Source organism: Aulonocara stuartgranti (assembly GCF_965226115.1).
Source record: "Aulonocara stuartgranti genome assembly, chromosome: 22".
NCBI classification, from domain to species: domain Eukaryota; kingdom Metazoa; phylum Chordata; class Actinopteri; order Cichliformes; family Cichlidae; genus Aulonocara; species Aulonocara stuartgranti.
Genome location: NC_138957.1, coordinates 28,431,134 through 28,549,813, shown reverse-complemented (window position 1 = coordinate 28,549,813; position 118,680 = coordinate 28,431,134). Strand labels below are relative to the sequence as shown.

Genomic DNA, 118,680 nt, shown 5'->3' with positions numbered 1-118,680 from the left:
AAATAAGTAATCAGTAAAGTAACCGGATTACTTTTTTGGGGAAGTAATCAGTAATTAGTTACTGATTACCCTTTTCAAGTAACTTGACCAACACTGGTCAACACTGGTTATTTAACTGAGGTAATCACTCTTTCCCCCACAGTCCTATGATTTTTCCCTTTTTCTGTAAAGCAATGTAAATACATTTTTAATACTTTGAGTCAAGTTTTTAATATTCATATAGGAATAAACTACAAAAGAAACAGTCACAAATATAGGCCATTGTTAAGGGTTCAATATTGAGGAATACAGCAAATGAAACAAAGCACAAAGTCACAGTTGTTTTTTTTATTTTATTTTTTTTATTTTATTTTGTGGTTTGACGCTGTTTCTTAACTCAAAATGTCCTGTTGTAATTGGACATTTTGAGCTAAGAAACAGCGCCAAGCCCCAACAACACTTCCCTCATGGTGCTTTATATTGTAAGGTGAAGATCCTACAATAATGCACAAAAACTAAGCCCCTAGAGCAAGCACATTGGCGACAGTGGGAAGGAAAAACTCACTTTTAAAAGAGAGAAACCTCCGGCAGAACCAGGCTCTGAGATGGGGGTGGCCATCTGCCTCGGCCAGTTAGTGATGAGGGAAGGAAGTTGGGGTTTTAAAATGTAATTTAGGTTGCTGAATTAAAAGAATATTTGACGCCAGTTTAAGAGTTTTGTAACATAATCACGTGCACGTTTCAGTTCGATTTTAGCGTGCTCATGAGAAAACCCTCAAGATGACATTTTGGCTCCTCAGCTTGGCATGTTTTTTGAATATGCTGACGACCGCTTCGTCAACCACTGGGTTGCTTGACCTCATTAACAGTATTGGAGAAGGCCACTTTTCACGGAGATCATTGGCTACTTTCAGGCCGAGTTGTTCAATGTTTTCCATGGACATTTTGTAGTTTTTGGACAAAATTTTGTTCCAGATCTTGTGGGAAAGCCTCTGTACAATAAACTCTGATGTTCCTGCATTCCATGTAGCTGCCTCATTTTCTCCCTTCATAGCGTGCATTACCAGATCTTTGGTGACATTTTTCACAGCCTCCTGGTACTCTTCCCTGTGTTTAGAGACACTAAGTACTCTTGTTGGTAATGCCAACAGGTGTTTGGTGAAGGCTGGGACAGTAATACTATCAAGCTGTTCCCTCAGATTGAAAATCAGATATTTTCCCTTGCAGTTGTGTCTTTTGCAAAGATCCTTGAGAATGGCCTTGTCTATGTTTTTCAGCCATTTGGGGGATAGATCCAAATGTTTCGGCTCAATTTCAGGCCAAATTTTTTCCATCAGGCGATCGCTAATGCAGTCAGCAGTGAGGCGCTCTGTGAAGAGCTTGTATTTAGTGGAGACTTGTTCTATGGCCTGTGAAACCACCAACTCAATCACTTTGTTGACACACAACTTTTCCCCACTCAGACAATCAGATGAGGACGACTCTGGGGTTGCCGTCTCCTGTGTTTCAGTCTGAGACTCTACTAATTCTTTTCTCTGCGTGTCCAGTTCTGTCTGCATTTCTGGTATGTTTGTCTCTGCCTGACTTTCTTTAATCTCGCTGGAGTCCTCACTCTGTGGCTGCAGAGCTTTCTTGTCCTCCTCCAGTTCTTTCTCTTCTTTCTCTGCATGCTGACATTTTGTGATGGCCTCTTTGACTTCTTCTTTTGTGTCATTCACCACTTTCTGTTCTTCCAGGAGTTTCTTATTTTGTTCCTCCAGGACTTTTTTCTCCTGCTCCAGATTCTCTCTCAGTGTTTGTTCTTTCCACAGAGCATTCCACATAGTTTCTTTCAGATCTCTTTCATGTTTCTGGAGCTGCGTGAACTTGGCAGACAGAGTGTCCTTCTCCTGTTTCAGCATCAGGATTTCGTTGTCCCTCTGCTGAAGCTGCTCTTTCAGACAGTTCATCTCAAGGTCAAGGTTGCTGACCTTTTCCTGATCTGAACACGTCTGTTGCTCTTTTTCTTTGGTGGCGCTGCTCACCTGCGGTTTGCGCGACACTGATTCGTCAGTGACTCCTGCAGCTTGGTTCTCATACAGCTCCAGCTTGGTGCGCATGTTTGAAATTTGAGTCATCATCTGTTTGATTTGCTGTCTGGCTCTACTTTCACCCTCTTTTAAAAGTTTGTTTTCAGTCAGAGAGTTTTGCAAGGCTTTCCTAACCAGCATGAGGTTGTCGAGTGCACTCTTTGGCAGAGTGAAGACAAATTCTGGTTTTCCTTCCTGATTGCTCATTTTTGATATTTAACTTTGAAACAAATTTAGCGTGTTACACTAAATAAGATATTCAGATGTGAATTCGATAATCAAATGTGAATCAGGGTTTGAAGTTGGCTGTAGCAGAACAAAAGTTTGTCTAGTGAATCGCTCGTGACTGTAAGTAAGAAACGTGCTTGACCAGTGTGCTGTTTCACCCCTATTTATAGAATTTTGGTGACTGTGATGTCATGGCCTCATTCTCTTTGCTTTGATGTTTGAAAATAGTTCCCGCCCATTGAAAATAGGTCCCGCCCACAGGCTCTCAGAATTTGTCAGTTAAATTCATACATTAATTTGAAATGTGTTTTTGTTTATTTTTAAATTTTAATTCATCCCTCTTCTAAATTTAACCTAAGCCCATTTTCAGAGCGCTGCGTGTTCATCACAGCCATAAATATGTTAGAAATGAAGAGATTTCACTGTGTTCAAATACCAGATTTAGTGCTAATTTTATTCAGTCATCCAGGGTTTGTTTAGCTTGTTCAAATGTTTCAGGTGCTGTAGAACATCTGATTAGTATTGTTCATTAATGCTTGTTTCCTATTCCTGTTCAAAGTAATACTCTGCGCACGCAGCCAGTGAGAAAACGTCTAACGCTAGACCCGCCCCCGGGAGTCAAGCTGCTTGCATCTAATGTCTCTCAGTTACATAGTAAACAAAGCTTGCAAGGAATCACGAATCCAGCATCATTACTAAACATCTAACAGGTGCCAAAAAAAAGAGCAACATTGAGCTGTTAACACTTCACAGCCTGCTCGTTAAACAGACAGTAGGGATCCAGTAGGACTGGACACAACATCAAGCCTCTTGGCTTCTGGTTTGATAACTTCACTCATTTAAAAAAAGAAAAATGCTGTAACACATCAGTGTGACATGTTTGCTTTCATCCTGCATCCAATTAAAACACAGAGAATATGTGTACTAGTTTTTTTTAAGGTGATCTTTTTATTTTTCAACAGCTTATTACTAATTACGGATTTTGGGGAATACTAAAACTCATGACACATCAGGAAAACAAAATCTTATAAAGGACGTGAAGCGATGTCACTGATGTTGTCACTGCTGATGTGACGCTATACCTTGTTTATGGTAGTACCTGAACTGCCATAAAGTTATGTTAACGCTGTGCTTTAGATTACAGCCAGGAGTGTGGCAGAGGAGGAATTTTGCACTTTCATATAAAATCCACTTTTGGACTAAGTAGATCAGTTAATGGCTGGACTATGGAGGAGAAGTTTTTGCAGAAGTTCCTGTAATAACCTACCATTCCCAGGAATCTGCACAGTTCTAGTCCTTTATTTAGGTGTGGGATATTCATTAATCGCCACCACTTTGGCGCTAAGGGGCCGCACCTGACCACGTCCCACTTCCCTGCTCAAGTATGTTACAGTGGCCTTGGCAAATTCACACTTTGTCAGGTTGAGTGTCAGCGCTTATTAATCTTGAAACCTGCATGACACACTGGCAGACAGAAAAGACCATTCGGTGAAAATATCAATTCTGGGGATCTGGAACATGGAAAGTAGAATATCTAAACAACATTATTGGTGTGTTTTGCCTCAGTGTTATTGATATTTATATGCTTATATTTTCACAATTGCAAAATCTCACTGTGGATGTAAGAGCCAAATTGTGGATATTTTGCATCCACTTTATTGTGTAATATTTTAATTGATTGGGCAGCACGGTGGCACGGTGGTTAGCACTGTTGCCTCACAGCAAGAAGTTCCTGAGTTCAATTCCACCATCAGGCCGGGGTCTTTCTGTGTGGAGTTTGCATGTTCTCCCCGTGTTTGCGTGGGTTCCCTCCGGGTACTCCGGCTTCCTCCCACCGTCCAAAGACATGCACTTAGTGGGGATAGGTTAATTGGATAATCCAAATTGTCACTAGGTGTGAATGTGCGAATGGAAGTGAGTGCGAATGGTTGTCTGTCCCTGTATGTTGGCCCTGCGACAGACTGGCGACCTGTCCCGGGTGTACCCCGCCTCTCGCCCTATGACAACTGGGATAGGCTCCAGCGCCCCCCGCGACCCTGAAAAAGGATAAGCGGAAGCGAATGGATGGATGGATTTGATGGCTTAGGCCCCAGGAAGACTAGCAACCACTGTTGTGGAAGCTAATGGAGTTCCTTATAAATAAGCAGACAAATAAACACTATTCTAATCTTATATTACATTCTTAGCAAATTTACAGCAAATGAAACAAAGCACAAAGTCACAGTTGTTTTTTTTTCATTTTATTTTTTAATTTTAATTTGTGGTTTGGTGCTGTTTCTTAACTCAAAATGTCCTGTTGTAATTGGACATTTTGAGCTAAGAAACAGCACCAAGCCCCAACAACACTTCCCTCATGGTGCTTTATATTGTAAGGTGAAGATCCTACAATAATGCACAAAAACTAAGCCCCTAGAGCAAGCACATTGGCGACAGTGGGAAGGAAAAACTCACTTTTAAAAGAGAGAAACCTCCGGCAGAACCAGGCTCTGAGATGGGGGTGGCCATCTGCCTCGGCCAGTTAGTGATGAGGGAAGGAAGTTGGGGTTTTAAAATGTAATTTAGGTTGCTGAATTAAAAGAATATTTGACGCCAGTTTAAGAGTTTTGTAACATAATCACGTGCACGTTTCAGTTCGATTTTAGCGTGCTCATGAGAAAACCCTCAAGATGACATTTTGGCTCCTCAGCTTGGCATGTTTTTTGAATATGCTGACGACCGCTTCGTCAACCACTGGGTTGCTTGACCTCATTAACAGTATTGGAGAAGGCCACTTTTCACGGAGATCATTGGCTACTTTCAGGCCGAGTTGTTCAATGTTTTCCATGGACATTTTGTAGCTTTTGGACAAAATTTTGTTCCAGATCTTGTGGGAAAGCCTCTGTACAATAAACTCTGATGTTCCTGCATTCCATGTAGCTGCCTCATTTTCTCCCTTCATAGCGTGCATTACCAGATCTTTGGTGACATTTTTCACAGCCTCCTGGTACTCTTCCCTGTGTTTAGAGACACTAAGTACTCTTGTTGGTAATGCCAACAGGTGTTTGGTGAAGGCTGGGACAGTAATACTATCAAGCTGTTCCCTCAGATTGAAAATCAGATATTTTCCCTTGCAGTTGTGTGTTTTGCAAAGATCCTTGAGAATGGCCTTGTCTATGTTTTTCAGCCATTTGGGGGATAGATCCAAATGTTTCAGCTCAATTTCAGGCCAAATTTTTTCCATCAGGCGATCGCTAATGCAGTCAGCAGTGAGGCGCTCTGTGAAGAGCTTGTATTTAGTGGAGACTTGTTCTATGGCCTGTGAAACCACCAACTCAATCACTTTGTTGACACACAACTTTTCCCCACTCAGACAATCAGATGAGGACGACTCTGGGGTTGCCGTCTCCTGTGTTTCAGTCTGAGACTCTACTAATTCTTTTCTCTGCGTGTCCAGTTCTGTCTGCATTTCTGGTATGTTTGTCTCTGCCTGACTTTCTTTAATCTCGCTGGAGTCCTCACTCTGTGGCTGCAGAGCTTTCTTGTCCTCCTCCAGTTCTTTCTCTTCTTTCTCTGCATCCTGACATTTTGTGATGGCCTCTTTGACTTCTTCTGTTGTGTCCTTCACCACTTTCTGTTCTTCCAGGAGTTTCTTATTTTGTTCCTCCAGGACTTTTTTCTCCTGCTCCAGATTCTCTCTCAGTGTTTGTTCTTTCCACAGAGCATTCCACATAGTTTCTTTCAGATCTCTTTCATGTTTCTGGAGCTGCGTGAACTTGGCAGACAGAGTGTCCTTCTCCTGTTTCAGCATCAGGATTTCGTTGTCCCTCTGCTGAAGCTGCTCTTTCAGACAGTTCATCTCAAGGTCAAGGTTGCTGACCTTTTCCTGATCTGAACACGTCTGTTGCTCTTTTTCTTTGGTGGCGCTGCTCACCTGCGGTTTGCGCGACACTGATTCGTCAGTGACTCCTGCAGCTTGGTTCTCATACAGCTCCAGCTTGGTGCGCATGTTTGAAATTTGAGTCATCATCTGTTTGATTTGCTGTCTGGCTCTACTTTCACCCTCTTTTAAAAGTTTGTTTTCAGTCAGAGAGTTTTGCAAGGCTTTCCTAACCAGCATGAGGTTGTCGAGTGCACTCTTTGGCAGAGTGAAGACAAATTCTGGTTTTCCTTCCTGATTGCTCATTTTTGATATTTAACTTTGAAACAAATTTAGCGTGTTACACTAAATAAGATATTCAGATGTGAATTCGATAATCAAATGTGAATCAGGGTTTGAAGTTGGCTGTAGCAGAACAAAAGTTTGTCTAGTGAATCGCTCGTGACTGTAAGTAAGAAACGTGCTTGACCAGTGTGCTGTTTCACCCCTATTTATAGAATTTTGGTGACTGTGATGTCATGGCCTCATTCTCTTTGCTTTGATGTTTGAAAATAGTTCCCGCCCATTGAAAATAGGTCCCGCCCACAGGCTCTCAGAATTTGTCAGTTAAATTCATACATTAATTTGAAATGTGTTTTTGTTTATTTTTAAATTTTAATTCATCCCTCTTCTAAATTTAACCTAAGCCCATTTTCAGAGCGCTGCGTGTTCATCACAGCCATAAATATGTTAGAAATGAAGAGATTTCACTGTGTTCAAATACCAGATTTAGTGCTAATTTTATTCAGTCATCCAGGGTTTGTTTAGCTTGTTCAAATGTTTCAGGTGCTGTAGAACATCTGATTAGTATTGTTCATTAATGCTTGTTTCCTATTCCTGTTCAAAGTAATACTCTGCGCACGCAGCCAGTGAGAAAACGTCTAACGCTAGACCCGCCCCCGGGAGTCAAGCTGCTTGCATCTAATGTCTCTCAGTTACATAGTAAACAAAGCTTGCAAGGAATCAGGAATCCAGCATCATTACTAAACATCTAACAGGTGCCAAAAAAAAGAGCAACATTGAGCTGTTAACACTTCACAGCCTGCTCGTTAAACAGACAGTAGGGATCCAGTAGGACTGGACACAACATCAAGCCTCTTGGCTTCTGGTTTGATAACTTCACTCATTTAAAAAAAGAAAAATGCTGTAACACATCAGTGTGACATGTTTGCTTTCATCCTGCATCCAATTAAAACACAGAGAATATGTGTACTAGTTTTTTTTAAGGTGATCTTTTTATTTTTCAACAGCTTATTACTAATTACGGATTTTGGGGAATACTAAAAATCATGACACATCAGGAAAACAAAATCTTATAAAGGACGTGAAGCGATGTCACTGATGTTGTCACTGCTGATGTGACGCTATACCTTGTTTATGGTAGTACCTGAACTGCCATAAAGTTATGTTAACGCTGTGCTTTAGATTACAGCCAGGAGTGTGGCAGAGGAGGAATTTTGCACTTTCATATAAAATCCACTTTTGGACTAAGTAGATCAGTTAATGGCTGGACTATGGAGGAGAAGTTTTTGCAGAAGTTCCTGTAATAACCTACCATTCCCAGGAATCTGCACAGTTCTAGTCCTTTATTTAGGTGTGGGATATTCATTAATCGCCACCACTTTGGCGCTAAGGGGCCGCACCTGACCACGTCCCACTTCCCTGCTCAAGTATGTTACAGTGGCCTTGGCAAATTCACACTTTGTCAGGTTGAGTGTCAGCGCTTATTAATCTTGAAACCTGCATGACACACTGGCAGACAGAAAAGACCATTCGGTGAAAATATCAATTCTGGGGATCTGGAACATGGAAAGTAGAATATCTAAACAACATTATTGGTGTGTTTTGCCTCAGTGTTATTGATATTTATATGCTTATATTTTCACAATTGCAAAATCTCACTGTGGATGTAAGAGCCAAATTGTGGATATTTTGCATCCACTTTATTGTGTAATATTTTAATTGATTGGGCAGCACGGTGGCACGGTGGTTAGCACTGTTGCCTCACAGCAAGAAGTTCCTGAGTTCAATTCCACCATCAGGCCGGGGTCTTTCTGTGTGGAGTTTGCATGTTCTCCCCGTGTTTGCGTGGGTTCCCTCCAGGTACTCCGGCTTCCTCCCACCGTCCAAAGACATGCACTTAGTGGGGATAGGTTAATTGGATAATCCAAATTGTCACTAGGTGTGAATGTGCGAATGGAAGTGAGTGCGAATGGTTGTCTGTCCCTGTATGTTGGCCCTGCGACAGACTGGCGACCTGTCCCGGGTGTACCCCGCCTCTCGCCCTATGACAACTGGGATAGGCTCCAGCGCCCCCCGCGACCCTGAAAAAGGATAAGCGGAAGCGAATGGATGGATGGATTTGATGGCTTAGGCCCCAGGAAGACTAGCAACCACTGTTGTGGAAGCTAATGGAGTTCCTTATAAATAAGCAGACAAATAAACACTATTCTAATCTTATATTACATTCTTAGCAAATTTACAGCAAATGAAACAAAGCACAAAGTCACAGTTGTTTTTTTTTCATTTTATTTTTTAATTTTAATTTGTGGTTTGGTGCTGTTTCTTAACTCAAAATGTCCTGTTGTAATTGGACATTTTGAGCTAAGAAACAGCACCAAGCCCCAACAACACTTCCCTCATGGTGCTTTATATTGTAAGGTGAAGATCCTACAATAATGCACAAAAACTAAGCCCCTAGAGCAAGCACATTGGCGACAGTGGGAAGGAAAAACTCACTTTTAAAAGAGAGAAACCTCCGGCAGAACCAGGCTCTGAGATGGGGGTGGCCATCTGCCTCGGCCAGTTAGTGATGAGGGAAGGAAGTTGGGGTTTTAAAATGTAATTTAGGTTGCTGAATTAAAAGAATATTTGACGCCAGTTTAAGAGTTTTGTAACATAATCACGTGCACGTTTCAGTTCGATTTTAGCGTGCTCATGAGAAAACCCTCAAGATGACATTTTGGCTCCTCAGCTTGGCATGTTTTTTGAATATGCTGACGACCGCTTCGTCAACCACTGGGTTGCTTGACCTCATTAACAGTATTGGAGAAGGCCACTTTTCACGGAGATCATTGGCTACTTTCAGGCCGAGTTGTTCAATGTTTTCCATGGACATTTTGTAGCTTTTGGACAAAATTTTGTTCCAGATCTTGTGGGAAAGCCTCTGTACAATAAACTCTGATGTTCCTGCATTCCATGTAGCTGCCTCATTTTCTCCCTTCATAGCGTGCATTACCAGATCTTTGGTGACATTTTTCACAGCCTCCTGGTACTCTTCCCTGTGTTTAGAGACACTAAGTACTCTTGTTGGTAATGCCAACAGGTGTTTGGTGAAGGCTGGGACAGTAATACTATCAAGCTGTTCCCTCAGATTGAAAATCAGATATTTTCCCTTGCAGTTGTGTGTTTTGCAAAGATCCTTGAGAATGGCCTTGTCTATGTTTTTCAGCCATTTGGGGGATAGATCCAAATGTTTCAGCTCAATTTCAGGCCAAATTTTTTCCATCAGGCGATCGCTAATGCAGTCAGCAGTGAGGCGCTCTGTGAAGAGCTTGTATTTAGTGGAGACTTGTTCTATGGCCTGTGAAACCACCAACTCAATCACTTTGTTGACACACAACTTTTCCCCACTCAGACAATCAGATGAGGACGACTCTGGGGTTGCCGTCTCCTGTGTTTCAGTCTGAGACTCTACTAATTCTTTTCTCTGCGTGTCCAGTTCTGTCTGCATTTCTGGTATGTTTGTCTCTGCCTGACTTTCTTTAATCTCGCTGGAGTCCTCACTCTGTGGCTGCAGAGCTTTCTTGTCCTCCTCCAGTTCTTTCTCTTCTTTCTCTGCATCCTGACATTTTGTGATGGCCTCTTTGACTTCTTCTGTTGTGTCCTTCACCACTTTCTGTTCTTCCAGGAGTTTCTTATTTTGTTCCTCCAGGACTTTTTTCTCCTGCTCCAGATTCTCTCTCAGTGTTTGTTCTTTCCACAGAGCATTCCACATAGTTTCTTTCAGATCTCTTTCATGTTTCTGGAGCTGCGTGAACTTGGCAGACAGAGTGTCCTTCTCCTGTTTCAGCATCAGGATTTCGTTGTCCCTCTGCTGAAGCTGCTCTTTCAGACAGTTCATCTCAAGGTCAAGGTTGCTGACCTTTTCCTGATCTGAACACGTCTGTTGCTCTTTTTCTTTGGTGGCGCTGCTCACCTGCGGTTTGCGCGACACTGATTCGTCAGTGACTCCTGCAGCTTGGTTCTCATACAGCTCCAGCTTGGTGCGCATGTTTGAAATTTGAGTCATCATCTGTTTGATTTGCTGTCTGGCTCTACTTTCACCCTCTTTTAAAAGTTTGTTTTCAGTCAGAGAGTTTTGCAAGGCTTTCCTAACCAGCATGAGGTTGTCGAGTGCACTCTTTGGCAGAGTGAAGACAAATTCTGGTTTTCCTTCCTGATTGCTCATTTTTGATATTTAACTTTGAAACAAATTTAGCGTGTTACACTAAATAAGATATTCAGATGTGAATTCGATAATCAAATGTGAATCAGGGTTTGAAGTTGGCTGTAGCAGAACAAAAGTTCGTCTAGTGAATCGCTCGTGACTGTAAGTAAGAAACGTGCTTGACCAGTGTGCTGTTTCACCCCTATTTATAGAATTTTGGTGACTGTGATGTCATGGCCTCATTCTCTTTGCTTTGATGTTTGAAAATAGGTCCCGCCCATTGAAAATAGGTCCCGCCCACAGGCTCTCAGAATTTGTCAGTTAAATTCATACATTAATTTGAAATGTGTTTTTGTTTATTTTTAAATTTTAATTCATCCCTCTTCTAAATTTAACCTAAGCCCATTTTCAGAGCGCTGCGTGTTCATCACAGCCATAAATATGTTAGAAATGAAGAGATTTCACTGTGTTCAAGTACCAGATTTAGTGCTAATTTTATTCAGTCATCCAGGGTTTGTTTAGCTTGTTCAAATGTTTCAGGTGCTGTAGAACATCTGATTAGTATTGTTCATTAATGCTTGTTTCCTATTCCTGTTCAAAGTAATACTCTGCGCACGCAGCCAGTGAGAAAACGTCTAACGCTAGACCCGCCCCCGGGAGTCAAGCTGCTTGCATCTAATGTCTCTCAGTTACATAGTAAACAAAGCTTGCAAGGAATCAGGAATCCAGCATCATTACTAAACATCTAACAGGTGCCAAAAAAAAGAGCAACATTGAGCTGTTAACACTTCACAGCCTGCTCGTTAAACAGACAGTAGGGATCCAGTAGGACTGGACACAACATCAAGCCTCTTGGCTTCTGGTTTGATAACTTCACTCATTTAAAAAAAGAAAAATGCTGTAACACATCAGTGTGACATGTTTGCTTTCATCCTGCATCCAATTAAAACACAGAGAATATGTGTACTAGTTTTTTTTAAGGTGATCTTTTTATTTTTCAACAGCTTATTACTAATTACGGATTTTGGGGAATACTAAAAATCATGACACATCAGGAAAACAAAATCTTATAAAGGACGTGAAGCGATGTCACTGATGTTGTCACTGCTGATGTGACGCTATACCTTGTTTATGGTAGTACCTGACCTGCCATAAAGTTATGTTAACGCTGTGCTTTAGATTACAGCCAGGAGTGTGGCAGAGGAGAAATTTTGCACTTTCATATAAAATCCACTTTATTGTGTAATATTTTAATTGATTGTATTTGATGGCTTAGGCCCCAGGAAGACTAGCAACCACTGTTGTGGAAGCTAATGGAGTTCCTTATAAATAAGCAGACAAATAAACACTATTCTAATCTTATATTACATTCTTAGCAAATTTACAGCAAATGAAACAAAGCACAAAGTCACAGTTGTTTTTTTTCATTTAATTTTTTTATTTTAATTTGTGGTTTGACGCTGTTTCTTAACTCAAAATGTCCTGTTGTAATTGGACATTTTGAGCTAAGAAACAGCGCCAAGCCCCAACAACACTTCCCTCATGGTGCTTTATATTGTAAGGTGAAGACCCTACAAGAATGCACAAAAACTAACCCCCTAGAGCAAGCACTTTGGCGACAGTGGGAAGGAAAAACTCACTTTTAAAAGAGAGAAACCTCCGGCAGACCCAGGCTCTGGGATGGGGTGGCCATCTGCCTCGGCCAGTTGGTGATGAGGGAAGGAAGTTGGGAGAAGAAGAGGGGTTCTTTTTAACCACTCTGGTTTTAAAATTAAACTTAGATGCCAAATTTAAATGAATAATTTAAGCCACTTTGAGAGTTTTGTCACATAGTCGCATGCACGTTTCAGTTCAATTTTAGCGTGCACACGAGAAAACCCTAAAGATGATGTTTTGACTCCTCAGTTTGGCGTGTTTTTTGAAGCTGCTGACGATTTCTTTGTCAACCGCCAGGCTGCTCGACTTCATTGAGAGTACTGGAGAAGGCCACTTTTCATTAAGGTCGTTGTACACCGTCAGGGCGAGTTGTTCAATGTTCTCCAAGGACATTTTGTAGCTTTTGGACAAAATTTCCATCCAGATCTTATGGGAAAGCTTCTCTATAATAAAATCAGATGTTCCTGGATCCATTGTATCATTTTCTTGGCTCATAGCGTGCATTACCAGATCTTTAGTGACGTTTTTCACCACTTCCTTGTACTCTTCTCTGTGTTTAGAGACACTGAGGACTCTTCTTGGTAATGACAACAGGTGTTTGGTGAAGGCTGGGACAGTAATATTATCAAGGTGTTCCCTCAGATTAAAAATCAAATGTTTTTCCTTGCAGTTGTGTGCTTTGCAAAGATCCTTGAGAATGGCCTTGTCTAGATTTTTCAGCCGTTTTGGGGACAGATCCAAATGTTTGTGCTTGATTTCAGGCCAGATCTTCTCAATCAGACGATCGCTGATGCAGTCAGGAGTGAGGCGCTCTGTGAAGAGCTTGTATTTTTTCTCTATGGCCTGAAAAACCACCAACTGGATCAGTATGTTGACACACAACTTTTCCCCACTCAGACAATCAGATGCCAGACTGATGTCAGAAGGACCTAAATCTGAGCCAGACAAACAAGACTTTATTTTATCAAAGTCTTGTTTTTCAGCTGTGAAGATTTTCTTCTGTGTCGTCCCAGATGCTTCCTGATGATCCTGTGTAAAAATTTCTCTCTTTTCACTCTGTAGTTGCAGAGCTTTCATGGCCTCCAGTTCTTTTTTACATGCTTCGTTTGCTTCCTTAAATTTTGTTATGGCCTCTTTAAGTTTTTCGTTTGTGTCGTTTACCACTTTCTGCTCTTCCAGGAGTTTCTTATTTCCTTCCTCCAGGACCTTTTTCTCCCGCTCCAGATTCTCTCTCTGTGTTTGTTCTTTCCACAGAGTTTTTTTCAGATTTCCTTCATGTTTCTGAAACTGCGTGAGCTCGGCAGACAGACTGTCCTTCTCCTGTTTCAGGATCAGGATTTCACTGTCCCTCTGCTGAAGCTGCTCTTTAAGACGGTTCATCTCAAGGTCAAAGTTTCTGGTCTTTTCCTGATATGAACAGGCCTGATCCCATTTTTCTTTGGTGGTACTGTTCATTTGAACTGGGCATGAAGCTGATTGATCAGTGAGTTCTCCAGCTTGGATCTCATTTTGGTCCGGCTTGGTGGGTACCATTGAAATTTGGGCATTCAGCTGTTTGAGTGTCTCAGACAAAGTGTTTTCGAAGGTTTTCCTAGCCTGAATAAAGTCGTAGAATTTACTCTGTGGGAGAGTGCATACAAATTTTGGATTTCCTTTCTCGTAGCTCATTTTTGATATTTAACTGTGAAACAAATCTACTGTGGTACAATGAGTCAGATATTCAGATATGAATCAGGGTTTAAAGTTGTCTGTAGCAGAACAAAAGTTCGTCTAGAGACTTGCTCGTGACTGTAGGTAAGAAACGTGCTTGTCCTGTGTGCAGGTTCACCTGGCAATTTATAGACTTGTGTTGACTGTGACGTCAGGCCTGATTCTCTTTCCTTTGATGTTTGAGACAGGCCCCCACAACAACGTACACTCATTGAAAATAGGCCCCGCCCACACAGAACAGGCTCTAAAAATTGATACATTAATTAGAAATTGTTTGTTTTTAAATTTCCATCCATCCATTTGCTTCCGCTTATCCTTTTCAGGGTTGCGGGGGGGGGGGGGGGAGGGGGCGCTGGAGCCTATCCCAGCTGTCATAGGGCGACTGTGACGTCAGGCCTGATTCTCTTTCCTCTGATGTCTTAGACAGGCCCCGCCCACTGGCTCGTTGAAAGAACACAAAGAACAGGCTCTCAGAATTTTACAATGAAATTCATACATCAATTAGAAATATGTTTGGTTTTTTTTTTTTTTTTGATTCATCTCTCTTCTACATTTACCCTAAAACTATTTTCACCCCTGACACAGAAGCTCTTCTCTGTGGTAGAAAACCTTAATTTTCACGCTCTCTTCACTTCCATCAGCCCTTCTCACATCTTTTCCCCCACTATTTGCTACACAGATCCTCTGCAGGATTGATGCACGCAAAAATCACCCCTTTGACCTTCTGCCCACAGAGAGGAGGTTCAGGTCAGTTCAAACACACACTAACACACTCCAAAGCTGTACAGACCCTCATTAAACACTCACATTTTACAGCTTCACACGACTGTGGGTCAATATGAACGTGTCATGTGCCTGTTGCTTATGTATAAGGTAGGAAGGATAATATTTAGTACAAGCGGGCGAACTGCGCTGATTTTTTTTTTACTATGGAAAAAAATTATGTCTTCGTTTTTTGTGTTATATATTGAAATAAGATTACTTCTCTTGTGTTTAGAAAATAATGCAGTTTTTCTTAATCAATCTTAAAAGCAGCTATTTGCTGTTTTGCGTTGCATCCAGACCTACTGCTGCCTCCTTCCTTTGCCTCCGTGGGTGTCTTTATCTGAGCGTCCCTTTAGCCTCCACTACGACGCTCCTGGTAGCAACATTTAACTTTCAAGGCTGTTTACAATCAGACAAAAAGTCTCAGTTTTGAGCGCAATCAGCTCTTAGTTATTCTAACCTCACCACAGCGCCATCTGTTCAACACGACGTCTGTGTGCAGGCTCATGACCGTCATGTCACAGGTATTAAAACACATGAGAGAGATGCTGATTCATCACAGCCATAAATATGTTAAAAATGAAGAGATTTCAGTGTGTTCAGGTACCAGATTTAGTGTTAATTTTATTCACTCATCCAGTGTTTGTTTAGCTCGTTCAAATGTAAAAAACAAAACAAAACAAAAAACAACTTTGTTTACTTCAATCTTAGTTCAAAGTTCAGTACGTGTACTGGCCTAAAGATTCAGCAAAGATTCAGCATTATTTGTAATATATGAGGCATTTTATTACAAAAACCTGCGAGACAGTGTTTGAATCCACGTTTTTTCATGTTGTCGGCGAGTATCAAAAGTGAGGCTCAGTGTTTGTTGTTAAACTTTAACCTATTCCCTGCAATAAAAATACACATTTGTTAAAATTTTCTATTTGTTATTTGTCTGTTTTTACTAGATTTACTTTAGATTTTACTGTAAGCCATTAACTTCTGTGTGGAAATACCGTCAGTTAATGTTAAAGGGGCGGCTGTCAATAGCAGGCGTGTACGTGTGTGAAATACCTCGATGTGCCTTTAAGACGACCCTGCAAACATGGGCGGGTCAGACTGTAGGAGGTGTTTTTAAACGCTGAACTTTGGTCGTTGCTTTCGTTTGTGTCAGAACTGCTGCTTGAATCATAATCAGCTGTCAATGTTAACGTGTAGCTGTGTCAGAGGCACGCAGAGAACATGTCAGGTACTCGGACCAAGTTTAAATACAACTGCTGGGACTTCTTCTTCACTTGTGTGGGCCTGCCGCTGTTCGTGCTTGACGTTGTTTTGGATGTACTGGCTGCTGTGTCCTTTTATAAGGAAAGGGCCTACGTGTACCTCGGTGTGCTGGTGCTGTTTCTCCTGGGCTCGTCGCTGCTCACTCAGGCTTACAGCTGGCTTTGGTACAGCTATGACGACTTTGAGAGGAAGACAAAGGTCGAGAAGCTGCCGTCCCCGAGGCAGCTCAAGCTGCTCCACGTATTTCAGCTGGGAATCTACTTCAGGTAGTTTTTTTTTTTTTTTTTTTTTAAATAATAACTATAAGTGCAAAGTGCCTGTTTTTGTTTTTGAAGTAGGTGTAAGCAGGGAATACTTAAGAAGTTCAGCTTATCTAAGGGTGCCACCCTGACCGTCCCATACAGGAAATGCAGACTGACAATCTGCGGTTACTATACTACAATGTTGTGCAACTGACTGTCTGCTGTAATAAACTATCCACAGATTACATTTTTGGTTTCGTTTCGCCCTGCTTTATATATGTCTGTGTGTAAACCCGTAGTTGAGACCTGGGAAATATCTGAAACATGAGTCATGCCTCAGTTTTCTGGTTTACAATAGCTGAGCTGATGAGGTAATGCATCTCCTTCCTGTCTCCATGCTGAGTGGGTGAACCTGATATTATTTGGATTGTAGTTTTCTTCTCTCGTGCATGCTTCCTTAGAAATTCAATGCAGCATATTTGACGGGAGGATTCAGTCTAACTGGTTATGTTTCATATTTTCCTGTTTCGCAGGCATGCAGGAGTCCTGGAAATGGCTGTGCAAAGCTTCTACAAGAAGATCCCCGACCCTGAGAATGGTGCCAGCCGACATACGGGTTCCTCTGCAGATGAACAGGAGCCTGATTCCGAGAGCATAGCCGTGTCGTTGAACCACGATCTGAGCATGTTACGAATCATAGAGACGTTTGCAGAGAGCGCCCCGCAGCTCACTCTCATGCTCACCATCATTCTGCAGCAGGGCCATCCAGATCTTATTACAGGTGCAATTCTTAATGGACACGTGTTCTTTATATCTGTGTGCTTTTTTTTTTTTGTTTCCTCTTCTTTTTTTTGTTTATAAGTTCATTTATAACTTTATACAGTGGCTTGCAAAAGTATTCGGCCTCCTTGAACTTTCCCACATTTTGTCACATTACAGCCACAAACATGAATAAATTTTATTGGTCTTCCACGTGAAAGACCAACACAAAGTGGTGTACACGTGAGAAGTGGAACGAAAATCATACATGATTCCAAACATTTTTTACAAATAAATAACTGCAAAGTGGGGCGTGCGTAATTAATCAGCCCCCGGAGTCAATACTTTGTAGAACCACCTTTTGCTGCAATTACAGCTGCCAGAATTTTAGGGTATGTCTCTACCAGCTTTGCACATCTAGAGACTAAAATTCTTATCCATTCTTCTTTGCAAAACCGCTCCAGCTCAGTCAGATTGGATGGAGAGCGTTTGTGAACAGCAGTTTTCAGATCTTGCCACAGATTCTCGATTGGATTTAGATCTGGACTTTGACTGGGCCATTCTAACACATGGATGTGTTTTGTTTTAAACCATTCCATTGTTGCCCTGGCTTTATGTTTAGGGTCGTTGTCTTGCTTGAAGGTGAACCTCCGCCCCAGTCTCAAGTCTTTTGCAGACTCAAAGAGGTTTTCTTCCAAGATTGCCCTGTATTTAGCTCCATCCATCTTCCCATCAACTCTGACCAGCTTCCCTGTCCCTGCTGAAGAGAAGCACCCCCAGAGCATGATGCTGCCACCACCATATTTGACAGTGGGGATGGTGTGTTCAGAGTGATGTGCAGTGTTAGTTTTCCGCCACACATAGCGTTTTGCATTTTGGTCTCATCTGACCAGAGCGCCTTCTTCCACATGTTTGCTGTGTCCCCCACATGGCTTGTGTCAAACTGCAAACGGGACTTCTTATGGTTTTCTGTTAACAATGGCTTTCTTCTTGCCACTCTTACATAAAGGCCAACTTTGTGCAGTGCATGACTAATAGTTGTCCTATGGACAGATTCCCCCACCTGAGCTGTAGATCTCTGCAGCTCGTCCAGAGTCACCATGGGCCTCTTGGCTGCATTTCTGATCAGCGCTCTCCTTGTTCGGCCTGTGAGTTTAGGTGGACGGCCTTGTCTTGGTAGGTTTACAGTTGTGCCATACTCCTTCCATTTCTGAATGATGGCTTGAACAGTGCTCCGTGGGATGTTCAAGGCTTGGGAAATCTTTTTGTAGCCTAAACCTGCTTTAAATTTCTCAATAACTTTATCTCTGACCTGTCTGGTGTGTTCTTTGGACTTCATGATGTTGTTGCTCCCAATATTCTCTTAGACAACCTCTGAGGCCATCACAGAGCAGCTGTATTTGTACTGACATTAGATCACACACAGGTGCACATTTAGTCATTAGCACTCATCAGGCATGTCTATGGGCAACTGACTGCACTCAGACCAAAGGGGGCTGAATAATTATGCACACCCCACTTTGCAGTTATTTATTTGTAAAAAATGTTTGGAATCATGTATGATTTTTGTTCCACTTCTCACGTGTGCACCACTTTGTGTTGGTCTTTCACGTGGAATTCCAATAAAATTGATTCATGTTTGTGGCTGTAATGTGACAAAATGTGGGAAAGTTCAAGGGGGCCGAATACTTTTGCAAGCCACTGTATGTACAGGAGATGGTCAAAATCTCTTTCTTGTCAAACATTTATTGCAACCAACTGTGAGCACCAATCTGATTTGATATATTAGAGTTCCAACAGCTTATGTTTCTGATGTAGAGAAACGACCACTAGTACCTTGGATTTTTGATCTCCTTTGCATAATTCATTGAGGGAAAACCTTTAATGGCTTCTAACCACGTGTGATATTGTCATTGTTGGAATTTTCCCCCTGGCTTCAGTAAATGCACTAATGTTATCTTGCATTAAAAGTTTGGTGATTCTGAGGTGATCAGGTTGGAATACTTTCCAGATTTTTTCGTCTTCATACAGAATCACCTGGCTTAACAAGATTTCTCAGTCATTTCTGGACTTTCTAACGCTGCCTCTCGTTTCCCTCAGTGTTGAAGGCCGTCGGCTCGGCCTCGGCTATCGCCTTCGCTGTGACGACCTATCATCGCTCGCTGCGCTCTTTCCTGGTTGACAAGAAGAAGCAGAACATAACCTCATCAGTCATCTACTTCATCTGGAACCTGGTTCTCATCTCTTCCCGTCTCACTGCTCTCGCTCTTTTCGCCTCCGTGCTGCCCTGCTTCATCTTCACCCACTTCATCTGCTCTTGGCTGGTTTTATTCTTCTTCGCTTGGCGATCCAAGACAGAGTTCATGGAAAGTCCTTGTGGAGAATGGCTTTATCGAGCCACTGTTGGCCTCATTTGGTATTTCGACTGGTTTAATGTGGCCGAGGGGAAGACGCGGTACAGGACTGTGCTCTATCACGGGTATATGCTGACTGATATTTGCATCCTCTGTGCTGTGTGGTGCTGGAAGATGAGCACAGATCCTCCTGATTTTGTGATAGAGCCCACGTACGCTTTAATCACAGCTGTCTGTGTTGTTGTGGTTTACATCCTCGGTCTAATACTCAAAGTTATTTATTATAAGTTCTTCCACCCAAACCTTGACAGCGATGAGCAGCAATCTGTAGATCAGGTGGACTTCCGCATGATGAGCTCTGCAACAGAAGTCTCAGCACACTACAATAAAAGAATGAGGAAGCTGGCCAAGAATTTCTACTCATGACCTGCATCATTTGACATCCACAGGATGTGGAGGCTACAAAGAGACTCAGTCATGCAGATGTCATGAAACCAGCTACTTTTTAAAGCTAGATCATAAAGGCTGTGTGATATTGTGGATCACCTGCTTCCTAACCAATCACTCATACATTCTCACAAGGCATTACTCAACTTAGTTTGGAGACAAATTCTTAAAAGCACTTTCTGCTCTTCATTAAGTGGTGCTACCATCTAACAAAACATTTCTAGACATCAGTCTTTTGTTTTCCTTTAAAAGGACAGGCTTTCAGGTCAGTAACATGCATGTTTGAAACTGTTATGGAGATCTTTTTGAAATATTATTGCACTGCTTTTTTTTAAAAAATTTTATTTTTATTTTTCTGAAGAATATAACGGTGTAAAAAATAATTTAAAAAATATATTTTCTTTATTATAACAAAGCAATATTCTAACAATGTTGCACTATTGTAAACTGTACTTTACTCAAGTCTAAAGTACAAATGTTCTGTTTTACAGAATTAATGAGTTGCCTTAAAATCCCCAGACAGCCTCCATGGACCTGAAATCTTGATTTCTTGAGCAATAGAGCACCTCTCTCTCCTAATACAGATTTATTCTGGTTTAGATTTGAAACATGTGATAAGGCTGCCATTTTTGAATAATATAGATGGCTCAGTGTCAGACTGTTTTTCTACAGTGTTTGCCAAGATCACTTGGACTGATGTGGATATAACACAACGCATCTAAAATACGTTAAGGCTGCTACATGGTGAAAAGATGCCAATGCCTTCCGTTTGACTCCCAGTGTTGATGACCTTTACAATCAATAATGTAATTTTTTATTTTTTATGTTAAGCAAACTTGGATTTAAAAAGGTGTATGAAGCTACAAAACATATTTATGTCACATAGTGCCTACTTAAGTTTGTTTGATGTGTTTAAGTTAATTTATTAATCTATTGTAACAGAATTCCCAACTTTGGGATAAAGTATATTTTGTCTAATATTATTATTATTATTATTATTATTATTATTATTATTATTATTTATTAGTTTTAATGGAAATAAATCCTTGTATGACATGACTATTCTGCAGTGGGTTATTTATGATTATGTGGTCAATTTTATTTTATTTTATTTTATTTTATTTTATTTTTTATTTTTATTTTTTTTTAATGGCTGGAAAAACATATATTAGGTTTAGAGCTATATGAAACAATAGTTTAAAGCTTTGTCGGTCACTTTCAGTTCTGTGTGCAAATGAATCCAAACAAAAGGAGACAAATGTTATTATAAATTAAACACACTTTTACCGAAAAGAAGAAACAAATTCTATTGTAACTTATTTTATATAATGAATACATTTTGATGTATGTTGGAACAAACAACACTTTATCTTAAATTGTAATTTCATTATTTTAGTTGTACAAAATACTATTGAGTTGTGCTCTTATATTAGAGATTATGTATCGGAATTTCAGGAATGCGACCACGCCTCCAAACACGCTCCTTCCGGTTGTCATCTATATATGTTCCCCCAGTTCTGCAAGCTGTTCATTCTCGTTTACGTGCCCCACCCTCCCTCCCTCCTTGGGGATCTACCAGGCTAAGTTCATGTCCAAGCACTCACCTTTACCTACGCTGTCAAACCTAAAATGAGGATGTGGACCCAGCTAGTGAATTTCAAAATATAATAATACAAGTTATCGTCCTTCTTTTCTATTTCTTATTTGTGCATTTAAAACAATCGGGTCCTGAGAAAGTAAGTGTGTTATTGTAACACATTGACTGAGCAGCGAGGGGGCGCTGTTAAGTCATCTCAACCAAAGGGGATGACGTGCTGCACTCTGATCTTGACAGTGGTAGTAGCGCACTACACTGATGGAGGAGTACAAATGCACCATAACTGACTTTGACAGGTTGATTCTTTTCAGCTGGTACAGGAAGTGCATCGTCTGTGCCTTCCTGATGAAGTAGATGATGTTTAGCTCCCACTTTTAGGTCCTGGGAGATTATGTTTTCAAGGAAGTGGGAGGACCTCACTGTCTCCACGGGGCAGGCCTGCAGGGTCTGTGTTATGATCTACTTAAAACTCCAAATATGCAGCTAGAGTCCTTTTGCAAAAAAAAAAAAAGCAAACAAAACATAAACAGTAAAAATTTAAGTTATGCAACAAAAAAAAGTAAACTTGGTAACGGACTAAAAGAATAATTCATTCAAAAAATGTATGCAACAAGTAATGCATGTTTGATCAGGATCTTATCAGCTGCTGTTCTTTCTCACATGTTGCACACACATGAATGAGTCTGCTTTAGGTCTGCTCTCAATACTGGAGTTAGGGAGCTGCATGGACAGAGGGTGTAGTGCAAAGGATGCTCGGCTGTCTGCTGAGATTCCTGCACCTGTAGAAACATTGTGTTTACAAGCAAATGAAATGAAAGCACTGATTCGTTTGGCAGCTGCACTGTACTCCCTTACAGAGGTGCAGTAGTTAGCCTCATAGTGAAGTAGTATCAGGTTCAAATCAAGGCCGAGACCTTTCTATGTTTGGTTCACGTTCTCCTCTACAGGTACTCTGGTTTCCTCCCATAGTCCAAACACATGCTCCGTTAGGCTAAGTGGGAATTCTGACATGGCCATGGCTGTTAATGGTTATCTGCTCTCTGTGTCGCAACAGGCTGACAACCTGCCCAGGTTCTATCTTGCTTCTCACCCAACCACAGCTGTGATAACCTCCACCAGCTATGAACCTAGTTTTTAAGTGTTTTCTGGTCATGTCTCCATTTTCTTGTATTCAATAGGTGGCTGATGACATTTGACGTTTCACGTAAACGGATGCAAATTGTTTTGTTTAGACAATAGTGGCTCGTTTTTATGCACGAATACCTGCTGTCATAAGCATGCTTACAGAGAAACTCAACTCAGCATATTTGGCAAGTAGTTAAAGGGGAACTGGTTATGTTTCATGTTGTTCTGGTTTTCAGAGATGCAGGAATACTAAAGAGGTTTGTACAAATCCTCACCACTGACTTTTCTGATCTGGGTGCCACACTGACAGTCACTATCATTCTGCAGATTGGTGCAGATTTTGTGATAGGTTCAGTTTCTTTTTCAATTTCAGGCCATTTTCATCTAGAGAAGATTCCTGATTCCAACTTGTCACAATGTCTTGGGATGTGCACCAAGAATAATAATACTCTTTCATGAGAAAATGTGATTTTATATGGTCAAAGGAGCTTGTAAAGAAAAGCGTCTGGACTTGTTTAAGTTGCTTGTACTCTGGGTATCCTCTGGATGTCTGGAGTTTTGATCTCCTCCATACCTGCTTCATACCCTGGGGGACGGGGCTGTGGCTCCCCACACTCCCTAGCAGATCGTTACATGGAGAAACCTTTGGAATACAAGCATGCTGATCCACACAGGTATGCACACAGGTGTACACACGGGTGTTCACAGACGCGGACTACACCTTTCTTGGCTGCTGCCTCAAAGCACATTGTGCGCTGTCTATCTTGCGTGCTGCACAATATCGTTTATTATTTAGTATCTACTGATATCTACTGCTAGCTAGTTTATTGTGATGGTGCTGTTTTTTTTATTATGTTGCTCTTTGTTGTTTGCTTTCTCTTCTGTTTTTTTCTCCATACAGGTGATCCAGGTGTTTTGTTTGTTTTTTTGTTTTTTTCTTTCTTCCCCCCCTTCTCACCGTCTCTTCTCCCCTCTGGTTTTCTTTCTCTCCCTCTCTTTCTTTCATTCTTTCTCCCTGTCCTGTCCCGTTTGTAGCAACTGAAAATAAAATAAATACATAATTATAATAAAGGTCAATCAAATGGACCAATATGGCAAGGCCATGATGATCCAGTTGGTAAAATAAATCCGCTTGGCATCTTTCTTGGCCTTAAGACAACAATTCTGATGGCTAAAGATCCAAACGGGACACAAAATAAATAAATAAATAAATAAATAAAAATACCTATAAAAAAATAACAAAAAATGAACACAACTTAAACAAGTCCAGACGCTTTTCTTTGCAAGCTCCTTTGACTATGATGACCTGGATGACTGAGAATCTTCACAGACGTGATTTTATTTGCAATTTTGGTCAACTTCCTTTAAAAAAATGGGCCAATACTTGCAGGCTTTTGCAATTAAAGTACAAGTACAGCACTTTCAAATCTAAACATTTATTTTGCATTTAAATGCATTTCTATTAAATGTGAACATAATATTTATAACAGATAAGGTGTGTTAAAACTCTCTGACTGTGATCAGTTGCAGATCTTTTTTTTTTTTTTTTTACAAGTTCTACTGATTTTTCAATGGAATTACCACAGCATTGTTAAATGGAAACCTTTCAGTAGGAGGAGTCTACATGTATGGAATATGCCGATACATCTTTAAGACGCTACTGAAAAAAAATGGGTGGATCAGTTTCTAGGAGGTTTTTTTTAAAACCAAAGTTTGGTTCTCACTGTCAGTCATTCACAGGTTATATGTGAGTTATAATCAGCTGTCAGTTATAAGATGCAGCTGTGTTAGAAGCAGGCAGTGGGACAGAGAACATGTCAGACACTCAGAGTGAGTCTAAATACTCCTGCTGGGATTTTCTCATCACTTGCGTGGGCCTGCCCTTGTTTCTGACTGACATAGGACTGGATATATGGGCCGCTGTTATCTTCTACCAAGAAAAGGCATACGCCTGCCTCGGTGTTCTGCTGCTGCTACTTGTGGGGTCAACACTGCTGGCTCAGGCTTACAGCTGGCTTTGGTACAGCTATGACCAGTTTAAGATGAAGACAAAGGTTGAAGGCCTGCCTACCCAGAGGCAGCTCATGGTTCTGCACGTTTGTCAGCTCGGAGTTTACGTCAGGTAGTATTAAAACAATAATAATGTGTGTAAAGGCTGAGGCTTGTGTGGGAAGCTTAAATTTATTTGCCTGTTTCTAGACAGGTGCAGTTTTTTGTAGAGTAATTCATAGGAAACACAAGCTGAACCATTAAGTGTTGTGCAGCTGAACTGTACTCCACTACAGTGGTGCACATAGTATATACAGTAACTCCAGCAAGCATCAGTCTGCTGCATTAAGTAATCTACACATTATATCATCTGTTTCATTCACAATTTGCAATATTTCTGTGTTTAAATCAACTGTTGTAAACATGAGAATGTTAGAAACACAAGCTGCTTCCTTGGTTTCAGAAGATAAACTGAGAACACATTTTATTTCCTTCATCAGAAGTGGGTAAACTGGTTTCATTTGCTCCTTTTCACGCAATGAATACCTGCTGGCTCACAAGAATGGTTCCAGAGAAATTAGTCTCAGTGTAGCTAGAAGGAGGATTCGGTCTGACTGGTTATGCTTCATATTTTTCTGTTTCTCAGGCATGCAGGAGTCCTGGAAATGGCAGTACAAAGCATGTACAATAGGCTCCCTGACCCTGAGAAAGGTGCCCTTACGCCAGGAGAACAGAAACCTAAGACTGAGGACATTACCGTGTCCTTGACCCACGATCTAAGCATGTTACGGATCATAGAGACATTTTCAGAGAGCGCCCCTCAGCTCACGCTCATGCTCACCATCATTCTGCAGACGGGCCACCTGGATCCTGTGACAGGTGCAGTTTTACATTTTTACACAAAAATGTATTTTTGAAATCTGTCAAAAAAATTTCACATTTAGAATGGACTGAATTCACTGAACTGAACCCATGTTTTTAAACATGGCAGGTGCAGGACATTTTTTTCATTCATGTATAGTCTGGTATGTTTGAGAAAACAGTGAGAGTCACTGTGTTCTTAATGATTTAAGTGAATGCTGAGGTCCTGAAGTAGAAACACCTATAGGAATGTCAGTTAAGTTTTTTAAGAGTAAATTCAATAAGGCAAGATCTCTTGGAAGAATTTAACACGATTTTTTGAGATAGAGAAATTAACGGATTTGGTAATTAGACTCCAATGACCCCTCATGGCAGAACTGGGTCTCAGCAGTTATAGGATTTAGGACAGGGATGGTGATGATGGTGAAGACAGAGGCTTGCATAGAGGTCTGGCTGAGGTGTCTGAGGTGGATGAGGGGAGGAGCTGGATTGCATGAAAAAGAATCTGAAAGGGAGAGTGACACAGAGCACAGATTAAACTGTGCAAAGCGGAAGCTGAGTGGCTCAAAGAAGGCGGGCGAGAAGACGTTTGGACTAGAGTAATGATGTTAGTGTGTCCCATGTGATGACATGATTATAAAATCAATAGCCAACCTGAGATTTCAGCACATTGTGCTAAGTTGAACCGGTCGATCCTTCCAGTAACACTTCTACAGATTTTAATTTCATGTCGTTGCTTGTGTGAACATTCAAGTTCCCCAGTAGGACAAGAGAGTTCCCGACCAGCGTACTTTCAGCAACCAGCCCAGACACTCCAAGATTGTCAGGTACACTGAACTGTTATTTGACACATGTGGCAACAGTCAGCACCTGTTCCCTGAACTGAAGGCACAGGGAAGCAACCCTCTCATCCACTTTGGAAAACCGCAATGGAAAGTCACCAAGCCAGAGGAGATACGAATATATCCACCCCTGAGCGCCGGCTGTCACTGTGAGCAACTCCAGATAGGAACATAGTCTATCCCCTCTCCAGACCCCAAAAAAATTACAACACAATTACAAAGAATTGGTAACGAATGTCACAGTTACTGATCAGGAATAACTATCAAAAAGTATAGATCAATCAAATAATTTTGCCTTCATTCTAAAACATATTCACGGCTCCTACATTAGCCTCTAATTATTAGTCTATTATACATAATAATTTTTTACATTATCCAAATTCATAGGAGACATGACAATTAAAATATTTAAAATACATATATCAACTTTCACTTCCTGCACATATGTTGTCCTCTTTCTTCCGTCTTCCATGTGGCAAGTCCATAAAGGTCAAATAAATCATAGATAATCTGTCAGAGTCTGTCTGTCACAATCAGAGTCAAGGTTAAGTTCAAAGTGTCACTCCTCATCCTGCTTCAGCTTCCTGCAGCAGGCAAATCTTCATTATTGCCCAATCCAGGCAGCTGCTCTTTGTTTTGATGTGCACCGCACATCCAGTATCTCAGAAAATTAAAAATTAAAATTATTCATTAAATATACTAAAGTCTGCTGATTCTGAGTAGACATATCCAAATTTGATAGATTTTTATTTGGAATGAACCACTTTTTCAGTGTTTGTCATTTGCATCTTGCTGGTTCTGACACTGTCTCTTGTTCCCTTCAGTGTTGAAGGCTGTTGGTTCAGCTTCAGCTATCGCCTTCACTGTGACGGCCTACCATCGCTCGCTGCGCTCTTTCCTGCCTGACAAGGAGAAGCAGCAAATAACCTCATCAGTCATCTACTTCACCTGGAACCTGGTTCTCATCTCTTCCCGTCTCACTGCTCTCGCTCTTTTCGCCTCCGTGCTGCCCTGCTTCATCTTCGCCCACTTCATCTGCTCTTGGCTGGTTTTATTCTTCTTCGCTTGGCGATCCAAGACAGAGTTCATGGAAAGTCCTTGTGGAGAATGGCTTTATCGAGCCACTGTTGGCCTCATTTGGTATTTTAACTGGTTTAGTGTGGTGGAGGGAAAGACGCGGTACAGGACTGCGCTCTATCACGGGTATATACTGACTGATATTTGCATCCTCTGTGCTGTGTGGTGCTGGAAGATGAGCACAGATCCTCCTGATTTTGTGATAGAGCCCATGCACGCTTTAATCACAGCTGCCTGTGTTATTGCAGTTTACGTCCTCGGTCTAATACTTAAAGCTATTTATTATAAACTTTTCCATCCAAACCTTGACAAAAATAAGATTAAAGGGACCAGCAGAGAGCAGCAACCTGTAAATGAGCCAAATATGGGTGATGAACCGGACGCAGCCAAAGCAGCCCCCTCCCCACCACCACAACCATGTTGTAATAAAAGAATGAGGAAGCTGGCTGAGAGCTTCTACTGCTAACCTGTTTCACTTTCACAGGAAGCTATAAAGAGACCGAGTCATCACAGGGCTGTGTGTGATTAAGGACTCTAACCTTCTGCATGATTAACCACATATACAGTCGGCTCAAGTTTATGATTTCTGCTCACTATTAACTGGCTCTACTGTCTAACAAAGCATTTAAAAATGCCATTCAATGTTTGTTTTCCCTAGCTTTAATCTTCAGGTCTGTAATGTTCTTGTATGAAATAGTTATCTTTTGCTATGAAGACATGTTCTTCCATGACTTTCCAGTGGCTGTTCAGTCTTAAAGAATATAGTCGTGATTTTTAATTAAAATATTTTATGATCATTTAAAATACAAAAAACATTTCATAAATAATATTTCAGCTTCCAGAAGAGGAAGCAACAATATTTCCTGTTTTTTTTTAAAAAAAATCTATGTATATAATTTGTTTTTTCTGTCATCATGTCATTGTGTAAATTACTAATTGAATTTGAAATCTACTCAGTTTTTAAGATGTCTTTAATTATGAAAAACAGCAGATTTTTAAAAAGTTTTTATGCAGATTTTACTCTAAAGTTCCAAGATAAGTATCTAATTAATTTAGGTGCTCCTATTGAGACTTCTTAGCACCAAGATTTGTTTGATATATAACCCTCAAGATGTTTTGTTTACGTCGATATGTTTTTGTCAAACTCTTTTCAGCTCTTTCGGTGCACGTTTTCAGCAGTGATCAGCCTCATCTCAGTCTTCCATCAACATGCTATCAGGGTTAAAGCCACATTCTAATGAATAATTTGCTTAAGGCATATTTAGAAACACACCATATGAAGGTTCTTTGTTATAAATGTTTATATTTGATATTTTATTTGTAATAGTTGATTACACTTGCCTCTTGCCTAATTTCATGCTTGTTTAAAATTCAGGCGCTGCTGACATATAATCAGTTTTGTGTTCTTAGTATCAGCCTGAGTGTGTGCAGAGAGGCTGTTGTGTTAGATGCAGGCTTCTTTCTTTATTAGGATTTTATTCTGGTTTTTCTTTCCTGACAAACCTCACATGAACTTGTGTCTGCTCCTGGTGTCAAAGCAAAATCATTCCTGTTATAACTACAACACAAAATTCTACATAATCATCTCATGGTGGGTAAAAGTCCTTTGAAAAACTCCTGAGGATCGACTCCAAACGTTTATCGTTTCCATGTTTGGACCAAGCCCCACCTCTGATAAATTGGTCAGCAAATCTTATCACAAGGTTTTGATGGGAAATGGACAAACTGAACCAATCAGTGAGGCAACAATCTCCTTTGTGACATAAAAGTACTTCCCCGTCTTATCACCCTGACACATTTTCACCCCTAAAGCTCCCAGGCTTCAACAATTAGTTAAATCAAAGAAGTTTCTTATTTGTTACAAATAAAGAAAGAAAATATATCACACATGAAATTTTATGACAGAAAATAGCCTTATTACCTTAAAAACTTTAGGAAATGATCTGTGTGGTCTGTCTGAATACAACTGAGATGTTTTTCATATGGATTAATCTTCCATCAGAAACCAAAACTTGTTCTTTCTATACTGCAACAATTCTTATGAAGAACTCCAATGAAAATCTTTTGAAAGTTGTAAGTTGTATTCATACTAAATATGTTGTGAATATTTTCTGTGGTTTACATTTGTAATTCAGTTTCTTCTCAAACAGTTTTTCATATGAAATAAAAAATACAAACTGAGTCTGAAACTTTAAAACATGTATTTACATTATATTTAAATCTTACAGAGGTGTTGGGAGTAAACAGTGATTATTCTCATCAAATAATTAGCAATAATTATTATGATAGTGTTCAATTTTCAGGGTCTCTTCACTCCTAATGGCCTCACATATCTTATTTTGTACATTAGCATGTTTACCATGGAAAAAGGAACAAATAAATTCCACTGAGTATTACATGATCATTATGAACTATTATTATGTATTATTTAGAGCTATGGTATATATTTCAATAGACACTTAAGACCAAGTAAAAAGTGAACATGCTGAACGGATGCAAAGGCCTCTTAGTTTTCTACATTTTTGCTTATTTTTACTTGGATTCACACTTTGTTAAAGCTGCTTTTCATATTTTGATCTACAATAAAAACACCACAAATCAGGGATTCTGATTGTCTAAGTGATACTGAATGTTTTACACAAAAGGAAAAAAGAAACTCTTCTTCAAAAGCTGAAACACATCAGACTGTTGAGAAGAATATGAGCGTATGTTCCAAACCTTCATCACGTTCCCTCAACTGAAACACATTTCTTTAAACTCTGAGCCGCTGTGCATGTAGAGTGTTCATGGAGACCTTACAGATGCAGTGCAGAAAAAAGGTTGACTACACCAAGATAACACTTAATGACAATGCAGATGATTTCTCCAGTTAAGCATACGGACGATGGTTAAAAACACAACATAAATATGCACACAGTGACACAAACAAAGCTACACTGAAAAATATTTAAACAACAAGCAGAAAAGTATTGTTTTGTGTGCACAAGTGTGGACTGTCATATGGATTAGTGATGATTACTTAAAGTAACTGCGAAGTTTTTAAAGTGATCTCTAAATTCTCATATATTTCAGTTTTGACTGTAGTTTTCTGTAAATGTAACAACTTTCATACATTTTTTTAAATCAAAAAAACACTATCCTGATCCTGATCCCAACCAGCTAGGACACTCTTATCATTTGATAAATGATTTGATAAACAATTATTGGTTATTTAATAAACCAAATAATTTATGCTTTTATCAGGTGTCTGTGACTTTTCTCAGACAAGAATTATGTTTAGTTTCAAATGAAAACAGTAAAAAAGTTTCATGGTTTAGGAAACTGAGCACTAAAGTTCACAGGAAAAAAAGCTGTTTTAATAAATTAACTATGTCAGTTGAAAGAACTTATCTGTCTTCACAGCACACCACTGGGATGTAGACAACAGTCAGCTTTATTCATCCCTTGTGGGGATGTGTTTGGTTTAAGTGAAGGAGCCTAGAGAAAACAGGGGAAAGGGCGCCCCCTGGCCTGCATCAGTGGAAGGTGCAAGCATAAGACAGGATATGATTTAACCACATTTTGTCACAATATACAGTACTTTTAAAAAATACTGTATCATGATTTCTTATTTTTCAGCTCATGCCATGGCTGCAGTAATAGGAATACCAATCACAAAGGCTGTACAAAGGTCTAGTATTATTGTGGATGGCCATATTGAAAAAATAAGCCCATGTGTAGGAGTTAAAAACAAAAAAATGCTAAATCTACTGTAATGAAATAATCGTCAAATCACCAACCTGATCAGTAGGCGCCCTGCTCTAAACGCATTTCTGTGTGTTTAGATAAAAAAAGCTAGTGTTTATTAGAGATGGCACAATACCACTTTTTTATGTCCGATACCGATATCATAAATTTGGATATCTGCCGATACCGATATGAATCCGATATAGTGTTTTTTAATCAACAAAACTGTTTTTTTTAAATATCTTGCTGCATTTTGTATAAGTTCATACTCAAGTGTAAAACAACAACTACACTAAAGCTAATCTGTTATACCTGTATGCAAAAAAAATATTTCATAGTTCAGCAATACTGATCAATCTAATAAACTTAAACCTACACCATCCTCCCTATTCTGGTATTTTATTTTATTTAGTACTTAGCGTAAATATTAAGCAACCTAACTAATAGGGTTCCAACTCCCAGCAACAACAAAAATAAATAAATAAAAAATAGGGAACCACCTCTCACGCGCCACCTCATGATGCTTAATCGACGTAATCAACCTTAATTTGATGCAGTGTGAAAAAAAATGCACAGAAATCAATTATTTTTCAAGAAATATTAAATAGATTCAACATCTTTCTTCAACAAAATTGCAGACTGCACAGATGGTACCTTCCCAAAGGAAAAAGTACTATAGCTTACTAGGGTATATTAGACTTAACAGTTACTATATACAGTAATGGACTTCTATACATTTTACATCAGATTAAAACTTTGGGTGTAAGATTCAGATAATTATTTAATAACAGCTAGACATTTTAAATGAGAATAAGAAAGAAAAGTATGTCTTTGTGCCCCCTTTTCATGTTAATGCCCTATCGGCCCCCCTGGCTAAACTTTGCTAGATCCGCCCCTGCACAGTTACCAGCCTCAGCTATGTAGAAAAAGATCCTGGTGTAGAAAGTAATATTAAATAAATTCTAACAACAGCTGATCAAGCTTAAACGTGCTGCTGTTGTTCAGCCGCTGGTTTCCTCTTTCTGGTGCAAAGTGGGCCAAAAACAAACAAGAGACAGGGACTCGTGACAGAAAAGCCGATCAGCTGATCGTTAAGCAGTTTCACGATTGAAGTAGCAGCCGGAGAGCGAGAGGCAGTCGCTTGTTAAGCTTTGTTAAGCTTAACGTGGGAATGCTTTACAAACATTCAGAGATGGACTTACACACTTGCTTTACTTCTCTCGGGATAACTTTGTCGGAGATGAAATGCCAGGTTGCTAGCGAAGCTCCAAATGCTATCCAGACCACCGACAGGTCCCGCATGCCACAGCTGCTCTATCACGTGATGCATACTGCTCCACGTGCTAACGTTCTGAGGTGAGTTACGGCGTGTTGCAAGTTTTGTGAGGTGCTTTCGTGATATTTAATGGATCGGATTACATTTTTTATTTTTCTCCGATATCCGATCCAGTAATTTAGGTCAGTATCGGACCGATACCGATACGTAATATCGGATCGGTCCATCTCTAGTGTTTATCTCACTCACCCACTCCATGTTTGTTTACTTTGTTATCAGAGCTGACACTAAAGTAAAATCTTTGTTTACTTTAGTTTCAATTCAGACTTGACCTGATCTGATATCAGACAATTTAAAGTTAAAACACTTGCACATCAGTAATAGTTGATAGAAAGTGTTCAGATAAAAATTTTTTTTTATGTTTATCAGATATTTGGATCGGGAATCAGTGACAGTGATTTGATGCATTAATTGTGTTGACAATTTGAAAGTATACAACATCTACTACTTGATTATTTGAAAAGATTTTTTTCCAATAGCGCAAAGAATTTGTGTTGTATTCTGTTTATGGGGCATAAGCCTGAAGGACACGTGTTGGGAGTGAGAAATAACTTCATTAACTTAACACCGGTATGAGAAGATCTGAAATATAAATGGTAATAATGCATTCGTAACAATCTCTGCTGATATCAAAAGTCCAGATCGTTGCTTATTTTTCATTTTTCTCTCGTCAATCTTAATGTGTTGATATTGATTTTTTCTTCTTCTTTTATTTTTGTTTTTACAGTTTTAGGTTGTTTTAAGTTGTATTCATGTCTCGGTGGACATACTACAGTTGATTATATGTATGCATGTGTGTAAAATGGTACAATATGTCTTTAAGATAGGTGGATCAGTTTCTAGGAGGTGTTTTTTAAACACTGGCCCTTTCAGTTTCAGTTTATGAGCTGTCTTAAACCTTAACATATAGCTGCTTTAGAAGCAGGCCATCGAGGCAGCATGCCGGGCTCAGAGGATGAGTTTAAATGCTGCACTCGGGACTTTCTCTTCACTTGTGTGAACTTGTTGTCTTTCCTGCTTGATATAGGGCTGGATATATGGGCTGCTGTGTCCCTCTACAAGCAGGAGGCCTACGTGTACTTCAGCCTCCTGCTGCTGTTTCTCTTGGGCTCGTCCATGTTGGTTCAGGTGTACAGCTGGCTGTGGTACCGCTACGATGATTTTAAGATGAAGACAAAGATTGAGAAGAAGCCGAGCCAGTGCCAGCTCAAGCTGCTGCATGTTTTCCAGCTGGGGATTTTCTTCAGGTTGTTTCATGATGATATTTGTGCGTTCATAGAGCCCCAGGCACCATCTTTACATTTCCTCACATGTTCCTTGAAATATTTGATTTATAGGAAATAAATTTACATGAACTTGTTTGTTTGGCAGCTGCACTACAGAAGTACACACCTGTAGTAACATTAAATCATCTTAGTAAAGCCTGTTTTGTTCGGACGTTTGTTGCTCCTTTTCTGCTTCGAGATCTTTTCAGTTCAGCGTGTCTGGCGGGAGGATTTGTTGTAACTGGTTCTTCTGGTTCTCAGGTATGCAGGAGTCATGGAGAAGTCTGTGCAAAGCTTATACAGAAAGCGCGCTGACGCTGAGAGTGTGGCCAAGTTTCTGAGACAGGATCTCCGAATTTTGCGCTTCATAGAGACGTTTTCAGAGAGCGCCCCGCAGCTTGCTCTCATGCTCACCATCATTCTGGACAAATGTCGGCTGGATCCTGTTACAGGTACAGTTTGCTACTCAGCTTTTGATCACGTATACTTGGATCACTCAGGTGTAGCTTTTCATTGAAAGTAGAATTACGAATAAAACCACATTCAAAGTTTTCTCATCTATTTATAACTTGAATTCCAAAAGAGTTGGGACGCTGTATAAATTGTAAATAAAAACAAATTCCAATGATCTGCAAAATTAATAAACACTTATTTTATTTACAACAGAACATAGAAAATATATCAGTCTATCATCAAGCTCATTTTGAGTTTGATGGCAGCAGCATGTGTCAAAAAAATAGGAACAGGGTCAAATTTTCCACTATGTAGTTTGCCCTCTTCTTTTAACAACAGACTGTAAATGTCTGGGAACTGAGGCGATGAGCTGCTGGACATTTGGGAGAGGAACACTGTCCCATTCTTGCCTGATGTAAGATTGTAGCTGATCAACAGTTCTGAGTCGTATTTTTTGTTTCATGATGCTGCAAATGTTTTCAGTTGGTGAGAGATTGTGACTGAAGGCAGACCAGGTCACCCAGACTCTATCGTGAAGCCTTTATAATACACGCAGTATGCAGTTCAGCCTTGTCTTGCTATGTTGTTTAGTTTGTTTCTAAGGCTTTCGCTACATAAAGGTCTGTATGGGAGCAGGTGTTGTTCTAGAAACACCCACCCAATTTACTTTTTTCGGTATACCAAAACAAAGTAGAGGCGGCTGATCGACTTGACTGAGATGGATGCCTTCCTCAAACCACGATCCAAAGCGTGAACTGAAATCCTGTGCAGTGTCGCAGGATTTACCATTGCTATATCATTGACTTACTTCACTCGAACATGATATGAACAATTTAATCATGTAGTTTCTACACTATATAGTTACACTTAACTTTAAAGCATGAGTCACTTGTGTTAAATACATGCAAGCTGCTTATGTAAATCCAAGAGCTGGCCAATCCCTTTTTTCCAGTGTAGATGATGAGGAACACTGAGGAACATTTTTCTGAAATTGTTCACTTACTTGTCCAGCCTTCTTTTGCCTCCATGAGACGTGTTGCTGCCATCAAATTCAAAATTGCTTCAATTTTTGTGTGAAATCTGGTCATCAAATTTTGGAAAGTGAAATTGCAGCAGACAATTAAAAGCATCTTTGCTGGAGCTCACACAGAGATGTGAATAGAAGAGAAATAAATATACTAACCTATTATAATTGGTTGATGTGAAAATGTTAAATGCCAAATGATCGCTGTTTCTGTGAAAACAAACATCATACAGTCGAAATAATAAAATACTGAATGACAAAAAATGTTTGAAAATATTTGGGGTTGCTTTTTGAACTCGTAAATTACTTGGATCTTCTAACAAAGAATCAACGTTTGTTCTAACTCTGACCCTCACTCTCTCCTCAGTGTTGAAGGCCATCGGCTCGACTTTGTCCATCGCCTCCTTTTTGACCACCTACGATCACTCAATGCGCACCTTCCTGCCAGAGAAGGAAAAACACCACATGATCTCATTAGTTTTCTACTTCATCTGGAACCTGGTTCTCATCTCTTCTCGAATCGCTGCTATCGCTCTTTTCGCCTCCGTGCTGCCCTGCTTCATCTTCGCCCACTTCATCTGCTCTTGGCTGGTTTTATTCTTCTTCGCTTGGCGATCCAAGACCAACTTCATGGAGGACCCTCGTGGAGAATGGCTTTACAGAACCACTGTTGGCCTCATTTGGTATTTTAACTGGTTTAGTGTGGCCAAGGGGATGAGGATCAGGTCCGTGCTCTATCACGTGTATATCCTTATTGATATTTGCATCCTCTGTGGTTTGTGGTGCTGGAAGATGAGCACACATCCTCCTGATTTTGTGACACACCCTTTAACCACGGCTGCCTGTGTTGTTGCAGTTTACGTCCTTGGTCTGTTATTTAAAGTTATTTATTATACGTTCTTCCATCCAAACCTTGATAAAGATAAGCTGAAAGGGGCCACGATCACAGAGGAGCAACCTGAAGAGGAAGAGCGTCCCCTTAAGGCCACTGACAATAAAAGAATGAGGAAGCTGGCCGAGAACTTCTTCTGCTGACCTGCAAGTATCTGATTACAGATACAGACACAATATTGAATGATTTTGCTCAAGTTTATGCTCTGTATTAACTCTCTAATGAAGCATTTAAAGTGCCTCTATTGTAACATGAAATAGTGATGGGTTGACAAAGAGATCGTGAGCGAGTGGGTCTGCCTCCCTAAAATATATGACAGTATTAAACCAGTATAAAAATCATGTTTAAAGGATTTTAATTGGCCATTTTAAAAGAACGTGGAATGGAATATCTATATGTGTGTGTGTGTGTGTCCATTTTCTTACACAGTAGTGTTGATGTAGGATGTGTGAAATAAGTATAAATTATTAACGAGGTACTGACATAGAAGCAGCGAAATACAGAAAGTGAAAGAAATAAAACACAGAAAGAATAATAAAACAATTCTGGTTGTAGGTGTTAACATGTAATGTAACACCTACTATGTAACCTTATACTGTATTTGAGGGGTGATGTTGTCCATGTGTGAATGTGTGTGCAAATGCATAAATATACAAAGAACTCAGAAAATCTCAGATATTTCTGTTGCTTAGTGTGGAAAAAGTAAGGAAACAACTGGTCTCATGTGTTATTTTCCCCCTTTAATTCCCCTCCTTCACTTAATTTCCCTCCTTTTTTGTGGTCACTGTGTTTACATTATATATTAATGTGTCAGTACTGTGTTCCTGTAAAAGAAGCAAAATGTGCACAGGTTTTAGTTTTAGGCTGTGTGGGACTGAGGACTCTGACCTGCTGCTTGATTAACCACAGATACAATATCTTATGATGTCATTCAGGTTTATCTGGGGATAAATTTACAGAAAACACTTTTCTCTGTATTAACTTGTGCTTTCCTCTAATGAAGCATTTAAAATGCCTCACTTGTTACATGCTTGTATGAAATAGTGATGGGTTGACAAAGAGATGAGTTTGCTAATGCTAATGAATGGGTCTGCCTTCCTGAAAAATATGACAGTATTTAACCAGTATAAAAATCATGTTTACAAAAATTTTTAAATGGTCATTTTAAAGCTAGAACGTTGAATGGCCTTTCAACATTTGTGTGTGTGCTTTTTAAATTCCCATTTCTATACCATTTTGTGAGCATCTTTTTCTTACGCAATAGTTGTGATGTAGGAGGTGTGAAATAGGTATAAAGGTATTAACAAGGTATCGACAACGAAGCAGCAAAAATACAGAAAGCGAAAAAAAAAATAGAAACATAGAAAGATTAATAAAACCATTTTGATTGCAGGTGTTAACATGTAATTTAACACATATTAACTACGTAACCTTATACTGTATTTGAGGGTTGAAGTTGTCTGTGTGTGAATGTGCACACGTGCATGTGTGTGCAAATGCATAAATATACAAAGAACTCAGAAAATCTCAGATATTTCTGTTGCTTAGTGTGGAAAAAGGAAAAAACCAATTAAGTAAACATGATCAGCTCATACTATATCATCCATATGCTGGTCTCATGTGTTTGTTTTCCCTTTTAATTCTCTCATTTCCCTTAATTTTCCTCCTTTTTGTGTTTACATTATATATTAATGTGTCAGTACTGTGTTCCTGTAAAAGAAGCAAAATGTGCACAGGTTTTAGTTTGTGGATGTTTGGGATCAGGGCAGAAGTTTCAGAGGGTCAAGATAAGAAGGTCACAGAGGAATCACCGACCTTCCAGTGACCTGCCTGAAGCATATTAAAGGGTCCAGCCTGTGCTGTGCAGGCTGCTCCTGAGATTTGTACACAGTTAAACTGCTTATTCACATTTCACAATGTGATGTAACAAAGCAAGTACTTTGACATTTTTACTGCAACCATATTTGAGTATTTTCCAGCCGGCCATTTGTGCTGTTGCAGCTGTATGGTGAGCCAGAGTTGTGCAAGCTCATAGTGATTTTGAACACATTCTGTTAAGGTTAAACAGTGAGTTTAAAGCGCATCTCTCTGGCTTCTAGTTGGAGATCAGGTCCTGTGAGACACTCACAGAGGGAGTTTTTTAGTTAACTGTTTCAGTTAACGCAGCTCCAATATGATTTACCAGTGACAGCCACTAAAACCCCCATTAACACAAACTTACAGCAAGCACATGATAATCCATTGTAGTCTGTAAAAACTGAGACGGCCTTGTATCAGCACAACCACTGCTACCAATTTCACACTTAAATTGAAGAGTACTGCGCCATCTAGTGGTAAGTACTCTGTAATTTATGGTACAGGTACAGCCTGAGAGAATGCCTGAGTTTGTGAGCCTGAGCTCAGGCCTAATGCACTGACTTAACTTATTTACAAACAACTCTCCTCACACATTTGCTGATCCACCGCGGCAGAAGTGTAGCAAAAGTTACACATGAAAACAAAGTAACTGAAACTTATTTGCAAATTTACAAATCTGATCACACAAACAGACAGTTGACTTAGTTTGGCAGACAGCTGTCAGGTTTGTTTCATCTGTTTTTTATCAGTTGTTGATGAATTTGTTGCTGCTCCATGTCAGTGCAATTTATGAAATATAAGGTTAGCAGATTTTGACAATTAGATGGACTATTCTGCATTCAATGTTGTACATAATGAAAAAAAAAAGCAATTCAAATGAGATGAAGCATAAACTATTTTATTATTTAAGACATAGAAAACAAAAAGTTGTTCAAACTGTTGACACATGTCTTTTTTCACTTGACTAAACACGCAAAACATTTGCAAATGCAAACAAATAATAAAAAAAATCATTCCAGTGCTGAGACAAAAAAAAAGAGATGAGATGAAATAAAAGTCGAGTTAAACAAAATTCAGTGTGGATATAACAGGTTTAGATGAAATTAGCATAAGACAGTCAAACAGATCTCAAATCATATATCTGTGAGAATAAACTTTAACTTAACATTGAATCTAAATCTAAATTACAAAAGACGATGTTTTTGTTGTGGTTTCAGATGCAATGTTTGAACTTAATGATCAAAGAGTGTTAACACTTGTTTGACAGCAGTTTTTAGATTTGGTTTCCTTACATTTTTTGACTATTTGATAAACAAAAAAAAAAACTTTGTTATAAACAGGTGAATGATATCCCAATTAACAAAATTAGGTTAACATGTATTTAACTGGAAAACACCCTGAAAGCCTAGATGGACGAAACATTGAGAATGTGACTTTTGTATTTTTTGTGAATTAACTTATAGTCACTCATAACATCTTCATGTTAATAATTTATAGAATTTCCTTTTTCTCACTCAGACTGTCACAGCTGGATTCATGGGTTGTTAGGTGAAAACAAGTATCATCATTTTCAGCAGATTTGCAGTTTCTTTGCCTCATTTAAACATTTCATCCAGATTTTTAATGGCTTCATCTTTAGATAAATATTTCCATTGATCTGGAATAGCTCCTCTGCCCATGAAGTTTTTCCCATAGTGCTCTTCCAGTTGCGTTTGAAATTGACAAACAAACCATTTCCAATATGCCAGTTTAGACCCATCAGGGGTGATGCTCCAGGTATCATACGGTGGACCAGCAGTTTTGTACTGTTTGTGAGGAATGGCTTTCTGTGAATCAGAGCTAGGATAAAAACCTCCTTCACTTGCAACATTTGTTGTGCAGAAAATGACGCTGAGCTCTTTAGTTTTTCTATAGTGCCATCCTTTTATCCCATCAGGTCGATGAAAAGGAGTCCTGTGGTCATCAGGACTGTGATCTTCGATGGTGTTGGTACAAACAGCTGCACAGAATGGACACGTTACCCAGCAGCAGTTACAAAGCTGATCTATGAGGATTTCTTCAGGCTTCTGCCTGGATTCCTTCAGCTTATACAGTGACAGGCTGCTCATCTGCTCAGTGATGGATTTAAATCCTTTTTCTATCTCTTCCTTGAGAAAGTGAAAATGTTTTATGTCGCTGAAGTTTTCAGGACAAATGTTGTCAAATGTCAGCACATCCTTTAGGACATTAGAAAATTCCTTCAGCCACATGTCTGTGTCTCCTCTCTGAATTTGGACCTTTTGTGTTGCAGTAAATAAAGCCTGAGTCACACTTGTTTTGATGCCATCAACATTTTTCTTGAGTATATTCACAGCTTCATCTTTGTGACTCATGTAGATGTATTTCTGTACTTCTGCTTTAATGAAAGCTTCTGTTTGTCTCCTTGGATTTCTGATGTATGTGATGAAATCAACAAAGTTTTCTTTCTCAGCGAGTGACTTCAACACATGTTTGTCCAATTCCAGTTTATTCTCACTGAATGCTGGGAAATTACACCTCATCCTTCCAGCGAGATCAATGGCAGTCTTGTTACAGACAGCCTCAACAGTGGAAACTTTCAGCTTCTCACAGATTAGTTCTCCAAGCACAACAGCAGATTAGTTTTCTTTACAAAAGCTTCTAAAAACTGTGTAATACTGTGTTTTTTTACTTTCTAAGTAAGCCTTGGCATCATTGTTCTTTACAAATTTTTCCAGGGACTCTAGAAGCCAACTCTTTGCTCTGTGGAACACAAACAGTAAGAGATCAACACTAAACTCCTTCCTCAAAGTGTAATTCTTCTCTGACAGAAATTTCTGCAATTCTAATGTTACATGATTGGCTACTTCACGCAAATAAGTTGTTGAGTAGCCTCTTGTAACTACAGGTTTGCTTCTGATTGCATCAAGTGAGTCTTTTTCAGCTGCGTCAATGAACGATCTGATCTGTTGTTGTTCTTCATGGGAGAAAGGGCGTCTTGAAATATGTTTTTGAAAAAAACTAATCACCTGATTACTACTTGTCATCACATAAACTGAATAATCACCAACGTCTGATATTTTCTTGTATCTGCCACTTGTTTTACATTCATTTATAAGAGCTGGCTCAAAACCAAGTTCTTTAAGGATCGTTAACTGATCTTTTTCCAAGTTGATGTCTTCAACAGGTTTTATATCTGCTGTTAATTCAGTAACCCAGCTGCTCCAAACAGAGCTGAACTGTCTCTCAAGCTCCTTTTCATCTTTGGCCTTATCCTTCAGCTGCTGAGCGAGCTCTTTGCTCTTCTGTAGCAGTTTGTTCTCAAACTCTGATTTCTTATCATCCATCATTTTACGACCTTTCTTCTGCTGGATAATGCCATCCAGTTTTATTTTTACTCTGTTTGCATGTTCATCACGAAATTCTTTCATTTTGATTTCAAATCGTCCTTTCCACTGAGCCAAGATCTCTTTCTCCTTGTCATCCTCAAAGTACTTTATCATTTCTTTTCTGACTTCTTCATATGTTTTACTTGTTTCTTGAAAAAGATGAGATTGTTCAACCTCATGAAGTTTTCCATTTTCAATTCTGTTATGAAGTTGGCTTTCAATGGTCAACATGTTTTTCCTCAGGGTCCAGGTCCAGCTCCCATACTGGACTTCCAGTTTTCTGTACACTGCAATTTCATGTGTTTTTTTAAAACTGAAAACAAAACTTTCATTCAGCAGTGCAGTCCACAGGTCCTGGATGTTTGTTTTGAACTGTGAGAGAGTGATCCCAGCAGACTTTGAAGCTTTAGAGAGGATGGTGTTCTTCACTTCCTGGATGCTCTCACTGTAACCTGGATTTGGAGGAGCCATGGGTGGACTGCCCTCCCACAGCTGGGCACAGTATTTCACATCTTTCTGAACATCAAAATCAATGACATCACTGAAGCACTCTGCATCACAAACTTCCTCTTTGGCTGCTAGTTTGGCCATCTGGTCCAGTTTTTCCTGCAGACGTCTCTTTCCATCCATGTTTTTCTCTGCTGCTGCAACATCTGTGACATTCTGGTGAACAAACACACAACTGGGAGAAAGTTTAACTTCCTTCATCCTCATGAAAGCCTGAACAACAATCTGCAGAATGTCTTGCATCTCAGACGGATTCTCTCCAACAACGTTGATCAGTGTCAGGTTTCCAAGACCAACAACAAGTGTTGCCAGTTCATTGTCATGATGAAGATTGTTACCTTCTACTTCAAGAGCACGCAGTCCTTCAGTGTCCACCACTAGAACATAGTCAAACTTCAAGTCTTTCTTCATCTCCTCTGATACTTTGAGCAGCTGCATGAAGGCACCTTTGGTGCACCTGCCAGCACTCACTGCAAACTGCAGCCCAAACATGGTGTTCAGCATTGTTGATTTTCCACTGCTTTGTAGGCCCAAAACTGACAACACAAAAACTTTCTTGTCTCCCAGTTTGTTGATGACTTCTTCTAAAAGACTGGAGATCCATGTTAAAGGCACGTGACCTGCATCACCATCCATCAGCTCCATCGGGTGTCCTGATATCATCAGCTGTGCAGCCAGCTCAGGGTATTTAGACCAGTCAGTGTGTCTGCTCTCTCTTTGTGTTGTTTTATGGGCTTCATAGATCTGTCCCATTTCTCTGAAGATGTGCTCCAAACCAAAACTTGCAGACTGAAGTTTTTTTGATATGTCTTCGAGTTCAGTTTGTTTTTTTAATAACAGATCTGATTTGTCCTGTTTTTTCTTCAAAAACAAGACCTCAGACCACTTTTCATCATAGCTTTTGAGAATTGAAGAAACATCATCTGTGGAGAGGGTATCTATGAAGATCTGAGTCCATTTTAGGAAATACTCTCTGTCTGTTTCTGGCAATGATGAGAGACTTCCAGTGAACAACTGCATCAGTTTACTGCAGGAAGCAGCACATTGTATCTGACGTATTCTCATCAGTTTATCTTCCTTGTCACTTTTCTCCATTTCAATGTCTCCTGTGAGATGAAACAGTTGTCTGTGTGTTTTGCTCCACTGATGCCACAGTTGGCCTTGACAAGTGAGAAATTCATCTTTGATCTTTGAGACATCCATGTTATCCTTTGTAAGCAGATTGATTATTTTCATAGCAGCAGATTTCCCTCTTTGACAGGCTGGGTCAGTTTCATCCACTCTGATTTCAGAGAGCTCAGCCATGGTTTCAAGCTGGACAAAACTTCTCTAATGATCTTTTTAAGCTGTTCAGATACATCTGAGAGGTTTTTTTCGCTGAGTCCCATTATGTACTTTCCCTTTTTTGTCTCCACAGCATCACGACTGTCATCAACAATCAAACAAATGAGAGGCTTCTCAGCCTTCAAATGAGATGACATTAAAGATCGAATTTCTTTATTTCTTGTCAGAGATGCCACAAGAAAAACATTGACTGAAGATTTTTCAATCAGTATGTCATGTTGTTTTTTATTCAACAGAGCATCACCATGGAGATTACAAAAGGCAATGCAGTCATTGAAGGCATCATTGGGTTTTCCAGCAGGGCAGTACCAGGCAATCTCTGCCACACCATCCATCAGATAGCGAGACTTGGTGCTTCCTGGGCAGTTTCTGTGAAAGAAGGTGTCGTGACGGTTGTTGATCAAAGTGTTGATCAGCTGAGATTTAGACACTGACAAAGAACCCAGACGGAAAAATGACACCAAGGGTGTTTCAGCTTTGTAGACTGGAACACTCTTCATGGTGCCAATGTTTGTGTTATCTTTGATTTGAGTTACCTTCCAGGTTTTTGCTATTTCTCTGAAAGTCCACAGAGGAAACTGAATCTCGTTTGTGACTAGGTCAGGAACAAGCAATGGTAAGGCATACTGACACTGAGAGAGCTTTGTAAACATCATCTGTTTCAGGAAGCTGTCTGAGCAGTGAAATACTGCCATCTGAACATCCATTGGATGCACACGAGCATTCTCGTTCTTATTTGTGTCTACAGTGGTATTCAAGAAAACCTCTAGATCACTGTCATCATCTATCTCATCTATCTCAGTGTCGTCAGAGATTGATAACTCATGATTAAAGATAATAGATGATGTATATTCATTTACAGTGGGGTTATAGAAATCCTCTAGATATCTGTCACCTGAGATAGATGGTATATAGAAGTTGTCATCTATCTCAGTGTCGTTAGCTACTGACATAGATGACTTAGTGTCGTCAGATGACTTAGGACTGTTTGGTCTTACAGGAATATATCTGGCCCTGTAGTCCAACATTATCAGCCTGTGGAGAAAAGTGTGAGCTAGATCTTTCTCAGATGTTACATGGTCCATCTGTTTCCCAGGTGGACGTATTTGAAGAAAATTTGCTGGTGACAACTTCTGTTCAACTTTGTCTTGAAGATGAAGTCTGTCAAGCAGTGTCTCAGTTTGACTCGGTTTGTTTCTGCTGATTTCTTTGGAAGCCATACCTGACTGTATTAACAAATAAAGAGGTACTACATGTAATCAAATTACATTGTCATATGGCAGAACAGAGTAAATACTCATTTCGATCTTTTGAATAAAGGTTTATTCTCCTACCTTCTTGTTTCCACTTATGTAATCATCGGTGGTTTCTGCAGGATAGCATGAACCAGATAAGCATTATACACAGTGCATGTTGCTGCAAATCCTTTCAAAGTTATGAAGTCAGCAGTTTATATATTTTTTGCTTTTTGTGTTACTGTATAATGAAAAATTGTACCGTTGTCATTGGTTTTGGATGATTCATAAAATTTATCTCCTGATTTTCTCTCCTGGTCATCATTGTGATCACCCAGTGGGCCACTCTGAGAAGTAAAAACATTACCCTGAAATTTAGCTTATCTGGTTAATACCATTGACATATATAACAACAGAATTAAAAGGTCTTGCTTTGTACTTTATTGAGAAGACAGTAAACCATTTTAGAATCGATTTGACTGATATTTATATATATAACACATTTCTAGTCTTATTGATTACTCAAAGTAGCTCATCAACTACATCAAGACCTGTCCTGATTTTCCAATAATGACTTGATTTAACATATGTGATCGCAAACCTAAAATACTTTTTGCTGTCAAGGGACAGAGGAAACCACTTGTTTAAGCTGTTATTATAATCAAGTGATCTGAGGGATTGCTAAACTTCTGCATTCCTGCTCCTTATTTTCAGACTTCATAAATGCAAGAGTGTGTGAAGGAAATCTTTCAAACCCCTACATGCTGTTCATATTTGAACCATAACTGACCTGAACCATCACATGGTGGTTTTTGTTAATTTTTTGACCCAGGCCAAGAATTCCCCCATCATACATTTCTATACAGAATTTTGAACTACAGACTTATTTAGAGTGTATAAACAGACAATCTAGCACTCACAAATGGATGATTAATCCTTGATAACATTTCAAGAAGCAATGCTTGAGTAATGTTTGTTTTTAGAGAAACAAACAAGTTATTAAACAATGACACGTTTTACCTCAGACAAACAGCCATAATATTTTTTTATATATTTTCATGAGGAATATTGTAGAACTGAATGCAAACTGTTAAACTCCATCCTTACTGCTTTTTTATAAAAAAAATCCTTACTTGACATTTATAGTTATCAATATTAAGTCAACATTAATTAACGCTCAGAACATAAAACACAAAGAATATATCCTTAAGGCAATAAAAAAACCTTTAGCTGTCAGTTAGTTTTAGCTCATTAACCTCAGAGTAAACAGATCTGTTTATTATTTGTTTATTTTTAGATTCATTTGTAACATTGCAGGTGCAAATGTAATTACATTTATGTAGTGCTGCAAGTTCATTATTCATGCACAATTTAGAGCCGAGTGTGAAGCAGCGGGAATGAGGATCAGCACCTCCAAATCTGAGGCCATGGTTCTCAGCCGGAAAAGGGTGGAGTGCCCACTCCGGGTCGGGGATGAGTTCCTGCCCCAAGTGGAGGAGTTCAAGTATCTCGGGGTCTTGTTCTCGAGTGATGGGAGAAGGGAGCCGGAGATCGACAGACGGATTGGGGCTGCAGCTGCAGTAATGCGGACACTGCACCGGTCCGTCGTGGTGAAGAGGGAGCTGAGTGTAAAAGCGAAGCTCTCAATTTACCGGTCGATCTACGTCCCTACCCTCACCTATGGCCACGAGCTGTGGGTAGTGACCGAAAGAACGAGATCGCGGATACAAGCGGCAGAAATGAGCTTCCTCCGAAGGGTGGCTGGTCTCTCCCTTAGAGATAGGGTGAGAAGTTCGGCCATCCGGGAGGGGCTCAGAGTAGAGCAGCTGCTGCTCCACATCGAAAGGAGCCAGCTGAGGTGGTTCGGGCATCTGACAAGGATGCCCCCTGGGCGCCTCCTGGGCGAGGTGTTCCAGGCATGTCCCACCGGGAGGAGGCCCCGGGGCAGACCCAGGACACGCTGGAGAGATTATATCTCTCGGCTGGCCTGGGAACGCCTTGGTATTCCCCCGGATAAGCTGGAGGAGGTGGCTGGGGAGAGGGAGGTCTGGGCCTCTTTGCTTAGGCTGCTGCCCCCGCGACCCGGCCCCGGATAAAGCGGATGAGGATGGATGGATGGATGGATGGAATTTAGAATAATCAATTAACCTACTGTCATGGGAGGAACACACAGCTTTAGTAATGCAATGCAAAATAAAATTTTACTGTTCTCATAAGAAAAAAACGCTTGTATTAGAAACAGAACAAAAGGAAATAAATCATTAGGAGCTGTCTATGCTGCTTCACCACAGGAACAGAAAATAAACAACCTGAGAAATCTAAAAGTAGAATTAAACGAAAGAATTAACAAGAGAAAATAATTTCTGATGCAAGTGCTGCATTTGAGGAACTTTGAACATGTTGATAAATCTGGAAAATTCCTTGCTGACCAGTTAAAGCTAAATAAAGAAAAATACATAGGACTGCTTTCTCTGATTTGCACAATATTTCTAAAATTAGAAACATCCTGTCTCAGAGTTATACTAAAAAAAGTAGTTCATGCATTTATTACTTCTAAGATGGACTACTGTGATTTATTATTAGATTATTATCAGGTTGTCCTAAAAACTCCCTGAAAGCCTGCAATTGATACAAAATGCTCCAGCAAGAGTACTGACAGGGACTAGAAAAAGAGAGAATACTTCTCCTATATTGGTTTTTCTTTGTTGGGTCCCTGTTAAATCAAGAATCAAATTTAAAATCCTGATCCAGGTCCCTCTTCTGTTGAACCATCTTCCAATTTGGATTCAGGAGACAGACACCTTAAGATTAGGCTTAAAACTTTACTTTTTCATAAAGCATATAGTTAGGGTTGGATCAGGTGTGCCTGAATCCTCCCGTAGTAATGCTGCAATAGGTGTAGGCTGCTGGGGGATTCCCATGATGCACTGAGTATTTCTTCTTCAGTCACCTTCCTCACTATGTGCTAATAGACCTCTCTGCACTGAATCGGGCTTGTTAATAATCTCTGGCATGTCTTTTATCCTGTTTTCCTTCTGTCATTCCAACCAGTCATAGCAGATGGCCCCGCCTCTCCCTGACCCTGGTTCTGCTGAAGGTTTCTTCCTGTTAAAAGGGAGTTTTTCCTTCCCACATAGCAGGTCATATGATTTTTGGGGTTTTCTCTGCTTTCTTTGTATTACTGTAGAGTCTACCTTACAATATAAAAAGCCATGAGGCAACTGTTGTTGTGATTTGGGGCTATATACACTGTAAACCCCAACAATTAACCTGATTGTGGATACATCAATTAAAATCTGTTATAGTGTTTAAAAAACTTAAAACTTTTCTGTTCTCTGAATGATATATATGTAGTTATAATTGTACACGACTCAGGGATTGAGAGTAAACACTGCTTCCTTAATTATTATTTTGAGTAAATGTTTTTTCTGAGCTCCCTTTTAAATGATTATGTACAAAAATGTGTTAACGACACACTTGAGAAAAGTGTTCCAGCTTTGGATGGAAAACTGGTGGGTTTTTTTTCAGCAGCAGCCTCATAGTCAAGTGTGTTTTTTTATCTTAATATTTTGGTTCTCATTAGCAACTTTTCTGTTCCCATATTACTTAGCTAGCAGTAGCTTCTATCAACAACGATTAAAAATAATAGCCCTGTGCTGGCCCAGAACAGTCTCAGTTCTGGCCCCAGATGTCAGCCTAATGTGTGCCTTAATCAAGCCATGTAATAACAACATGTGCCGGAACATAATAGTGCAAAAGTAACATGACAGACAGTAAATGGACTGATTCTTATATAGCCCTTTTCTACTCTCCCAGATTACTCAAAGTGCTCTATGCAACATGTCACATTCACCCAGTCACACACTTTCTCTAAACTTAGTGCCAGATGTGGCATGCCATCACATAAACAGTGCCACCTACGCCAGGCCTGGGCTATATCTGGATGACATACCACTTACCATGCTAGAAGTCAGCTAGCAGTGCCAGCTTGACACCAGACCTGTCTATGTGGGATGGTACATTATTTTATTTGGGTTTCCTAGAGTATTTAAAAGTAAAATCAGAGGGAGAGCCTTCAGCTTTCAGGCCCCTCTTCTGTGGAACTAGCCTCCAGTTTGGATTTGGGAGACTGACACTATCTATATTTTTAAAATTAGGCTTTTAAAAGTTTTCTTCCTGTAAAAATTTAGTTCTTCCTTCTCACTGTCGCCAAAGCACTTGCTCATATGGGATCATATGATTGTTCGGTTTTTCTCTGCATGTATTATTGTACAGTTTAACTTACAATAAAAAGCGCCTTGAGGCAACTGTGATTTGGCGCTTTATAAATAAGTTGAATTGAAAATTGAAATGTAGACAAAAGAAAACTGTTTTAAATTCTCTTTTGCTGCATGTGCCCTACATAACAGATTCCAACTGAGTACATTCTTTAGAATTAGAATTTTATTTTTATTTTAAAATTTGTGTGAAAAATATATTACTAATTCGGTGTCCAACTTAACAGCCTAAGGTGAGTGGCTTTTACTTTTATATTTTTACATGTTATTAAAATTGAATTAAAAGAATAGTTTATATTATTTCACTTTAAATCTAAAAACTATTCTTATTAAAGCCTTAAAAGAAATGTGGTCTATTACACCTTATAGCCCCCTTTAGACTCACCCCGACTTCTGTAGGTAACACGTTATAGAAACATCAGCCAATAACTCCCAAAAGGTTGATTCTTTTCATCTGGACAGAACGTTTTAAAGGACACCCGCCTAACTAATTCGCTTTTATTATTACTAACTGAAAGAGATTGGTAATGAAAAGATGAAAACTAATCAAGCTGTTTACAGCTGACTTTTAAAAAACTCCTGTTGTGCATTGCAGCAGAGAGAAAATGGGAACAGAAAATGTTTACATCACAGCAACAGCAACACCAACCCAAACAGAAAATGACAGAGCTCTCGTTTCCTTCTCCTCACCTTCCAATGAAGTTTCATCACGGTCCTCCATCTCAGTGACTTCTTATCTTTTCAGGAAATCTGTGAATCATACATCCAAGTAGTCAATCAAAGATGAAAATGAAATAAATGAAATAGGTTTATGTTTCTGTCTGCACCAGATGGAGAAAAATAACTGCATATCTTGTCACTGGCGCTGAAATTTGCTGAGATCTGAAGACAGTAAAAACCTTACAATTCACATAATTTTCATCCTCTTCAGGCTAAAGTGCTTCATCTCAAAGATTCTGACTATGAAAGATGTTACACTGATTTACATTGACCCTTCTCCCACCCAGTTCATCTTTACATACTGATATGTAAAATGGACGCTAATTTTGCCCCTCACAAACTCCTCCCACTTGCTTTCAACTAATGGGAGATGTTATGAGAGATATAAGGAGTTTAGGGTCCATAAACGTGCCTTAATGATTAAAAGGAATAATCGTGTGCTTCACCTTTTGATTTCCCAGAAACCATGTGACTTTGTGGTAAAGAAATGACTAAGCAGGTCACGGCCGATGTAAATAAAAGTGAATTATTCTTTCACTTTTTCTTTTGATGTCACACATATGAAAGTCATGTGTATGCAGCGATCCAAGGTCATTATACTTCTCATGTCATATTCTGTTTGTTGAGAGTAGTTAGGAGAGATTTATGAGGGGCAGACCTATCCGGTTGTTCAGTCTGACGTCACTAGCCGTGTCTGGGTCTAAACTCCGCTGCAGGTCCATATATCAAACGATCACTATGGCATTACTGAGAGTTGAAAAACTGTCTAAAGTCTTTCATCTTTAATAAAATGATTAGCGTTCTGCTCTACCAGGTGTAACAATTGAGTTTAACATCCAGGCATCCATGAAAACGGAATTTATGACATTTAACGGAGTTAGAAGTTAGCAGGAAGTTAGCTCGCTAGCTTCTATCTAAATACAATATAGCATGTCCTGACTGCGGGGTTTTGGAAACAAATTAAAACGTACATCTCTGTTATCACTTCCAACATAAATGAAGACAGAAAACGAAACAGCAGTGACGTTTGTAGGGTTACTGAAGTTTGGCTAGCTGGTATATAATGATGTGCTATAATGACCGCTAGCGACACAGCTATGTTAGCATAATATGAACAAGCTAACTTTTTTCCACTTGATAAAAGTTAACATGAGTGTTTTCGGTGGTCAGGAACAAATGTAATCGCATGGCAGGGTGCTGTAAAAGGACAAAACTTCAGCCAGGAGAACAACTGAGATAATCCATCCACAATACGAGGTTAGTCATTCATATACTGCTGCATGGGCTGGGCTACATCCTAAGGTTTTAAAAACTGAGCCTAAATAAATGATTAGCGGTAATAAAAGCCGAGGGAGGTCAGCAGTGATCACTGACTGTTTTAGGAGCTTTTTGAGATCAAATAGAAGAAAATACATAACATTAAACATGTTAACAAGACAAAAGCCATATTAAACGCAGACTACTTTAGACCCGGAAGTAGGATTCGTCGCGTCATCACTGAACAACCGGATATCATCTAATGTTACTGATCTCTTTCTGTTAAAACCTGGCTCATGGATTATAACACAAAAGAACTATTTACAAATATTTATTTTAAAAAATAACAAAAAACTAATAACAAGCAGTATAAGGAGTTCGGTGTCTCCGCATAAACATATTTTTCCAACTCTGTTGCAGTTCCCATATTGGAAATGTGTAGCACTTGTAGGTTGCTTTGCGTTCACTCTTCTGCCAAGTTCATCCCAAAGCAGCTTGATGGGCTTTAAGTCTTGAGACTTTGCTGGCCAGTCCATGTTTTCAAGCTTACCATCTTGTTCTTTCTTTTACGATACCACACATAGCTTGAACTTATTCTTTGGGGCATTATCTTCTTGTAGGATGAACTCCTGACCAACTAAGTGCATAGCAGAAAGCTGCAGAATGCAGCCCCAGTTTCTGAGGGCCTTTTGATGGTCAAGGAGACTGTACTCATGGACACCTTAACTGTGTACACCAACACTTTTAAGCGTTATAATGGTCTATATTAGTTTTGTATTCACCTAGGACTGTAAGTATGGACATGGATAGCTAGCCATGGTGTGTTTTGTATTCAAAAGGTTTCTCCATGTAAGTGTCTAATAGTGTCATGGTCCTGAGTCTGACGACTCTATGCTTTGTGTTTCTTTATATTATTCTATGTTAAGATAAGATAAGATAAGATAAGATAAGATAAGATAACTCTTTATTGTCATTGCACAGTCATACATAGTACAGTAGTACAATGAAATTGGAAAAACTGTCCTACGTCGGCACTACATATAACACGACACGATATGACACATCACAACGTAACAAACAACACAACACAGTATATTAACTTAGTATAAAAAAGAAGAATAAGTGTATGTGTATTGCACACTGTTATTATTGCACATTAATTATTATTGCACCTTGTTATAAATATAAATATTATTGTTATCGTTTTAAACATTGTTACCTCCCCCTAAAAAGTCCAGGGAGGTATCCAGTCAGGTCAGCTATTTACATTGATCAGGGCTATTGCCCTGTTGTAAAAGCTGTCCTTGAGTCTATTTGTTCGGGACCTCAGCAGCCTGAACCTCCTGCCAGACGGCAGCAGCTTAAACACCCGGTGTCCTGGGTGTGTGCAGTCCCGTAGGATGCTGCGTGCCCTCTTGAGACAGCGAGTGCTGTACAGGTCCTTCAGGGAGGGAAGAGGATGTCCAATGATTTTTTGGGCCATGTTGATGACCCTCTGGAGTGCCTTTCTGTGTGCTGTGGTGCAGCTGGAGAACCACACACCGATGCAATATGTCAGCACACTTTCAATGGAGCAGCGGTAGAAGACGGTCAGCAGCTCCTTCTTCAGGTCCATTTTTCTGAGGATTCTCAGAAAGTGGAGACGCTGTTGGGCCTTCTTTAAGACCGCAGAGGTGTTAGAGCTCCATTGGAGGTCTGTGTCTATGTGCACACCCAGAAACTTGAAACTGGAGACCCTTTCCACGCACTCCCCGTTGATGCTGACAGGCTGCAGCTCGGACTTCCTCCTTCTGAAGTCAACTACCAGTTCTTTTGTTTTGGTGGTATTGAGGTCCAGGTTGTTGTCTGCACACCAATCTGACAGCCTCTGAACTTCAGCTCTGTATGCAGTCTCATCTCCCCCTGAGATGAGCCCCACCACAGTGGTATCATCTGCAAACTTGATGACTGTGTTGTCTGGGTGGGAACTAACACAGTCATGTGTGTACAGAGTGTACAGTAGGGGACTCAGTACACAGCCTTGTGGAGAGCCGGTGTTGAGGCTGAGGGCTGAGGAAAGATGAGGCCCCACTCTAACTCTCTGTACACGGTCTGAGAGGAAGTCTCTGATCCAGCGGCAGGTGGTGGAAGGAAGTCCAATTTCCAGCAGTTTATCTATTAGTCTATCCGGGAGTATCGTATTGAAAGCAGAGCTAAAGTCAACAAAGAGCAGCCTGGCGTAACGGCCCTGCACTTCCAGGTGAGAGATGGTGGTGTGGAGCGTTGTAGCAATGGCATCTTCAGTTGATCTGTTAGCTCTGTATGCAAACTGGAGCGGGTCGAGTGTGGGTGGCAGGCAGGACATGATGTGACGTCGGACCAGTTTCTCAAAGCACTTCATTATAACAGGTGTTAGAGCAACTGGTCGGTAGTCGTTGAGGCTGCTAATGTTAGTACGCTTTGGCAGTGGGACAATTGTGGCTGACTTTAGGCACGGCGGGATGCAGGACTGGGACAGTGAAGTGTTGAAGATCTTAGTGAAGACCCCAGCCAGCTGGTCTGCACACTCTTTTAGGACCTTTGCGGTTACCCCATCTGGTCCGGTGGCCTTCCTGGGGTTCACTGCCCTCAGTGTGCGCCTCACCTCATATTCCTGCACTATGAGGCTTGGGCTGCTGCTGTCCGATGTTTTTGCTGCTGCTGCCTCTGGTCCCTTCACCTCAAAGCGTGCGAAGAAGTGGTTCAGCTCCTCTGCAAGCTCCGCGTTACCCTCAGTCAACGTGGTATTGCCAGGTTTGTAGTTGGTTAAGTGCTGAACTCCCTGCCATACCTGTCGTGAGTTGTTGGTGGTGAAGTGGTCTTCGATCCTTCTCTTGTACGCTGCCTTGGCCTCTCTGATGCCTCTTTTCAACTGAGATCTGGCTGCACTGTACTGCATACCATCACCGGATCTAAAAGCGGCGTCACGTTGCTTCAGCAGGACCTGGACCTCTTTAGTCATCCAGGGTTTCTGGTTGGAATACACCCGGAGACGTTTGTCCACAGTGACACTGTTGACACAGAAGTTAATATATGAGAGCACTGATGTTGTGTGCTCTTCAAGGTCCTGATGTTCGAACACGCTCCAGTCCGTGTTTTCAAAACAGTCCTGCAGCTGATGTGATGCACCTTCTGGCCAGGTTTTCACAGTTTTTGTGACTGGGGGGGCTCTTCTCCTAATGGGAGTGTATGCAGGGATCAACAGCATGGACATGTGGTCTGACAAACCTAGATGTGGTAGAGGGGTTGCTCTGTAGCCTTTTTGGATGTTGCTGTAGGCTTTATCCAATGTGTTTTTCCCCCTCGTTGCACATTTAATATGCTGTTCAAATCTGGGGAATACTGACCTTAAATCAGCATGGTTGAAGTCCCCAGCTATAATGTGCACTGCGTTTGGATGGGAGTTCTGCTGGTTGCTTATTGTCTTGTGCAGCTCCTCCATGGCAGAGTTAGCATTAGCATCGGGTGGTACATACACGGCCGTTACCATGACAACAGTAAACTCGCGAGGTATGTAGACGGGTCTGCACTTCACAGTCAAGTATTCCAAATCCGGGGAACAGTGGCTGTCTACAGTCTTTGTGTTTTTGCACCAGCTGTCATTGGTGTAGATGCATAAACCCCCTCCTTTGATCTTACCGGAGTGGCCGTTCCTGTCGTGACGGTGAACCGTGCGGCCTGCTAGCTCAATAGCCGAGTCCGGAATTGATGGCTGCAGCCAAGTCTCTGTGAGTAATATTATGCTGCTGTCCCGTACACACTTATTGACTGCAATTTGTAATCTCAGTTCGTCGATTTTGTTGGTTATGGACCTGACGTTGGAGAGGAAAATACTCGGAAGCGGTTCTTGTTTATTCTGTTATGTCTTTTCTTAAGGTTTGCCATTTGTTAGGGTTTTGTTGCTGGTTCGTCTGCGTTATCTCGCTCCGTCATCTGTGTTCATTCCCTGCTTCAGTCTGTGTCATCTACCCACGTCTCCCTGCTTCGCCATTTCAGGTCTGTGTTTTGTTAGCTTTCTCCAGTTTAGGTTTTGCTTGGTTCCTTTCCACACCTTTGCCTTTTCTGTTTGGATTCGTCCTCAATAAAATCCCACTCACATCACTAATGCCTGCATCTTGGGTCCCTTTAATAAATTCCACACAGCTCGCCCTGCCGGCCTTGACAGTATGAACCAGCCACAATGGACCCAGCAGCATTCGAATTTCCCGAGGAGCACCGGGAGGATATTATTTACTCTGTGGACAGATTAATGAACTTATGGCTGGAGCACGAGGGGAAAGAATTTCACCAAGCCATAGCTAATCAGCTACAGCACTTAGTTTCTGGTCTCCCCTGGTTGTTCAGCTCACTTCACCCGCTCGCACAGAATTTCGTTCTGAACGAACTTCGTCTTCACCCCCAGGCTGCTGCTACCCACCCAGGCACTATTACTTCGCTGCCTGGCCCAATGGAGGATGTTCTGCCTGGCCTGTCAGCCCAAACGGGCGCTCATGCCGTTGACACCCCTCGCCACAGTTGGACCTCGGGATTTCAGAGCGGCTGGCTGTGGTGATTAGAAAGGACAATATTATTGGTTTGAACTGTGGGACTGTTTACTCGGGGGTTGTCTTCTGTACGGCAAAGGACAATAACTGCTTATCACCTGTTCAGTCTCCTGCCCAGCAGCCTTCAGCTCAGTTAGCTGCCCAGCAGTCTTTAGCTTAGTTAGCTGCCCAGCAGTCTTTTGCTTAGTCTCCAGCGTCACCTGCTCAGCTGCCACTAGCTCAGTCTCCAGCGTCACCTGCTCAGCTGCCACTAGCTCAGTCTCCAGTGTCCCAGCTGCCACTAGCTCAGTCTCCAGTGTCCCCGGTACCTGTAGCTCAGTCTCCAGTGTCAGCGGTACCTGTAGCTCAGTCTCCAGTGTCAGAACTGTACCGTGTCAGCGGTGCCTGGGCAGAGCCAGTGCCCTGCACAGCTTCAGTTACCTTTGTCTCTGCCAGAGGCCCCCGCGCCTGCTGGTTCTGATCCGTCTCTGCCAGAGGTCCCCGCACCGGCTGGTTCTGTTCTGTACCTACCTGCCTCAGCTGGAGGGTCCAAGGGGCAGCTTCAGCCTTCTGTCTCTGCTGGAGGGTCTAAGGGGCCACTTCAGCCTTCTGTCTCTGCTGGAGGGTCCGAGGGACCGCTTCAGACTTCGTGTGGCTCCGAGGGGCCCGTTCAGCAGCCTGCCTCTGTTGGAGGGTCCAAGGGGCCCGTTCAGAAGCCTGCTTCCGGTGGAGGGTCCCGGTGGAGGAACCCGTCTGGCCATCACTGTCGCCTGCAGCTTTCACTGGGGGGTCCAAGGAGCCCGTCCAGCCATCACCGTTGCCTGCAGCTCCATCACCTACGGTTTCCTCGCCGTCCCCTGCAGTGCTTCCAGCAACTGCTACAACTCTGCTTCCAGGCACCACCTGCTCCATTGCCTGTGGCTTCCACACCGTTACCTGCAGCATCACCACCCGCAGCTGCCACGCTGCTGTCTGGTTACGTAGCATCCTCGCCTGGTCCCGCCTCTGCCTCGCTGGGTCCAGCCTCTGCCTCTCCGGGTCCAGTCTCTGCCTTGCCTCGGCCTGGACCACCTCGCCTTTGCCGGCCAATTTCCAGGCCTCTATCTGCACGTCATCACCGTTGAGGGTGGCACCCTGAACGAGGTCTCATCTGACACCATCTGACGCGGCCGGCCTCCGGACTTGTTTTTCCTGTGTCGCCACCACTGCTTTTCACACGGTCGGCCTCCTGAACTGAACTGTTTTGAACCTCTGTGCTGCTGGCCTCCTGCTTTGTTTCAGACTCCTGTGTTGCCGTCCTCTGGGTCGGCCTCGTCAACTGTTTTTGAACTGCTTCCCGTGCTCCATTTTTTTTGTGGTTGTTTTGTTTTCAGACTTCGTAGCCACGGTTGGCAGTAGCGACGAGCCCGCAGGCTCTGCCAGCATTGCCGGCAGCCGGCTATGCCAGAGCAGACCAAGCTCCGGGCCCAGAGACCCGAGATCCGAGGGCCCTCAACACACCAGAAGGGTCCCGACAGAGCCATGGGGGCCAGGCCCCGCTAAGCAGTCACAGGAGTGAGCCAGTAGACACCCGAGCACTAAGCCCGGACACCGAGAACCACCAACGCACCAGCAGGTGGCGGCACCTGCCACTGGCAGGGAGTGTGGTGGGGAGAGATGGGCCTCCACACCTGCGAGGGCCTGAGACGTTCTGAGAGAAGTGGAGTCTAAGGCCTAACACATAGACATAAACAAACAGGCACACACAGAAACAAGAATGTATTCCCACCCTCATGCACACATGTGCAAATACTCATGGTTTGCTAATACTATTACCATTACCATACCATTGCTATTGCCATTTCACAATGGTTTGTGGCTCAGTTTTAGGGGAAGTTATTACAGCCAGCAAAATGGAGATCGAGCTGACAGAGAGAGAGACACTGGAACGTGAACAATAAAATAAAAGGTTCACAAATAAGCAATATCTGGGTCTCGCCCTTTCCAACTGGATCCGAAACCCAAGAAGGCATGTGAGAGCCCTGACCCACACAGCCAGTGGAGGCATTGGCCAGATGGTGTTTGAGCTGGCGGCGATGCACCTGGAGCAGGCAGAGGTGCATAGGGGGAGGTGGAGAAGCTGAAGGCCAAGACCAAGGTTTTCAACTATTTTCCAGTACTGGAAAACTGCGTTGCGTGGTTAGGCTCATTGCCAGCCAAGGTACAGCAACGGATGCCAACGCTTGGATTACACAATGGTATCTGGCTTTGCAGTGGTCCAGGTGCACAGATGGTCATGGCTGATTTCCTCTCCCGCTTGCAGGGTGGGGGAGGGGGTAGGCTAGATGGCTCCCTGGCCTAGTCGGGTGGTGTGTGTGTGTGTGTGTGTGTGTGTGTGTGTGTGTGTGTGTGTGTGTGTGTGTGTGTGTTGGGAAGTGGTTGTGGCCTCAGCTGTAGGAGTGCTGGTGCTAATGCCACGACATTGCTCTCATTCACTCCTCCTCTTTTCTTATCTGGGCTTGGGACTGGAATGGCAAAGTTGAAGTGTTTGTTTTGTTTTTTGATGTAGGGGGTACACATTTGGGGTAAAATTCAACCATTTGTGAAACAGGAAATAATGAAAACATCACATAACATCAGTCAAACATGGACAAGAACTGTTCCATGTTCCAACAGTCAAGTTTTTGTCTGCACTAATGTACACAGGATGTGCAAAGAGTGTGTGCATGCTCTTTGCAGACATATATCTTGCATTGTGCACAGGTCATGCTAGTCGTAGAATCATTCCTGGTGGGAAAGACCTAGCACCTGTCACTTTTTCTGCCCGTAGTTTGTACCATTTGTGAAGTTGGGCTGTTTGTCTTTGTCTGTTGCAGCTGTTGTTGCTCTCAGAAGGCACCCTCTCTCAATATGAGGTTTTACCAAGCTGCTGTATGTGGCTGTGACCTTCTCCAGGTTGTCCACCCCTCCCTTTGTCTCATTGTGCTTTGTCTCCCTTTGGGCTTTGTGCATCGTGCTGAGCAGGAGGACATTTTTCCCTTTCTTGGGGCAATAAGAGTGCTTGTTCAGTGAAAACAAACACTGAAGATGTTACCTTCCTGTTCTTGACAGCAAGAAGTTCAGAAGACAGCTCGGGCTTGTTCTTTCTCATTGTCCCCAACATGGTAACCTTTCTTTTGAACACTTCCTCACCCAAGGCATAAGACACAACCAAGCACTCACTTGGGGTACTGGATTGTACAGCAGGGGTAAACGCTGCACCCACTTGTCCCACACACCCCTTATTGCCACAAGTTTGTCATGGTGGCTGGAAATATTGCCCTTCTAGTCTCAGCATTCCAAAGGTTTTCTGTTGCTTCACCTTTTGACTTGTAAACTCCTGCCAAAATGAGCAAGACAATGTAGGCTTTCAAATCACTTACATCCAAGTCTTTACAAATGTCCCCATACCCACACATCCTGTCTAAATTTGGCATCCGAAATAAACTACTTTCAATAGATGGTGTCATGATTATTTGATGTCCTTAACATGGCTGACTGCGTATCTGGTGGGGCCTGGAACCATTTTGATAATATTAGCAGCACTAAGTTTACCCTGTTATTGGAGTTGGGAAAGGGACCATATCATCTTTCCATTTTTGGAAGGGATTGTCTGCTGTTTGTTGAGAGACAACAGAAGGGTTAACACTCTCGTTGTCATCAGATGAGAATTCTTTAAAATCAGGGTCCTCCTCAACACAATCCTCTGTCTCTCACACATTCTCCTCTGTGTCACTTTCACTGTCAAAGAGTTGTACCAAAACCTAATTAACAGTAAAGCTTTTCCCAGAGGACATTTTTTTTAGAGACCATACAGATTGCAGAGTACTCAGTGCACCAAGAGTAATGTTTTAGATAGAAGGATGTCATGGAAGCTTTTATAAGTTGGCTCCTTTCTTATTTTGCATGAGCTGTCAATGTCCTTGCAGAGAAATATCGGTTCTAATTTAGCAGGTGTGAGTATAGGAGGTCTCACACACACACACACACACACACACACACACACACACACACACACACACACACACTCACACATACCTTCAATACAAGCTACTCTGCTATTTTTGAAAATACACCTTTTTCTATGTGTCTTGACCTTTTGTCCACAGGTAAATGGCGTTTTGCGTCACTGAAAACTGAGATTTTTAAGAAACTCCTGCCAGGGTACTTGTTTATATGGGATTAATTTCTGGAGTGGCGGATATAGACAAAATACTGTTGATGTTAATCTTACCAAAATACTGTTGCTGCGTGTGTATATGTAAGCAGTTTTTACAGGCTTACATATACACACGCAGTTACTGTCCCTCCATTTAGAAAGACAGAGGCGTCAGAGTGACCTTCAGACGCGGCTTCTACATTCAACACAGACACTCTCACAACCCAAATCCCAACCCCAGCGGCATCTTTGGTTTTGAATAAATAATTGTTTTTGTTTTTTTTAATTAAATGTACGTTTGCTTGTATGCATTTTGTCAATTCCTAAGTTGTGAGTCTACACAAGTGAAAATGTTTTTAGTAATTAACATTTGAAATGATGAAGGCACTTGAAAAGTAACACAAAATTAGCTGCCTTTCAAGAAAAACACAAAAACTTTTCAGAAGTACTTAAGATTTTGTGAGGGCACAAAACCCTGTTTACTCTTTCCTCCCAGGATTCTAGACTTCTTATTGGCCAACATTTCTACATTGTTAGGATTTTGGCAGAGTTTCACGTCGTTTTTGGTGTTTACATGTGGATGGGGATATTTTTTCAAAACTGCACATGTGGACTGGATTTTCTGCACCAGCACGAAAATCCAAGGATTTTTGGTTACACACACAAACAGACATGCTTTAGATAGCTAAACAAAGTGGGCTCAAGTAGACACCAGAGGAACATAGATGTACGTAAAATGTGTACAGCTCATTGAAAAACTTTATGCTTAATCTGTAGTCCCCATCAAACTGTTGTTTTTTTTTTTTGATAAACATTGAATCAGGTTAAATTGACCCCAAGAATGATAGGAGGGTTGAGTTACCTCTTTTTCTAGAATGGAAAACTCAGTTTCCATCATCTCAGTTCAGTACTGTTTCAATATTAAACTGTTTACTCTGTGCTTTTGTTATTGCTGGTTACTTTAACCAGGCCAACATACAAACTCTCATTCCAGATCAAAGCTAACATGTGAACTTTGCAACTAGTCAGTTTCTTGAAAATTCCAAATGTATAATTCTTTTTAAAGTTTATGACTATGTGAGATAAGTCCTGCAACATAAAAAGAAGCCAGTGTACTTCTAGTGCCAATCCCATTGATTGGGCGAGGATTGGGATGGGCTGCATCAGGAAAAGTACATGGCATGAAATCTTCACCAAGTGATTTCCAAAACTGACGCAAAGGAAAACAGGTTTACAGTGAGCTTAATGTCTATCCCATAATTCATACCGTCAAAGTACATGACTGTCAGTGGAATTGGCTGATGAGCATAGATTTATAAAAATTGCCTGAGTCCTTCCTCAGTACAAGTATTACAGTGGCTTGCAAAAGTATTCGGCCCCCTTGAACTTTTCCACATTTTGTCACATTACAGCCACAAACATAAATCAATTTTGTTGGAATTCCACGAAAAAGACCAACACAAAGTGGTGTACACATGAGAAGTGGAACGAAAATCATACATGATTCCAAACATTTTTTTTACAAATAAATAACTGCAAAGTGGGGTGTGCGTAATTATTCAGCCCCCTTTGGTCTGAGTGCAGTCAGTTGCCCATAGACATTGCCTGATGAGTGCTAATGACTAAGTAGAGTGCACCTGTGTGTGATCTAATGTCAGTACAAATACAGCTGTTCTGTGACGGCCTCAGAGGTTGTCTAAGAGAATATTGGGAGCAACAACACCATGAAGTCCAAAGAACACACCAGACAGGTCAGAGATAAAGTTATTGAGAAATTTAAAGCAGGCTTAGGCAACAAAAAGATTTCCCAAGCCTTGAACATCCCACGGAGCACTGTTCAAGCCATCATTCAGAAATGGAAGGAGTATGGCACAACTGTAAACCTACCAAGACAAGGCCGTCCACCTAAACTCACAGGCCGAACAAGGAGAGCGCTTATCAGAAATGCAGCCAAGAAGCCCATGGTGACTCTGGACAAGCTGCAGAGATCTACAGCTCAGGTGGGGGAATCTGTCCATAGGACAACTATTAGTCGTGCACTGCACAAAGTTGGCCTTTATGGAAGAGTGGCAAGAAGAAAGCCATTGTTAACAGAAAACCATAAGAAGTCCCGTTTGCAGTTTGCCACAAGCCATGTGGGGGACACAGCAGACATGTGGAAGAAGGTGCTCTGGTCAGATGAGACCAAAATGGAACTTTTTGGCCAAAATGCAAAATGCTATGTGTGGCGGAAAACTAACACTGCACATCACTCTGAACACACCATCCCCACTGTCAAATATGGGGGTGGCAGCATCATGCTCTGGGACAGGGAAGCTGGTCAGAGTTGATGGGAAGATGGATGGAGCCAAATACAGGGCAATCTTGGAAGAAAACCTCTTGGAGTCTGCAAAAGACTTGAAACTGGGCGGAGGTTCACCTTCCAGCAGGACAACAACCCTAAACATAAAGCCAGGGCAACAATGGAATGCTTTGTATTGGTCTTTCACGTGGAATTCCAATAAAATTGATTCATGTTTGTGGCTGTAATGTGACAAAATGTGGAAAAGTTCAAGGGGGCCGAATACTTTTGCAGGCCACTGTAAATGAGAGCTCATCTAATCTAAGAAGAATCATATAAGCATGAATACACTAACATGGTAGAAGACCTAAATGTTCCTTCCCTACATGTTTAAGATGAAATGGTGTTTGACGTCTAGGTGACATATTTCTGTCTCAGAAGTAAGATGTAATTACTCAGTTAAAAGTACAACATTTTTTTGTAAAGTTGATTAATTGTGAAATTTTAGAGTTATTGCAGCTTGGTAGGCAAAAACTGGCCAGCAACAGCCTACTTTGGTAAATGGCCTGTATTTGTATAGCGCTTTACTTGTCCCTAAAGACCCCAAAGCACTTTAGACATTCAGTCATCCACCCATTCACACACTGGTGATGGTAAGCTACATTGTAGCCACAGCCGCCCTGGGGCGCACTGACAGAGGCGAGGCTGACGGACACTGGCGCCACCAGGCCCTCTGACCACCACCAGTAGGCAACGGGTGAAGTGTCTTACCCAAGGACACAACGACCGAAACTGTCGGTCTGATTACAAGACGAACTGCCAACTCTTTAGCCACGATCGCCCCTACTTGGTAGTGGGCAGGTGTGAGTGATGTTATCAGTAAGCCAACAACTTTTTCCGAAGTTACATGTTTCCTCCAATGAAACAACACACATTTTTTTTCTACATTTTAGTTATATATCAGTACTGCATTCCATTAAATTTGATCCCCTTTCCATACTGTCTTTCCCCACCACAACCTCTAACAACTTGTCTCCCCTCCCTGAGCCTGGTCCATCGGGTCCTTTCTTGTTTTAAGAGAACTTTTCCTTCCCACTTTCACCAAGTGTTGCTCACAGAGGATCATCTGAATTTTGTGGTACTCACTCTAACATTGTGAGTTAACTAAGGTTACCTTCCAATATAGAGTGATCCAAGGTCATTCTTATTGTGAAATAGCACTATGTAAATTAAACTGAATTATTCTTTCACTTTTGCTTTCAATATCACACATTTGAGAGATGTATGCATGCAGCGATCCAAAGGTCGTTTTACCTCTCATGTCATGTCCTATTTGTTTAGAGCAGTTGGGAGACGTTTGTGAAGAGCAGACGTAGCATCTGCTGTAGATATCTGTTGTAAATGGGTTCTTATGTATGATCCTCCAATACCCTTTAACATTGGTACTTTAACTATAGTGAACTGCATATTAATTTCTTTACCAACTTAGTTTATATCAGATACTGTCCAAGTCTCAGTGCTGTTGTTTTCATAGACTTTTCATAGACAGGGCCGCCAGAACAACCGCCACTTTGCTCTGGACTGAGAATACCTGCATAGTATTCATCTGAATTGGACCTGAAAATATACATTAACACATTTAGCCTTTCTGCAAGACCACAATTTTAATAAGACTACCAGTTAAAAGTACAACATTGTTAATACAGAGTTTTACAGTGGTTGCAGTTTAGTAGGTGTTGAATCTTCCAATTCTTTGATTTTTGGGCTGAAGGAAGAACAACACTTGGTTACCTTCCAATATAGAGTGATCTAAGGTCATTTTTATTGTGAAAAAGCACTATGTAAATTAAACTGAATCATTCTTTCACTTTTGCTTTTGATATCACACGTTTGAAAGTCGTATGCATGCAGAGATCCAAAGGTCATTATACCTCTCATTTCATGTGTTTTTGTTGAAAGCAGTTGGGAGACGTTTGAGAGGTGCAGACCTAGCATCTGCTGTAGATATCTGATGGTTATAAAGTTTTGCAATACTTTTGCAATAATATAGTTAGTGTTAAACAACTTCTCCGTCTTTTAAGCATTTGATATCGGCCCGGGCATTTTGACTAGAGACTGGCCCACCAGGCATTATAGGAAAAGCCATAAAGCCTTTGAATGAAAATAACTGCTTTTATGTACACTGCCTTGTTGGTATATACGTATCAATCTAATAAACTTAAACCTACACCATTCTCCCTATTGTGGATTCTAAACAGTACATAGCGGAAACAAAAACTGCTTGGTTGAGTTAACCTCCCGAACTATCTACAACACATGGTAGAAACCTGAAATTAAGACCAAGAACACTAGAGGTGAGACATGATCATTAATTAATATTAAAATTAATAAATGACAGATTTAGGGATATTTTCATAAACCTTTAGAAATGAAAGGAGACAGAGAAAGAAAGGTGAGAAAGAAGAATAAGAATAACAATTAATTGAGTTTTTGATGGCATTTTACACACAGTACTGGTACAGTATCTAGAAAATATGGGAAAATACTGGCATCATATAGAGTACTTACTTCTGAAGAAATTACATGGGACCCTGAAAAACAGGAAACAAGTGAAAGGACTAGAGATGGACTGATCCGATATTACGTATCGGTATCAGTCCGATACTGACCTAAATTACTGGATGATATCGGAGAGAAATAAAAAATGTAATCCGATCCATTAAATATCAAAAAAGCACCTCACAAAACTTGTGACATGGCATAACTCTGCTCATAACCTTAGCACGTCGGAGCAGTGTGCATCACGTGATAGAGCGGCAGTGGCGTGCCAGACCTGTGGGAGGTCTGGTTGAGTATATGGAGCCTCCCTACCAAACCGGCATTTCATCTCAGAGAAAGTTATTCCACAGAGAAGTAAAGCAAGTGTGTAAGTTCATCTCTGAATGTTTGTAAAGCATTCCAGTGTTAAGCTTAACAACCGATATATGGAGCGTCTGGCTCTTCTCTCTCCCTCCTTCTCCTGCTGCTACTTCAATCGTGAAACTGATTAATGATCAGCTGATCGGCTTTTCTGTCGGGAGTCTGTCTCTCTTGTTTTTTTTTTGGCTTACTTCGCGCCAGAAAGAGGAAACCAGCGGCTGAAGAAACAGCAGCACGTTTAAGCTTGATAAGCTGTTGTTAGAATTTATTTAATATTACTTTCTACACCATGATCCTTTTCTACTAGCTGACGCCTGGTAACTGTGCAGGGGCTGATCTAGCAAAGTTTAGCCAGGGGGGCCTGAACAGGGAAAAGGGCATACGCTAGAACATTTTGGAAAGACTTCAGTAGATTCATTGCTGGACATCTCTATAAAGACTGTGAAATGGGAAAATGTTGTATTTTGTTTCTTTCGAAGGCAAAAAAAAAAGAAGATGTTTACTTTATAATAAACTTGTTAGTTATCGTAGCTAAATTTTATTTTCACAAATGCAAATACAGTAACAAAAAGCCTAATTTTAAACATTACTATAATGATGTTTTATGTTACATAAAATTGATTAGTGGATCACTTGACAAAAAGGCTATGAAAACTATTACTATTTGTAGTAATTACAAATTATTTGAATGTTTGTAATTCTTTGTATTACACCCCCTGGCATATGTTAATTTTGTTCTGGTTGTATACATGTTCTGTATACTGTTTCCTAATAAAGTTTCATATTTAAAAAAAAAAAAAAAAAAAACAGGGAAAAGGGGGGCACAAGGACATACTTTTCTTTCTTATTCTCATTTAAAATATCTAGCTTTTAATAAATAATTATCTGAATCTTACACCCAATGTTTAAATCTGATGTAAGATGTATAGAAGTCCATTACTGTATACAGTGGCGGAGCCGGGGGGGTGGCTTACTGGGCTTAAGCCCGGGTTGTTTTTTCAGAAGCCCGGGGTCTTTTGGAGTGTAATTTTTTCATAGTTAGATGCCTGGCTGACACTGTATAAAACAAAAACTACACACAATATTCGAAGCACATAGTGCACACGGTGGGAATTTACGACTGTGCGTAAACCCCCCCTAATATTGGTATGATCCAGCGGGGCGGGGCAGCTGCTGCCTGCAAGTGCTGTCTATTTTTTATCACTTTCATCAAATTTAGGAGTACATATACAATAAGTTTATTGTTAATTAATAAGAAAACTCCAGACGATTCCATTCTGAGCTGAAGAAGCTTCTGATAGGTTAGTAGAGTCCATGTGAGTAAATTGGTGACACACCTGTGGATGCATATAAGGCAAAACACAGAGCCTGTTTCTTTGAAATGGGAAAATCAAGAGATGTCAACCAAAACACCGGGAAAAGAATTGTGGAGCTCCATAAGTGTGGCTCAATTTTGAATACAATTTGGTGCCATTTGCAATTAAGAAATACAGATAGTTTCTCTCTTTACTCTTAAAGTTAACAAATATGTTTTTTTATATTTATCAATCTAAAAAAATTAAACATTTAGTCTGATTTGATGTTACAATTAAAAAAAGTGTTTTTATCTGAAGAGTTTGTAAATATCTGGTTTCAACTGTATATTTGATGACTGTCAGCACAAAGAGGGAGAGAGAGGAACAGAGAGGGAGAGAGAGGAGAATGTGGACAGAACAGAGATGGAACAAGAGCAGGTGAGACACACATGTTAGTCAAATGGTTGTTTACCAAAAGTATCACCGTATCATAGGTACTCATGTATCTCGTACCTAGTGTTTCTTTTTAGGTTTGTTATTTTTCAAATTCTATATTTATTAAGTTATGCAGGCTTGTTTGCACAACAAAGCTAAATAATTATATAAACTTTTCTCAATCTAAATAGTGGACTTTGGTAGAATTAAAAAATAAGTGTAGTGCAGGTCTATGATGATTTTTAGTGCTACTATCATTTAGTTCTGATTCTGGTTCTGTCTTGGTTAAGTCCTCAGTAGTCCTGATTTTGAACTGTTGTAGCCCTGTTTTAATTCCGGATCTGTTCTGGGTCTGGTTGAATTGGGGTTTAGTCCTCGTGTCTTGATGCAGCCCTGATTTTGTTCTGTCTTGCTGCTTAATTAAAAAACTAGTTTAAGGTGTCCTGCATATGTGATATATTTTTTTCCTATCCACAGTATTTCTGATTTCGCGCCATTACCCCGATTCATAGCGGAAGCCGGTTTTTTTCTTCCGCTTGCGCTGTTGTTGACAGTTGCGGGGTTACACCTTCTAAAAAGCAGCGAGGACAGTTCAGTTGCAGTGCCTCACCCGTCACTTCTCACGGAGTGGGTAGATGACATGAAACTATGGCCCGATGTTAGCTACATCGACATTATTAATTACCTTGTATTTTCCGAAGGCGTTGATGGCGAGAATTTACGTAATTACAAGAGCACCGAGGCGTATAATTACCTGCACAGCAACAAAATTGATAAAGTACTGCTCAACAAACAAGACTTTATTTTTCTTAAACAGCTGTAGAGCCGAGCCAGAGTATTAATCAAGCATGGGTAATGCTAAGAGAAAGTGGAGTAGTGGAGACAGTCGGCTGTTCCTGTATCGCCGGATTAGGGAGATCATGTAGTCATGCGGCTGCTATTCTGTGGAAGGTTTATCACTTATCGGTATATCACCGCGGTAAAGTGAGCCGTCATTTGTGAGCCGCGGTCAAGCCAGCCGCCTCCTATCCGCCGCATAAATTTCCTTGCGCTTTTACACCAGTCTTTACGGTAGCGCCTTTTCGCTTTATATAAGAATTCATTAAAAATCATCCTGAGTAGTTGAGGTCCAACTTTCAACACATTCCTCCTCTGGGACACCTACTGTACCTGTGTGCCAAGTTTCAGCCAGATTTACTGTAGAATTCCTCAGAAATTAAAGGCCATTTATATGCAATTCAATACAGCCAATACACTACAAATATGGAAATTTTCAAAAATTCATTAAAAATCATCCTGAGTAGTTGATGTCCAACTTTCAACACATCCCTCCTCTGGGACACCTACTGTACCTGTGTGCCAAGTTTCAGCCAGATTTACTGTAGAATTCCTCAGAAATTAAAGGGTACTTGTATCCAATGCAATACAGCCAATACACTACAAATATGTCAATTTCCTAAATTCATTAAAAATCATCCTGAGTAGTTGAGGTCCAACTTTCAACAGATTCCTTCTCTGGGACACCTACTGTACCTGTGTGCCAAGTTTCAGCCAGATTTACTGTAGAATTCCTCAGATATTAAAGGGTACTTGTATCCAATGCAATACAGCCAATACACTACAATTATGTCAATTTTCAAAAATTCATGAAAAATCATCCTGAGTAGTTGAGGTCCAACTTTCAACACATCCCTCCTCTGGGACACCTACTGTACCTGTGTGCCAAGTTTCAGCCAGATTTACTGTAGAAATCCTCAGATATTAAAGGGTACTTGTATCCAATGCAATACAGCCAATACACTACAAATATGTCAATTTTCAAAAATTCATGAAAAATCATCCTGAGTAGTTGATGTCCAACTTTCAACAGATTCCTCCTCTGGGACACCTACTGTACCTGTGTCCCAAGTTTCAGCCAGATTTACTGTAGAATTCCTCAGATATTAAAGGGTACTTGTATCCACTGCAATACAGCCAATACACTACAAATATGTCAATTTCCTAAATTCATTAAAAATCATCCTGAGTAGTTGAGGTCCAACTTTCAACAGATTCCTCCTCTGGGACACCTACTGTACCTGTGTCCCAAGTTTCAGCCAGATTTACTGTAGAATTCCTCAGATATTAAAGGGTACTTGTATCCACTGCAATACAGCCAATACACTACAAATATGTCAATTTCCTAAATTCATTAAAAATCATCCTGAGTAGTTGATGTCCAACTTTCAACACATCCCTCCTCTGGGACACCTACTGTACCTGTGTGCCAAGTTTCAGCCAGATTTACTGTAGAATTCCTCAGATATTAAAGGGTACTTGTATCCAATGCAATACAGCCAATACACTACAATTATGTCAATTTTCAAAAATTCATGAAAAATCATCCTGAGTAGTTGAGGTCCAACTTTCAACACATCCCTCCTCTGGGACACCTACTGTACCTGTGTGCCAAGTTTCAGCCAGATTTACTGTAGAAATCCTCAGATATTAAAGGGTACTTGTATCCAATGCAATACAGCCAATACACTACAAATATGTCAATTTTCAAAAATTCATGAAAAATCATCCTGAGTAGTTGATGTCCAACTTTCAACAGATTCTTTCTCTGGGACACCTACTGTACCTGTGTGCCAAGTTTCAGTCAGATTTACTGTAGAATTCCTCAGATATTAAAGGGTACTTGTATCCAATGCAATACAGCCAATACACTACAAATATGTCAATTTCCTAAATTCATTAAATATCATCCTGAGTAGTTGATGTCCAACTTTCAACACATCCCTCCTCTGGGACACCTACTGTACCTGTGTGCCAAGTTTCAGCCAGATTTACTGTAGAATTCCTCAGATATTAAAGGGTACTTGTATCCAATGCAATACAGCCAATACACTACAAATATGTCAATTTCCTAAATTCATTAAAAATCATCCTGAGTAGTTCATGTCCAACTTTCAACACATCCCTCCTCTGGGACACCTACTGTACCTGTGTGCCAAGTTTCAGTCAGATTTACTGTAGAATTCCTCAGATATTAAAGGGTACTTGTATCCAATGCAATACAGCCAGTACACTACAAATATGTCAATTTCCTAAATTCATTAAAAATCATCCTGAGTAGTTGAGGTCCAACTTTCAACAGATTCCTTCTCTGGGACACCTACTGTACCTGTGTGCCAAGTTTCAGCCAGATTTACTGTAGAATTCCTCAGATATTAAAGGGTACTTGTATCCAATGCAATACAGCCAATACACTACAAATATGTCAATTTTCAAAAATTCATGAAAAATCATCCTGAGTAGTTGAGGTCCAACTTTCAACAGATTCCTCCTCTGGGACACCTACTGTACCTGTGTGCCAAGTTTCAGCCAGATTTACTGTAGAATTCCTCAGATATTAAAGGAAACTTATATTATATATTTAAACTTATATTATATCGAAGTTTAAGGTTGAACGGTAATCAGAGTCTTCATCTCTTAGACCTCTCTTCTGTGGATGCAGCTCACATCATTCTGTACAATACGATCATTTTTAATTCTACAACTGTTTATAACCTGCATAGTTCACATTTCTGTATAGCTGTATATCTCATATTCTGTATAGTGTTTTTTACTTCATATTCTGTATAGTTTTTTATATTTATATCCTGTTAATAGCCTGTACATAGCTTGTACTCACTACAGCCTGTAACTATACTTATAGTTATAGCATATTCATAACATACCTTCATACCGTGTACATTGTAACATACCATAATAGACCCATTTCTGTAATATACTTACATATCTATATTATTGCTAATATATATTTTAATATATCTATATCATGGCTAAAGCACTTCTGGATGGATGCAAACTGCATTTTCTTGCCTTGTACCTGTGACATGTGCAATGACAATAAAGTTGAATTCTATTCTATTCTAAATTAATTCAGAAGACAAACACCCGTCTCTGCTTTTGAGATTAGCATTAAAACCCTCAGTTTTGACAAATAATACAGTTATAGTGGATCAGGTGCCCCTGAATCTTCCCTTATTTGTGCTGCAATAAGCCTAGGCTCTTGCGGGCTTCCCATCATGTATGAATTTTTTCCTTCTTTGCTTGTTCTGTGTTTATACACCTCTCTGCATTTAATCATTAGTTAGTATGTATCTCTTGCACAGTGTATATGTTTTCCTGTCTCCTTTTCATCAACCTCAGCCAGTCACAGTAGATGGCTGTCTCTCCTTGAGCCTGTTTCTGCCAGATGTTTCTACCTCTTCAAATGGAGTTTTTCCTTCCCACTCACACTAAATGTTAGCTCATATGGGGTACTTAAATTGTTGGGGTTTTCTTTGTATTATTGTTGTGTTTTTACCCAGCAACATAAAGTGTCTTTAGGTGACTGTTGTTGTGATTTGGCGCTGTACAGGGAGTGCAGAATTATTAGGCAAATGAGTATTTTGTCCACATCATCCTCTTCATGTATGTTGTCTTACCAATTCTGTTTACATTATACATGCTTCCCTTAGGCAGTATCATTAGAAGACATAGCATACATTTTCACTGCTATGCTGATGACACCCAGCTCTATCTGTCCATGAAGCCAGATAACACACACCAATTAGTTAAACTGCAGGAATGTCTTAAAGACATAAAGACCTGGATGGCCGCTAACTTTCTGCTTCTTAATTCAGATAAAACTGAGGTTATTGTACTCGGCCCTGAAAATCTTAGAAATATGGTATCTAACCAGATTCTTATTCTGGATGGCATTACCTTGGCCTCCAGTAACGCGGTGAGGAACCTTGGAGTCATTTTTGACCAGGACATGTCCTTCAACGCACATATTAAACAAATATGTAAGACTGCTTTCTTCCATTTGCGCAACATCTCTAAAATTAGAAATATCCTGTCTCAGAGTGACGCTGAAAAACTAGTTCATGCATTTATTACTTCCAGGCTGGACTACTGTAATTCATTATTATCAGGATGTCCAAAAAACTCACTGAAAAGCCTTCAGCTAATCCAAAATGCTGCAGCAAGAGTCCTGACAGGGACTAGAAAGAGAGAGCATATTTCTCCTGTTTTGGCTTCCCTTCATTGGCTTCCTGTTAAATCCAGAATTGAATTCAAAATCCTGCTCCTTACATACAAGGTCTTAAATAATCAGGCCCCATCTTATCTTAATGACCTTGTAGTACCATATCACCCTATTAGAGCGCTCCGCTCTCGCTCTGCAGGCCTACTTGTTGTTCCTAGAGTATTTAAAAGTAGAATGGGAGGGAGAGCCTTCAGTTTTCAGGCCCCTCTTCTGTGGAACCAGCTTCCAGTTTAGATTCGGGAGACAGACACTATCTCTACTTTTAAGATTAGGCTTAAAACTTTCCTTTTTTCTAAAGCATATAGTTAGGGCTGGACCAGGTGACCCTGGATCCTCCCTTAGTTATGCTGCAATAGATGTAGGCTGCCGGGGGGATTCCCATGATGCATTGAGTTTTTCCTTTCCAGTCACCTTTCTCACTCACTATGTATTAATAGACCTCTCTGCATTGAATCATATCTGTTATTAACCTCTGTGTCTCTTCCACAGCATGTCTTTATCCTGTCTTCCTTCTCTCACCCCAACCGGTCGCAGCAGATGGCCGCCCCTCCCTGAATCTGGTTCTGCCGGAGGTTTCTTCCTGTTAAAAGGGAGTTTTTCCTTCCCACTGTCGCCAAAGTGCTTGCTCATAGGGGGTCATATGATTGTTGGGTTTTTCTCTGTATCTATGAAGCGCCTTGAGGCGACTTTTGTTGTGATTTGGCGCTATATAAATAAAATTGAATTGAAAATTGAATTGATTTGTTTTTGTTTTGTTTTTGAATGTCAGAAATGTATATTTGTGAATGTGGAGATGTTATATTGGTGTCACTGGTAAAAATAAATAATTGAAATGGGTATATATTTGTTTTTTGTTAAGTTGCCTAATAATTCTGCACAGTAATAGTCACCTGCACACACAGATATCCCCCTAAAATAGCTAAAACTAAAAACAAACTAAAAACTACTTCCAAAAACATTCAGCTTTGATATTAATGAGTTTTTTGGGTTCATTGAGAACATGGTTGTTGTTCAATAATAAAATTATTCCTCAAAAATACAACTTGCCTAATAATTCTGCACTCCCTGTATAAATAGAATAGAATAGAATCGAGTACTTCAGACCGGGAGATTGGCAAAATGTATAAATAGGGTGGCGATTAGGGGAATTGGAGACAGCTGTGTAACACAGCAGGGATACATTGGGAATAAGAAGACAGTGGACGTAAGACTCAACACAAGAAAGAGACAAGAGGCCACCAAACTAAGACACACTAGCTTGACACAGACAAAACCATAAACAGACATGAAGACAAGACTGGCTTTAACACTAGAGTGTTTTCACAAGTCTTGCATCCACTTGTGGAACGCTGAAAAAGAACTACACTTAAAAGCAATATGGAACTGAAAACAAAAGAATACATAATGTAAACATATCATCAAATAATCCAGGACTCACAAACAATGATATGATGAACAGAACTATAAAGAACAAAACTGAGAAATGCTTGGTAAACTGACCAAGAACTATGTCATCATGTCATTTTTTAAATATCATAGTTAATGTGTCCTGATTTGTAGATAGTGACATCTTACAAATACCAGGAAATCCAACTGGGTGACAAGCCAGAGTTGTCTGCCCACACACCCACTGACTAGAAAAAGGGTTGAAACCTCAACTACTCAGGATGATTTTTCATGAATTTTTGAAAATTGACATAATTGTAGTGTATTGGCTGTATTGCATTGGATACAAGTACCCTTTAATATCTGAGGAATTCTACAGTAAATCTGGCTGAAACTTGGCACACAGGTACAGTAGGTATCCCAGAGAAAGAATCTGTTGAAAGTTGGACCTCAACTACTCAGGATGATTTTTAATGAGTTTTTGAAAATTGACATAATTGTAGTGTATTGGCTGTATTGAATTGCATATAAATGTCCTTTAATATCTGAGGAATTCTACTGTAAATCTGGCTGAAACTTGCCACACAGGTACAGTAGGTGTCCCAGAGGAGGGATGTGTTGAAAGTTGGACATCAACTACTCAGGATGATTTTTCATGAATTTTTGAAAATTGACATAATTGTAGTGTATTGGCTGTATTGCATTGAATATAAGTTTCCTTTAATTTCTGAGGAATTCTACAGTAAATCTGGCTGAAACTTGGCACACAGGTACAGTAGGTGTCCCAGAGGAGGAATCTGTTGAAAGTTGGACCTCAACTACTCAGGATGATTTCTAATGAATTTTTGAAAATTGACATAATTCTATTGTATTGACTGTATTGAATTGAATACAAGGAACCTTTAATTTCTGAGGAATTCTACAGTAAATCTGGCTGAAACTTGCCACACAGGTACAGTAGGTGTCCCAGAGAAGGAATCTGTTGAAAGTTGGACCTCAACTACTCAGGATGATTTTTCATGAATTTTTGAAAATTGACATATTTGTAGTGTATTGGCTGTATTGAATTGCATATAAATGTCCTTTAATATCTGAGGAATTCTACAGTAAATCTGGCTGAAACTTGGCACACAGGTACAGTAGGTGTCCCAGAGGAGGAATCTGTTAAAAGTTGGACCTCAACTACTCAGGATGATTTCTAATGAATTTTTGAAAATTGACATAATTCTATTGTATTGACTGTATTGAATTGAATACAAGGAACCTTTAATTTCTGAGGAATTCTACAGTAAATCTGGCTGAAACTTGGCACACATGTACAGTAGGTGTCCCAGAGGAGGGATGTGTTAAGTCAAAGTCAAAAGTCAAAGTCAACTTTATTGTCAATTCTGCCACATGTACAGGACATACAGAGAATAGAAACTTCGTTACTCTCAATCCCTAGATAAAATAGCAAATGAACATTTAAATATAAGAGTGATTAAAAATGCAAGTAAAATAATTAAAGTAAAAATTTAAATAAATACAATACAATTTTACATATAACAAGAAAGCTATACAATATACAATATAATGGGTAAATGACATTGAGTGCAAACCAGGCAGAGTAGTGCAAATAGGCAAATAGTGCAAATGGAGATTTAGTAATGTACAGTATGAGATAGTGTAACAACAAAGTCTTATGAGGTAATGGCAGTCCAATGCTCCACAAAGTGACTGGTAACTGGTGCAGGCCAGTGAGTGAGTCAGAGAGTGTGTGTGTGTGTGTGTGTGACAGAGTTCAGTGAGACCGTGGAGGAGAGAGGGGAGAGGGGGCAGAATCGGGAGGGAGTTAAGCTTCCTGACAGCCTGATGGAAGAAGCTGTCCTTCAGCCTGCTGGTCCTGGCCTGGAGACTCCGCAGTCTCCTCCCCGACGGCAGCAGCTTGAAGAAGCTTTGCATTGGGTGCGTGGGATCAGCCGCTATGCAAAGGGCTTTTTTAGTGAGACGGGTGCTGTAAATGTCCTGGAGGGAGGGAAGAGAGACACCAATGATCCTCTCTGCAGCTCTCACTATGCGTTGGAGGATTCTATGACAGGACGCATTGCAGGTTCCAAACCACACAGTGATGCAGCTCGACAGGATGCTCTCGATGGTGCCTCTGTAGAAAGTGTACATGATGGGGGCTGGTGCTCCTGCTCTTCTTAGTTTGCGGAGAAAGAAGAGACGCTGCTGTGATTTCTTGGCCAGTGCTGTGGTGTTGTACGTCCAGGAGAGATCCTCTGTGATGTGCACACCCAAGAACTTGGTGCTGCTCACTCTCTCCACAGACGCTCCGTCAATGGTCAGAGGAGCATGTTGGGTGTGCATTCTCCTGAAGTCCACAACAATCTCCTTCGTCTTCTCCACATTCAGAGAGAGATTGTTGTCAGCACACCACGTGGCCAGGCGTCTCACCTCACTTCTGTAGTCGGTCTCATCCCTGTTGCTAATGAGACCCACCACCGTTGTGTCGTCCGCAAACTTGATGAAGATGTTGGAGCTGTATGATGGAGTGCAGTCATGGGTCAGCAGAGTGAAGAGGAGGGGGCTCAGCACACATCCCTGCGGGGCCCCCGTGTTTAAAATGATGGTGCTGGATGTATTAAAAGTTGGACCTCAACTACTCAGGATGATTTTTAATGAATTTCTGAAATTTCCATATTTGTAGTGTATTGGCTGTATTGAATTGCATATAAATGTCCTTTAATTTCTGAGGAATTTTACAGTAAATCTGGCTGAAACTTGGCACACAGGTACAGTAGGTGTCCCAGAGGAGGAATGTGTTGAAAGTTGGACCTCAACTACTAAGGATGATTTTTAAGGAATTTCTGACATTTCCATAATTGTATTGACTGTATTGGGCTGTTTCATTGTAATTTGTGTGCGCGCATGCGCGTGCGACTGTTCGCGCGCGTGCACGTGTGCGCCGGTATAGGCTTTCAATCGGCATATAAAGCGAAAAGGCGGTACCGTAAAGACTGGTGTAAAAGCGCAAGGAAATTTATGCGGCGGATAAGTGGCGGCTGGCTTGACTGCGGCTCACAAATGACGGCTCACTTTACCGCGGTTGGATATCACAATGTTTAAATCACTGAAACAGAAACACTGGACTGGTCAAAGGCTGTGATTAAGGAGTCACGCTACTGCCATCTAGCCAAGTATTACGTGGAGCACTGTTTACATGTGAAAGCCACTCGTTAACTTTGTGTGGGCTGTATGCTGTACAATCACATGAAGATAAAATATAAAAAAACATAAAAGACTGCACATTAAGGGCAAATTTACAAGACAAGAAAAACTATAGTTATAAGAAGTGACACAGGGTAGTATAATACATGTTTGTTTATATATATGTATATTTGTACACACACACTACTTTGAAAAAAATTTGACTGTGGATGTATATTTCTGCATCAAAAAGTAACTGACTATTAATATGAAATGGATAATATGGATGACTTTGCCAGTGTTTATATCTGTTTTGGATATGATTCAGGTGTATTGACCCAGGGTCATAGCTATAACATGCAGGACACCAACCGTGTACTGCTTTTGTTAGTGTAAACTTCCTCATTATGTTAAATCTTGAGTATTGACAGTGAGAAAAAACTATTAATGTTTGTTACAGGTGCAGAATGCTGCGATCAGTGGAAAGACAGGGCTTGCGTGTACAGACGAGCAGCGCAGGTGGAATGCAGGGACAGCAAAGAACCTTGAACCTAAATGTCTAAGCCAGATAAACTTCAGACATTACAGGGCAGAGCAGCAGTATGATGTGAACTCCCGGACTGCAGTGACACAATCTCTCCCTAACACACCATATCACCTTACACATCAAGACTTTATTGACAGTGTTAGCAAAGCACCAGTGAAACCACTTTTCCTCCTCAAGAACACATTAATTGGAAAATGTTACAATGCCTCGCCATCTGCAGGTCCTCACCGCGACAGTAAAGTTGATGAGCAATTTTTTCAGCCACACCAAGCACACAGTTACAAACTAAGCTGTAATCCATGCAGGGCATTCTACCAGGCATACATTCAAGTTTCTGAAGAGCAAGCAGAACAATTACAAGAAGAAACAAAAGAGCAAAGTGCATCTGATTTGTGGCACAACTGCAGGAAAATCAGACTTACAGCAAGCTCTGCTAAAAAAGTTCCAGTACGTGCCACCACAAAAAATGACAAATTTTTATCTGAGCACATGTACCCTTCCTTTCGTGGGAATTATGAAACAAACTATGGTAAAGAAAATGAAGTTAGAGCTTGTCATCAGCTGAAAGAACAGGGTATGAACATCCTTCACATGGGTAGTGTTATCAGCATCCAGGAGCCATGGCTCTCTGCGAGTCCTGACGGGGTCATTGACTCAGATGCGCTTCTAGAAATAAAATGTCCTGTGCCGACTTATCCTTCACTCACGGAGCATCTTACCCAGAAATGCAGCGATATCAAACTGGCAGCAGAGGCTATTACATGCAAGTGCAACTTACAATGTTTTGCACAGGGCTCAAGACTGCCACACTTGTGATCTGGACACCTACTGAGCATGTTTCATTTACACTGTGAAAATGTGAGGAGAAAATTGCTAGAAGGCAAAGAAACACAAACTCAGATATCGTTTTACATGTACATGGGCGGCCACGGTCCAATCCGCTCTGCACATAATGTGTGCAGAGCAGAAGTGACAGAGAAACCGCCCAGCGCTCCCAGCACATTCTTTATTTATACTTCAAGTAAGTTTTCACAGCAGTAGGAGTGGCATGTATGGAACTGATAATATCTCCTTAAAAGGAGAGACCTTTATCTTGTCTGTTAACACAGGAGGTAGTATCGTATGTCACCGCATTCTTCTGCACATCTGTTTTCACTCCCTTTTCCTGTGGTTTCCAATTCACAAGCTCTTCTTCATTTAAATGAAGCTACAATTAAACATAATCACAAAACTAAAAAATCTTTCATCAAATATGATGAAGCATTTGTAAAGGAACAAGTAAAGCACTTGAGAGGGTTTTACTTCTCATATTTCTTACCTCGACTTGTAGAGGAGTATGCAGCAGGATGGTTACAGTTAAATGAGAAATACTTGAAGATAATGGGCAAGGTTTAATGCATGTTACAACTATAAATGGGACAGTCAGACACCAACATGTCTGCAGAGTTTGGTCTCTGTCTTGTGAATCTGTTAAATATTTCAATACAACTAAAATGTACATAGTTGTAACATATGGTGGGAAATGAATGACAAACTGACAACATTAAATGTTGTGAATAGTTCTGTATTTCTGTAATGTTCCAACACAAAAAAATGTCAAGAATGCACAACTAATTATTGTAGATTTGAGAAAAACATTTTTTTTTTTCATTTAAGAAATTTATCACATTGTGGTTGAATAAAAAAGTAATAATTGTTCAATTGATTGCAATTGTTATACACACACACACACACACACACACACACACACACACATACACACAGTATTCTTTGTTCACATGTATACCTATGTAAGGTGTTATACGTTAATGACCCTGTGCATATTCATGTAACCACAATAAAAGGAGTGCTATGGGGAACCTGGCTGAGAGTCTGACGGAGGTCAAGTGGTGGAACGACACTTGGCTCCTCCAGGCAGGTCTCCCTCATGCATGAGTAACAAGAAGAACTTTGCCTACTTCGTGTCTTGCTTGCTGTGTAATTATATTGTCTTCAACGTTCCAGCGAATAGGTTCAAGCTACAAACCTATCAATAAACTATTTTATTATTTAAGACATAGAAAGCAAAAAGGTGTTCAAACTGTTGCCAGATGTCTTTTTTCACTTGACTAAATATGCTAAACATTTGCAAACGCTAACAAAGAATAAAAAAATCATTCCAGTGCTGAGACAAAAAAAGAGCTGAGATGAAATAAAAGTCGAGTTAAACAAAATTCAGTGTGGATATAACAGGTTTAGATGAAATTAGCATAAGACAGTCAAACAGATCTCAAATCATATATCTGTGAGAATAAACTTTAACTTAAACATTGAATCTAAAAATCAAACTGAAAATTTCACAACTCAATTACTAAAAATTATGTTTTTGTTGTGGTTTCAGATGCAATGTTTGAAATTAATGATCAAAGAGTGTTAACATGTGTTTGACAGCAGTTTTTAGATTTAGTTTCCTAACATTTTTTGACTATTTGATAAACAAAAAAATCTTTGTTATAAACAGGTAAATAATATGCTAATTAACAAAATTAGGTTAAAAGTATTTTTCTGGAAAACACTCTGAAAGCCTAGATGGACGAAACATTGAGAATGTGACTTTTGTTTTTCACTTGCTATTTTTTGTGAATTAACTTATAGTCACTCATAACATCTTCATGTTAATAATTTATAGAATTTCCTTTTTCTCACTCAGACAAAATCAGACCGTCACAGCTAGATTCACGAGTTATTAGGTGAAAACAAGTATCAACATTTTCAGCAGATTTACAGTTTCTTTGGCTCATTAAAACATTTCATCCAGACTTTTAATGGCTTCATCTTTAGATAAATATTTCCATTGATCTGGAATAGCTCCTCTGCCCATGAAGTTTTTCCCATAGTGCTCTTCCAGTTGCGTTTGAAATTGACAAACAAACCATTTCCAATATGCCAGTTTAGACCCATCAGCGGTGATGCTCCAGGTATCATACGGCGGACCAGCAGTTTTGTACTGTTTGTAGGGAATGTATTTCTCTGAGTCAAAGCTAGGGTAAAAATCTCCTTCACTTGCAACATTTGTTGTGCAGAAGGTGACGCTGAACTCTACTGTATCTCTATAGTGCCATCCTTTTATCCCATTAGGTCGATGAAAAGGAGTCCTGTGGTCATCAGGACTGTGATCTTTCATGGTGTTGGTACAAACAGCTGCACAGAATGGACAGTTTACCCAGCAGCAGTTACAAAGCTGATCGATGAGGATTTCTTCAGGCTTCTGCCTGGATTCCTTCAGCTTATCCAGGGAGAGGCTGCTCATCTGCTCAGTGATGGATGTAAACCCTTTTTCTATCTCTTCCTTGAGAAAGTGAAAATGTTTTATGTCTCTGAAGTTTTCAGAACAAATGTTGTCAAATGTCAGCTCATCCTTTAGGACATTAGAAAATTCCTTCAGCCACATATCTGTGTCTCCTCTCTGATTTTGGACCTTTTGTGTTGCAGTAAATAAAGCCTGACTCACAGTTGTTTCGATGTCATTAACATTTTTCTTGAGTATTTCCACAGCTTCCTTTTTGTCATCTCTGAATATGTACTTCTCAACTTCTGCTTTAATGAAAGCTTCTGTTTGTCTCCTTGGATTTGTGATGTAGGTGATGAAATCATCAAACTTTTCTTCCTTAGCGAGTGACTTCAACACATGTTTGTCCAAGTTCAGTCTATTCCCACTGAATGCTGGGAAATTACACCTCATCCTTCCAGCGACATCAATGGCAGTCTTGTTACAGACAGCCTCAATAGTGGAAGCTTTCAGCTTCTCACAGATTAGCTCTCCAAGCACAACAGCAGATGAGTTTTCTTTACAAAAGCTTCTAAAAACTGTGTAATACTGTGTTTTTTTACTTTCTAAGTAAGCCTTGGCATCATTGTTCTTTACAAATTTTTCCAGGGACTCTAGAAGCCAACTCTTTGCTCTGTGGAACACAAACAGTAAGAGATCAACACTAAACTGTTTCCTCAAAGTGTAATTCTTCTCTGACAGAAATTTCTGCAATTCTAATGTTACGTGATTGGCTACTTCACGCAAATAAGTTGGTGAGTAGCCTCTTGTAACTACAGGTTTGCTTCTGATTGCATCAAGCGACTCTTTTTCAGCTGCGTCAATGAACGATCTGATCTGTTGTTGTTCTTCATGGGAGAAAGGGCGTCTTGAAATATGTTTTTGAAAAAAACTAATCACCTGATTACTACTTGTCATCACATAAACTGAATAATCACCAACGTCTGATATTTTCTTGTATCTGCCACTTGTTTTACATTCATTTATAAGAGCTGGCTCAAAACCAAGTTCTTGAAGGATCGTTAACTGATCTTTTTCCAAGTTGATGTCTTCAACAGGTTTTGTATCTGCTGTTAATTCAGTAACCCAGCTGCTCCAAACAGAGCTGAACTGTCTCTCAAGCTCCTTTTCATGTTTGGCCTTATCCTTCAGCTGCTGAGCGAGCTCTTTGCTCTTCTGTAGCAGTTTGTTCTCAAACTCTGATTTCTTATCATCCATCATTTTACGACCTTTCTTCTGCTGGATAATGCCATCCAGTTTTATTTTTACTCTGTTTGCATGTTCATCACGAAATTCTTTCATTTTGATTTCAAATCGTCCTTTCCACTGAGCCAAGATCTCTTTCTCCTTGTCATCCTCAAAGTACTTTATCATTTCTTTTCTGACTTCTTCATATGTTTTACTTGTTTCTTGAAAAAGATGAGATTGTTCAACCTCATGAAGTTTTCCATTTTCAATTCTGTTATGAAGTTGGTTTTCAATGGTCAACATGTTTTCCCTCAGGGTCCAGGTCCAGTTCCCATACTGGACTTCCAGTTTTCTGTACACTGCAATTTCATGTGTGTTTTTAAAACTGAAAACAAAACTTTCATTCAGCAGTGCAGTCCACAGGTCCTGGATGTTTGTTTTGAACTGTGAGAGAGTGATCCCAGCAGACTTTGAAGCTTTAGAGAGGATGGTGTTCTTCACTTCCTGGATGCTCTCACTGTAACCTGGATTTGGAGGAGCCATGGGTGGACTGCCCTCCCACAGCTGGGCACAGTATATCACATCTTTCTGAACATCAAATTCAATGACATCACTGAAGCAGTCTGCATCACAAACTTCCTCTTTAGCTGCTAGTTTGGCCATCTGGTCCAGTTTTTCCTGCAGACGTCTCTTTCCATCCATGTTTTTCTCTGCTGCTGCAACATCTGTGACATTCTGGTGAACAAACACACAACTGGGAAAAAGTTTAACTTCCTTCATCCTCATGAAAGCCTGAACAACAATCTGCAGAATGTCCTGCATCTCAGATGGATTCTCTCCAAAGATGTTGATCAGTGTCAGGTTTCCCAGACCAACAACAAATGTTGCCAGTTCATTGTCATGATGAAGAGTGTTGTTACCTTCTAACTCAAGAGCACGCAGTCCTTCAGTGTCCACCACTAGAACATAGTCAAACTTCAATTCTTTCTTCATCTCCTCTGATACTTTGAGCAGCTGCATGAAGGCACCTTTGGTGCACCTGCCAGCACTCACTGCAAACTGCAGCCCAAACATGGTGTTCAGCATTGTTGATTTTCCACTGCTTTGTAGGCCCAAAACTGACAACACAAAAACTTTCTTGTCTCCCAGTTTGTTGATGACTTCTTCTAAAAGACTGGAGATCCATGTTAGAGGCACATGACCTGCATCACCATCCATCAGCTCCATCGGGTGTCCTGATATCATCAGCTGTGCAGCCAGCTCAGGGTATTTAGACCAGTCAGTGTGTCTGCTCTCTCTTTGTGTTGTTTTATGGGCTTCATAGATCTGTCCCATTTCTCTGAAGATGTGCTCCAAACCAAAAGTTGCAGACTGAAGTTTTTTTGATATGTCATCAAGTTCAGTTTGTTTCCTTGATAACCCATTTGATTTGTCCTGTTTGTTCTTCAAAGCCAAGACCTCAGACCACTTTTCATCATAGCTTTTGAGAATTGAAGAAACATCATCTGTGGAGAGGGCATCTATGAAGATCTGAGTCCATTTTAGGAAATACTCTCTGTCTGTTGGTGGCAATGATGAGAGACTTCCAGTGAACAACTCCACCAGTTTACTGCAGGAAGCAGCACATTGTTTCTGACGTATTTCCATCAGTTTATCTTCCTTGTCACTTTTCTCCATTTCAATGTCTCCTGTGAGATGAAACAGTTGTCTGTGTATTTTGCTCCACTGGTGCCACAGTTGGCCTTGACAAGTGAGAAATTCATCTTTGATCTTTGAGACATCCATGTTATCCTTTTTAAGCAGATTGATTATTTCCATAGCAGCAGATTTCCCTCTTTGACAGGCTGGGTCAGTTTCATCCACTCTGATTTCAGAGAGCTCAGCCATGGTTTCAAGCTGGAAGGATGGTTTCAAGCTGGACAAAACTTCTCTGATGATCTTTTTTAGCTGTTCAGATACATCTGAGTGGTTTTTGTCTTTGAGGCCCATTATGTACTTTCCCTTTTTTGTCTCCACAGCATCACGACTGTCATCAACAATCAAACAAATGAGAGGCTTCTCAGCCTTCAAATGAGATGACATTAAAGATCGAATTTCTTTATTTCTTTTCAGAGATTCCACAAGAAAAACATTGACTGAAGATTTTTCAATCAGTATGTCATGTTGTTTTTTATTCAACAGAGCATCACCATGGAGATTACTGAAGGCAATGCAGTCATTGAAGTCATCAGTTGGTTTTCCAGCAGGGCAGTACCAGGCAATCTCTGCCACACCATCCATCAAATGACGAGACTTGGTGCTTCCTGGGCAGTTTCTGTGAAAGAAGGTGTCGTGACGGTTGTTGACCAAAGTGTTGATCAGCTGAGATTTAGACACTGACAGACAACCCAGGCGGAAAAATGACACCAAGGGTGTTTCAGCTTTGTAGACTGGAACACTCTTCATGGTGACAATGTTGGGGTTATCTTTGATTTGAGTTACCTTCCAGGTTTTTGGTATTTCTCTGAAAGTCCACAGAGGAAACTGAATCTCGTTTGTGACTAGGTCAGGAACAAGCAAAGGTAAGGCATACTGACACTGAGAGAGCTTTGTAAACATCATCTGTTTCAGGAAGCTGTCTGAGCAGTGAAATACTGCCATCTGAACATCCATTGGATGCACACGAGCATTCTCGTTCTTATTTGTGTCTACAGTGGTGTTCAAGAAATCCTCTAGATCACTGTCATCATCTATCTCATCTATCTCAGTGTCGTCAGAGATTGATAACTCATGATTAAAGATAATAGATGATGTATATTCATTTACAGTGGTGTTATAGAAATCCTCTAGATATCTGTCACCTGAGATAGATGATATATAGAAGTTGTCATCTATCTCAGTGTCGTTAGCTACTGACATAGATGACTTTGTGTCGTCAGATGACTTAGGACTGTTTGGTCTTACAGGAATATATCTGGCCCTGTAGTCCAACATTATCAGCCTGTGGAGAAAAGTGTGGGCTAGATCTTTCTCAGATGTTACATGGTCCATCTGTTTCCCAGGTGGACGTATCTGAAGAAAATCTGCTGATGACAGCTTCTGTTGAACTGTGTCTTGAAGGTGAAGTCTGTCAAGCAGTGTCCCAGTTTCTGTTTGACTTGGCTTCTATAAATAACAAACAAAGAGGTTTTTATTTAGCTTATCAGTTTAACACCAATGTTATATATAACAACAGGGTGGTATTTTAGTGAGAAGACAGTAAACTATTTTAGAAACTGTTTTAGAATGGATTTAACTGGCATTTATATACATGCTTCAACTGCATGAAGACCTATACTGATTTTCCAATAATCAGTTAATCAACTAATGTGTGATCACAAACCTAAAATACGTTTTGCTGGCAAGGGTCAGAGGAAACCACTCATTTAAGCTGTTATTATAATTAAGTGAAATGAGGGGTTACTAATCTTCTGCATTCCTACTCATTATTTTCAGACTTTTGTAAGAGTGTGTGAAGGAAATCTTATAAACCCTCACACTCACTGTTAACTGATTGTTCATGCCCAATTTAACCCTAGAACACTATCGCTGGGTGATTTACACCCGAGAAAATACATTTACATGATTTCTCTCTCCTGCAGCTGTTTGCGTGTCGAGGAGCCTGTGCCATCACCAGGGAAGTCTCAAATGTCCCAGGAATGGGTGGACCAAAGACCAGCTTTCCAGAGTCATTATTTTGTTTTAGGAGTTTTATTTTTCATTTTGTTAGACATGGCACAGTTGAAAGTAAAAGAAGACCACTCTAATTTGTCATGTTTTGTCATATTTTGATATATTTGATTACTTTTCATTGGTTATATTATATCAGGTAAAAATCACCCGGCATTAGTGATCGTGTTACTATTTATAGCGATAGTGTTCTAGGGTTAAAATAACCAATAAACCTATCATCATGTATGTCTTTGGTTTGTGGGAGGAACAAATAGCTTTTATGACAGTGTCAAGGTCCCCCTTGACCACTGCCACCACTTTTTCTGATTTTCTTGTTTTTTTTCTCTTTTCACTCTGTTTTTCACCTGATCCAACAGACTTGTGGAATGATGATGGAAAGATATCAGGCATCTGATAGAAAAAGCGGCATTTTCAAAAAATACCTGTGTACACATGGACATAGGCTCAGTGTCTGAATTAGATAAAGCCCAACAGCATCTCCCGAACAATAAAGCTCCACATCCAGATGGTTTTCCAGCAGAGGTTTACAAAGTATTTTGGCCTATATTACAGAATAGTAATTTAAATTCAGAGTGATTGTCATGGCCTGGGTCTAGGGACCCAGGGCTCATGTATTTTTGCGTATGTATATGTTTATATTTTCCGTGTGGTGTTTTGGTTTTCTCTCCTTTTTTCTCCTGGGGTCCGTTCTTCGTACCTCGCTTACTACATCCAAGATCAAATCATCGCGCTAACTCTGAGCTCGCTATCCCGGTTCCCCGAACACACCTGTTGTTGACGATTAGTATAGCTGGATGAAGTAATGTGAGATCACTGGGTGGCCCAACAGGGGCTACGCATCGATAGTAGAAACATTGATCGGCAACCCTTTGATTGGTCGGCGAAAATGTCGAAGGAGCGCGCTCGGTATTTTTCGGCAGCAGAGCAAGAACTCTTGATTGAGGGATTCCAGGAGTTTCAGAGTCTAATCAGAACGCAAGGGAACACTGCAAAGGCTGCAAAAGCAAGGAGAGAGGGCTGGCAGAAAGTTGCTGACAAATTAAACTCATAAGTAATTTAATAATAATAATAATAATGGATTGGATTTATATAGCACTTTTCAAGGCACCCAAAGCGCTTTACAATGCCACTATTCATTCACTCTCACATTCACACGCTGGTGGAAGCAGCTACGGTTGTAGCCACAGCTGCCCTGGGGCAGACTGACAGAAGCCAGGCTACCATATCGCGCCATCGGCCCCTCTGGCCAACACCAGTAGGCGGTAGGGTAAATTTATTATATTACACTATATTATATTATATTATATTATATTATGTTATATTATATTATATTACATTATATCCTCTTTCACATTAGAGCCACGACAGGACCCACTAGAACATGGGAACAAGTAAAAGTGAAATATAAGAATATTCTACAGAATGGTAATATTTATCTCTTATATTGCTTTTCGTCTCTTGGAAAGAGACCCTGGAATACTCTGTTTGTTTGTTCATAACAGCAACCAAGAAAAGGGCAGAGCAAAAAAAGACAGGTGGTGGTCCTGCACCCCCTCGTCAACAAGTTGGTTAAGTGAATAATACCCTCACGGGAATATCGATATCTCTCAATGAGCACACTGTTGCGCTGAGCTAAAGGATCCTGTCTGTCCCGCAATATACGCTGAATTCTGAGGGCTCTCCTTATCAATCTTGCACCTTCCGCAATGGGTTGCTCACGTAAACGGACAGGACATGGCTGCGACAGGCTTCCCAAATCCACCTTCGCTTTTATAGCCGTGGTCTCCCATCTTGATTACACGAAGTAATTTGCAATTACTACTCTGAAATATGAATTACATCTGTAATAATCACATACATGTAATAGAATGTTAATAGTACATTTCCCTTTTTTAGGAAATGACCTGTATGTATCTGTATGGAATCAATGAAAGGATCAAGTACTGCATTATCTTTAGTTACATTGATGTTATTTATTTATGGTGAAACAGTGGTGGAATATCGCTGTTCCTTTCCTATAAATGACGCGGACATACCTGCGTGGCCGCGATCTAATCCTGTTTACATATGATATGATTTTGTTGTAAATGAGTCATGTAAAAGTGATGCACAGCAAGAAGAATGGTTGATTGATTCAGGAGCGTCAAAACACATGACATGGAATAAAGAAGCACTAAAAAACTACCTAGAGTTTTCAGAACCACAAACAGTGAAACTCTGTGATGGCAGAGTAGTTGAGGCTTTAGGTCTGGGCAACATAACAATGAAAATGTAATTCAGAGTTAGTGATGGAAAAGATGCCACAATGTATGATGTGTTGTATGTTCCCAAATTATCAATGAACCTTTTCTCAGTGGGAGCTGCTGCCAAGAAGGGAAACACAGTGAAGTTCAAAAGGACTCATTGCTACATAAGAGGAAAGAATGGAGCTCTCCATGGAATGAGAACACAAAGATCTGACGGATTGTATCAGCTGGATATAGAGGGAAACTGCACAACTTGTCATGGAGCATCGAGTGCATCAGTTCCGACAAGTATGTGGCATCAGCGCCTAGGTCACACTACAAATCTGAAAAAACTCAAAAACGTGGTAAATGAAGTTAGCTTTACAAAAGAAGAGGAGGACATTTCTTGTGAATCTTTTGTTGAGGGCAAATTATCAAGAAAGCCTTACAAATACGATCAAAACGTAAGTTGCAATTATTGCATAGTGACGTTTGTGATCCTTTTCAAACTGAGTCACTAGGAGGAAAAACGTACTTTGTAACTTTCATTGATGACTACTCCAGATGTTGTAAAGTGTATTTCATAAGAGAAAAAACGGAAGTCCTGAGCAAGTTCAAAGAGTTTGAAAGAACCTTCTCAAATGAATGTGGACAGGGAGTAATAAGACTCAGAACTGACAATGGTGAGGAATACACATTTAAAGAGTTTCAAGAATATTTGAAAGCTCAAGGCATCCACCATGAAATGACTGTACCACATACACCGCAGCAAAATGGTGTTGCAGAGAGAAAAAACAGAACTCTAGTGGAATCAGCGAGAAGCATGCTATCACATGCAAAGTTGCCAAACACATACTGGGCAGAAGCTGTTGCTACTGCAGCTTACAATACAGAATAGGCTCCCTACATCTGCTTTAAAGAACGAAACACCCTATCAGAGATGGCATGGAAAAAAAACAGACATTAGCCATATGAAAATATTTGGATGTATTGCTTATGCTCATGCCCCAGACACAGAGAGAAAAAAGCTGGACAAAAAGGCAGTGAAAGTTCCTTTTCTGGGATATGCAACCAATGCAAAAGGCTACTGACTGTGGGATGAGGAAAAAAGAAAAATGCTGATTCGACGAGATGTGGTCTTTAATGAAACAGATTTTAAATGCAAACAAAGTTAAAATGATCTCTGTTTGGGGAATGAGGTGACACTACACACGGGTGAAAGACAAACAAGTACTGAGGAGACTGTCGCCAGTGAGGCTGCAAAAGGAGATCAGCGGATCAGAAGACCTCCAAAGAGATATGGATTTGAGGAGTTTGCTGACGTAGTTACAGTTGACCATTATGCAAACGTCTGTTGTATCACAGAACCAAATACACTGGAAGAGGCTATGTCAAGTCCAAATGCAAAGGAGTGGAAAGAAGCAGCTGATTTTGAATATGAGTCACTGCTGGAAAATGGCACATGGGATTTAGTGGATCTACCAAAGGATCGCAAAGCAGTTGGATCAAAATGGGTCTTTAAAGTTAAGCATCACAGTGATGGACAAGTGGAAAGATACAAGTGCAGACTTGTTGCCAAAGGCTATTCACAGATTTATGGTGCAGACTATGATGAAACATCCTCTCCAGCGGAGCGTGGGGGTGGCTTACTGGGCTTAAGCCCGGGTTGTTTTGTCAGAAGCCCGGGGTCTTTTGGAGTGTAATTTTTTCATAGTTAGATGCCTGGCTGAAAACTGTATAAAACAAAAAGTACACACAATATTCGAAGCACATAGTGGGAATTTACGACTGTGCGTGAATCCCCCCTGATATTGGTATGATCCGAGCTCAGGTACTAAGCGACTGAGCGAGAGGGCGGGGCAGCTGCTGCCTATGAGTGCACTGTTGGAGAAACGGAGCCAGCCATACTAAGGAGAGCTTAAGTTTGACCAGGTACCAAAGCAAATCATTCGTACTGTACAAATAATGTAAATATGATGGTGCATCACGAAAGATTGATATCAAACTGATCACTTGACCAATATTATTTTACTTGCTCTTCAAGTGAATCAACAAATGGCGAAATGAAAATCCGAACAAATGCTATTCTTTTAGAGAGTCTTAGCTTACGTGTGTTTATTTCATATTTTCAGTTCTTACCCTCCCCGACTAAATCGGTTTCAGTTATGTACTGAAATATAAGAATGGACATTAGAGGCTTGTTTCAAAGAAAAAACTCAGGTAAATGTTATTTTATATATTATGCTTTGTATGTTGTTCAGTATATTTCTATGCAAAACAAGAGGGATTTCAGTACACAGCAGGATATTCACATTTGTAACCAGATATTTACATACACTTTAGGGAGAAAACATAAAACATTTTTACTGTACAACATCAATTTAGAGTAAACTTTTGTTTTAGATAAATATTGAAATATATTTTGAATTAGTTAAATGTCAGAATAAAGAGAGACAGAGCTTCTATTTTTTATCACTTTCATCAAATTTAGGAGTACATATACACTAAGTTTATTGTTAATTAATAAGAAAACTCCAGACGATTCCATTCTAAGCTGAAGAAGCTTCTGATAGGTTTGTAGAGTCCATGTGAGTAAATTGGTGGCACAGCTGTGGATGCATATAAGGCAAAACACAGAGCCTGTTTCTGTGACATGGGAAAATCAAGAGATGTCAACCAAAACACCAGAAAAAGAACTGTGGAGCTCCATAAGTGTGGCTCAATTGTGAATATAATTTGGTGCCATTTGCAATTAAGAAATACAGATAGTTTCTCTCTTTACTCTTAAAGTTAACAAATATGTTTTTATATTTATCAATCTAAAAAAATAAACATTTAGTCTGATTTGATGTTACAATTAAAAAAGTGTTTGTGTTTTGATCTGAAGAGTAAATATCTGGTTTCAACTGTATATTTGATGACTGTCAGCACAAAGAGGGAGAGAGAGGAACAGAGAGGGAGAGAGAGGAGAATGTGGACAGAACAGAGATGGAACAAGAGCAGGTGAGACACACATGTTAGTCAAATGGTTGTTTACCAAAGTATCACCGTATCATAGGTACTCATGTATCTCGTACCTAGTGTTTCTTTTTAGGTTTACTATTTTTCAAATTCTATATTTATTAAGTTATGCAGCTTGTTTGCACAACAAGGCTAATAATTATATAAACTTTTCTCAATCTAAATAGTGGACTTTAGTAGAATTAAAAAAAATAAGTGTAGTGCAGGTCTATGATGATTTTTAGTGCTACTATCATCTAGTTCTGATTGTGGTTCTGTCTTGGTTAAATCCCAAGTTGTCCTGATTTTGAACTGTTGTAGTCCTGTTTTAATTCTGGATCAGTTCTGGGTCTGGTTGAATTGGGGTTTAGTCCTCGTGTCTTGATACAGCCCCGACCTTGTTCTGCCTCGCTGCTTAATTAAAAAACTAGTTTAAGGTGTCCTGCACATGTGATATATATTTTTCCCTATATGAAGTCATTCTTTTTTGAACAAAACTCAAAACAGAGCCTATTAATCTTTCTACCCCCCCCCCCCCCCCAAAAAAAAAAAAAAAAAAAATCCCACATGCATTCTACCCTTTTGGGCTAAGCCCCGGGTGTTTCAAATGTCTGGCTCTGCCTCTGCTCTCCAGTTGTACGATTTGGTTCAATTCTTACATTGTTATCATTTGCTGTGCAAAACAATCTAAATGTGCATCAAATGGATGTTGTGACTGCATTCTTGAATGGACACCTGGAAGAGGATATCTACATGGAGCAGCCAGAGGGTTACATCAAACCTGGGCAGGAGGTGCAGTCAGTTGGCTTAGTAAGAAACAAGCAACAGCTGCACTTTCAACTGCAGAGGCTGAGTATATTGCTTTGAGCCAAGCTGCACAAGAAGGAATTTGGTTAAGATGACTACTAACTGAGCTTGGAATGGAGACCACAATTGCAATCGCAAAAATTCCATTTGATCATGCAAGAACAAAGCACATAAACATTTGTTACCACTACATTCGTGAATGTTTGCAAAATGGACAAATCCAGCTGAAGTATTGCTGTACAGAAAATATGAAGGCTGACATCTTAACCAAACCACTGCCTAGACAAAAGATTGAGTATCTAAGAAAAAAGATTGGACTGTGTTCAGTTTAAAAAGGGTTATCATATGCTTAACATGCCTATTATGCTTATGTTAAGATGTCAAGCATATAACTGTAATGCAGAATAATAGTTTTGTCTAAGATGACAACAGTACTTTTTTTGTGTGTGAGTTCAAAACAAAAGAGAAAATGTTTTATTTTCTAGTAACACTGTGATATAGGTGCGTATTTTTTTTTTGGAAAGAAATAAGCAATGACAGTCAAGTAAGAGAACTCCATGGTAAAATTAAGCAGGAGTGTTGTAATAGTAATTTTACAATGTATGTTGAAGGGATATTACTGCGTCTGTTGGTGTGTCTGTGCATTACAGTCAATAAAAAGGATTTCATTAAAAAGATCAAATGTTCCATTTTATGTTTAAGTCATGGATTTCCATAGAAAAGCATGACTTTATTTAATGCAGTATACATTTTCCCAATGAGCTTTTAGCTGAAAATATTTACTCAGTCATTTTATACTTCATTAAATAAAACTAATATCTTTGCTCAAATGTTTTGATGGCTGAGAGCATGCTGGGAAATATATTTACTGTATTTCATGACCTAGCTATATTTAATTTGTGAAAAAATGTGCATGTACCTGTTGACTGTAACTATGCAAAACTGTGTTTATTAGGAACCGTCTTACATGCTACATTAAAAAGGCTAAGTCTGTTTTGGCATTGTGGTGGTCACCGTGAAGAAAATGATGTGACGTTATAGGTTCAACTTAAATGTATCTGTTCCCCAGACCTTTGACTGTTGTTGTCCATAATGATGACCAAAAGTGCTGTATGACAAAAGTGAAATTGCAAAGATTTCATCTTTACCTCTCTTTTAGCTGTACTCTCCTGTGGCTTATGTCCTGCAGGGAAATGTAATTAAAAGCAGATTATCAGGATCAGACAGAAAAGAAATGTTCAAGTTCTTCAGTTTCTTGTTTTATTTAAAAAAGTCTAGTCTTCACAGATATTTATCCTATCCATTAAAAGTAAAAAAGAATGAGAATTATGTTTGTATTCACAAAGACATCTCACCTTCTTTGGTTTCTGTTGGAATAGTCTGAGTTGTTAGACTTGTGTTAGTTTCAGTATCAGCTTGATCTTTGACCATGTTCCTGCTGCTGTCACTGGTGACATCTTTGCTTTCAACAGTCTGTCCAGTTGATGAGTCGGAGCCTACGTTTATCACACATTACATTGAATAGCTGTTCAAAATGTTTCATAAAAGGTTAAATTATGACTGAAAACATTGTACAGTAAAAACTAGTTTCTGTGAAACTTTGAAGAAACTGGAAGAATTGTGGTGTTCTAAAACTTTTCACTGGTAGTGTGTGTGTGTATATATATATAAGTTCAGTTGGAGCAGCCTTTCAATGCCTTTCTCTGTCTCTCGCTAGCAACGTTGACCCAGACAAAAAAGTAAAGCTGGTTTTCGGCCCGACACGGGTCCCAAGGTTTTTCCCAGAGGTCCCTTTACTACCGTTTGAAGCCGTGGACCTGTTTTATACACACGCAGAATAGTTTTCTATACGAGATTGCTGCAAAAAGTGCAGCCTTACAACCCTATCACCCTACTGTTACTCATTTTATATGAAGTTTTAAAAATCTAGTTGGTATTGCTATGGCGAGTAACCTTCAGTAATAGTAATAAATCACACAGCAATAGTACATTTAAGTAGTTGTAAAAAGCATGATAATATATTAAGTTATCCAAAGTGTTCAGAATATGTTGCTCTCATTGAGTACTGTAACGGAATACGTTACAAAATACGTTTTGGGGCATGTATTCTGTAGTCTGTAGTGGAATACATTTTAAAGGTAACCTTCCCAACACTGCCCATCGCGCTGCCACAGGGATGGGAAATTCACAGAGAAACCCCCGGATGCCCCCACTGACATGACTGCTGCGGCAACGGGCAAACCTCCACCGGCCCCACTCCTGCTAAACAGGTGACAATAGATTTAAGAGCGACAGGACTTAGAGCTGCTGAATCGTTGATTATATATATATATTTTTTGCTGTATTTTACTTGCATCTGTTTGAAATAATGAATGTAACCACAAAAACATATTTTGTTTTATATGCTGGAATATGCAGAAAATAAGTTTAAATGTTAAACACATTTTTTCAAGTCAAAGACAGTTGCATATAATGTAATTTTTTCTCAATGAAATGTGCATAAAACAAAACAATTTTTAAAAAGAGACTTTTCCATTTGATTTAATTGTATATGATGGATTATGCAGAAAAAATAGAATTGGGCTGAAAGGTCTATTTATTACGTTGCTGATTGTGTATCATGTTTTTAAAAAGTAACTAAGAAATAAAGTAACCAATTACTTTTGAAAATAAGTCATAGTAATAGGATTACTTTCTTACAGAAGTAATCAGTAATTGGTGACTTATTACTTTTTTCAAGTAACTTGACCAACACTGGCAGTGAGCTGTTTGTGTCTGGAGTGAGATCCTGTGGAATTGTTTGGTTCTCTAGAAAACCCTGATTTGAGGAGACTGGGATCATCACAATTGTTGTTCTTTTTTGTTGCAATATTATCACAAGTGAGGGTTTGATAAAGTTTTGTGAAGGTGTTGAGTCTTTCCCACCAATTGCGTCGCCAAAACGTAAATCACCCAAAACACTGTTCAACAGCTCATTTGGAAGTACTGACTGTTGGAGGGATTTTGGTAAAAGTTGTCATTGTTGTGCTTAAAATTGTAAACCTTGTCTTCAACTCCAGGCACATTCCACGTAAAGCTTCTGGTTTCCTTCTCTGCTAAGGAATGTTCACTTCCTGCCCTTTGTGACCTCACCTGTGCTTTGTACATGGTGGACCTTTAAAGGGGTTAAGCCATATATGGGGTGAGGGGAGATTACCCCTTTTTATGACTAGAGATGTTGGTAAACGGTTGTACCAAGGAAGTCACGTATACAAACACACATACACACACACACATGCACACGCACTTACACACACACACACATGCTTGCACATGCATGCACACAGACACAGTGCCTTAGCTTTTATGACACACCATTCAGGTTTTACAATGGGGTGTTGTGTTTTCACTGAATTAAAGGCTGTGAGGGGAGGCTGGAGTTTGAAGTTGGCTGCAGGCTTGCTTGTGTCAGTTCTGTGAGCGCAACCTCCCCTTGCAAGTAAAATGTAAAAGTGGCTCTTGTATTCTGTTTGTAGTCTCTTGTGGTCTGATTCCAGCAGGGTCACATGTTTAGACCCAACACTGACATCCTGACATCTTCTGGTCATCTGCTTTTCTTTGGTCACGTGATATTCTGAAGAACCATACTGGCCTCAACACAGGCTGCATTTGGATATGCCCCTTTGCTCAACAAAGGCCTCTGGGCTTCAGTGTTTGACATAGCATCACTACCACCACAAGTTAGACTTCAGACCATAATTGTCATGCAACTGCTGCTGTACCTGGTGAGCGCTTTACTTTCCAGTCTGTCTAGTTTAGGGAGCCTACCTTCATCACATATTAGATTGAACAGTTAGTATTTTAGTATTGAGATTTTAGAGAAGAGTTTAATTTTAAAACCTGATACTCTACAACAACAATTTTCATTAAAAAAATGACCTTTCTCACTGGTTCCAGTTGCTGGTAGAGGCTTGATGTCAGGTTCTCCATCACTTTTCTCTGAATGATCAGGATCTTTATTCCTTGAGCCACTCTAGAAAGAACAAGTGATTTATCTGACCTTATTATTTCATTTGTGATTAAGGTTTCAAATAATAAAATATAAGATAAATCTTAAACACTCAAGATCAGCAACCAACAGTGGTACAATAATTCAGTAAAGAAATGCATAAAAAAGAATGAGGGAAAACAATATGTGCTGTTCTTCAACTGCAACAATGTTAAACCTGTTTTCAAGCATAGATGCATTACCTTAGAACTTCAAATGGTTCCCAATAAACTGTGTTCATTAGGAACCGTCTTACATGCTACATTAAAAAGGCTAAGTCTGTTTTGGCATTGTGGTGGTCACCGTGAAGAAAATGATGTGGCGTTATAGGTTCAACTTAAATGTATCTGTTCCCCAGACCTTTGACTGTTGTTGTCCATAATGATGACCAAAAGTGCTGTATGACAAAAGTGAAATTGCAAAGATTTCATCTTTACCTCTCTTTTAGCTGTACTCTCCTGTGGCTTATGTCCTGCAGGGAAATGTAATTAAAAGCAGATTATCAGGATCAGACAGAAAAGAAATGTTCAAGTTCTTCAGTTTCTTGTTTTATTTAAAAAAGTCTAGTCTTCACAGATATTTATCCTATCCATTAAAAGTAAAAAAGAATGAGAATTATGTTTGTATTCACAAAGACATCTCACCTTCTTTGGTTTCTGTTGGAATAGTCTGAGTTGTTAGACTTGTGTTAGTTTCAGTATCAGCTTGATCTTTGACCATGTTCCTGCTGCTGTCACTGGTGACATCTTTGCTTTCAACAGTCTGTCCAGTTGATGAGTCGGAGCCTACGTTTATCACACATTACATTGAATAGCTGTTCAAAATGTTTCATAAAAGGTTAAATTATGACTGAAAACATTGTACAGTAAAAACTAGTTTCTGTGAAACTTTGAAGAAACTGGAAGAATTGTGGTGTTCTAAAACTTTTCACTGGTAGTGTGTGTGTGTATATATATATAAGTTCAGTTGGAGCAGCCTTTCAATGCCTTTCTCTGTCTCTCGCTAGCAACGTTGACCCAGACAAAAAAGTAAAGCTGGTTTTCGGCCCGACACGGGTCCCAAGGTTTTTCCCAGAGGTCCCTTTACTACCGTTTGAAGCCGTGGACCTGTTTTATACACACGCAGAATAGTTTTCTATACGAGATTGCTGCAAAAAGTGCAGCCTTACAACCCTATCACCCTACTGTTACTCATTTTATATGAAGTTTTAAAAATCTAGTTGGTATTGCTATGGCGAGTAACCTTCAGTAATAGTAATAAATCACACAGCAATAGTACATTTAAGTAGTTGTAAAAAGCATGATAATATATTAAGTTATCCAAAGTGTTCAGAATATGTTGCTCTCATTGAGTACTGTAACGGAATACGTTACAAAATACGTTTTGGGGCATGTATTCTGTAGTCTGTAGTGGAATACATTTTAAAGGTAACCTTCCCAACACTGCCCATCGCGCTGCCACAGGGATGGGAAATTCACAGAGAAACCCCCGGATGCCCCCACTGACATGACTGCTGCGGCAACGGGCAAACCTCCACCGGCCCCACTCCTGCTAAACAGGTGACAATAGATTTAAGAGCGACAGGACTTAGAGCTGCTGAATCGTTGATTATATTTATATTTTTTTTGCTGTATTTTACTTGCATCTGTTTGAAATAATGAATGTAACCACAAAAACATATTTTGTTTTATATGCTGGAATATGCAGAAAATAAGTTTAAATGTTAAACACATTTTTTCAAGTCAAAGACAGTTGCATATAATGTAATTTTTTCTCAATGAAATGTGCATAAAACAAAACAATTTTTAAAAAGAGACTTTTCCATTTGATTTAATTGTATATGATGGATTATGCAGAAAAAATAGAATTGGGCTGAAAGGTCTATTTATTACGTTGCTGATTGTGTATCATGTTTTTAAAAAGTAACTAAGAAATAAAGTAACCAATTACTTTTGAAAATAAGTCATAGTAATAGGATTACTTTCTTACAGAAGTAATCAGTAATTGGTGACTTATTACTTTTTTCAAGTAACTTGACCAACACTGGCAGTGAGCTGTTTGTGTCTGGAGTGAGATCCTGTGGAATTGTTTGGTTCTCTAGAAAACCCTGATTTGAGGAGACTGGGATCATCACAATTGTTGTTCTTTTTTGTTGCAATATTATCACAAGTGAGGGTTTGATAAAGTTTTGTGAAGGTGTTGAGTCTTTCCCACCAATTGCGTCGCCAAAACGTAAATCACCCAAAACACTGTTCAACAGCTCATTTGGAAGTACTGACTGTTGGAGGGATTTTGGTAAAAGTTGTCATTGTTGTGCTTAAAATTGTAAACCTTGTCTTCAACTCCAGGCACATTCCACGTAAAGCTTCTGGTTTCCTTCTCTGCTAAGGAATGTTCACTTCCTGCCCTTTGTGACCTCACCTGTGCTTTGTACATGGTGGACCTTTAAAGGGGTTAAGCCATATATGGGGTGAGGGGAGATTACCCCTTTTTATGACTAGAGATGTTGGTAAACGGTTGTACCAAGGAAGTCACGTATACAAACACACATACACACACACACATGCACACGCACATACACACACACACACATGCTTGCACATGCATGCACACAGACACAGTGCCTTAGCTTTTATGACACACCATTCAGGTTTTACAATGGGGTGTTGTGTTTTCACTGAATTAAAGGCTGTGAGGGGAGGCTGGAGTTTGAAGTTGGCTGCAGGCTTGCTTGTGTCAGTTCTGTGAGCGCAACCTCCCCTTGCAAGTAAAATGTAAAAGTGGCTCTTGTATTCTGTTTGTAGTCTCTTGTGGTCTGATTCCAGCAGGGTCACATGTTTAGACCCAACACTGACATCCTGACATCTGCTGGTCATCTGCTTTTCTTTGGTCACGTGATATTCTGAAGAACCATACTGGCCTCAACACAGGCTGCATTTGGATATGCCCCTTTGCTCAACAAAGGCCTCTGGGCTTCAGTGTTTGACATAGCATCACTACCACCACAAGTTAGACTTCAGACCATAATTGTCATGCAACTGCTGCTGTACCTGGTGAGCGCTTTACTTTCCAGTCTGTCTAGTTTAGGGAGCCTACCTTCATCACATATTAGATTGAACAGTTAGTATTTTAGTATTGAGATTTTAGAGAAGAGTTTAATTTTAAAACCTGATACTCTACAACAACAATTTTCATTAAAAAAATGACCTTTCTCACTGGTTCCAGTTGCTGGTAGAGGCTTGATGTCAGGTTCTCCATCACTTTTCTCTGAATGATCAGGATCTTTATTCCTTGAGCCACTCTAGAAAGAACAAGTGATTTATCTGACCTTATTATTTCATTTGTGATTAAGGTTTCAAATAATAAAATATAAGATAAATCTTAAACACTCAAGATCAGCAACCAACAGTGGTACAATAATTCAGTAAAGAAATGCATAAAAAAGAATGAGGGAAAACAATATGTGCTGTTCTTCAACTGCAACAATGTTAAACCTGTTTTCAAGCATAGATGCATTACCTTAGAACTTCAAATGGTTCCCAATAAACTGTGTTCATTAGGAACCGTCTTACATGCTACATTAAAAAGGCTAAGTCTGTTTTGGCATTGTGGTGGTCACCGTGAAGAAAATGATGTGGCGTTATAGGTTCAACTTAAATGTATCTGTTCCCCAGACCTTTGACTGTTGTTGTCCATAATGATGACCAAAAGTGCTGTATGACAAAAGTGAAATTGCAAAGATTTCATCTTTACCTCTCTTTTAGCTGTACTCTCCTGTGGCTTATGTCCTGCAGGGAAATGTAATTAAAAGCAGATTATCAGGATCAGACAGAAAAGAAATGTTCAAGTTCTTCAGTTTCTTGTTTTATTTAAAAAAGTCTAGTCTTCACAGATATTTATCCTATCCATTAAAAGTAAAAAAGAATGAGAATTATGTTTGTATTCACAAAGACATCTCACCTTCTTTGGTTTCTGTTGGAATAGTCTGAGTTGTTAGACTTGTGTTAGTTTCAGTATCAGCTTGATCTTTGACCATGTTCCTGCTGCTGTCACTGGTGACATCTTTGCTTTCAACAGTCTGTCCAGTTGATGAGTCAGAGCCTACGTTTATCACACATTACATTGAATAGCTGTTCAAAATGTTTCATAAAAGGTTAAATTATGACTGAAAACATTGTACAGTAAAAACTAGTTTCTGTGAAACTTTGAAGAAACTGGAAGAATTGTGGTGTTCTAAAACTTTTCACTGGTAGTGTGTGTGTGTATATATATATAAGTTCAGTTGGAGCAGCCTTTCAATGCCTTTCTCTGTCTCTCGCTAGCAACGTTGACCCAGACAAAAAAGTAAAGCTGGTTTTCGGCCCGACACGGGTCCCAAGGTTTTTCCCAGAGGTCCCTTTACTACCGTTTGAAGCCGTGGACCTGTTTTATACACACGCAGAATAGTTTTCTATACGAGATTGCTGCAAAAAGTGCAGCCTTACAACCCTATCACCCTACTGTTACTCATTTTATATGAAGTTTTAAAAATCTAGTTGGTATTGCTATGGCGAGTAACCTTCAGTAATAGTAATAAATCACACAGCAATAGTACATTTAAGTAGTTGTAAAAAGCATGATAATATATTAAGTTATCCAAAGTGTTCAGAATATGTTGCTCTCATTGAGTACTGTAACGGAATACGTTACAAAATACGTTTTGGGGCATGTATTCTGTAGTCTGTAGTGGAATACATTTTAAAGGTAACCTTCCCAACACTGCCCATCGCGCTGCCACAGGGATGGGAAATTCACAGAGAAACCCCCGGATGCCCCCACTGACATGACTGCTGCGGCAACGGGCAAACCTCCACCGGCCCCACTCCTGCTAAACAGGTGACAATAGATTTAAGAGCGACAGGACTTAGAGCTGCTGAATCGTTGATTATATATTTTTTTTTTTTGCTGTATTTTACTTGCATCTGTTTGAAATAATGAATGTAACCACAAAAACATATTTTGTTTTATATGCTGGAATATGCAGAAAATAAGTTTAAATGTTAAACACATTTTTTCAAGTCAAAGACAGTTGCATATAATGTAATTTTTTCTCAATGAAATGTGCATAAAACAAAACAATTTTTAAAAAGAGACTTTTCCATTTGATTTAATTGTATATGATGGATTATGCAGAAAAAATAGAATTGGGCTGAAAGGTCTATTTATTACGTTGCTGATTGTGTATCATGTTTTTAAAAAGTAACTAAGAAATAAAGTAACCAATTACTTTTGAAAATAAGTCATAGTAATAGGATTACTTTCTTACAGAAGTAATCAGTAATTGGTGACTTATTACTTTTTTCAAGTAACTTGACCAACACTGGCAGTGAGCTGTTTGTGTCTGGAGTGAGATCCTGTGGAATTGTTTGGTTCTCTAGAAAACCCTGATTTGAGGAGACTGGGATCATCACAATTGTTGTTCTTTTTTGTTGCAATATTATCACAAGTGAGGGTTTGATAAAGTTTTGTGAAGGTGTTGAGTCTTTCCCACCAATTGCGTCGCCAAAACGTAAATCACCCAAAACACTGTTCAACAGCTCATTTGGAAGTACTGACTGTTGGAGGGATTTTGGTAAAAGTTGTCATTGTTGTGCTTAAAATTGTAAACCTTGTCTTCAACTCCAGGCACATTCCACGTAAAGCTTCTGGTTTCCTTCTCTGCTAAGGAATGTTCACTTCCTGCCCTTTGTGACCTCACCTGTGCTTTGTACATGGTGGACCTTTAAAGGGGTTAAGCCATATATGGGGTGAGGGGAGATTACCCCTTTTTATGACTAGAGATGTTGGTAAACGGTTGTACCAAGGAAGTCACGTATACAAACACACATACACACACACACATGCACACGCACACACACACACACACACATGCTTGCACATGCATGCACACAGACACAGTGCCTTAGCTTTTATGACACACCATTCAGGTTTTACAATGGGGTGTTGTGTTTTCACTGAATTAAAGGCTGTGAGGGGAGGCTGGAGTTTGAAGTTGGCTGCAGGCTTGCTTGTGTCAGTTCTGTGAGCGCAACCTCCCCTTGCAAGTAAAATGTAAAAGTGGCTCTTGTATTCTGTTTGTAGTCTCTTGTGGTCTGATTCCAGCAGGGTCACATGTTTAGACCCAACACTGACATCCTGACATCTGCTGGTCATCTGCTTTTCTTTGGTCACGTGATATTCTGAAGAACCATACTGGCCTCAACACAGGCTGCATTTGGATATGCCCCTTTGCTCAACAAAGGCCTCTGGGCTTCAGTGTTTGACATAGCATCACTACCACCACAAGTTAGACTTCAGACCATAATTGTCATGCAACTGCTGCTGTACCTGGTGAGCGCTTTACTTTCCAGTCTGTCTAGTTTAGGGAGCCTACCTTCATCACATATTAGATTGAATAGTTAGTATTTTAGTATTGAGATTTTAGAGAAGAGTTTAATTTTAAAACCTGATACTCTACAACAACAATTTTCATTAAAAAAATGACCTTTCTCACTGGTTCCAGTTGCTGGTAGAGGCTTGATGTCAGGTTCTCCATCACTTTTCTCTGAATGATCAGGATCTTTATTCCTTGAGCCACTCTAGAAAGAACAAGTGATTTATCTGACCTTATTATTTCATTTGTGATTAAGGTTTCAAATAATAAAATATAAGATAAATCTTAAACACTCAAGATCAGCAACCAACAGTGGTACAATAATTCAGTAAAGAAATGCATAAAAAAGAATGAGGGAAAACAATATGTGCTGTTCTTCAACTGCAACAATGTTAAACCTGTTTTCAAGCATAGATGCATTACCTTAGAACTTCAAATGGTTCCCAATAAACTGTGTTCATTAGGAACCGTCTTACATGCTACATTAAAAAGGCTAAGTCTGTTTTGGCATTGTGGTGGTCACCGTGAAGAAAATGATGTGGCGTTATAGGTTCAACTTAAATGTATCTGTTCCCCAGACCTTTGACTGTTGTTGTCCATAATGATGACCAAAAGTGCTGTATGACAAAAGTGAAATTGCAAAGATTTCATCTTTACCTCTCTTTTAGCTGTACTCTCCTGTGGCTTATGTCCTGCAGGGAAATGTAATTAAAAGCAGATTATCAGGATCAGACAGAAAAGAAATGTTCAAGTTCTTCAGTTTCTTGTTTTATTTAAAAAAGTCTAGTCTTCACAGATATTTATCCTATCCATTAAAAGTAAAAAAGAATGAGAATTATGTTTGTATTCACAAAGACATCTCACCTTCTTTGGTTTCTGTTGGAATAGTCTGAGTTGTTAGACTTGTGTTAGTTTCAGTATCAGCTTGATCTTTGACCATGTTCCTGCTGCTGTCACTGGTGACATCTTTGCTTTCAACAGTCTGTCCAGTTGATGAGTCAGAGCCTACGTTTATCACACATTACATTGAATAGCTGTTCAAAATGTTTCATAAAAGGTTAAATTATGACTGAAAACATTGTACAGTAAAAACTAGTTTCTGTGAAACTTTGAAGAAACTGGAAGAATTGTGGTGTTCTAAAACTTTTCACTGGTAGTGTGTGTGTGTATATATATATAAGTTCAGTTGGAGCAGCCTTTCAATGCCTTTCTCTGTCTCTCGCTAGCAACGTTGACCCAGACAAAAAAGTAAAGCTGGTTTTCGGCCCGACACGGGTCCCAAGGTTTTTCCCAGAGGTCCCTTTACTACCGTTTGAAGCCGTGGACCTGTTTTATACACACGCAGAATAGTTTTCTATACGAGATTGCTGCAAAAAGTGCAGCCTTACAACCCTATCACCCTACTGTTACTCATTTTATATGAAGTTTTAAAAATCTAGTTGGTATTGCTATGGCGAGTAACCTTCAGTAATAGTAATAAATCACACAGCAATAGTACATTTAAGTAGTTGTAAAAAGCATGATAATATATTAAGTTATCCAAAGTGTTCAGAATATGTTGCTCTCATTGAGTACTGTAACGGAATACGTTACAAAATACGTTTTGGGGCATGTATTCTGTAGTCTGTAGTGGAATACATTTTAAAGGTAACCTTCCCAACACTGCCCATCGCGCTGCCACAGGGATGGGAAATTCACAGAGAAACCCCCGGATGCCCCCACTGACATGACTGCTGCGGCAACGGGCAAACCTCCACCGGCCCCACTCCTGCTAAACAGGTGACAATAGATTTAAGAGCGACAGGACTTAGAGCTGCTGAATCGTTGATTATATATATATATTTTTTGCTGTATTTTACTTGCATCTGTTTGAAATAATGAATGTAACCACAAAAACATATTTTGTTTTATATGCTGGAATATGCAGAAAATAAGTTTAAATGTTAAACACATTTTTTCAAGTCAAAGACAGTTGCATATAATGTAATTTTTTCTCAATGAAATGTGCATAAAACAAAACAATTTTTAAAAAGAGACTTTTCCATTTGATTTAATTGTATATGATGGATTATGCAGAAAAAATAGAATTGGGCTGAAAGGTCTATTTATTACGTTGCTGATTGTGTATCATGTTTTTAAAAAGTAACTAAGAAATAAAGTAACCAATTACTTTTGAAAATAAGTCATAGTAATAGGATTACTTTCTTACAGAAGTAATCAGTAATTGGTGACTTATTACTTTTTTCAAGTAACTTGACCAACACTGGCAGTGAGCTGTTTGTGTCTGGAGTGAGATCCTGTGGAATTGTTTGGTTCTCTAGAAAACCCTGATTTGAGGAGACTGGGATCATCACAATTGTTGTTCTTTTTTGTTGCAATATTATCACAAGTGAGGGTTTGATAAAGTTTTGTGAAGGTGTTGAGTCTTTCCCACCAATTGCGTCGCCAAAACGTAAATCACCCAAAACACTGTTCAACAGCTCATTTGGAAGTACTGACTGTTGGAGGGATTTTGGTAAAAGTTGTCATTGTTGTGCTTAAAATTGTAAACCTTGTCTTCAACTCCAGGCACATTCCACGTAAAGCTTCTGGTTTCCTTCTCTGCTAAGGAATGTTCACTTCCTGCCCTTTGTGACCTCACCTGTGCTTTGTACATGGTGGACCTTTAAAGGGGTTAAGCCATATATGGGGTGAGGGGAGATTACCCCTTTTTATGACTAGAGATGTTGGTAAACGGTTGTACCAAGGAAGTCACGTATACAAACACACATACACACACACACATGCACACGCACTTACACACACACACACACACACACATGCTTGCACATGCATGCACACAGACACAGTGCCTTAGCTTTTATGACACACCATTCAGGTTTTACAATGGGGTGTTGTGTTTTCACTGAATTAAAGGCTGTGAGGGGAGGCTGGAGTTTGAAGTTGGCTGCAGGCTTGCTTGTGTCAGTTCTGTGAGCGCAACCTCCCCTTGCAAGTAAAATGTAAAAGTGGCTCTTGTATTCTGTTTGTAGTCTCTTGTGGTCTGATTCCAGCAGGGTCACATGTTTAGACCCAACACTGACATCCTGACATCTGCTGGTCATCTGCTTTTCTTTGGTCACGTGATATTCTGAAGAACCATACTGGCCTCAACACAGGCTGCATTTGGATATGCCCCTTTGCTCAACAAAGGCCTCTGGGCTTCAGTGTTTGACATAGCATCACTACCACCACAAGTTAGACTTCAGACCATAATTGTCATGCAACTGCTGCTGTACCTGGTGAGCGCTTTACTTTCCAGTCTGTCTAGTTTAGGGAGCCTACCTTCATCACATATTAGATTGAATAGTTAGTATTTTAGTATTGAGATTTTAGAGAAGAGTTTAATTTTAAAACCTGATACTCTACAACAACAATTTTCATTAAAAAAATGACCTTTCTCACTGGTTCCAGTTGCTGGTAGAGGCTTGATGTCAGGTTCTCCATCACTTTTCTCTGAATGATCAGGATCTTTATTCCTTGAGCCACTCTAGAAAGAACAAGTGATTTATCTGACCTTATTATTTCATTTGTGATTAAGGTTTCAAATAATAAAATATAAGATAAATCTTAAACACTCAAGATCAGCAACCAACAGTGGTACAATAATTCAGTAAAGAAATGCATAAAAAAGAATGAGGGAAAACAATATGTGCTGTTCTTCAACTGCAACAATGTTAAACCTGTTTTCAAGCATAGATGCATTACCTTAGAACTTCAAATGGTTCCCAATAAACTGTGTTCATTAGGAACCGTCTTACATGCTACATTAAAAAGGCTAAGTCTGTTTTGGCATTGTGGTGGTCACCGTGAAGAAAATGATGTGACGTTATAGGTTCAACTTAAATGTATCTGTTCCCCAGACCTTTGACTGTTGTTGTCCATAATGATGACCAAAAGTGCTGTATGACAAAAGTGAAATTGCAAAGATTTCATCTTTACCTCTCTTTTAGCTGTACTCTCCTGTGGCTTATGTCCTGCAGGGAAATGTAATTAAAAGCAGATTATCAGGATCAGACAGAAAAGAAATGTTCAAGTTCTTCAGTTTCTTGTTTTATTTAAAAAAGTCTAGTCTTCACAGATATTTATCCTATCCATTAAAAGTAAAAAAGAATGAGAATTATGTTTGTATTCACAAAGACATCTCACCTTCTTTGGTTTCTGTTGGAATAGTCTGAGTTGTTAGACTTGTGTTAGTTTCAGTATCAGCTTGATCTTTGACCATGTTCCTGCTGCTGTCACTGGTGACATCTTTGCTTTCAACAGTCTGTCCAGTTGATGAGTCGGAGCCTACGTTTATCACACATTACATTGAATAGCTGTTCAAAATGTTTCATAAAAGGTTAAATTATGACTGAAAACATTGTACAGTAAAAACTAGTTTCTGTGAAACTTTGAAGAAACTGGAAGAATTGTGGTGTTCTAAAACTTTTCACTGGTAGTGTGTGTGTGTATATATATATATAAGTTCAGTTGGAGCAGCCTTTCAATGCCTTTCTCTGTCTCTCGCTAGCAACGTTGACCCAGACAAAAAAGTAAAGCTGGTTTTCGGCCCGACACGGGTCCCAAGGTTTTTCCCAGAGGTCCCTTTACTACCGTTTGAAGCCGTGGACCTGTTTTATACACACGCAGAATAGTTTTCTATACGAGATTGCTGCAAAAAGTGCAGCCTTACAACCCTATCACCCTACTGTTACTCATTTTATATGAAGTTTTAAAAATCTAGTTGGTATTGCTATGGCGAGTAACCTTCAGTAATAGTAATAAATCACACAGCAATAGTACATTTAAGTAGTTGTAAAAAGCATGATAATATATTAAGTTATCCAAAGTGTTCAGAATATGTTGCTCTCATTGAGTACTGTAACGGAATACGTTACAAAATACGTTTTGGGGCATGTATTCTGTAGTCTGTAGTGGAATACATTTTAAAGGTAACCTTCCCAACACTGCCCATCGCGCTGCCACAGGGATGGGAAATTCACAGAGAAACCCCCGGATGCCCCCACTGACATGACTGCTGCGGCAACGGGCAAACCTCCACCGGCCCCACTCCTGCTAAACAGGTGACAATAGATTTAAGAGCGACAGGACTTAGAGCTGCTGAATCGTTGATTATATATATATATTTTTTGCTGTATTTTACTTGCATCTGTTTGAAATAATGAATGTAACCACAAAAACATATTTTGTTTTATATGCTGGAATATGCAGAAAATAAGTTTAAATGTTAAACACATTTTTTCAAGTCAAAGACAGTTGCATATAATGTAATTTTTTCTCAATGAAATGTGCATAAAACAAAACAATTTTTAAAAAGAGACTTTTCCATTTGATTTAATTGTATATGATGGATTATGCAGAAAAAATAGAATTGGGCTGAAAGGTCTATTTATTACGTTGCTGATTGTGTATCATGTTTTTAAAAAGTAACTAAGAAATAAAGTAACCAATTACTTTTGAAAATAAGTCATAGTAATAGGATTACTTTCTTACAGAAGTAATCAGTAATTGGTGACTTATTACTTTTTTCAAGTAACTTGACCAACACTGGCAGTGAGCTGTTTGTGTCTGGAGTGAGATCCTGTGGAATTGTTTGGTTCTCTAGAAAACCCTGATTTGAGGAGACTGGGATCATCACAATTGTTGTTCTTTTTTGTTGCAATATTATCACAAGTGAGGGTTTGATAAAGTTTTGTGAAGGTGTTGAGTCTTTCCCACCAATTGCGTCGCCAAAACGTAAATCACCCAAAACACTGTTCAACAGCTCATTTGGAAGTACTGACTGTTGGAGGGATTTTGGTAAAAGTTGTCATTGTTGTGCTTAAAATTGTAAACCTTGTCTTCAACTCCAGGCACATTCCACGTAAAGCTTCTGGTTTCCTTCTCTGCTAAGGAATGTTCACTTCCTGCCCTTTGTGACCTCACCTGTGCTTTGTACATGGTGGACCTTTAAAGGGGTTAAGCCATATATGGGGTGAGGGGAGATTACCCCTTTTTATGACTAGAGATGTTGGTAAACGGTTGTACCAAGGAAGTCACGTATACAAACACACATACACACACACACATGCACACGCACTTACACACACACACACACACATGCTTGCACATGCATGCACACAGACACAGTGCCTTAGCTTTTATGACACACCATTCAGGTTTTACAATGGGGTGTTGTGTTTTCACTGAATTAAAGGCTGTGAGGGGAGGCTGGAGTTTGAAGTTGGCTGCAGGCTTGCTTGTGTCAGTTCTGTGAGCGCAACCTCCCCTTGCAAGTAAAATGTAAAAGTGGCTCTTGTATTCTGTTTGTAGTCTCTTGTGGTCTGATTCCAGCAGGGTCACATGTTTAGACCCAACACTGACATCCTGACATCTGCTGGTCATCTGCTTTTCTTTGGTCACGTGATATTCTGAAGAACCATACTGGCCTCAACACAGGCTGCATTTGGATATGCCCCTTTGCTCAACAAAGGCCTCTGGGCTTCAGTGTTTGACATAGCATCACTACCACCACAAGTTAGACTTCAGACCATAATTGTCATGCAACTGCTGCTGTACCTGGTGAGCGCTTTACTTTCCAGTCTGTCTAGTTTAGGGAGCCTACCTTCATCACATATTAGATTGAACAGTTAGTATTTTAGTATTGAGATTTTAGAGAAGAGTTTAATTTTAAAACCTGATACTCTACAACAACAATTTTCATTAAAAAAATGACCTTTCTCACTGGTTCCAGTTGCTGGTAGAGGCTTGATGTCAGGTTCTCCATCACTTTTCTCTGAATGATCAGGATCTTTATTCCTTGAGCCACTCTAGAAAGAACAAGTGATTTATCTGACCTTATTATTTCATTTGTGATTAAGGTTTCAAATAATAAAATATAAGATAAATCTTAAACACTCAAGATCAGCAACCAACAGTGGTACAATAATTCAGTAAAGAAATGCATAAAAAAGAATGAGGGAAAACAATATGTGCTGTTCTTCAACTGCAACAATGTTAAACCTGTTTTCAAGCATAGATGCATTACCTTAGAACTTCAAATGGTTCCCAATAAACTGTGTTCATTAGGAACCGTCTTACATGCTACATTAAAAAGGCTAAGTCTGTTTTGGCATTGTGGTGGTCACCGTGAAGAAAATGATGTGGCGTTATAGGTTCAACTTAAATGTATCTGTTCCCCAGACCTTTGACTGTTGTTGTCCATAATGATGACCAAAAGTGCTGTATGACAAAAGTGAAATTGCAAAGATTTCATCTTTACCTCTCTTTTAGCTGTACTCTCCTGTGGCTTATGTCCTGCAGGGAAATGTAATTAAAAGCAGATTATCAGGATCAGACAGAAAAGAAATGTTCAAGTTCTTCAGTTTCTTGTTTTATTTAAAAAAGTCTAGTCTTCACAGATATTTATCCTATCCATTAAAAGTAAAAAAGAATGAGAATTATGTTTGTATTCACAAAGACATCTCACCTTCTTTGGTTTCTGTTGGAATAGTCTGAGTTGTTAGACTTGTGTTAGTTTCAGTATCAGCTTGATCTTTGACCATGTTCCTGCTGCTGTCACTGGTGACATCTTTGCTTTCAACAGTCTGTCCAGTTGATGAGTCGGAGCCTACGTTTATCACACATTACATTGAATAGCTGTTCAAAATGTTTCATAAAAGGTTAAATTATGACTGAAAACATTGTACAGTAAAAACTAGTTTCTGTGAAACTTTGAAGAAACTGGAAGAATTGTGGTGTTCTAAAACTTTTCACTGGTAGTGTGTGTGTGTATATATATATAAGTTCAGTTGGAGCAGCCTTTCAATGCCTTTCTCTGTCTCTCGCTAGCAACGTTGACCCAGACAAAAAAGTAAAGCTGGTTTTCGGCCCGACACGGGTCCCAAGGTTTTTCCCAGAGGTCCCTTTACTACCGTTTGAAGCCGTGGACCTGTTTTATACACACGCAGAATAGTTTTCTATACGAGATTGCTGCAAAAAGTGCAGCCTTACAACCCTATCACCCTACTGTTACTCATTTTATATGAAGTTTTAAAAATCTAGTTGGTATTGCTATGGCGAGTAACCTTCAGTAATAGTAATAAATCACACAGCAATAGTACATTTAAGTAGTTGTAAAAAGCATGATAATATATTAAGTTATCCAAAGTGTTCAGAATATGTTGCTCTCATTGAGTACTGTAACGGAATACGTTACAAAATACGTTTTGGGGCATGTATTCTGTAGTCTGTAGTGGAATACATTTTAAAGGTAACCTTCCCAACACTGCCCATCGCGCTGCCACAGGGATGGGAAATTCACAGAGAAACCCCCGGATGCCCCCACTGACATGACTGCTGCGGCAACGGGCAAACCTCCACCGGCCCCACTCCTGCTAAACAGGTGACAATAGATTTAAGAGCGACAGGACTTAGAGCTGCTGAATCGTTGATTATATATATATATTTTTTGCTGTATTTTACTTGCATCTGTTTGAAATAATGAATGTAACCACAAAAACATATTTTGTTTTATATGCTGGAATATGCAGAAAATAAGTTTAAATGTTAAACACATTTTTTCAAGTCAAAGACAGTTGCATATAATGTAATTTTTTCTCAATGAAATGTGCATAAAACAAAACAATTTTTAAAAAGAGACTTTTCCATTTGATTTAATTGTATATGATGGATTATGCAGAAAAAATAGAATTGGGCTGAAAGGTCTATTTATTACGTTGCTGATTGTGTATCATGTTTTTAAAAAGTAACTAAGAAATAAAGTAACCAATTACTTTTGAAAATAAGTCATAGTAATAGGATTACTTTCTTACAGAAGTAATCAGTAATTGGTGACTTATTACTTTTTTCAAGTAACTTGACCAACACTGGCAGTGAGCTGTTTGTGTCTGGAGTGAGATCCTGTGGAATTGTTTGGTTCTCTAGAAAACCCTGATTTGAGGAGACTGGGATCATCACAATTGTTGTTCTTTTTTGTTGCAATATTATCACAAGTGAGGGTTTGATAAAGTTTTGTGAAGGTGTTGAGTCTTTCCCACCAATTGCGTCGCCAAAACGTAAATCACCCAAAACACTGTTCAACAGCTCATTTGGAAGTACTGACTGTTGGAGGGATTTTGGTAAAAGTTGTCATTGTTGTGCTTAAAATTGTAAACCTTGTCTTCAACTCCAGGCACATTCCACGTAAAGCTTCTGGTTTCCTTCTCTGCTAAGGAATGTTCACTTCCTGCCCTTTGTGACCTCACCTGTGCTTTGTACATGGTGGACCTTTAAAGGGGTTAAGCCATATATGGGGTGAGGGGAGATTACCCCTTTTTATGACTAGAGATGTTGGTAAACGGTTGTACCAAGGAAGTCACGTATACAAACACACATACACACACACACATGCACACGCACTTACACACACACACACATGCTTGCACATGCATGCACACAGACACAGTGCCTTAGCTTTTATGACACACCATTCAGGTTTTACAATGGGGTGTTGTGTTTTCACTGAATTAAAGGCTGTGAGGGGAGGCTGGAGTTTGAAGTTGGCTGCAGGCTTGCTTGTGTCAGTTCTGTGAGCGCAACCTCCCCTTGCAAGTAAAATGTAAAAGTGGCTCTTGTATTCTGTTTGTAGTCTCTTGTGGTCTGATTCCAGCAGGGTCACATGTTTAGACCCAACACTGACATCCTGACATCTTCTGGTCATCTGCTTTTCTTTGGTCACGTGATATTCTGAAGAACCATACTGGCCTCAACACAGGCTGCATTTGGATATGCCCCTTTGCTCAACAAAGGCCTCTGGGCTTCAGTGTTTGACATAGCATCACTACCACCACAAGTTAGACTTCAGACCATAATTGTCATGCAACTGCTGCTGTACCTGGTGAGCGCTTTACTTTCCAGTCTGTCTAGTTTAGGGAGCCTACCTTCATCACATATTAGATTGAATAGTTAGTATTTTAGTATTGAGATTTTAGAGAAGAGTTTAATTTTAAAACCTGATACTCTACAACAACAATTTTCATTAAAAAAATGACCTTTCTCACTGGTTCCAGTTGCTGGTAGAGGCTTGATGTCAGGTTCTCCATCACTTTTCTCTGAATGATCAGGATCTTTATTCCTTGAGCCACTCTAGAAAGAACAAGTGATTTATCTGACCTTATTATTTCATTTGTGATTAAGGTTTCAAATAATAAAATATAAGATAAATCTTAAACACTCAAGATCAGCAACCAACAGTGGTACAATAATTCAGTAAAGAAATGCATAAAAAAGAATGAGGGAAAACAATATGTGCTGTTCTTCAACTGCAACAATGTTAAACCTGTTTTCAAGCATAGATGCATTACCTTAGAACTTCAAATGGTTCCCAATAAACTGTGTTCATTAGGAACCGTCTTACATGCTACATTAAAAAGGCTAAGTCTGTTTTGGCATTGTGGTGGTCACCGTGAAGAAAATGATGTGGCGTTATAGGTTCAACTTAAATGTATCTGTTCCCCAGACCTTTGACTGTTGTTGTCCATAATGATGACCAAAAGTGCTGTATGACAAAAGTGAAATTGCAAAGATTTCATCTTTACCTCTCTTTTAGCTGTACTCTCCTGTGGCTTATGTCCTGCAGGGAAATGTAATTAAAAGCAGATTATCAGGATCAGACAGAAAAGAAATGTTCAAGTTCTTCAGTTTCTTGTTTTATTTAAAAAAGTCTAGTCTTCACAGATATTTATCCTATCCATTAAAAGTAAAAAAGAATGAGAATTATGTTTGTATTCACAAAGACATCTCACCTTCTTTGGTTTCTGTTGGAATAGTCTGAGTTGTTAGACTTGTGTTAGTTTCAGTATCAGCTTGATCTTTGACCATGTTCCTGCTGCTGTCACTGGTGACATCTTTGCTTTCAACAGTCTGTCCAGTTGATGAGTCGGAGCCTACGTTTATCACACATTACATTGAATAGCTGTTCAAAATGTTTCATAAAAGGTTAAATTATGACTGAAAACATTGTACAGTAAAAATTTGTTTCTGTGAAACTTTTCATTAAAAATGTACCTTTCTCACTGTTTGGTGATGGTTCTAAAAAAGTGACTCCAGGCTGTCCTTCTGCTGTTGTGATGTCATGATGCTCTTTTGATGCTTCAGCATCAACAGGTTTCTTCACTGGAGAAATCTGACAAAGTACATAACTTTACTGTATATAGCATTTGGCATGTCAAATTATAAATATTAATACTTAAATGTTCATGTTAAAGATTAGAGGATGTTTATACTGGTAATTGTCTTGTTTTATCCACCAGGCTATCCACAATATTCTATACAGTTGAACTGAGCATGACAATCATGATGATGCCCACCATTTTCATCCAAGCAGCGTACAACAGATTCCAGAAGTACAGAAGAAAAATTCCCTTGGACAAATAAAAGAAAACTTTGATTATTCATAACATATTTGTTGTCGTGATTACTAAAGGTAGTATGAATGATCAGCAGAAAATAAAGGGGTGTACACCGCACAGGGCTGGTCACTAGTCAAAATTGTACCATCTTATAATTAGTTATGGGATTTCCGGCTTTTTCGGCTCCGAACCGGCTCTTTAGGTTGTTTTGTTGCTTTAATTAATTTATTATTAACAATAATATAAAATTATGCACAAAAGGAATTATTAATGTAAAAAAAAGTGGTTTTATTTATATATTTTTATATATAAATATATGCTGTGGCCCCTAGAGACAAAACACGCAAAAACTCCAAAACACATTTCTAGCATGAACTGAATTTCCAAAACAGAGCTACCTAGATCACTTAAATTACACAAATTAAGTGTTACACAATTACACAAGCATATGTGTATTGTTTGTGTATTTATACACAAGTACTCATATATATTCAAATAATTTAAAAAAAAAGTTTATTTACATGTTATTATCACACACTAAATCCGGTCGTTGGTACTTGCTGGCTTGTGATAGCCACTAGGTAACAAAAGCTCAACACTGCACCTAGCATCCTGGAGCACTTCTGGAGTTTTTATGTGCTTCAGAGTTTTTACGTGTTTTGGAGTTTGTACGAGCTTCGGAGTTTGTATGTGCTTCAGGGTTCGTACGTGTTTTGAAGTTTGAATGTGCTTTGTCTGTAGGGGCCACCGTAAATATACTTTTATTTATGCACTCCACATAAAATGTAATAAATAAATCCTATAATTCAAAAGCCAACTATTCACATTTCAACTTTTAACTATTTAAATTTTCAGCTTTTTCCTTTTACAAATTTAATGTGAAACAACACAAAACACTGCAAACCACAACACAATTAAATATAAATTATAATATGAAAACAAAAAGAACATGCATATTCTCTGTCATATGGGCCTGCATGAATAAACTTTCTGAATCCTTTATCATCTGCAACTGAAAATAGTTGTGGATGATTACTACACCTTTCTAATGTGACGTTGTTGTCCCTGGCTCTCTTTCTCTGTCTCTCCCTCCCGCTCTGTTCCTGTGCTACTGAGTGTAACTTCCGCCCCTCCCCCCTCATCCCAGCTTAAAGCACAAGGCTCGCATGCGGAGTGAAGCGGGGGAAAAAAATGTGCGAGAGAGAGGGTGAGAGAGAGAAAGAAAAAAAACCCACGGCTCGCGATAAGGAGCCGGCTCGCGTCGTTCACGTCAAAGATCCGGCTCTAAGAGCCATTTCGTTCGCGACCGACACATCACTACTTATAATGCTTTAATGTGTATATAAAAGCCTGTCATATATCAGCATTATACTTGCTCTTACTGGTAGTCTTGCCTTGTACATTAGGTTAAGAAAAATTTAACTCAGGACACACCCACTTTGCATCAGCAGCGATTATTTTGCCCATTGATGCTTGTAGTTGCTGACTGTCATTGACTTTCTATGGTCCCACATTGCTGCAAATTGTTTCCTGTGTGGATGCAGCTTTAAGTGTAGACTGTGGTGATAGTATGGAATACCTAGCATTGTGTTAGTATAAGGGCTGAAATTAAATTATATGAGTATTTATATTAAACACAAAGTATTTTATACTATTGACAATTTTAGGGTTATTTTATAAGACCCTAAAACTGATAGCTTCATACGTGTTCATTATGCATGAAGGATATATTTGTAAAATAAGGATTTGGTTTGTTATTTCCCCAATAACCAAAACGTAAGAATACAGCAATTTTTATGTGGAATCATTTGTTCTACAAAACGTCTGCCACTAGGTTGTGATGCTGAGCAAGTAAGGAACTTATTTCAGCAGAAAGAACAGAAATGTTTGTCCAGTGCATTTGTATTCATTAGAAGAAAAAACATGCTATATGAATTTAAGCCACCAAGTGCTTTATTCTCGTATACTTTATATTATCCCACTTTATAACCTAAGCTAGAATTGTAGTAGTGGTTTGTTTTTCACATGCTTTCATTTGTTAAGTTTTGCTGCGTGTTTGCTTTTTTTATTCACACACTGAATAAATTTATGACAACAACTAATAAGGATGTGAAGATTTAATCTTTACCACTGTTTTAGCTACAATCCTCTTCAAGTCACGTCCTGTAGGGTAAAATTAAAGTCAGTAACAGTGTTTTATCACAGTTTGCTAAAATTAAAGATGAATTAAAACTGAAATCGCTTGTAGGTGTAAAAATGTTACCCCTCTTACTGGTCACTGGCTCAATTTCAGATTCTCCTCCCCCTGATGTGCTTGGTTCACTTTTCACTGGTTGGTCAGCTTGTTCATGTCTTAGTTCACTCTGAAAAAAAAGTATTTATATGACCTCTTTAACCTGTTGAAGTCTATAGCTGCAATAAAGTTATATTTGTATTCAAGTAAAAATACATAACGTCATCACCTCAGAAAATTTCCCATTTCATTTCCCTACAAATCATACTTTATTATGCAACAAAATTAAGAGAAACTAACTCTTTTTAGTTAGTTTCTCTAATTAACTCTAACGGATTAATCCACTGCAATAATTACATTTTGTATTATTCAATTTTTAAAAAAATATATCTTAAAAAAAATATTAATATAGTTAAACAGTTAACATCCCTAAGTGACATGGCCAGGGCAGGGTTAGTTATTTTTTGCCTTTTTTCCCTTTTTAATCTCAGTGTCTGAGTTTCAGTTGTCTCTACCTTTGAGTAGGATAAGGATAAGGATAAGCTTTATTTGTCAGTTGCAGTTGCCTGCAGCTGAAAATATGACCCAGTTGACCATACAGACAATACATACAATATACAGGCTTACATTGGGGAGACAGGTCAGGCTAGGCAGTGTTGAGATTTAAATATATATTTTAAGGCTTATTTGCTGATTATATTGTTTTATGTATAAAAAAGGGCCAGCTTTGAGACTAGGTCACAGGCTGACAGGAAACTGCATGTTTTTTGTAGAGTATGAGCAACAGACAGAGTGAAACTAAGTTCAGACAGGTTGCCCTGGCAACAGACCTCAGAAAGGGGAAGTTATTGCAAGCTGAACAGGAAGTTTTAGTGCACAGGCATATTAATAAATCAGACACAGAAAAGAGGAACTGAGTAGAAGGAGTTTGTTTGTAATGAAACTGTGTGTGTCACGTGTGACGTGTGTGACGTCTGAAGTACCGAAATAACACTATGTAAGACACATGTTGAGCTAAAAATGTTAGAGTTTCTGCAACTGGCTTTTGGGGCTGTGCAGGGCTCTCTCTTCCGGAAGATGATTGAATAAAAAGAAATATAAATGTCGGGCAACACTGTGTGGAGAGAATGAAAAGAGAACCCAAATGCAGGACTCGTGGGTTAGTGGGGAATAGAGACAACGTTTATTATAAGGAAAGGGTGAACAGAAACAGATTAGCTGACTGACTGAATGGCTGGCCAAACTGAACTGAAGCACACATGCTGAGTAGACAATGAAAAGCCAGTGAACAGGGGAAAACTGAGGACTACTAATACACTGACTGAAGATGAAAAACAAGAAACATGAAAACTGAACAGTGACAAAGTCCAAAACTGAAAATGCTAAGTCAAAGACACAGGAACCCTGACAACCTTCTCCAAATGTGAAATGGCAATCAACCAATGGCAATTAATTAAACATTTCTGTCAGCTCAACAAACATAAGCAAATACACAAACTGTTTTATTTCAGTTTGTGCACAGTGTTGCTAGCTAAAGGTCCAGCTGCTGTATTTCACAAGGAGAGAAAATAAGAGAGCTAACTTCACTCAGAAATCGAGAAAGATGTAGGAAGACAGAGAGGAGAGGAACAAGAGAGGTTAGATTTAAAGGTAAGGACCTCTCCGTGAAGCTTGATGAACTGAAAATTTAAAGCTTAGCATATAATTTAATTTTAATCACGTATTGGAGATTCCTGCAAAACAAAATAAACTATACTGTCTTTTTCAAATGTTGCATAAAAATACTCAGTAATTTGTATGGGATAAAGAGGATAGCTTGTTGTACTGTGGTGAATTTATTATAAAGCACTGCGTTAGACTGGCACATAGTGCCTGTGGTGCTTATGGCCAGTGTTGGTTTACATAAACTGTAGTAAACTAATTTACATTTAAGATGATGTATTAATATTTAGCATTATTATATTAATATAGCACAAAGTTCAGTTACCTTTGCACAAAAATGGTTAGTAAAATTGTCCTTCAAGGTACTACTTTTTACTTTCTTACTTAACTGAAAAAAGAGGGGTTTTTTTTCTTTTTTTTTTCTTTTTATGTTTTATATTTCTTTTATCAGTGGCTTAAAACAAAGGCTCAGCTACATTTTATGACCAGTTCAAATGGCACATGTTTAAAAAAAATTGTTTGTTTGTTTGTTTTTAGAAAACAAAAGCACAATGGAGATAAAATCAAATCAACAACATGCAATGCTGGATTGTGAGATTTTCTATATAATTTTGGCATTTTGAATTTGTTGTATTTTTCAAACATGCTGGCAAGAGAAGAGAGCCTGCCTAGAAAACAGTGCACACTGTAAACAACAAGTGTTTTTTGCATGTAAAAATGAGAAATTTCACAGTTGTATGATGACTGATTATAATTGGAAAGTTTTACCGTAGTTGAAGTTTGACTTTCATCCAACGCATCTACTGGGAAAAAAAAAAAAAACTGTTTGCACAGCATCAACTTTTGATTTACTAGTCATTATGGACATTTTAGTTGGTCACTTCAGCTGACCTTTGTCATCTTTCAATGATTTGATTTTAGGCTCTCCTCCTCCTCCTTCTGCTGCTGTTGTGTTGTGATGGTCTTCCATACCATCAGCTTTTCACTTTATAAGCAGTCTGTGTAAAAAAAAAATGCATTCAGTCTATCAAAGACTGAAATAAGAGCAAATTTTTATGAGCATCAGAAAGTACAATATTTTTTAAATATATTTTTATTTAATGAATTAAAAGAAATCCTGTCTAAAATAACTGATACTGTAAGGTGCATTAAACTACATCTATTTAAGAAGACAATATGATATTTTTTTAAATAAATATATATTTTTCAGACAAAAAAATACCAAATTAGAGTGGAAGGTAATGGGAGTGGTAACATTACACCCTCCCCATCAACAAAACTCACCTTTGCTTAGTGTTTTCTGAGCGCTGCCTGGTTTGTGTAGATGCTGCTGCCTTCTTCAAATTCAAATTCAAATTTTATTTGTCACGTACAGTCATACACAGTACGATATGTAGTGAAATGCTTGGACAACTGCTCGTGACCTAAAGAAAACAAAAAAGGAAAGGCTATGAATAAGATAGGAAATAAATATGAAAAATTAAAAAGGGTAAATTTAACTAGGAAGGAATAAAATATAAATTAAGGTTAAAAATGAAATAACTGTACAACACAAATTAGAATGAAGGGTAAATTTAACTGGGAAGAATAAGATAAAATATATAAATTAAAGTTGAAAATAAAATAACTGTACAACAAAATACACAATACACAATATAGAACTATATAAGAATGTATGAAGAAATCTAAATATAAATAAATATATACACAATAACAGCAGCTGTACAAGTATTAACTGGAAATGAAGAATATAGTGACCAGTGTTGTGCAAAACCAAAGTCCAGAAAGTCCAGTGTGTGTGTAAGAACCATATGTGTGGGTCAGTACTGTGTGGTGGTGTGATTGAGAGACCGTATCGCCTGCGGGAAGAAGCTCCTCCTCAGTCTCTCTGTGTTGGTCTTCAGGGAGCGGAATCGCTTTCCTGACCTCAACAGAGAGAACAGTCTGTTGTTGGGATGGCTGAGGTCCTTCACGATCTTCCTGGCCTTGGTCCAGCACCGCCTGCTGTAGATTGAGTGCAGGTCAGGGAGCTCGGAGCGGATGGTGCGCTCAGCTGACCGCACAACCCTCTGTAGAGCTCGTCTGTCCTGCATGGTGCTGTTCCCGAACCAGGTTAAGATGTTTCCCGCCAGGATGCTCTCTATGGTGCACGAGTAAAAGTTCCTGAGCACCTTGGAGGGCAGTTGGAAGTCTCTCAAGCGTCTGAGGTGGTAGAGACGCTGTCGGGCCTTTTTCACCACGGTGTTGATGTGACAGG

At 39.6% G+C, this 118,680-nt stretch overlaps 5 protein-coding genes and 1 long non-coding RNA gene across 7 annotated transcripts; 2 read left to right on the top strand and 4 right to left on the bottom strand.

Annotated features, from left to right (window-relative positions):
- Positions 1–15,813: 15,813 nt before the first annotated feature.
- Positions 15,814–28,084, top strand: LOC309699066 (uncharacterized protein). The gene is made up of 8 exons (XM_082521921.1): positions 15,814–16,263; positions 16,773–17,020; positions 19,099–19,757; positions 22,451–22,467; positions 22,575–22,600; positions 24,304–24,643; positions 25,157–25,389; positions 27,038–28,084. Exons 1-8 carry the CDS (start codon positions 15,956–15,958, stop codon positions 27,754–27,756), a joined length of 2,550 nt encoding a protein of 849 aa, XP_082378047.1. The 5' UTR covers positions 15,814–15,955; the 3' UTR covers positions 27,757–28,084.
- A 4,108-nt stretch (positions 28,085–32,192) lies between these two features.
- On the top strand, positions 32,193–36,760 carry LOC309698563 (XK-related protein 8-like). Of its 2 annotated transcripts, XM_082521087.1 has the most exons (4): positions 32,193–32,372; positions 33,380–33,599; positions 33,879–34,069; positions 35,462–36,760. In XM_082521087.1, exons 2-4 carry the CDS (start codon positions 33,469–33,471, stop codon positions 36,127–36,129), a joined length of 990 nt encoding a protein of 329 aa, XP_082377213.1. In that variant the 5' UTR covers positions 32,193–32,372; positions 33,380–33,468; the 3' UTR covers positions 36,130–36,760. The 2 variants fall into 2 exon arrangements, with proteins under 2 accessions (XP_082377213.1, XP_082377212.1); XM_082521086.1 differs by lacking the exon at positions 32,193–32,372 and having other exon boundaries at positions 33,247–33,599.
- A 3,502-nt stretch (positions 36,761–40,262) lies between these two features.
- LOC309698557 (interferon-induced very large GTPase 1-like) lies at positions 40,263–83,645 on the bottom strand. Its single transcript, XM_082521079.1, is given in 5 exon segments — positions 40,263–43,050; positions 43,056–44,306; positions 44,415–44,449; positions 44,578–44,662; positions 81,161–83,645. Coding segments are annotated over 5 exon segments (6,348 nt in total). The 5' UTR covers positions 83,567–83,645; the 3' UTR covers positions 40,263–40,479.
- LOC309699065 (uncharacterized protein) lies at positions 83,644–98,770 on the bottom strand (the record flags this gene model as incomplete). Its single annotated transcript, XM_082521920.1, has 10 exons — positions 98,645–98,770; positions 98,438–98,472; positions 97,892–97,985; positions 95,329–95,469; positions 95,122–95,156; positions 94,576–94,669; positions 92,013–92,153; positions 91,806–91,840; positions 83,720–84,058; positions 83,644–83,652 (listed from the first exon to the last, which is right to left on the bottom strand). Exons 1-10 carry the CDS (start codon positions 98,718–98,720, stop codon positions 83,644–83,646), a joined length of 999 nt encoding a protein of 332 aa, XP_082378046.1. The 5' UTR covers positions 98,721–98,770.
- Positions 98,771–101,131: 2,361 nt separating this feature from the next.
- LOC309698568 lies at positions 101,132–102,086 on the bottom strand. The gene is made up of 3 exons (XR_014274131.1): positions 101,961–102,086; positions 101,754–101,788; positions 101,132–101,301 (listed from the first exon to the last, which is right to left on the bottom strand). It is a non-coding gene; the product is annotated as an uncharacterized lncRNA (long non-coding RNA).
- A 2,359-nt stretch (positions 102,087–104,445) lies between these two features.
- LOC309699064 (uncharacterized protein) lies at positions 104,446–117,763 on the bottom strand (the record flags this gene model as incomplete). Its single annotated transcript, XM_082521919.1, has 16 exons — positions 117,708–117,763; positions 117,315–117,421; positions 117,192–117,223; positions 114,792–114,891; positions 114,657–114,691; positions 112,487–112,540; positions 112,185–112,302; positions 111,923–112,063; positions 111,716–111,750; positions 111,170–111,263; positions 108,607–108,747; positions 108,400–108,434; positions 107,854–107,947; positions 105,285–105,425; positions 105,078–105,112; positions 104,446–104,625 (listed from the first exon to the last, which is right to left on the bottom strand). Exons 2-16 carry the CDS (start codon positions 117,391–117,393, stop codon positions 104,446–104,448), a joined length of 1,314 nt encoding a protein of 437 aa, XP_082378045.1. The 5' UTR covers positions 117,394–117,421; positions 117,708–117,763.
- Between the last annotated feature and the right edge of the window lie 917 nt (positions 117,764–118,680).

Excerpts from the sequence above, each read along its gene's own strand:
- LOC309698563 (XM_082521086.1), top strand. The coding sequence starts at position 33,292 with ATGCCGGGCTCAGAGGATGAGTTTAAATGCTGCACTCGGGACTTTCTC. Across the intron at positions 33,600-33,878 it reads CAGCTGGGGATTTTCTTCAG|GTATGCAGGAGTCATGGAGA; the intron begins GTTGTTTCATGA and ends TCTGGTTCTCAG. Across the intron at positions 34,070-35,461 it reads TCGGCTGGATCCTGTTACAG|TGTTGAAGGCCATCGGCTCG; the intron begins GTACAGTTTGCT and ends CTCTCTCCTCAG.
- LOC309699066 (XM_082521921.1), top strand. The coding sequence starts at position 15,956 with ATGTCAGGTACTCGGACCAAGTTTAAATACAACTGCTGGGACTTCTTC. Across the intron at positions 24,644-25,156 it reads CAGCTCGGAGTTTACGTCAG|GCATGCAGGAGTCCTGGAAA; the intron begins GTAGTATTAAAA and ends TCTGTTTCTCAG. Across the intron at positions 25,390-27,037 it reads CCACCTGGATCCTGTGACAG|TGTTGAAGGCTGTTGGTTCA; the intron begins GTGCAGTTTTAC and ends TGTTCCCTTCAG.